Source organism: Pithys albifrons, chromosome 2 (genome assembly GCF_047495875.1).
Source record: "Pithys albifrons albifrons isolate INPA30051 chromosome 2, PitAlb_v1, whole genome shotgun sequence".
Lineage (NCBI taxonomy): Eukaryota > Metazoa > Chordata > Aves > Passeriformes > Thamnophilidae > Pithys > Pithys albifrons.
In genome coordinates this window covers 67,267,583-67,381,238 of record NC_092459.1, presented here as the reverse complement: position 1 = coordinate 67,381,238, position 113,656 = coordinate 67,267,583, and the positions used below count along the sequence as shown (strand labels likewise).

Genomic DNA, 113,656 nt, shown 5'->3' with positions numbered 1-113,656 from the left:
ACTTCCTGCTTTTTCCTCAAAAAACCCTAGTTCAGATTAGGGTTAGCTTAAGAGATCAAACAGAGAAGGCTGAAAAATTGGATCTGTTGATGGGTCCTGCAAGACTGAGATAAAAACTAGAAATGTATGTTGGCTTGGGACTTAACTGTCCTCTCAGCCTCCTATGGAATTAACAATAAACTAGTTTCCTTTGCCAAAATGACCCTTATTCTAGTACTGCCTGGCCAGTGTTCTTCCCCTGCAGTCCTCAACACTATTCTGAAACCTAAAAGCCTTCCCTATAATCCAGTAATCTTTTATAACCATAAATTAAACATGACAATTTTCTTTTTTCCCCCTATATTAAGTCCTCATTCCACCTTGGCAAGTCTTAAAGTTTCCATCAAAAAGCTTTGGCATAAAGGGGCCAAACTCCTAATAATCAAGTTGCTTTTAACTGTCCCAGAAGCTACTGTTAATTGTTCATTTCTGTGGGAACAAACTTCCATCTCAGTGGTCTGTCTGAATTGTAATAATAAATGTTGTGCCTCTGTGTCCTTCACAGCTGTTTGGGATCTACCAGTATACTTAACCTACAGCAGCTACTTACTGAGTGCTAGACTTGATTTACTTCAAATCAAACTGTAAACTAGCAACACAGTGAGACTCAGTGCCAAGTTTATTTTAAAGCTTCAATTTATTATCAATTCTACCATCCCGGGTCTTTGCCAAAGCTGACTGTGTTTCTAACTGGCAAAATGGGAAGAATTTTATTTAAAAAACCCAAACCAGCTTATTTTTCCACAGCATTAGTATCCAAGAAGGGGCTCTAGAGATCACAGCCTCTGCAAAAATCAGTTGTTTTGTGAGCTCTCTCCTAAATTGTACTGAAATGTATGGCCTTACATAATTTCCTTCCAAAATAGCCTTTATGTCTGGTTTATTTTCCAAAATCTGTGCAGGTGGTGGAGATTTCAAAGGAGGACTCACCAAGGCTGTGTACCAGCTTAACATCAACCAACAGTTGTGCCTTCAGTTTCTGCCTAATTGCTGTAGCTGAAAAGTTCGGATGTCCAGCAACTGGAGCTCTAATTACATTTATGGACATGTAAAACACATTTAAAGGCATTTTTCACTTGCTATGCACTAAACTTCTGCAGAATCACAAATCTAACTTTCTACATACGGCCCTACTGAAATACTAGTGTTGAGATTCTGTGTTCATAGAAATCCTATTGCTGTGGATGATGAACCAATCAGGAAAGATATGTTTATGGTTTTCATATGCTACAGAAGTCTCTCTAATTTCTTATACTGTTTCTTCCTAGCATAAAGTTGTCCTGATATTTTTGTGAACTCAAGAGTTTTGAACCATTTGTTACAGTCAGGAAACTTAGGCTGAAATTTCAGTAAAGTCAGCAGTTAAGAAGTTTGACCGTATACAGCCCTTCAAAATTCAGCTTTCCAAGCGGAAAGTCATATTTTTTCTCACAATTTTCTTATTTGATAAGTGTCTACTGGGTATAGAGACAGCATACAGTACCTGAACAACGTAAACACTAATAAAATGACAGATGAACTTAATGCTTCTGTGTTGGGGTAGCCTGTGTCTTCAGTGTGCATCTTCTTTACTGATTACAGGCTATTACCCCATGGGCCGGTTTGCAGCCTGGCACAGCTTTATCTGTTGTTGCTGTATCGTGATCTCAAATGATAATATTTCCAAGTAGGGAAATCTGTAGTGAAGAGAGAGAGTTTGAATAACAAAAACAAAACACAAATACTGAAGGGATCTGCTTGGAGAAGGGAGGGGGATGTCCCTGATTGCAAGTTGTGGGTGATGTTTAGATTAGCTGTGTTCCTTCCTAGACTTGCCTTTCTTCCCTTTTTAGGTCATTTTCTTTCTTGTAAAGATACAGAGAAAGTGTTACTGAAATTTCCAAATGTTTCTGCTAATTATAGAAAAGGGAAAGGCAGCACAGGGTACACAATCTTGCTTGTAAAAGGGCAAACATTTATAGTACGTGGTAAGCTGATTTAGAGGTATTAGCAATTTGGGTAAAATGTTCTTTGCTGAAACATTTACACAGCCTCTGTTTCCTCCAAGGGATTGAACTAAATATATATGAAAAAAAAACTAACCTGGTCTAATGCAAATAATTTAAGACCACTGTTTTAAGTGAAAGTTGATTATGTTGATTAAACTAATAGATCTATGGACTCAGACCTTCTAATTAAATTCTAAAAGTTCTTCTCGTGATAATTCTGATTGATAGAACTATAAACTAACACTTTCAGTGTTTGTTCTAATTTCAAATCACAACAGCTAAGAAAGACCTTCATAGTCTGAAGATTGAAAGAAGACTTAAGCAATTTAAGAACCTGTTACCAGATAAGCACTGCTATTCATAATTTTTAGTTTTAAGTGCTGTGTCAGAGCAGTGATAACTGCATGAACTGTTTTAGCTGCTTACTGCTAGGAGCAGCCTTTTATGCAGACTAAGCTACAGAAGTTCTGGCATGACTGACCATTTTAGGAATTGTGTTGGAAAATTATGCTGTCATAATAGGTAGGACACTACAGGAGACAATTTCCACTTTTGCATGGGTTTTTTTGTAGAATATTTTTTTTTAAATTTTGTTATTCTTAGAAGTAACTAGGCAGCATAAATATGTAAAAACATTACAGAAACACACAGAGGAATAACTGTTCTGGTAGGTTTCTTTTTCAACGTCCAATAAAGCCATCTCTGCATGCTCCCCAGCCTCAAATGTCTCAGGAGCTGGAGAAAGTCCCAACATACTTCAGCACAGGGCCCTTTCAGGATATCAGCCTCATCGATGCCCAGAGAGCAACAAATATCACAGACTAGTCCAGCACACGGCTCCTTTCCTGCTTCAGGATGAGCCACACAGTTCTTGGAGGGAAGCTCCAGGCCAGCCTTGTGTCTGTGGTGCATCTGCACTGGGGTAATATGTCCCAAGCAAGCCTGGAGTTCTGGTAGCCCTAGCAGGAGCATGGCTCTTCTGCCTAGCACAGAGAGACAAGAAAGGCTGTGTCTTTACTCAGAGACCAAAGTATCTTGAGCTTCTTGAGTGAAAAACAGTATGTAGCTGTAAACCGTTACAATGCCAAATCATTACAAGGTACCTTTTATGAAATCAGCCTTTTATCACTAATGTTATATCAAGTTTTTGATTAAAATTTCAACATCAGGGAAAGGTGTTTTGGCCCTTTAGAAACAAGACAATACCAAACACTTCACTGTGTGCAATAGCAAACTTTTATTGCATTAATTAGGAGAGTGCAATCTGACCTGAAATTTATATGCAATATGACAGATTAATTTTTAAGTAGAAGAACCTGCCCTTTTAGTGGAGACATATAATCCTTTCACTTTCAAAAGCAGATGCTCACAGACCCTAGTAATTGTGCTCCAGCCTAATGCACTCTCTGTAAATTGCAGGGGTTTAGTGTTCTTAGGGCCCCCAATAAACTACTGATTGATACAAAGTTCCTGTATATTATACTCCTGTGACCATTTAAAGAAAAAATTACTGTTTATTTTTCATTATGCAGACTTTTTTATTGTTTTATGTATGACCAACAGTATTTCAGAATGTCACACACAGTACTAGATGGCAAAACATTTGGCACAGTCTTTAAGATTATAGTATCTTTAAAGTATTTAAAGTTATGTATAATTTGTTATCTTCAGAATACAAATTACTAAATTACCAATCCTGAATTCAGGAACAACAAAAATTCAGTTGCTGTTGTGTCAAAGGTGAGAGAAGCAACCATGGGAAGGAAAGTTCAACAAGAAAATTTTTCTCAAAATGTGTTTAAGCAATACATTTCTAGCTTCAAAGCTGACTGAAATTTAATATACAGCCTAAAAAAATCTTGCAGAAAAGTCTGACTAGATTTTAAATAAGTTAGAAATAGAACCACTTAGTTTTATAGTAATTAAATGGCTTTGGAACAAAAGCTGTTTGGAACAGTAAAGGAAACCTTTCGTGTTTTTTAAAAAATTAAGCAAACACAAACTGAGGGATGTTATCTTTCAAGCCATGACCCATATATCAGAAAAGAGAACAGAAAAGGATGAAATGTGGAGAGATGATTATTCATTTAAGTATACACTTCTCAGTGGTTATTTTATGTTTCTCATAATACAGGAAATCCAACTTATTGGTGACTGATCCTACCAATCAATTTCTTTTTCCAGTTATATTAATAAAATAATAGTAACTTAAAGCCTTTTTCTCAGGGTGAACTTAGACCAAAACATAAACCAAGAAGTTATCTTTAGAGCAATGCATTATCTTTAATGTCTAGGAAAAGTGACAGCAGAAATAGAAAAAAAAATTTACAAACCATCCTGCTTCCTACCTGACAGTCTCACCACATATAAAAATAAGAATATCATTGGCCAAATCTGATAAAAAGAGATTTGATGCTCAAGTCTGTAATAGTGTACAGAGTATCTACTCCATTATCTTCTTTCCTTGTATGAATCTGTTACTTTATCACTGTATCAACCCAATATATTGCTGTTGCTTACCTTCTTAGTTTCATGTTATTACCAAATTTGCAATTGTACATCTCTTGTTTTTCTTTTAAAGAAACTTTATTTCATGTGATTTGGCAAGCTTCATTATATTTACTTACGTGGCACACAAATAATTCTTGCTGAGGAACAAACACTATTTTCATCCAGCTATAAAGAAACTCTTGGAAATAGGAATTACGGTCTAGAATGAGAGTAAACAGCCTGCAACTTAGCAACCTTCCACAGGCCATGGCAACAGCTTGCAGCCAAGAACCAGAAGATGTGTATGACATACTTTGGAGACTAGATCATAGACAGGGGACTCCTGCTGCTTAATTTGGTGTGTGTATGTTGCTGTGTACCATAGTGACCTGTTTCCACTTGAGCTCAAGTTCTCACACAGATGCCTCCCCATTAGCACAGACAGTCCCTCAAGGTAATTCCAACAGAGAAGCCAGAGCTGGCTACTCAAGAACTCTACCTGGCCCCTAAAACAGCAGCTGACCACTTGGTTTTTTCTTCACTTGTTTTGAAGGAACACAATTTTGAAGATCAACCCAAAAATAGATCAGTCATGCTAATAAGCAGTATTACAACAGCACACACTTCAGATAGTCTCCTTGTAGAGGTACATTTACAGTACCCATACATTGTCTTGAACAGCTATGAGCACACTTTTTTAATTTTTAAATTTTGTAAATTTTTTTTTAATTTTTAAATGCCATTATCTTTCTTAGTGCTTACTTTTCCTTCTTCACTGCATGAAAATATAATTATACAAGCCATCTGAAACTTCTTACATCTGCTCCCCCCAAAGTGGGGAAAGGTTTAAATTTACTGAAAAATAGCACCTTAATTGTCCTACTTACAGTTTCCTTCTTGTTTTATTTGTATGCATTAAGTCATTCACATATTTCCATAGGCAAAATATTCTCAACTTAAGATCATTATAGAAGGCTTAGTGCTATATAAAATATTGTTGCCAAATGCCTTTCCTATTTTGAGATAAATCTAAACAGATAAGTTCATATATTCATGTATTAATAACAAGCATTAATTTGGCCAAAATTGCATATTTCTTGGGTATGTCACTCATGACCTCAAATTCCATGCAAGTGGAAGTATTTTCTTAAATTATCAGAATTAGTTTTTGCTTGATAGCAAATTCCTTGTCTGCAAAACTTGTAGAATGAATCCTGATCTGATCTCTGACTTTTCAGGTTCCTGCCCATAAAACAATGAAATGGAGATTTTAAAAATATATTTATATAGGAGTTGTTTGAACTAGTTCCACGCAAACATCAGAACTTGCTCTTTGAGTTCCTGTCAGCCAACCAAACGTTTTTTGTAGCATGTAGTAATTCTGTAATAAACACATGTTGTAGAATATCATGTTCCAAGTTCTCAAGAGCTTAATCAGTGTTTTATACTGCATACATTTATGAGTATTTTAATTTTTTTAAAAAATACAGCAATTCCAGTGGTTAAAATATTCCTAAGGAGGAAAAGGCGAAGGGAACAGAGCTATCAGAGTGCTGTGATGGCCACTCTGGATTGACAGGGGCCATTGATGTGCCGTTATTAGAAAACCTTCAGAAGCATCCACGTTTTACATGATTTAAACGAAGCAACAATTAAGCTCTGCGTTTTCAATTCAACTGTATAAGTATAAATACACAGATAAAGGAACCTTTTTTACCTTAGTGATCAATGATACTGATAATGTAAATATTCACTACCCTGACTGAATTAAATGACACACAAAATAAACTATCATTCAGCAATTCACAAAGGCTGTGGTTTCATAACACAATCCGTTGCTTCCATAATCAGCACCTCCAAGAGTATATCACTCCTGGCCTAGGGAATTCGATGGGTGTTACTTCACAGTTCCTCCTCAGCAGGAACAAGAGTGTATTATGTGAGGTACTGACTGTGTGTTCTACTTATCCACCAAAGAGCACTTATCTTACCTCAGCTTTCTGAATCAACTCATTTTCAGCTGTACACACACTTCTTTCAAACTACATGGATTCCATCCATATGAAATAATAGGCTAAAATAATTGACAGGGTTTTCTTCAACTCTCTTTCTAAGGAGTGATTATGCACGCAAAAGACACATTCAGTATTTGAATGTAGATCTGCATGCTCCCTTAGTAACTGCACCATCCTGCTGGGGGTTGGAAGTAAACAGTCTGGCAAGTTGTCAATGTCAATACCTTTAAAAAAAAAATCAAGCCTGTTGCCACGTGTGACCAGTGGAACAATCAATGCTACAGCATGCTCAAAGCCAAGCTCTCCAGGTGTGATGGCAATCACAGCCCTATCCACATCTGTATACAACAACCACCTGCAGAAGAACAAGAACATCAGTACTTTATTCCAGAAAGATCCTGTGCTAAACAATCACAAGACTTATATACTTTTAGACTTAACACTGCAAAAGCTGAGCCCATCATTATTTGCCTCCAAAAGTAATTGAGTCAAGCTGGCCTATTATGTTGTAACAACTAAATTAGATGTGCTTTTCCTTTGAATATTTTTAAGGAGAGAGCAAAAATCAGTATTCATATTATAATGGTCTCCATGTCTTTGTTGGGAAAGTTAAACTAATCTGTCTTATTCAAATGAGGTTCTCTGTCTTTGTTAAACACCAGACCTCAGAAGGTAGGTTTTTCTTCCTTCATATTTAGAAACCATGAAATCAAAACCACTGACTGTCAGTGCCTTTGCTTACTAGTAGAAAGATTCAGAGTGAATCTAGCAAAACCACTCTGATTTGGAAGTCCAAAGCCAAGACTTTATTAGAGGTAACAGATCAGTATCTATTGTTTTTATCAGCACATGTAGCATTATGTGCCTCTGGAAATATCTTTTATTTTCTGTGCTTTTAAGCCTTAAGCCATGGGTATTTAACATAGGTGCAAGTTTTAACTTAAGACTTTATGAAAATAAAACTAATTGCTGTTTGTAAAGCTATGCAAAACGGTGGTTTACATATGTAATTCAGCTAGTATGACTGCAAATTAAAAGACTCAGTGGGGACAGCCAGTGGGATCTTACTGTTCAAACAAGGCCAAGAAAATAACAAAAATTAAGAAAAAAAGGGAGTAGTGCAAAGAAGCTGTTCACTGTCTGCACTGTGCAGACACCAAGAGACACTAATCCTTTTTCTGCTGCTCCCCTCAATCATGTTTTTTGCTAAGCTCTTTGTATTTCATTAAATTTAGTTCACAATCAGCTCAAAATCTAAAAGGGCTAATTAAGCTTCGACTACTGATATTATATATTTTTTTTTAAAAAATTGCAATTCTCTGCCATTCAAAAATGCTTGCAAATATAACAGCTTTGATTTTAGGGACATCTGATCAACTAGAGAACTATAAAAGGAAACCTACTGACTTGTTATTTGTCAACTGACTAGAGTGATGGATGAATAGCACATTATCACCTAGAAGGGCTTATTTCAGAGTTGGAGAGTCAGTACTTTGGTTTAGAATTGAGATACATTTTAAGCAACAAACCATACGACCTGGATTAGAACAGCCTGAAAATTGCATGGAAGTCAAATGAATGCACTCATTTCCCCAAAAATATCTCTTTATGCAAATTTAGTAATCATAGCATTATCATATGCCAGAACATGAATATGTACAACACATCTATGCTATGAATATGTATAACACATAAGCTAACAGATTCAGACTGTTCTACTGAGACTAAAAATACTCAAAAATCTGTGAAAAGTTGTTATTGACATAACAAATCCAGCTGGTATCACTTTCCACTCCAGTGCTTCTAAGAAAGGTAAATAAGCTACTGGTAGTCTTTCCTAAGTAAACTAGTTCTGTTGAGGTTTCTGTCCATACCACTAGAGAATGAGTGGTTTTGTTGTACATTTATTATTCTGTATTTATTAATACTTGCTTTGCACATCTTTGTTCAAACATTGCTACCCACATAAATTCAAGACGATAGAAACCAACACATTCAATATAGTGATCCAGCTAATCATGAAATTAACTCTTCACGGATTTCACAGAATTACTGTAGTTGTAACTTTAGTATCTCACTTTGTTTAAATGTCACTACATCTGTGCAATCCATAGAGCACTAAATAGTGATTTTTTTCCTTACCCAAGTTGCATTATGGATGAGCTCATCAGAACATCTCCTTGAAGCCTAACAGCAACTTTAAAAGCTTCTAATATCAATGTTAAACAGTGCTTTGAAAAAAATAATTACTTCTATTGTTAATCCCACTTACACTAATATCGAAATAACTCAACAGACTAGCATTTAATACTACAGAGGGAAACACAAGTGACAAATCTGCCGTGAGAGTGCATTTGCCAATGGTGGGACCACTGACAGTACAGGCTAGATTTTCATTTCTAGCATATCTCATGGCAATTCCACAAATTATTTGTGGAGTTGTACTAAAAGACTGGATAAATTCTCTCAATCTGTTCCAGCTACACATTTGCTAACACTAAATGATGTCTCAGCTGATTACTGGGTAACTCATTATCCTACAGTAGCTTGCAATTATAAATTATGTGGTTTCATGTGTCTGGGAGCAGGTAACTTCCTTACCATGGGAAGAATCCCCAGATAATGATCCTTATGTTAGTTTCAGCTAAAGCACAATTCTAAAATTTTACCTCCATGGATGCAACTAGTGACTCTAGCCTGGTCAAACTTTAGAAGAAAAACATGCTCAGATGATCTTCACACAACCATGAGGTTGCTCAAGTTCTGAAGTAGCACAGCATGCATCAATTGGCCAGTTGTTAACTTTTCCCTGAGCTCTGTTAGGTCTCCACAGCTGCCAGGAAATACTGATTCACTTGGTGTGTTGTTCTCACTAAGTACCATTGTTAACATTAAATTGTTCAACTTCTGTCAATCAAGAATGGGTTCAAGTTCACATAGAATATTCCAAGAGCAGTCTGTGCCCTAACTTTCTTTAGAGTAGTGGGTTTCAAACCCACTTTTGCTGAGAGCATATACGTGGTCAGAACAATATTACAGATCAGTTACAATTTATCTTGACTAATTGTTAAAGCATAAATTATTCCATATTCTCCACCTATTTCAATGATTTCATACTTACATTTTATTACATCCATGGATGTTCTGGTCAAACTCATTTAACACACCTCTGTACAAGGTAACTAATTCATACAGGTATTTGTGTGTTATTTTGGGGCTATTTAATGTAGCAGAATAATTTAACATCTTTAATTTTATGAGGAAAGAAAGGTGAAAGCAAAAGAGAACTCAGAAGCAGCTCTGGCAGTAATTATCATGTGAAAAACAGTACCTTATTATTGAACATTCCTTCTCTGCTTGATTTGGAGACAAGACAAACTGGATCTTCCCCATGTGAAATGTCCTAACTATTCAGCTGTTACTCTAAACATCTGAGTCTAGCTTCCTTTCTTGATATAAACCATATCAAGCTTGTGTTTCATTCCAAAGCAGAGGGAAAATATACATAAAACCATTTTTTTCCTGCAAAATAGAATTAAAGCTTTACAATTAAATGATATTGCTGAGTGACATCAAAGCACACAACCCACTTTACTCCATCATTAACATTGCAGCCCTGATGACAAATCTAATTAAGGCTTCAACACCTACTCTAGATCAAAACCTCAAGTCAAAACTTTTCAGCCACTTGAGTAAGAGGAAAGAATAAAGTTGGCTATTAAGAAATAGCATTTTTTCAGTGGTGCTGTTGTTGCTAATTCTTCCCATGAGTACATTCAATAATTTAAAACCAAGTACTTTTTAATCTGAGCTGGGACCCTCATGACATACTCAGGCCCTTCCCTCTCACATATAGAAGGGTGGTGGCCACCTTACCTGTTGAGTCACAGGACCTTCTCATCTCATATATGGTGCAAATCAACACAGTAAGTCTTGTAACTCAGCCTCACAAGCCCTGCCATGTTCCTTCCAGCTTCTAAGCCCCACTAGAAAGCATGTAGATGGTACATCTCAAGCAATCTTCCAGTGACTAAAAACAGTCTTTCTACACACGATTTCTCCTTTTGGGTGGAACCACCAACACTTGAGAAACAAATTGTCACAAGCACAGAAAATGTGAAGTTACCTGGATTTAAAAAAACCCAGCACAGTAGGGGTGTTCCCCAGTGCTCCATTATCGGGGCAAGTTCTGTTTAATATCTTTATCAATGATGTGGATGAGGGGATCAAGTGCACCCTCCAGTCAAGTTGCAGACAGCACTAAGTTGGGAGGGAATGTGGATCTGCTGGAAGGTAGGAAGACTGCAGAGCAATCTGGACAGGCTGAATTGATGGACCAAAGCCAATTGTATGAGGTTCAACAAGGCAAAGCGCCAGGTCCTGCACTTGGGTCACAACAACTCCATGCAGTGCTACAGGCTGGGGAATGAGTGGCTGGAATGTTGCCCAGGGGAAAAGGACTTGGGGGTGCTGGTTGACAGTGACTGAACAGGAGCCAGCACTGGGCCCAGGTGGCTAAGAAGGCTAATGGCATCTTGCCTCTATCAGAAATACTGTGGCCTACAGGACCAGGGCAATGATCTTTCCCCTTTACTCAGCACTGGGGAGGCCACACCTGGAGTACTCTGTCCAGTTCTGCACCCCACACTACAAGACATTGAGATGCTGGAGCAAGTCCAGAGAAGAGCAACAGAGCTGGGGAAGGATCTGGAGAGTAAATTCTATGAGGAGCAGCTGAAGGAGCTGGGGTTGTTTAGCCTGGAGAAAATGAGGCTCAGGGGTGACCTTATCACTCTCTACAACCACCTGAAAGGAGGTTGTAGCCAGGTGGGGGTCAGTCTCTTCTCCCAGGCAACTAGTGACAGGATGAGATGACATGACCCCAAGCTGCACCATGGGAGGTTCAGTTTGGACATGAGCCAGAATTTTTTCACTGGAAGGGTGGTTAAACATTGGAACAGGCTGCCCAGGGAATGGGTTGAAGATACACTTGGATGTGGCATTTAATGCTATGGTCTAGTTCACAAAGTGGTGTTTGGTTAAAGGTTGGACTTTATGACCATAGAAGTCTTTTTCAACCTTAGTGATTCCATGATTCATTCTAACTGCTTTCTATTGGATTTTGTCCTTGAGTTTGACTTGGATGGCTGTCAAGACACTGAACTTGCCACTTCAACTCCCCCTCTTCAACAGGATGGGGAGAAAATAAGACAGAGAAGCTCATAGGTTGAGATAACGATGGGGAGACTCCTCACTAATTACTCACAGGCAAAAAAAATGGCTTAGGGAAAAGTAAATTTATTGCAAATAAAAAAATTGAGTAGGATGATTAGAAACGAAGACAAAACTAAACACACCTTTCCCTCCACCCCTCTGTTCCCAGGCTTAATTTCACTTCCAAATCTTGTATCTCCTGTGCCCCCCTGCAACCAGCACAGGGGGGATGCAAAATGAGGGGTTGCAGTCAGTTGATAGCAGCTCCTCCTTGCTTCTCCCTCCTCTATGCACTTCTCCCCTGCTCCAGAGTGAGGTTCCTGCCACAGGATACAGTCCTTTACAAGCTGCTCAGACACAAGTCCTTCTCATGCACTGTGGTTCAAGACCTGCTACAGCATGAGTCCCATTTTGTATATACCCATATACAGGGTCCCATTCCTCAGGAACAGTCTGCTCCAGGTCACAAAGGGTCACAGGTCCTGCCATAAAACCTGCTTCTGCATGGGCTGCATCTTCTGCCAGGAGCCTGCGCTTGTGGGAATTCTCCACAGCCTGCAGCTTCCCTCAGTGTAGATCCACCTGCTCTGACATGGGGTCCTTCTTGGGCTGCAGAGCTCATACCTATTCCTGCCCAGTCCTCCATGGGCTACTGAGGGATGATCTGAGTTACCACGGCTTTGCCACAGGTTGCAGGGGAATATCTGTTCCCACACTTGGAGGACCTCCTCCCCCTCCTTCTTCCCTGACCTTTGGTGCATGCAGGGCTGTTTCTCTCACATTTTTGTCACTCTTCTCTCACATCTGTTGCACAGTTCTTACTTAGGTTCTCACAAGAGGCACCACCAGCTTCATAATGGGGCTTATCTTTGGCTAGCAGAGGGGCCACTGCAGAGCCATCTAGAACCCGCTGTGTTCAGCATGGGGCAGGCCCATGTCTCTTCGCCCAGACTGCTCCTGCACAGCCCCCTGCTACCAAACTCTTGCCACATAAACCCAACAGTCCTGTTCATGCTTTATACCCTCAAGAAGGCAGGCCTTGGTTAATGTAGTTTGTGATACCCACCTGGCACATGTTCCAAATTACTTGACATGTGAATACTCAAGCACAGAGACAATCTGAGGGAGGTTTTGTGTCAACGTTCCTAAGGAATAATCAAGATGAGACTCTTGTAGGTTCACTGTGACTCTAGAAAACTGAAGAGCTTCAAGACAGTATGGAGGATCACCGCTATACAGGTGAATTGCCCTTCTCCCTGATCTTCAACACAGGGTTGAAAAGATGATATTATTGCATCTGAGGTACACAATAATGACCAACATCTTGGCAAAACCCTCTACAATCATGAGAAAGATCAGGTGTAAAATCTTGTACTTTAAACTGTCTCAGCCTGTTAAACACCTACAAAAGCCTGGAAATTTTTTTTCCAGCTATTTACGTACTTGAACTAGCAAAAGAGAATACAAAAATCTGGATGGTGAAATTACCAAATCTGGGATCGTTTAAGCTTCACCTGAAGATCAAAAGGACAGAGGAAATGTGATATTGCCAATCATACAGGATTTGTAAATATGTTTTGTTTTGACCTTGTTTTTAATTAAAAAGATGCACTTTCCTGTCTAGACGCAGTAGATTTCATTTGAACAAAATATAGAAACTGAGTTTTCTAATTAGTTGCCAGGCTCTTCTAACAACCATTAATGAATACTGTTTACATATTTAAAAAATAAATCACTGAGAATTTTTCTAATTGTTGAGGTGGGTTTTTTGGATGCGGGATTTCTTTCTTGGTTGCTTTGGTTTGGTTTTTTTAACCTTTCATATAAATGCTTCTCTGTGTGTCCAACATGGCATCAACTGAAAAATATGATTACAAGTTGCAACTCCATTTAACTGACGTCAAAGACCTAATCACCGAGACTGAACCTGTCTCATCGCAAAATATCGAAACAATTTTTTGTTGTGTGCCATCCCACCTGCTCAGTAGTCCTACTGCATTGTTAATTCAAGAACATCCTACCCATCTGTATATTAAAAAACACATGCACTGTGCAATACCATATGACGTAAGTAAAGCCACCTTGCTTAGGCAACAAGGCATCCAGTCATCCCTTCCTCTTGAAATACACAATGACATGAGACTCCAGACAGCTCCATAAACAGCTGTCACAGTTCATAAGACTCATATTATACCTTAACCAAGTTTCAAATCTCATTAAGCAGCACATTATTTCCTGTTTGCAGCAAAGGCCTCCAGAATCACATGTGGAACACAACTATATAATTACAATGCTGTATGGCCAGATTTCACCAATGAAGAATTGGGGTCTCCCCACGTGGGTGTGCCCTTCCAGCCTGCCCAGTGGATTTTTTAGGTGAGGCACAGCGTGCACAGAACTGGCCCCACCGTTTAAGTCCTGAGGTCCATCTGCCACCGCCGAGCGAGCTTGGACAGTGACAGTGAAGTCCTCGGGACTGTCACAGCACCCGGTACTAACCGGGGCTGACTCTGCTGAGCATCCGAGATCTGACGGGATGGGATGGCAGGGAGGCATTGAACTGCCAGGGAATTACAATACTAAGACGTACACAATATACAAGAAGATTACACAACACATAACGATCAAACATTAACACTTCTGAACAAAGTCCAACATAGATCCCTGCCAGGTTGATTGTTCATTTGCTAAACAGTCACATAATCAGATTAATTTTGTTCTGCAGCCTACCCCTTTGCTGGAAAATACTAATGCAACCCAACTTTCATTTTATTAGCAGAACTTTCTCCATTAAGGTTGAAGATGGCTCTTTTGTTACATACTTGAAAACATTCCTTAGGACAAAAAAAAAGAAATCTTAAATGAAAAGCATATATCACAATCTATTGCTTGTGTTCCTTTTCCTTTAATTGTAAAAATTCTCAGTTCAATACTACTTTATGACATTGTCAAACTGAAATGATTTTGTAAAGTCATTTCATCTTTTCCTAACACTATTTTTCTTCAGTTAATTAATTTTATGATTTTAAATAAATAAATCAATGTCAGCACAGTTTAGGATCAAACTAAGCACCAGAACACTAAAATATCCTCAAGGCAGAAATCACATTTTCCTAACTCATTCTACAAATCTGACCTTATGTGAATTCATACCTGATGAAATTCTAGTTTTTTAATATTTTAAAGTTAAAATCAAACATGCTCATTTTGCAAACATTTTTTCTACTAGTTGATGCTGTAACAAGTCTGTATATCTACTGCTGCATGTGTCACAGAAGTTGGTTTGCAAAAATGGCAGAGGTGGGGATTTCTGCCATCATATTTCATACTGCATCTAATGACAATTAATAATGTTTTCTCAACTACCAAGTCATTAGCAAGCTATACTGAATGCTATCAGCCTTGTTCCTTGTGTTCCCTAACATATTTTTGTTCCCTTTTTCTGGCAAATACTGATAGAACTCAAGCAGATGAATCCTCTGTCTCCAAAGGACCTTATCCTTCCCAAATATTGCCTCTGATACCAACAGCATATAGAAACAACATTGAATACATACCTCACACTATTCAGCAGAGAGGATTGCGTTCAACTCAACTGATACTTGGTTCAGGAATGCAGACAGTACTCAGAGAGTTTATAACTAAAGCCCATTAGAGCTCAAGGAGCAGCAGGATAACTCCTACTACCATGGAAAAACTGATAAATGGTCACAAAACACAGCTGCAGCATGCACAAGTCAAACTCCCTGCATTCTCACAGTCTCTCAGAAGAGCATATTTTGGGACTGGATGCTTTTGTTATTTTAAGTCTTTTTCTTCATTCAGTTTTCCTCTCTAGTTTTGATTATTGCTTTGAAATTCACCCCAGGCCAAACAGTCACGGTATGAGAATCCCATTCTTCAAACTCTGCTTTACATGCCAGAACTTTTTATAAACAGTATCTGATTATTATTTTTTTCTCAGTGCTGTAAACAACTGCTGGGTTTTGCTCATCTGAAGATGATCAAAGCTGCCTGAGTAGATATTCTGAGTGAAAGAATTTAAATCTGATATTACAGCAAGCATCAAATTCTCCACTGAACAAAAATCTCATTTTAAGAAGGTACATGCAGCATACAAGAACCATGAAGATAGTTTTAGCAGTAGTATTCTCAGAAAAACAAGCTAAAAATCCTCTAAAATACTTTATGCATCAAGAAGGTTAAAGTGAGACAAAAAAATATTTCCTTATACAGCAGAATACCTAATACATTCATGGAGAAAGAAAAACAAAATGTGGCCTATCTAAGAAGTAAAATAGTCACAAGTTCATACTGGCTGGACTTAAACCATGCAACACATCATTTTATTCAATACAGTTTAGATGAATTTATTATTAAATTTAAGTAGCATGGGTACCATTTTTATCTGTAAAGACTATAAGATACCTATATTAGCAAATGTCAGGGCAAAAGGTCAATTTCTGTTTTAATGATGTTTATGTTTTGCCATTCTATAAACTGCCTGAACTAGAACATTATCTAAAAAACAACCTAAATTTTTATCTCTGTGTCATTCTAACCAACACCTTTCTACATAAAACTTTACTCATGAGACAACACTCTGAAAATGTTCTTTGCAAACCAGCAGCATCTCATATTGGCCAGATCTTTCCAGTTTATTATTCAGAAAAATCAATTAGTACAAACCTACAAGCTACAATATGTGTCTCCAATGTTATGTAGTTAAATCTTTAATTGTGGAAGGGAATCTCTGCTACGTCAAAAACTAAAGCAATAGAAATGGGTATGTAAGTGTAAAAATTCATGACACATCTTCATACTGAAATGAATGTGAATAAGTACTAATAACTTCCAAATTATGCAATGTTTAAATGTTTGTAGTTTTCTTTATATTAATTTCTTTATTTTTTGAATACTTACTGGAATCCTATAGGCAGACACTGAGCACCAGGCCTGAACACTGGAAGGCTGGGGATAAGCGTTAAGAAAGTACAATCATACTAAAGGAGAAACTCCAAAAGTTTTATTAGGATTTCAACAGACATTGCAAAAAAATATTGCATAATGATTGAAAACATAATATTTTAAACAAAGTAGCAACGTGGTATCAAGTAAAAGAAAGACTGAAACAGCTGTCTATATATGCTGTAGGGAAGATGTACCAGGAAAGGGATACAACATTTTTAAAATTCAAGGGCAAACGTGAACAAGTCACATTTCGATAGACTGACTGTACAATACCATAGATGTTTTACAAACTGCATAGCAGTGTAAAAAAAGGTTTTATCCTAAGTATACTGTATTCCTGCATTTGGAGCAGTTCACAAGGCAGAGATGTTGTTTACAACATTGATATTTTAATAGCTCTGGATTCTCATAAAAAATTAACTAATTTAACAAAAAAGCCAGTATCTACATTTGAAAATAAAAGTGCATGTATTGAGAAATAGTGTTATTTCTTAAGAATAGTACTTAAAAAGTTCATTTGATTAGATCAACAACTGAAGATGCAGTTCTGCACTGTGCTACAAGCAAGGTTCTACCAACACCAGTTCCTCTAACTGAACACCCTCTTTTCTGTAAGCGACCAAGACATTTGCCTGCCTACCATACTTCTCAGGGTTCTGAGTAGTTACAAGAATTTGATTACCAAAACCACCACATTGCTCACTAAAATATACCAGTAACCCCAGACAGATGTTTAAAGTAGATATAGCCATAAACACAAACATCATATCCTCAACATTCAGGAGCCTTCCAGTCACACAACTACTTTTAGATACTGGAGAGCAGCAGCAAGGAGCCATTAGAACTAAAAGACAAGAACTGATGAAAGTCTGTCTCCTGCCTTGTACTGAAGAATTTGTGGGTAATGAGCATCTCAATGCATTCAGAGAACTGGGCCTGGGGTGTAAAATTCCTAAATAAACCCCAGTCAGCTCTGTACATCAGTCCAGATTCTCTTTTCCAGATAACTGTGGTAACAGTATGTTGCTAACTTCTGTAGAGGGTTTACTCCTTTCTCTTCAAACAGAAAGAAAAGAAGTTGTTGGATCAAGAATATGTAGTTTGAAGATCGAGGCAGAACTTCTATTTGAACTCTTAAAATTTCAACTCATGGCACTGAAGAACTAGAATTTTTGTTTTCTGGGCACCTGTAGCACTCTCAATAGAAAAAGGCAGTGAATGTTTAGCTGGACTGAACCCAGAATGGAAAATGCACAGATACCAAAGTTGTGAACTGCAGCCAGACTAGCCATAAACAAGTGTCCAGTACAGAAATCACCAGTAATAAATTTAGCCATTTTTGTAAACATCTCCTCCTTATTAATGTCTTATTTTTTCCTATAATGGAAATACGTACTGTATTTCATTGTTCCAAGCTCTGGTCTGTTTCTGTTTTAGCTTTGTGGCACAGTTGCTAAGTGCAACGGGCTAGAGACGCCAACATTAATACAAACAAGTTGGAAAGTCAGTTCAAGTTATTACAGTTTCGCTATACCGGGTCATTTTTCATAGCATGTATTCTCTGTTCACAAATACTTTGTAAGATCTTTTCTTATGGAAGACTGGAAGCAAATTGGAGTTGTTTAACAAATGTGGTTGAACATACGTTTCTGATATGTCTTATGCAATTAACAAATCATGTCTCATCTTATGAAGATGATGCATTTGCTATACATACCAGTAATTTAAAATGCTCCTTAAAAAAGCAGCATTTTTATAGACAAATTAACAGAAAAGGAGACAATACATCTCACAATACCATAGAACAAGTAAAGCCCTTTCATTAGCTGCATTATAAATTCATAACTGTTCATCACATACTTAGAATTTCTGACTGCTCAAGCAATTTAACCCTCAGCCAACTGCAGGACAAGGAAAAATAATTTGAATATTTGATATTGATGTCATTGTAGGTGCAAGAGTGAAAACTAGTATTCCATGTTTTTAGCTCTAAAAGTTTTGCTCCCAGAAGTAAAATAACTGTCAAGAGTTCAGACGAAAAATAGCAATAGTTGACATGTCAAAACAAAGTTGTACTAAAAATTAAGCTGCTGTAAATCTAAGTTCATTTAGATCATTTCCCCCACCTGTTAACTAGGAAGAGCACTAGAACACTGATTTAATGAGAAAAGATGGGCTTAAGAGCTGTGTTTGAGACATCTATTGTAATGTTTTGAATTCTTCCTTACCTTTCAAATATTTGAATTATAATTTGTTAAAGAATAATCCAGATACAGAAAGTACATTTGGACAGGATTTCCTCTCACTACAGTTCAGTGTTTCCTATCTAAATGTGCATACCATTTAGAGGCCATTTTTGAAATGTTATCAGTCAACAGCAACATGGGCACCAGTGAGTCAGAAAACACACCTTAGGATTTTGTTCTTAAATTATATAAGTTAGATAAAACTACCCTGTCCAGCAAGTTCCGAATTTTTCAGACGTTAAGGCAACTTTCATTACTTTCCAGCTAAACAGTATTATAAAAAATAAATGTCACTTCAAACCTTATATACACAGTGACAGGAGATTTAGCTAGAAAGTATCTTTAGTACATTAATAAAGTGTCACGTAATATTACGGAGGTTACATCAGGTGCTTGAGTGTATGTGCAATTGGAGTGGCTGCAATACCTAAAGTACTGGTTTCAAAACAGAGCGCAGTGAACGTCCTTCTTTCGTGAGTTCTCGTGTTACACACATACATGGCAGCGGAACAGCCTCCTCTCTTCTCTCTACTGCATTATAGCTACATTTCTTCAAGTGGTCAGCCATGCTTACGATGTCAGCAAACTTCCACTCATTCACAGTGCAGAAGGCTGTACTGAAGCGCCAGACCTAGAAAATAAGTTGCACTTAGGCCCCAAATGTTTTAAGATACCTGAACTCAGAGCAGAATATTAAAGGCTTCGGCTAAAAAACTTTAAAGCAATGTTTGTGCATCTACTGTAAATCATACTAAAAACTAACATAACAAAAATACACAATGCTAAATTTTGTATAGTCAGTCTCAGGCTGATTGAGATTCCAAGACAACTCTGAACACGGGGAAGAAACACAGGCTATCAGATGCTAAATGACAAAGTATTGCAAGACCAAGTCACAAAAATTCGGTTCTGAAATTATGAACTGCAATTCCAAATGAGTGCTGCAGGTACTCTGCAGCTTGGGGTGGGGAGCACAGTAAAAACTATACTACACCTAGGTCATCCAAAGGTTTTAAATTATTTCAATATTTAAGGCACTCAATATCATGGCAATAGATTGGATCTCAACAGGTTATTAAAAATTGCTATAAATACTACAAAGGCAAGAAAAGCAAACTTTCTAGGCAGCTTTCCCACTTCTGTGGAATATTGGTCTGAAAGAAAATCATGAAGTAGTCTTTTAATATTTTAAAATATTGGAAAAAACCCAGTTGATTTACCTACATCCAGTGAAAACTAAACAGATGCTACGTCAACTTCTACAAGTGTCAAGAAGACTGAGCCAACTTGCTAGCAATGTTCACGTTATCAAGAGCCAGTAGTAACAGGGATAGTATTAAGAGAAAAAGCAGAGACATGACCAGTTTAATAATTTCCCTTTCACCTTCAAAAAAAGAGGAAAAAACAAAAAAAACCCCTTACCTTTTCCTTTACCTGCCAAGAACTTCCATCTGGGTACTTTCTCTTCTCCCAAAGCAGTATCACCATTCCACGTGCTTGAAGTAAGCTTCCACACACATCTCTCATTAAACGTGACACTCTTGAAAGCTGACATAAACTAAAGCCATCTAGAAAACTAGCAATGTGCTGCAGCACCTCAAAAGGTAGACTACTCAGATGGTCATTGTGCAGTCCAATTAAGCAGCTTTTTGCTGGTTCCACTAATACTGTGGATATACAAGGCTGAACTCCAAATGACCGTAAGTGGCGGTCATGAATAATTTTTGCCCCTTGTGTTGAAGGACAAAACCTTCGTTGAGAATATGTACACCCATAATATGCCAAAGGACACCTCTGCTCCATCCAGCCATTAAGGCCAGCATGAATGTCTCCATGCACATTCTTAAAATGCGACGAAAACTCATTCCTTCTAAACAACTGTCCACAAACAAATGTAAACATTGAACGCTGTTTTGTTTGGTATCTAGCCACATATTCCAATACCAAATCCAGTCCAAGGGTTTGGAATGGACTTGGATTTGAGAGCTGTGGGTTGGCATGATCACATGCAGAAGCTGAAGCTATTTCCCCCACCATTGTATTCGTGGCCAATATAGCAGATGGGAGAGAAAATGTTTGGGTCCCAAAGTCAACGTGATACGCATCAACAGCACGACTTTCTGATATGCCCCTACCTCCGGGAGAGTCTCCCAGGCAAAACAAAAGAGCTGCGGTGATTAGATCAATCCCCTGAAGACCCATAGGATCTTCTGTTATCTCCAAATCTGATGTATCAACAGCTTTGTCTTCTTTTGGTGTTGACCAATAGTGGTTAAAAAGGAATCTGTATGATCGATGCCGCAAAAGCGAAAATGCATCTATGTTTCTCAATCTTTCTCGCTCCACTTGTCTCTCTAACATTTCTTCTTCATTAGCATTATGGGGAAGTAGTACATGACTAACATTGCCATTAACTAAGTGATCAGCTGATACTACTTCTTCTTTAAGTTGTGCTGTTACAGGGATGGAGCTGCAAGACTCTAATGCTTCATCATCACAAGATGCAGTACATTCACCGTTTGTTACACTGGACGGTTTTGAATCAGATACACCAAGATCTTCATTCTGGTCCAACACCCTTGAACATTCATTTTCTACATGAAAGCCATTACACAGAAGTGAGGAGTTATTGAGGTTTAGATTTAAGTCCTTATTTTGCACTACATCATAACAAATATCACTAGAACCATTTTGCTCCATTTGTGAATTTTGACTCAGGCTATCCAAGTTAATTCCCCCAACTGCTCCTACATTATCTTCATCTGGATAGTCACAGTCAGTCTTTTTATCCTCAATAATGCCACTAGAAGCTTGTTCTTTAATCTCAGTATCTTCTTTCATTTCATGGGGTGAAATGCAGGTATTTGAACTTAACATATTAATGTCCCTTGTAGCAGTGTTCAGAATATCCAGAGCAGCAGCTAAACTCCTCGTTGTTTCTACAGTAGCTTGATAAAGTGCACCATAGGACTCTTCATCTACAGGCATCAAACCATTTGTATGCACTGTATCTGGGGCACTTGGTTTGACAGAGGTTTGCTCTCTGGATTCTGGTATTTGTTCACCTGCTTTTGACATCATAGTTGCTACCTTAAGGGATTCTAATAACATGCGCTGGTCTTGAAGGGCTAAAGCCATATCTAGCTGCTCCACTTCATCAACATCTTTACTCAGGTTTTCGTAAGATTTTCGGTCAGCGTAACTGACTGGCCATCTATTCCACTCCATGGTACAACATACCACACTTGCAGGACAAACCTCTAGATGATCAGCAATTTTATTTCGGGCTACTATGAAGGGACATCCAAAGCCACTATTCAAACAAGGCACTCTTTCAAGTGGACATAACATGCGATGTTCCTCAGCTTTACAGGAGTGAAAAACTGCTCCACAAACCAATGGGCAGCCAATCAAATCACAGGAAATGCCTGGCTCCGGTCTGGTCATACAGCGACGGCTGACACAGTTCACACAGTGCGTATGTTGCTGATGTTCCTCCATGACTGGAAATCCAATTCTGAGTAAAGAGAAAGGAGATAACAGCATAGAATATTAATTCAATATTGTTAATATATACTGACTATTATTTGCAGTTTTGCATCCTTGGTCAGTAGCCATTTTCAGAAAACAAGTATGAAAGGTCTAATTTCAAAGAAATGGTGCTTAAAAGTTCATCTGAAAATTAAAAATACACATTTGTATCAGAGTCCAAAACATAGCCTACACGTTTTATTTACCAGGTCTAATATATGCAACTTAGGTAAAAGTGTTGTATAATCCTTTCCACTGGAATAGTCCTTTTCCTCTGCCCACTGCAAATAGATAATTCCATTAAAAAAAAAGAATGAACGTTGACTATATAGCCTACACCTGAAGTCATGAACCATACAACTGTACAGAGCAGAGAGACAAAATAAAGGAAACCAGATTCATCCTCATCTCCAGTTCTCTAAATTAAACAGAGGCAACATAATCCCCAGGCTGCCTGCTGCCACCTAAGCTGCTGACACCCTCTTTCATAGAGTTCTGTTTAAAGCAATCTGCAGCCTTCAGTGAGTATCTCGATTCCCTGTCATGTCTTGTTCTGCCCCCACTACATGCATCTAACACAGTGCAGTCCTTTGCAACAGGTCTTCACTCTTTTTCTTCATCTATAGCCTAGAGTTCCTCCCTTATTTTTATACTAGTTTTTGTACAAGGGTAGCAATTATGCTATGCAATTACACTACACATTAAATAAGTCCTTTTATTTCCATGAAAACTTTTACATAAGACTTCAGTAGCCAACATGGTTGTATCTGAAAACAAACAGAAAAACAAACAAAAAGAAAAACAAACAAAAAGAAAAACAAACAAAAACCACGAAAAAAGCAAAAAACAAACAAGAAAAAAAAGAAAAAAGGTAAGAGTAAACTTTGCATCTTTGTATGATACTTTGAGAAACTCTGGAATGACTCATTAGCTGGAGTGCAGGCCCACACAAGTGACCAGGCTCTCCCTTGTGCTTTAACAAATTCCCTCTCAGAAATGACACCAGTAGGCAGCAAAGTTCAGAGATATCAGAGAATGACTTGTGCAGAACAAAATCTGAAAATACTGTTTCAAAAACACGTTGCTCAGTTCCATCTTTTCCTTACTCTCCCACCCTCTAGCAATTTTTTGAGAAATAAAATGTTCAAATACTTTAAGATTGACAGAAATGGTTCCTTATTCTGCTAGCTAACAAATGCTCTCACACATTGCCCTTGGGCTAAACATTTCAGTTTAATGCACTAAAGCTTCTTAAAATTACACTAAAAAAATAAAACTGCTTAGTATTATTCCTTCTGTTCAAATTGAAGGCCAAAGGAAACAAACTGCCTTTTAGACACTTCACTTCAAATAATTTAAAGCATTTAAATAGAAATCTATGTGACACTTCACTCACTTGTATTCTTTTATAATGCTTTGAAATTCATGCCAACTTTAAGCAGCAATCAGTCCTCATCCCCCCATCCGTAGTAATTTGGATGACTTAAATATTTTAGCCACCCACTCTCCTGAACACTTCTAACAAAGAAGCATATGTGCTACACTTAGCAGGCAAAACACAGCTGAATTTCCCCCACCATACCTTAGCATTTATATGCTGAGTAACAAGTGAGTTTCAAAATAAATTGTCAAGTGCATCAGTCACTGGACTCAGTGACTGACTGACTTGCTAAACATTTTTGCAAACCTTTTTGGCACACAACCTGCTTTCAACTTGCAAATTATGTCAGATAGCATCTACTACAAAGAGCTGAAACATGTTCAGTAAAGAATGAGAGACAATTATTGGACTTCTCTGAAGATATTTTTAGTTCTTCCAGCAAAGCTCTAAGTTAATTCTTGCCAAACACAGCAGCCTGTTGCTAGACCAAAGAAAGTCTCAGAAATTTGCACCAATACTGAAACCAAACTGTAGTTTTCCTCAAGTCAACAGGTGAGCAGAGATCAAAAGGAAGCTCTGAGGTTATGTGTGTATTTTAAAGTGCGTAAGACAAAATGGAAACAGCACTGGAAAATACAATTACTAGTTTATAATGCAGGAGCCCTTAGAGACCCCAGCCCTTGTTTCATGTATCTAAGCAGTCCTGCTCCCCTAAAGCAACAGTCTGGTAGCAGTAAAGCAGTTTAGGCTGGCCAGAAGGGAGCCACTTGCAGAGCAGTGGGCAGGTGTGTTGGTAGCACTCACTGCTAAGCCAGCACTGTTCTTCTGCTTCTAGGCCAAAGCTGGCCCACATGCAACAGCTCAGAATGCTCAAACTGAGCTCCTATTTGGCTGCACCATTTCTGTAGACATACCCTAAATTAGTCAACCATCATTAAATACTATCTTTAAATAGCCCATGTGAGCTTACACAGAACATTCTATTAAGACAGTAAAACATCCTCCTCCCCAGCACACTATCTTGGTCTTTACAAGTCAGATTGTGAAACCTGAGTTGCACGATGATACTGGCTTTTCTCAGGCCTCTGGACTCCTTCACACATAAGCTAATATTCATCAAAATTTAATGACTTCACACACACAAATAACATTTTGAAGTGTGCAAGAAGGAAACAAAATCTGGTGACAACATCAAATATCAGTAACAGACAGTATATGAAAGCCAAAGCAGACACTAAAATACCAAGCCAATGGGTAGACGCTAATTTGTTCTATAGCAGATGTTTCAGGTTGTTTTCTCTTAAAATTCAAATTCTTTGGTTCTTTATCTAAATATGTAATTTAGAATCTCTTCAGACATCAGTAGACCATCAGTAGACCATTCACTAAAATTCTGTGCTCTGCTTAACTACACAGCACCTGCAGGAGAACTTCAATTTAGTCAGAATATCACATTTTATTTAGAGGTTACTACAAAGCCTTTTAAATATATTAAATGTCCTTTTATGCAATATATTTTAATATTTGGGGTTCAAACTCAACAGCTCTTTTGGGCAGTCATGTGTTCCTGGACTGCTTAAACTAGTTAATGCTTCTGATACAATTCAATTATCAAATTGCAAATTAAGTCCAAAGGAAAAAAAAACAAACAACTCTGTCAAATTGGTGAAATAAATAAGACCTCAAGAATTAGCACATTCATTAATCAGCAAATGACCATGACTCACTCTATTTTGTCAGCTAACTTTGTGAACCACAGAACTTAGCACCTCTTTGATTCATAGATTAAGAGCATCCACATATGAATAACTTTCCTTTAAATAACCATAACCAATATATCATTAGTACTATACTGAGAACAAGAACCACCCTCTTCCCAAATACTGCCTTGTAAAGGAAAAAAACCTGTTGGGTAACCAGGAGATAAAGAAAGTTCTTGCTGGAGGTAACAAAGTCCTTTCATTTTCTCTAATACAGCAAACTGAAAGAGCTAACAAAAAGTGTCATTGCTGACCTAAAGAAAAACACCCATCATTAAAACATGTACCGGTAACATTGACAGTGGTTACATCCCACTGTGTTCCTTGTCACAATATCGCGAGCAGACAGTGTCAAACCAATGACTACAGCAAGAAAGAACAGCTGTCCTTTTCTAATAGTGTAGTGTCAGCAACTACCTTCAATTCATCTCAGTGTGCTTAAGCACACACTTGACTGTTACTAGCAGAGAAACCTAAAAATACATCCCGTTCCAGTGAGGTGACCACTGCTGTCAGAATTTGTGCAATCACTTGATGTTATTGTACATACTATACAGTCAGCTGACCAAATCAGCCAGAACATGCTTTGAAAATCTGTCACAATCAAAAGGATTAAAATTCCAGCTGCTACAGCCACATGATTTTCAGTTGCTGTTATAACACAAACATTAAAATAGCATAATAAAGGTTTCAGACACTACACAGTGCTTCAGCAGCAAGTGAGAGCTCTCACTTCTACACCACAGGAGCTGTACTCAGTATTATGAAACCCAAAGCCTGCTTGCTTACTCTCCCCTACATGAACTCTTTAGTGCCAATAAGACAGGAAATCACAGCAACCATTACTGCTAGAGGAACCCTCCATTACTCAGCCACCTTTTATTCACCAAACCTATAAAGCTCAAGTACCTTTGAGACTTCTATCAAATTCAACTAAATAGGCCAACAGGTTCTTAAATTACTGGTTCAAGGAAGTAGAAGTACAGAGACACACAAGCTGTACTACAGGTTTAAACTCCCAGGAGCATCCAAATCCACCCACAAGGAAATATATGCAAACTATGCTTAAAAATTCCTTTTTCTTCTGGACACTGAGGAAGAGACTGCCATATTTCTCAATCTTCCATCTTTTACCCAGGCTTCTGTCAGGAACTTTTCTTTCAGATGCCCAACTTAAATGCCCAACTTAAATTCTTCAGCCTTATGAGACACTAATTACCACTCCCACCCCTGAGTTCATCAAGGCAACTCTGATTTCTCTTACAAGTAGAGGGATGAGGGAAGTTAAAACTGTATTCAAAACAGTTGGATAGATGAGAGCTCACTGCATTCTCTAACAAATTCAGCCACAACAAAGAAGAGAGCAGCTTCCCTGGCTGGCACTGACTGCACATATTGAATATTTAGACTGAGTCTGCATTACTGTTTTGTTAATCACTGAAAACATGAGAAGAAACTGCAATGACTAAAGCCCAAATTACTGTATAAGTAGGATGTCACTGGACCATTATGACCATAGCCTACACAAATTTATTACACAAAGGAAGCAGAAGAAGTTCATGCTCAAAACATGGCTTCTTACTGCAAGGAGAAAACCTCAGGGGGACAGATACTTCTGGAAAGATTCTAGTTTTATCAGTGGTCCAGCACTGCAGGAATATATACTAACTGCATTTTTAAGCATCATTTAAAGTTACCTATTCCCCTCACAAACAAACCAGAGCAAAACAAAAAGAAACCTCTACAGCAAAAATAGTGAGCATTATAATTATAGGGAAGTGCAACCTATTTTATGTCAACCTTATAAATAACAGGTTTTCCATGTCTATTCCTGACCCCAGTATCCTACTACAGGAGCGAAAATCTATTTTACATTCTTTTGACTAGCACTTTATGAGTTCCTTTCTTCCGAGTGGCAAACCATCTTCCTACTATTCAGAGATTTCAGTGAGGTTATTTCCTCCCAAATCACTACAGCCAGGAAAAAAAAAAAGAATTGAAGGGGAAAATGACCCAAAGCAAAACACTGATTTGACTGAAGTGGATCCTCCACAGATGCCCTGTGTGCCTGGCTTTGATCCATCTTAGAATAGAAGCTCTGATGAAATGACAGAACACTTTCTCTGTTAAACTCAGCAAGTGTTAAAAATCAAATCCAAAACTACTAGACTTTTCCTTAGAGTACTTCTGTGACAGATCTGCCATGCATTCTTGCTTCCCTGACATATTCCCCAGAAGGAAACCCCAAGGCCTCAATATGCCTTTGGCCACACACTGACAACAGGACAACTGCAGAAGGAACAGCTATGCTTGCTGCAAGGCTCAGGCACAAAAGCACTCTACCTGTTGAGACGGTGACAGGGCAGAATCAGCTGGAGAGCCAGTAGATTTCATGTGTAAAGCACTTCTGAACTTGAGCACAGTGTGACTCCTCAATGGCTGCAGACTCTGCAAGAAATGAGATCAGAAGTAACGCTTCATTTCAGGTGTAGACATTGCTTTCCATATGTACAATCCCCGGATAGGTCTTGTGCTTACACTACCTGGAACTACAAATGTCAGAATTTTTTCAGCTTTTATAGAAATACAAACAAGTTTTTAACAAACTTCCCAAGAGCAACCTAAGTTCTGTCATTTTAGCTTATTGCTAGCTGTTAGCCACTTGGGATGGTGACCTCATTACAGTTAAGGCTATAAGAGATTATTAAAAGCTATTATTCTGACCTACTGCACTTAATTCATTGCTTGGACCACTTCAGGAAAAAAACAAACTTGAATGAAAGATTACAGCATCTGGAGAACTAAAATAAATAAATTTGAAGTTTTATTCTTTTACAAACTGCATTCTAGTCTAGTTACAATTCGTCCATCTTCAGTCTTCACACATGAGAACTCATTAAGCAGTTGCTTACTATTAAAAAGCTTTTTACTGTAACAAGCTGCTTCTTCCTTGTGTTCATACCCAAGGATTATCACTAAAACTTATTAGACATAGAGCCGAGGTGATATGCCCAAAGGAACAATGATATGCTTATTCCCTGATACCAACTCAGGAAAAGAGAAAAGGAAACAAGCCATTTCTCAGAAACCAGAAACAGACCTATTGGAAAAAAAGAAAGCATTCTGTATTACAGTAGGTAGTTTTAACCACCCAAAAGAAACCAAGAATAAATCCTTCTTATGTAATATTTTAATTCAGACATGCTGCCGAAGAATTCCTGACCTCTGCATATTTACAGAAATTGGACCAAGAATCTTGTTAATACACTGTTTCAAGTCTTACTACACAAGTTTAACCAGTTCCCGTAGCAAATTAAGAAAACAACTTTAAAGTAAATGGACCATGAAAGTAACTCCTCTCCAGCATCCCAGACTGAAATGCATATGTCATATATTCTGCACATATAAAGTTATTTTTTTCCATAAAAATACACACCTTGTTAGTAGACAATGGCCAGACCAATACACAGCAAAACAGTTCAAAAAACCATTTAACAGACAAACACCTCATCAGATTACACTGTAGTAGAAATGAGGGAGTTTGTCCCAAAATATTTTGAAAAATTAAAAGAAGATTATGAGAACAAGATACACAGTTTTAACAACTTTAACCTATTCTTTATTCAGGCATTTCACTCTTATAAAGTGGAAGACTTTTTTTCAGCAACTGTTAGGTTTTTCTCACTTCCAAGCTCCTTGGTTTTAAATCCAAGAGAAACACCAAAAAAAAATAGACAACTTTAAAAAATCCTCTCACCTATCTCAAATAGCTGATGACAGAAAGCTGGTAATATATTTCTTAATGAGCATGTTATACCAGCCTTTCAATAAATGTTTCTGACATGAATGAAGAACTGGAAAACGCAAACATCTTCACTACAAGTTTGTGTAGGGTTTTAGGATGTAGAATGAGTCATCAATTTGTTATCTCTAATATCATTCAGACTGCCTTTTCCAAACATCAACAGGCTTGATGCTATTTCTTTTTCCCCAAAGACTCCAGCTGAACATTCCTATCCAAACACATTCCTTATCCAATGACAATAGTGACTCAGCCAAAACAAGGTTTTGTAAGAGCTATGTCAGTAAAGTACACTCACACAAAGATCCTATTTGCAATAAATCTATCACTCCAACAAATTTCTTTGTCCAATAGGACTTTCGGAAAAAAACTACAATTTCTACTAGAAATGCTTCTAAATAGAAAAATAAAAGCCTGAACTACAAACAAAACACCATCCACCTTCCAACATCTATATAACCAAGTCTGAACCAGGTATCACAATCAGCCTGAACGACTACCTAAAGTTTTGTATGAAGAGCTATAACTTAAAACTTTACCTCACCATGCCTCTCATTCTCATGCCTTAAGTTTAAACCTATCATGTTTTCATCATGATTTCACATTAAGAGCTTAGATCAGTGTTGGGCATTTGGTAAAGAAACAGCACAGACTACTCAGTTAGATGTTCTGCTGAGTGTAAGGGTTTGGAGAGTACTGTAGCTTCAAGTAGCATTAACAGATTACAATAAAATTATAACAAGACATCAAGTGTCACCTCAGAAACTATGAAAAACAGTAGCTTGCAAAGTAAATTAGAATCTAGAGCTCCCCTGCCATTTTAATTCTCTAGGCCTGTTTCAAAGCAGTTTATGTTACAAGATTTTTCAGTCCTTTTCCTTCATTCAGTATTGAGGCTGGATAGTGCACAGACGTTCAGGACAGCTTTCTCTGGGGCCTTCAATAATATAACTACTTCTTTATTTGAGCTCCCTGCAGGAATACTTACCACCCCTTATACAATGTAACCATCTCAACCAGAGATAATTATCTTTATTCTTACTATGCAGATAAGGAAACTGAAGGCAAATTGCCACCAGAACACTGATGACTACATAAATGATTCCCTGCTCCCATCCCTGTACCACTGGATCGCATTGCCAGAGACAAAGAGCCTTCGCCTTATCTGAGGCAGAGCTCACCAAAGAAATAGGTCTATCGATATGAGGGAAATTTTGTTATTTTTAGTTTAATTGGCCTGAATACAAAGCACAGGTTTTTTACACAGCTGAAATCTGCAGCAGCTGCAGGAGCTGACTTGAAGACTGGCAGCCATATGCTTTCTTCTTCAGAAAGTTGTAGACTACAAGACGCTCTCTTTAGGACCTAAAAACCTGGCTGTCTAAAAAGATGCAGAAATCTTGTCCAGACAGTCTCTAACCAGGTATTGCTTGTTAAACTCAACACTAATTTTGCTTATTAGACTTCTAACATCACAGTGAAAGGCACGGAAAATATAATCCAAATTTAAGAAGTTAGTTGAGTAAATGCTAAATTTAGTGCAAAAGAAAGAATGTTCAGGCAGCAGATAAAAACACTCCCTTTGCACAGCAGTGCCCATTCTGCTGGGATTCTCCTGTTTGCTAACACCTTCTGACTTTGGAAGAAAATGAGACAAGAGACCCCACAAAAAGTTTCAGCTTACAATAGATCCCCAATTCACCCTCTTTATCTCTTCTCTGTATGAAACTTGACCACTGCCGAGAAATTACACACAGATATTTACATGAATACAGAGTGGAAGACAAAGTAAAGTTGACAGTGTATTTTTCAGTCTTCCAGGTACTCAACTTCCTTACCAAGCAAAGCTCTTCTAATAATATATTTTGTACTTCAGGGAGAGGGGTGCAGAGGGGAAGATCATAAATAGGCATAAAGCCTCTTCAAAAAGGATGCATGAACCTTAACCATCCAAACAGCACAAGTCAAGGTGTATGACATCAACATGCAGCAGCAGAAGGCAGCACCTGTCCAGCAAAAGGATTTAACCATCACATACTACACACCAATTCTAGAGAAAGTAGAGGAAGATACCTTGCCTTAAGTATTAGCACAAGCAAGGTGATGCTGTTACTAGAGGAGCACAGGCCTAGGTTTGGACTAGTATGCTAACGCACGCTTATTCTGGCATATTAACAGCATATAATCAGCAAAAGGGAAACAAGGATTATGAAAAGCTCCTCAGCCAAATCCGAGTAGAACTTTACAGAACAAAAGAAAGCCGTCTCTCCGGGTTGTTTCCTTTAAGAATTCTGAAGAACCTGCTGCAAACGGCGGCGCTAGAACTTTTGGAAGTGAGGCCACAGAACTGTTCCAACACGCGAACCGTTCAACAAGCTGCTGTCATCTCCCTGTGTGCTTCTGATTGCCGACCCGCGGGGTTACGGGAGTGCAACCACGTAAACTTCTTTACCTTCATAAAAGAGGGAAACAAAGGTTCCACTGCACGTCAACAACAGCCATCAAAAAAAAGGAATTGAGAGGAGTCCAAACACCGCCTCTGGCACGGTCTGAGCACACCTACTCGAAACACGAACACGGGGGATTAGAGAAGGCTTCCATCAGTACCTCCACATTATTTGCACTCTTCCCCTCTCCTTCCACGCAGAAAGGAGACTCTCCGACTGCGGCCTCCACAGCACCAGGCAGACCCCGGCCCTATTCCCTCCCCACGTGCTATCGCGACACCCCGACAGCGCTGGCAGCACGGCGGGGTCAGAGGGAGCAGCACCGGCAGCGCTCTGTCCGCCGCCGCCGCCGCCCGTGAGCCCGCACGGGGCCGGCGCGGGGGCGGGGCGTTAGCGGCCACCCTACATGGCCCGGCCCGGCCGGCCAGCACAGCCTCGGGCCCCGCGGGGGTCGGGGGACAGGCGGGGCGGAGGGGACGTCGGGGCGGAGCCCCCCGCGGCTCGTCCGGCCGGACGCTGTCAGTGGCGGCGCGGAGCCGCCCCGGGCGCTCGGGTCCCGCCGGGCCGCCATTTGTTTACCGCCCGGCTGCCGGGCAGCGGGGCGCGGCCCCGGGTGGGGGGAAGCGCAGGCCCCGTGTCGCCCCGCCGGTCGCGGACAGCAGCGGCGGCTCACCCGTCCCGGTCGCTCGGCAGGCAGGCAGGAGGGCGTGGGAGTCTGCGCTGCGAGTCGCCCTTTTTCCCCCGCCGCGCTCCGGCCGCCGCCGCGCTGGGTTCCCGTGGCTCCGCCTCTGCCGGCCCGGCCCGGCCCGGCGCGGCCCCGCTCCGGCCGCGCGCGCGCGCGACACAGACACGGCCCGCGGGCGCGCGGGGCGGGGCGGGCCGGGAAGGGGCGGGGCCGCAGTGCCCGGATGTCGCGTGCTGCCTCCCCCGTGGCCTCCGCGCGTGCGCAGTGGTGGCGGTTGTGGCTGTACGCGTGCTGAGGAAGCGTGTGGGCTTGAGGGGGAGCCGGGACAGCGGGGACTGCCCTTCCCTGCCCAAACCTTGCCTTCCCTGCCCAAACCTTGCCTTCCCTGCCCAAACCTTGCCTTCCCTGCCCAAACCTTGCCTTCCCTGCCCAAACCTTGCCTTCCCTGCCCAAACCTTGCCTTCCCTGCCCAAACCTTGCCTTCCCTGCCCAAACCTTGCCTTCCCTGCCCAAACCTTGCCTTCCCTGCCCAAACCTGCCCAAACCTTCCCTCCTCAAACCTTCCTAAACTTTCCCTTCCCAAACCTTCCCTTTCTAAACCTTTCTAAACCTTCCTTTCCCAAACTTTCCCTTCTCAAACCTTTCCCGAACCTTCCCTTCCCGAACCTGCCCGTCCCGAACCTGTCCTTCCCAAACCTGCCCTGCTGTGCCCTGGAGTTCCGCTCCTGCCGCTTTCCTGAGCCTGGGGCCGCCGCTCCAGGCGAGGTGTGGGCGGCGGGCACAGCGAGCACAGTTGTCGCGTTGGGTCCAAGCAGCCCCTCTCGGCTCGCCGGGGGCACCAGTGGGCGCTGGGGCAGCGTGACAGCCTCCCTTGAGGGGAAAGGAAATGCCCAAGATTCGCCAATGCACGTTGGTCTAGCAAAGTCAGAGGGTCTGCAAACAAGCAGAAAGTTTTATTGATAAATTGTACGCTTGCCATGGAAATTGGTATGTTAGTCCCTGACCTAGTATATAAGCACACGGCAGTATGTTTTGGATACAGGTGCAGGGTAAAAGGGAAAGGAGGAAGGAAACAAAAGAGACAAGGCGATCACCAGTCCTGGTTCCAGCATCAGTCGAGCTGAGGGATGCACCACCCGCATCCCTCCTGTTACTAAAGTCTGCTTCTCCAGGCTCTTACAGGCACTTGGTCTTCTAAAGCATCATCTCAGCAAAACCTTTCCAGCCAGCCAGTTCAGAACGTGCCTTTTGGTGTTATTTGCAGTACCTGTCTAACACCTTTCTTGATGCATGTTAGACTTACGCCCCCGAACTTTCTTCCCAGAAGCTTGGACTTGCTCCCAGAAGTGCAACATGTTGAGCCTCCTCTTGCAGGTTCTGCCCTTCAGTCTGTGGGAGCCAGCCATTCAGGGGCTGTAACTAGGTAGGAATTACACAGGGTTGTCAGAGTCCTTAATTTCCTGATACACATCATGTTTTAAGGGGATACAATGTGTCTTATGGTCCTAAAAAAAAAAAAGTGGTTTTACTTAGACCATACCCTTTTTTCTTTTTTCAGAAGGAGCATATGAAATGTAAACATATTTTGTGGCCATAGAAGATACAGCTTGGGGTATTTAGTTTGTTAATTCACAAGAAAAGCTATTCTTTTTTTAAACTTCCAAAAAAGCCTTATTGGTCTGCATCCAGTTTCTGAAGGTTTTCTTTCCCTGCCATCTATGTAGATTCCTGCTTGAAAGAGCGTTGTACATGTTTAAGAGCAAGCCAGATGGACCCTCTGAATCCCCCAGCACCTAACCCAGGCTTGGTGGGGAGTAAGTAAAAGATGTGACTGTTGTAAGTTTGGACATTTAACATCTTAGAAGATTCTTACCTTTTCTTTCTCTAAAAACAAGAGAGCATGAAAGAAAGATGTAAACTATCATTTTCATTTTAGGTACAGAAAACAAAGCATAAGATGACCTTAATATTGAGGCATCATTGCCAGCGGTTCCTATAATAAGCACTCTCAGGTTTGCCCCACCCTTATACTACAGCCTTGATCTTCCTTGATCCTGAGGACAGGCCCTTTTTATCCATCATAAGTTTGATTATAGGATCAGGATATAATAATCTAGCCAAGTGAGTTCCAGAAGATGGTAGGGATTGGCATTGTGACTCAGAGAAGCCAAGGAAAATCATTTCATCTGCTCAGCAGGCAATTATATAAATTGCTCAGCAGAGTCCATGTAGACAGCCACAGTTTTTGCAACTGCCTCTTACTGGCAGTGTCTGCTGTGGGGCAGGTGAAGTTTACTGTGCTGCTTATTCTCACGAAAGTGGAGTAAACTCACTGGCTGGCTGAGATCTGCCCACTGCAGAGGTATTAATTACACAGGAACTTGCAGTACTTCTGTCACTGACTGGCTGTGTGCTGGAACCAGGCTTTTATGACAGAAGCACGGCTTTTTATTTTAATTGCTTCGTTTGAGTGAGAAGAATGAATTTCTGTGGCTTGGACTTCCTTTCTCATACCTCAGCTGAGACTCCTCGGGTCATGCAGTCATTCAGATTCAGAGAACAATCTGCTGTTTCTCTAATGCTTTAGTGCATATACTTGTTCATGGTCCCAGAGCTATTCCATTGTATTCCAAGAGACAATCACCATTCCCATGAACTGATATTTAAGGTAATCAGGTGTTGGGGTCCCCTTACCCTGAGTAAGGGAGCAGCGTGAATGACGGTCAGAAGAGCTCAGGCACAGAAGGCTTACAACACAGAGAGTTTCCAAGAGAGTTTATTCAAGATAGTTTCACAGACAGTTTCCTCATAGCTCATAGATCATAGTAGGTAGCAGTAGTAGTAGTAGTAGTAGTTAGTAGTAGTTCTATTCTCAGTAACATCCACACCTTTTATATCCTCTTACATCCAACATGTCATGACATTATTGGCCAGCCCATTCACCTCACATTCACCAAAGCATCTCGTTGGTCACAGGACCCCACACACACCAGAGGTAGCTCTCTTCTCTTTAAAGGAGAACTCTAAACTGCTTTCCTTAAAGGATGCACTTACAGTCACCCCTACAATCAGGCAAGCTGTAGTCATACAATTTGGCTTAGTACCATTGACCTACATGTAGAAGGTCTTTGAGGACTCAGTGGGTGAACAACTGGAGAGACTATTTTCTACTGGCTTAAGTCCAAAATGATTGAAACTTCATTCTGCTTACTCATAAATGGAAAATGAGTATTTGTCTGGTCTAGCATTGTTCTGTACATGACACTGTCGCTGAAGTCAACAGAAGAGTCAAGTGTAAATTGATGCTCGAGGGTCAGTGTAACTGGTGTCTTTCCCCTAATTTGAGACAAAGCCTATACCAAATGCTGAGGCAGTTGTTGAGGTGTGCAAATAGTCTCCTGTAAGCCAGTAACTGTATGTGAAATAAACTACATTTATTCCTAAGGTTGTGGAAAGTGCAATTCCTTTGCTGTCAGTTTCTAAATAATGTGAATTATTTAAGCACTTTCTGGTTTCAAATTCTAACAATCACAGTCTTTTTTCACTGATGGGTATTTCTGTCTGAAAATTCTTTATACATGGAGATATAGGGTGGGGCAGGGAGGGAGGGAAATTACAAATGTTTCCAAAATGCATTTGCAAGTAAATTGACTAATGCGTGAGTCTTTGTATTTAGCAGTGTGTAAAAATAAACAGCTGAGATCTGCCCACAAAGCCACATATGCAATTTGCTCTGCACAGCTTTAACAGCAGGTTATTTCCAAACAACAAAGACCTCAGAAGAAGTTTTTTGCAGCTCTTGAGTGTTTGCAACCTAGGCCCATCAAGAGATTTGATACTTACTTTAATGCCTTTATGGTTATACCATATCAATTAAAGCCTCTCCTCTTTAACAAGAGATACTCAAAATGTTTGAGTGCCATATACATGTGCAGGATATGATTTTCTGGGATACACACTGCCTCTTCAGCTTGGGGGTTGCCTTCATGGGGAGGAGGCTGTTTCCAGCCCTGTGGGTCTCTTCTGTGCTTTCACAATGGCTTCATTCTCCACGACACAGCTGAGAGGATGGATCAGTCTCCAGTCTGAAGGGAAGATGCTCTGCCATGTGGGGTTGCATCTTCCATTATGGGTGGCAGCTAGACTAGACTGCACTTAGGGCTGAATTCCTCCTTAAGTTGCCTAAGTTTTATAACAGCATAGTCATAGGAAACCTGATGGAGCTGTGTCTTATTTGGAGTAGTAGGAGGGAAGAGCTGGGCTTTCTGACACCACATTTGGTGGTGCTGTGTCAATGGCTGTTTTACATGGCAGCATCAGGGAGACCTCTCTGAACTCACAGCAAGTTTGACTTGGAAGCTGCAGTGCTCAGGAGGATTGCTGTAGCTCTGGGGCTTCATAACACAAAATTGGGTTTTAGCGGAGATGAAGTTCCTCATCAAACAAAATAACAATGATATAACACCTTTATTGGATTTCATTCTTTTTGGCACTGACAAGCTCCTTATGTAACTAAACTTCAGCAGTTTTTATCTGTTAGTACTATTATTTGTACCATCTGTTTGGCAATATTCTTATGAGACATCCTTGTCATACTGTGTGACCCTTCTGGTTTTAGTGCTTCCAAGCTACACAATTCGTTTTGGAAATAAAGATGCTATTGGAGGCCTATTTTATTTTAAAAGTAAAAAGCTAGCCAGCATCGACACAGGTGATTGATTCAGAAGACTTATCAAGATTTAGTCAGCCACCGGTGCTTTGCATTTCTTTTTATTTTAACCTTACAAAACTGAATATGTTGGTTTATCTGAGGGGGAAAGGAGCTGAAGGTCAAGTCGCAGAACTACATTAAATGTTTGAATTTCATAGAATCATAGAATTGATTGGGTTGGAAAAGACCTCCGAGATCATCAAGTCCAACCCTTGGTCCAACTCTAGTCCATTTACTAGATCATGGCACTCAGCGCCACGTCCAATCTGCGTTTAAAAATCTCTAGGGATAGTGAATCCACCACCTCTCCGGGCAGCCCATTCCAATGCCTGATTACTCTCTCTGGAAAGAATTTTTTTCTGATCTCCAACTTAAATTTCCCCTGGCAGAGCTTAAGCCTGTGCCCCCTTGTCCTATTGCTGAGTGCCTGGGAGAAGAGACCAGCCCCCACCTGGCTAGAACTTCCCTTCAGGTAGTTATAGACAGTGATGAGGTCACCTCTGAGCCTCCTCTTCTCCAGGCTAAACAACCCCAGCTCCCTCAGCCTCTCCCCATAGGGCTTGTGCTCCAGTCCCTTCACCAGCCTTGTTGCTCTTCTCTGGACTCGCTCCAGCATCTCAATATCCTTTCTGAACTGAGGGGCCCAGAACTGAACACAGTACTCAAGGTGTGGCCTCACCAACGCAGAGTACAGGGGAAGGATCACTGCCCTGGTCCTGCTGGCCACGCTATTTTTGATACAGGACAGGATCCCATTGGCCTTCTTGGCCACCTGGGCACACTGTTGGCTCATGTTGAGCTTCCTGTCAATTAGTACTCCAAGGTCCCTTTCTGCCTGGCTGCTCTCCAGCCACTCTGTGCCCAGCCTGTAGCACTGCAGGGGGTTGTTGTGGCCAAAGTGCAGGATCCGGCACTTGGCCTTATTGAACTTCATCCCATTGGAATCAACCCATCTCTCAAGTCTATCCAGATCCCTCTGCAGAGCCCTCCTGCCTTCCAGCAGATCAACACTCCCTCCCAGCTTGGTGTCATCAGCTAATTTGCTGATGATGGACTCAATCACCTCATCTAAATCATCAATAAAGATGTTAAACAGGACTGGACCCAACACAGACCCCTGGGGAACACCACTGGTGACTGGCCGCCAGCTGGATGCAGCTCCATTCACCAGCACTCTCTGGGCCCGACCCTCCAGCCAGCTCCTAATCCAGGAGAGGGTACACTTGTTCAGGCCATGGGCTACCAGCTTTTCCAGGAGTATATTATGGGAGACAGTGTCAAAGGCCTTGCTGAAGTCCAGATAGACCACATCCACAGCCTTACCCTCATCCACCAGGTGGGTCACCTGATCGTAAAAAGAGATCAGGTTGGTCAGACAGGACCTGCCCCTCCTAAACCCATGCTGGCTGGGTCTAATCCCTTGTCCACCCTGAAGGTCCTGTGTGATTGCACTCAGGATGATCTGCTCCATAATCCTGCCAGGCACAGAGGTCAGGCTGACAGGCTTGTAGTTGCCAGGGTCCTGCTTGCAGCCCTTTTTGTGGATTGGGGTGACATTGGCCAACCTCCAATCATCTGGGACCTCCCCAGAGAGCCAGGACTGTTGGAAGATGATGGAGAGCGGTTTGGCAAGGTCTTCTGCCAGCTCCTTCATCACCCTGGGATGGATCCCGTCTGGTCCCATAGACTTGTTAGGATCCAGCTGGCTCAGTAAGTCAGTACCTATATCCTCCTGGAATACAGGAGGGGTATTCAGCTCCCTCTCCCTGTCTACCAGCTCCAGAGGCCACTTGACTTGAGGGCCACCTGTCTTACTGGTGAAAACTGAGGCAAAGTAGGTGTTAAGTATCTCAGCCTTCTCCTCATCTTCCTTAACTATATTTCCCTCCAAGTCCAACAGAGAATGGAGGTTTTTCTTGCCCCTTCTTTTGTTATAAAAGGACTTTTTGTTATCCCTAACTGAAATAGCCAAATTTACTTCAAATTCCACTTTTCTTTCCCTAATTTTTTCCTGCATGACCTAGCTCTATCCGTAAATTCTTCATAAGTAGCCAGCCCTTTTTTCCATAGTCTGTAAACTTTCTTTTTATCCTGATTTCTTTCATAATCTCCCTATTTAACCAAGCTGGCCGTCTTCCCCTCCGGCTGGCCTTTCGGCACACTGGTACAGCCTGTTGCTGTGCACTCAAAATTTCCTTCTTAAAACACGTCCATCCCTCCTGGACCCCCTTGCCTTTAAGGGTTGTTTCCCAGGGTATGCTCTGAATCAGTTTTTGAATAGGCCAAAATCTGCTCTCTGGAAGTCCAAAGTAGAGGTTTTAATGGTGGCTCTCCTTACATCCCTGAGGACTGAAAATTCTATTATTTCATGGTCACTATGCCCCAGGCGGCCTCCAACCACTACATCATCTACCAGCCCCTCTCTGTTTGTAAACAGTAGGTCTAGCGGGGCCTTACCCCTGGTAGGCTCATTTACCATTTGATGAAGGAAATTGTCCTCTATACACTCCAGGAACCTCCTTGACTGCCTCTTCTCTGCACTATGAAGCTCCCAGCAGATATCTGGCAGGTTAAAGTCACCCACAAGAACAAGGGCTGGAGATTTTGAGACAAAAATTTGGGAATGCATGCAGGGTTGCAAGGGCAAGCAAGTATCAAAGTATTGTATACACACTACTGCCTGCTGCACAACACTGTAGCAATTTTCTGGCTTTGGCAGTATCATGATAGGTGAGAAGGAATGTGAGGACTAACAGGAATGCACTTATTGCTGGTTGATCCCCCAGTAACTATCGACCACACGTGCCTCAAAACTTTTAGTAAGAGTTTTTAATCAAAGCTTACTGACAGGAAGGCATGGTAGCTCCCAGCAGTTGGGACTGATGAGGAAGCTGTTGTATTCATTAGTCATACAGGAACATCTGGTTGGGCTGTGCACACACATGCTAATCCAAAAGAGCACAGTGGCAAGGAAATCAAGCCACATCATGACGTGTGCATGAGTACATTTAAGGGTTTTTTTGATTACAGAAGACTTCAGGTTTAATCTCAGGCAGTGTTAAGAATTCAACTTCAAAGCAGTGTCACGTTTTTAAGTTTAAAAACATGCTGGTTTTTTGTGCCAGGCTACATGAAACCTTCTTGTTTCTAGCAAATCACTTTATGAATCACTTGGTTGGAGTTTCTTCCATGTTGTTTGTTAGCTTTTGCATAATGGGACTGTAAGAAATTTTGTGTGGGGAATGGAGTAAAATCTTTTATTTCTGATCATTCTGTCATAATTAGTACAATTCTGATAAAAAATGGCAAATTATCAGGCCTATATACCCTTCTCTAAAATAAAAAGTCAATTAATGCACAAAACTGCTTGCTTAGGAACAAAACCTCAATGAACAGAGGAAGGAACAGCTCTGACAGCTCTATGAGGCCCTGCACAGGAGCTATCTTCTTTCAGGAGAGGGCTCTGACACCCATATATACGAACCAATACATCATGTACTTCAGAGGCACAAGACAGTTTGTCCTGCAGCCAAAGCAGGACTATGTGCTACTTACAGGACTTGTTGTGGAACACTCACTAACACTAACTTTTTTCACAGACAGGCTTGTTCAAAGTCATTTGAGGTCGACAGTGTCCTGAACCTGCAGACAAAGACCTGGAGCTATTGACAGCCCAGGGCAGCTTGCACAAGTGTAGCTATACCACAGTTCATTTTCTACCACTGCAAGTCAACGCAGTTCTTGGAAAAGTTGTGGGGGTTTTGTTTTATTTTTTTGCAAGAGTATCATTCACAAAGAGGTACCAGCAGTTTGTCTGAGAATTAATTCCTAATCACAAGTGATTTTAGTCATACAAGGGATACACTCAGCAGCAAAAACAGTGAACAGGGTTTAAACCTGGACATTTTACTCTTATACCATGGGGGTTTTTATGAGTTCTCCTGATTGCATTTATGTTTCAGAGCTGTTACCAGCAATGCTGGTCACATCCATAATGGGAAAGGTTATTTGTACATTTTAGTGTGAAACACTGGGATGGTAGAAGACATATTAGAAGATGTGCTAGGAATTGAGCTCAGGTTCAATTAGTGAGCTTGAAAAATTTCTGTTTCTTGGTCTCTAGCATTTGCACATTTGACAAGAAGAAATACCCATATATGCTTATTTAGACTTCTGTTTCTGTCTATAACATATAGAATAACATATCTTTACATATACTATCTTTATATATTATATTTTATAGCATATAGAATTATGTGGAATTTACATATATTATATAGAAAGAGAATTATTTTCTTGTTAGAGCTTACTGTCAAATTTCCTTATAAATCAGAAAGTCTAAGTTTTGGTGACTGGCAGATGCAAAGACAAGGAACTAAGGTGGCTATTTCAAAGCCACTTCATGCCTCTTCATGACAATATTGACAGATGTATCAAAAGCAGATAAATCAGAGGCAGTTTTGGCATGACAATGAAAAACACAGGGCTGTCAATGTGATCCTGAAGGGAAGTCTAGTAGGAAGAGGGTTTGACCAAGAGAGCAATATCACAATAAATGCTCATATTTAGGAGGATATGGGCAAAATTATGTGGTTTGTACTTTTAAGCTATTTGTAAAATTTGCCTTTTATATTAATGTCTTTTTTTCCTAATTTTTTTCCCTAAGCAGACTGTTCAACCAAGACTCTCTGCAAAGAGAAGATAGGTTATCCCTTCATATTAATTGCTTGTGCCTGCAATGGCAGGTCAAATCTGGCATCCTGCACACTCCCTTTTTCCAAGGACAAAGCCTTCCCTCCCTCCAAGCCCTATATATAGAGATCAAGTTCTTGTGAGTGATGCTGGGGAACTCCAGTGAGCAATGCTAGTGAATCTCTCAGCATCTTGGTTGGAATGGGGAAGGGAATTCCCCAAGTGCTCTGTCATCTGGGGAAAGATCTTGATATGCATATCATTGTCTTGATTCAGTTCTGCAGAAATAGTGAATTTCAAAAGACAAGACTGAGAATTAAGGAAGAACTTTCACTATCCATAATAAAACAGATCAGGATTCAGAAATTCTACCCCTTTCACACCCTTGCAACATACCCAGAACTGAACATCCAGGTCAGCTGTAGAGACTAAAATAAAACCTTGCTTCACTGATTGGGCTCTCAGCCCATAACTCCCTCCAGTCACAGCTGTGCATGGAAGTAACTAGGGCTGGACCTCTCTCTTCTCCTTCATAAACACTTGTGCTGGAGGTTTGGGAATGTCCCAGTTAAAGATATTTGGCAATACCAAAGAAAGTGGTCTGCAGTAGGACTCAATAGGCAGAACTTGATTTGTAGCCACAAGATTTTCCTATGGCAGACCAATTTCTTGCTTGGAAGCAGAAGACTGGGTCTTCTCAGGTTTAGGGACCTTAGACATTGTAAGTGCTAACAGCTGGGTAAGGCTGAGGAAGGCCACTTGCTGAATGATAGACTAAGAACTCTCTGTTGCTTTGTTCCAAAACCTAAAAAATCTGCATAGCAGAAATCTGCATTACTCCACACAGAGAAGATGGATCAACTGTGACAAATAGATGGTATGTTATTAGGCTCCACATTTTGAAGAAGGCCTATGATCAGCAATGCATTTTTAAGGCTTTCTCATCCTTTCCCATCAGTTTTATTCATATGGATGAGAAATGTAACACAGCTATAATTCATAATAATAGACACAAAAGGAAATTCAGGTCCCTTTTATGACAAGCACTCCTGGATAACCCCCTATGATGAAATCAAGACCCACTCAGCAGATACATCCTGAGATGTCTTTGTTTCTCACACTAGCAATGGCCAGCACGTGGTCTCCTTCTTTTCCTCAGCATTAGATGAGACAAGATTAGGTCCTGTTAGGAAAAACAGAATAAATCAGATTCAGTGGTATATGGCTATTTATGCCTTTCAAAAATATTTTATGAATCTGATGACATTGGATTGCAAAGGTTTTGAATCACAAGATAAACTAAGCACTGATTTAATAGGATCACATGTTGCTAAAGTTTCTGGGTTTTGTCTTTTTGAAGGAAGTCCATGCTGTTGTGTGGGCAACTTACATAACAAGGTCTGAAGCAATATCTGGAAGCAGAAGCAAATCCTTCTCAGACTTTGTTTGTTGAGTGCTTTGGAAATCTTGTGACTTTCAGACCTAGCATCTGGTTTGGAGTCCATTTCCAAAATGTCACAGTGCCTTCTGCTTTGATTTCTTCCCTTGTTTAATGTCAGCATGGTGACTTTCAGATATATCTTTAAAGAAACAAACTGATTCATAAAACCTTCTTGCCATGAGGCAGCTGCCATTAATGACTAAACCTCTGTCACCTGAAACCTATCAAGTAGATATTGCATTTTGTGCCTTAGCATCTCATAAGCATGGAGAATATGATATAATATTTTCTCCCCTGATGTACAAAGTATTTCCCCTCTGGACTTTAAATGATAAATCTTCTTGCTATTATCATAATGCTATAGGACACCACAGCATAAAAGAATCTGTTCTGGATGGAATATTATAGTGCTCCCATTGGAGAACTCCTGTTTCAAGATCCCATAACTCATTAGCTGAATACTTATAAATGTCACCTAGTAATAACTCCTCCAGGAGCAAGTAATATCGTGTGTTTTCTGGTACTACATTACCTTGTCTGATAAGAAAGAGACAGATTCTCTGCTGTTTGTTTTCCTTTGGGACTACAAGTGTGGAATTTAAGATGTAAACTACCATCACTACAGAACTTTTTTCGTCCTATGCACTTCACTGGATGGGCTGCTCTAGAAACAGCATAAAGTGTCACTCCAAATAATGTAAATAAAACACACATTGAATTTGATGAGATTTTTGCTAATTAATCATGGTTAAATAATTTGCAATCTCTCTGTAAGTGTAAGACTAAAAAAACCCTTTGCTGCCTGTTCCATAGTTTCAGTTCTGCCAAGTCATTACACAGGCTCGCTGCAAGAATTCTTGTAAATGGGGATGCTAAAACCCAATGTTTGAACACTTTGCTCTGGTCTAAGCATTATGTAAGAAACCTGCTCTCTTGGTCCAGCAGTAACGTAAATACATCTTTATCCTCACATCACACATGCAAATCTTAAGGGCTTGCAAACAGCTGCTGTGACAAATCTGAATTTTGCAGTGCAGAAAAATGTAAATGAAAGAGGCACCAACAAATCTGAACACCTGGATCCAATACTGCTTCCACTCCTTCTCCATTTCTCAGTAGAGACAGGTTCCATCCTTGGCAACTTGTGGGCAAGTATATAAAATAAAAGATATGACGCAGTTAGATCCATAGATCACTAAACTTTTAGATCAGACATTGAAGAGATTTAACTAAGCAGCAGGATCTGATGACTAGACTTATATTTGTGCATCCCACAAAATAATCAAATTTTGAACTACAGGAAGTAAAACCAAATTAAGAAAAGCAGAGGTGAGAATTTGCTAAATTTGAATAATCGAGTTATTCATCAGACTCTTTAGAAAAAGGTGCTAACTCCATTTCACTATTAAAAGTCCCTATTTCTACTTAGTTTTCAAATAATCATTTTAGATTTTCACATTCCTTTTTAAACATTTATAGTTTTTTCAGCCTTGCCAGAGGATGGAAAAAGTGAAGGACTGCAAGGAAGAGCAATTCTTGGTGGTTTTTGTCAATTTTTTCTTATGTGAGAGTTGGAATAAAATTAAAAACTAAAACCAGAAAATTCCTGGGGCAGGGTCACAAAATATTTTAAGAACAGGGAGGCATCTAAATATATGCCAGCTTAACCTTAATGGAGGCAGATGTACATTTGTAAAGCCTGACCTTTCATATGGAGCAATCAGAAGGAATGAAGTTCTAGTGCTGTTTGTCTTGAATTGAAAGAAAAGGTTAATTTTGGTTTTGTTCTCCAGGAAGTAAGAATTCAAGAAATTGTTATTTGAATGTTTCAAATAGCTCTTTTTCACATATTTAATCTTGAAAGTAAGGACTTTTGTTTGGAATAGCTTCAACCTCATTCATAACTTACTTAAGTCCAAATGAAGCACACTGAATTTCCTCACAGGATTGATTCTTTCAATTATTTTCTTAGAAAAATAAGAAATAATTTAATTTCATGTAATTTCTTACAATTATATAAATCCTTATAACACAATTTCTCTTATTATTGTATTTGTTCATATATTCCTGTGGAAAAATATTGTTTCACTGCATATTTTCTCTAATAAAAATATACTGTTCAGAAAATTTTCAGTCAACTCTAGATTCAGAATAATTTAGAATGTATGATGTGGCAATACAAGCCTTTCTTCTAGAAATGAACTCTGGACAGCATGGAAAGGCTCTTTTCATGGTGTAAACCAGCAGCTTTCAATGGGAATTATTAAATGTCCCAGAACCTGAAGGGGATAGATGCAATTTTGTGATGATAATAAATCCTTAGCTTCAAAGCTAAAGCCATGTTGTTTGTGTCTTCACCTAATTTGTGCTTATGACAAACTCAGAAGCACAGGTAGTTATTTTTGGGTGAAAAATTTTGTAGTATCAACTGATTCAGATTTTCAATCAAGTTTATATCTTTTAAATATGACAGTTCTTTATAGTAAATTCCCTTCAAATTCAATGTGGCAGAAGGCTGAACCTAACACATTTCACTTAAGCAACTAGTTTGGTTTAAAAGTGGAAGGGTCTTTGTTGAAATATTTTTCCAACATCTTTTCCAACTAAAAGTGCGTACTCTCACATTTAAAATAACACTTTTTTAGAAATCTAAATTTCACTGAAAGTTAGAAATGGTTTAATAACCTGAAGCTAACTAAAATGTTTTCATTTAAAGCAGATTTATGATTGGTGTTTTTTTGGTTTTGGTGGTTTTTTTTCCACGAGTGGCTTCATCTTACTTTGAGAAAAAGAAACCCACCACAGTGAATTGGCTCTTTAAAGTTGGGTGCCACAGGTCCTGTGACTGGAGATGAGTTACTGGGCACAGAAAAGCCATGGGAGCATGAGGGCAATGTTGGCAGCCCACCTCCAGGGAGAGTAGATGAGTGGGACAGAGAAAATACACAGTGAGAAAGTACCAGGTACAGACATAGGAGAGCAAAACAGGGCTTCTGTGTAGGAACATCTCTTTCTCAAAAGCAGGAGAGCCAGGCAAGGAGCTTCAGAGACAAGATTAAAAAAAAACCAGGAGAAAATGTATCACAAAAGTAGTGAAGATGCTATTTGGCCTGACTCTGCTCCTGATTCATCACAGCGCAGATGTGGCAGGTTTGTCACATGAGGCTCTTGTGTTTCTCAAGACTCTCATTCTCTGTGATCTCTTCCCTTTACCAAAAGCCATGCATTATGTACCAGCTAGGTGAGGATACAACCTTTCCTGTGGTATCCTTTATGTGTAACACCTCTTAAATGCATTTTCTTTGTGAGTTGTTTGCTCTCCATCTCAATCTCCATCTGACTGCCATCATTATAGGGACACAACAAAGGGCAGCTTAAAATCTGATGCACGCCACATCACTCCATCACTCATTACACCAATGTAAATCATGCTCTAACTTTGTAATAGATATTTCCTATGAAAAGGGAAAACTGTAGGAACTAGAAAGATGCATGAATAGGGAAGTGTGAACAGGAGCCTAGAGAAGGGGCTGCCCACTCAGGGTAGTCATAGTGGTGGTCATCGCTGCAACAGAAAGAGCACAGAACCCCATGACAGAGCTTTGTGAGTCCTAGTCTTCTCTTCTCTCTCTTTGCCATTTCAGTACTCTGGCCTCACCAGAAACATGGTTGTCATTGTCCTTCAAAAGTTCTTTATGTAACTCACTCTTAATGAACACGTTTATGTAAAACCGGCTGTGTCTAACAACTGAAATGATCCCTTTGTTACGTTGTTAAGTCTCTTCCCTTGGTTAAATGTTGTTTACTGAGTATCAGTGAGAGCTCTCTTTTGTTCACAGTTAGACCTGGTGATCTTACAGGTCTTTTCCAACTTAAATGTTTCTGTGATTCTGTGACTGCGAAGCATAATGGTGGTGGTAGATTTTGGCATCAGTGTCTATCTTCCATCCTTCATCTTAGAAGTATTTGAAAAAAAAAAGTAATCACTGTGCTGGGTTGACTGTGGCTGGACACCAGGTGCCCAACAAAACCACTCCATCACTCTCTTACACAGCTGAAAATGTAACAAAAGGTTCATGAGTTGAGGTAAGGACAGGGAGAGATCACTCACAAATTACCATCAGAACAAAGGAGATTTGACTTCAGGGAAATTAATTAAATTTATTACCAATCAAAATCAGAGTAGGATAATGAGAAATAACATGAAATCGTAGTCATCTGCCCCCCCCCGCCCTCCTTATTTCCATGTTTGACTTCCCTCACAGTTTCTCTACCTCGTCCTGCGCAGTGGTGCAGGGAGACATGGAGGGGAGGTACAGTCAGTTCATCACATGTGTGTGCTGCTCTTTCCTCCTCCTCTTCCCCTGCTACAGTGTAAGGTCACTCCCATGAGAGATAGTCCTCCACAAACTTCTCCAAGTCCTTCCCATGGGCTGTGGTTTTTCACAAACTATTCTAGTGTGGACTCCTATCTCTCTCCACAGAGCCACCAGAGAGCCAGAAGCCTGCTCCGGCACAGGCTTTCTAAGGGTTACAGCCTCCTTTGGACATCCACCAGCTCTGGCATGGGGCTCCTCCATGGGCTGCAGGTGGATCTCTGCTCCACTGGACCTCCATGGGACAGCCTGCCTCACTATGGTCTGCACCATGGTCTGCAAGGGGAATCTCTGCTCCAGCACCTGGAACATCTCCTCCCCCTCCTTCTTCACTGACCGTGGGGACTGGAGAGCTGTTCCTCTCACATATTTGCATTCCTCTCTGAAGCTGTTGCTCAACAGCAGACTTTTCCCCCCCTTCCTTAAGTACATGATCCCAGAGGCACTGCCATTATCACTGATGGGTTCAGCCTTGGCTGATGGTGGATCTTTCCTGGAGCTGACTGGAATTGGCTCTGTCAGACACACGGGAAGCTTCTGGCACTTTCTCACAGAAGCCACCTCTGTAGCCCTCCCCACAACGAAAAGCTTATCACGCAAACTCAATATAAGCATATAACATACGAAATTGATTTTGGCAAAAATGCTGTCCTTCAGAGTTAAAAAGGCTATAACAGTCCATATATCCTAAAACTTGCACTTGCACAGAGAAATTCCCATCTTCTGTATTTGAAATAATTGTTCTGTGCATGATTCAGATCAATTACATAGTTACAGTGAGACAGTCCATGAATAGTTCATAAAAAGCATGTCTGAAAAATCACCCTTCACATGCTTTCCAGCTATCCATATTTTGGTGCTTTTAATTTTGAATTACTTTCTTGTGTCTTTGAAGAGACTCCTATTTTAAGAAAGAAAATGACTGCTTTTAAAATTGTGTGAACCAGCATATTTTTGAAACTTCAGTGGTGCCAGACACACCGTGCTTCTGGTGTTCCTGTTTGCCAGATGATAGATGAAAGCAAGTTCAGGAAAGCCAGAAACTGAAACTCAAATACTGCTGAAGTCACTAGGACACAGACACATTAACTGCAGCATGAGCTGAGTGCTCTGTTGAATTGGGATCTGTAGCATGAAAGGCTACACTGAACTTTCCACAGAAATACTGAAATTGGCCCAGACCTGCCCACACTGTCAGATCAAACATAGTACATCCATTGTATCCTGCTGTCCCTGTATCACTGCTCTGTTCAGGCACTCTGAGGTGTTTGGGTTCAATGTTTCCAAAGCCCTTGGTCCATGCAAGTGTGTGTTGTTGGCACAGGGTGGGAGGGGAGGTGTGACCCAGCCCAGTGCCCCCACAATGTTGTGCATGGGCTGACAGTGTGTTCATCCCCATCCAGTGGCCATTAGCCCAGTGTGTGACCCAGAAATTCCCCTCTCAAAACCATGGGGCACTGCATTCCCACAAAAACAAAAAGTGGTCAGTCCTGCGAGTCTTCTCCCTTCCCCAGGGGAGAAGCTGTTTCCAGGTGTCTGTCACGATCCCTGTGGCAAACTAAGGCATTAGCTCAAGAGCTTTCTGACTGTGAGACTTTGATCTACAGGATGCAGGTAAGTGTACTGAAAATTTGCAGGCCTTTGTGGCCTGGAGAGAGGCCACAACTGAAGCTAAACCCTCACTGCAGTCAGACATCGTACATATGTAAATTAAGGATGAGATCTTACAGTTTGAAACAGACCAAAGCAAATTCTGTCAGCCTCATTCTTTATTACAGAGGCCTTGTGCAAAGGCACTCTTTTAAGGCAAGGAACACCCCATCAAAACCTAAAACTCAGGCATTCTTTCTTGCATGTCCCCTCCTTCCATACCCCTGGTTTCTGGAAAACTGTTTTTCTTCTTTTTTCTCCAATGTGCAAATCTGTTTATCATGATTTTTTGCATATTTTATTAATTCACATTGGGAATTACAATTTGGCTATTAATCCAAGGAATGTAAGTGGAGAAAGCTGCTGTGCCTTGTTTGATTTTTTTTCTCTTAAGATACACCTATGGTAAATCTTCTCAATTTGACCTTTTTATAGCTGCAAGGGTCTTCCTTTAAAGTATATTCTGAAACTGCACATATAGCAAGTTTTTGTTCTTGTCTGTGCAAAGACCTGTTCTCATGGACTTTGAGCAACATTAGCCTCTTGATTAGTGTCTGTCAGTCTTTTAAGGAAAATTTATAGTTTTGCAGAATAGGCATACTTGCTTTCATTGCCTAATGCTACCAACATCTTACTAATGATATTAGTTATTTAAATGGTGCATTAAGTTCATGCAAATTATTCATGGTCATAAAATTTTCTAGAAACATCAGCAGGCCTCACAGACCTTTAGGTTTATAATAAGAAACTAATACAGGACAGAAGTGTCAGTAAAAGACAGAATGCTATTCTGCAGTTAAAGCCATCCTATCTGCAGCACCAGAAGAAATAAACATGGAATTTAGGGGGAAAAAGCTTCCTTTTTCACAGCAGGCTGTTGTGCGTGTTGCCACTCTTCTTCCTCAGTTAGTCAAATTGTTTTTACTGCTGAACACAAACATTTCCTTTTTCAGTACCATGGCATTTGGGGTCCTTCAGGTGGAATGTGGATATGGAATGAAATTTTCATTTTTAGCAGCTTTTTATGTATTAGTATCAGCTCTTTCTGTAGCTAGGTGGTCATTACCTTATACACTCACCTTACAGGCTCAGAAACATAACATTTAATTTCCAAAGAATGAAATAAACATGGACTCATTAACTGTAGCTATGCACTCCAGCAGAGAGAAAATTACTGCAAATATCAAAATGTGGGCTTGAGTCTTTTCTTAGAATCAAACTTGCAGCGATGGCGTGGAGAACTCTTGCTTACAAACCCTCAAGGTGTATAGTTGAAATCTAGGAGCTGCACTGATGGAGTACACTAAGTTTCAGGAGATTTATATCCTCATTTACCCAAAATGTCTTTGGTAGCTGAGTAGACTTCTCATTTTGGCTCTATACACAGCTCTGGAGTAATGCAGGCTGAAGCATGGGGTCTTTTTCTTGCAGAGTTTTGCTGTGGAATTGTGAGCAGCCAGTCTCTTAACGTCTGATCATCTGCCTGGACCATCTGAACTGGAAAGCAGCCATAATAAAATCCTCTGAGTTTGATTTAGGGAGCTCGAGTATAAACCTTGCTCCACTGTTACTACTTGATTTATGCTGCAAAATGTTTTCTTACTGTGCTGGTTTTGGCTGGGGTAGAGTTAATTTTCTTCACAGTAGCTCATAAGGGGCTGTGGTTTGGATTTGTGCCATAACTTATCCTGATAATACAGAGATGTTTTCTGAGCAGCATTCATACAGCATCAAGGTTTTTCTGCTTCTCACCTCATCCCACCAGTCCACAAAGAGTGGGAGAGGACACAGCTGGAACAGCTGACCCCAACTGACCCAAGGGGTATTCCAGACCATATGGTCCCATACTCAGCATATAAAGCTGGGGGAAGAAGGAGAAAGGGTGGGACATTTGCAGTCATGGTGTTTGTCTTCCAAAGTAATCGTCACATGTGATGGAGTCTTGCTTTCCTGGGGAAGGCTGAACACTTACCTGCCCTTGGGCAGCAGTGAATGACTTCCTTGTTTTCCTTTGCTTGTGGGCTCAGCTTGTGCTTTCCCAATTAAGTGTCTTTATCTCAACCCACAAGTTCTGTCTCTTTTCTGACACTCTCCTGTAACCCACCAGGGGTGAGGAAGTGAGCGTCTGTGTGGGGCTTACTTGGTGGCTGGGGTTAAACCACACTCTTACATAACAGATGGTATTTCCAATAGCTTAAATCTAAGTATGTTTAGACAAATAAAGGCTTTCTTGAATCCATTGCCAAACTTATGAAAGAAATCAACAACAAAAAATTGTCTGGATGGAAATTAAATGGATTTTTATCTCTGATAAAACAAGCAGACCAACAAACAGGAACATTCTGAATCAATTCAAATGTTCAGTTTTCTCACAGGTTAATTGCAAAAGGAGAAATGTGATTTTGAAGCCAACTAACATATTTCATTCTGAAGGCATTGAAATAATTATTTTTTATTTTTCCAACATGAAACAATTCATTAAAATATCAAATATTTTGGTACCACACAAAAATTAATTTTTCACCTAGGTTTGGTTAATGGACTGAGAGAATAATAAATTACTCAGCATTATGTAAGAGGTCAAAGCACAACAGTAAACACCATGTAGGTGTTCCCTATCCAGTTCCAACAAAATGCATTTAAGAATGAAAATTTTTTAGTTCAAGTCAGTTTGACATGGAATTGTCAAATTCTTGTTCAAACACTTCATGGCTCTCCTCCATTCTGTAAGCTACCTTTTTCTCCCTGTGCAGTACCTTCTGTCAGTCACTGCAGCTTTCCCATAAACCCCATAATGCACCATGAAGTAAAGAAATTGGCCCCTGGGATATGTGAGGCACTCAGGCTAGCTCTCCCAAAGGAAATGACTCAGTAAAAAGTTTTACAGAAATTAGGTATTGTATTTAAAGTATATTTTGCCTAGAAATCCCAGGTCAGCAGAGTAACTGGAGCAGAGTTACAACTCTTCTCTCTACTTAATGGTAATGCCTTATGAGCCCCTAATTATGTGTGATGCTGTCTATAGCACAGAACTACTCCAGCTCATATATAGGCTTTACTTCTAGGAAAATATTTCTTCTCCTTGGATCATGTTTGGATCAGTCTCTTACCCCAAGTATGGACTTCCATGAAGCACTCTGTATTGTTCTGCATAGGAAAAAGCTATTTGAAACCTGTGTGTGCCCAGCTCTCATGCACTCCTTGAGGAAAGCAGTCATCAGTTCTAGGGATATTTCCCTGGATCTGTTTTGCCAACCTCTTGGCAGCCCTTTCCATAAGAAACTAATGCTGTGTGGATGGATATCTTGGGGGACAAAGCTTGATTTGGAAGCTCTCATCCCTGGTTGAATGAATGAAAGACAGACACTCTTCATGAAATCTTATCATATTCTAAGCTAATTTGGCAGTTCCCTGAAGCAGAGATCACTAGAACAACATGTCAGAAAAACAGTAATTACTGCCCCACACCTTGTCACACAGGATGGTTAATGATCACTGAAATTAGGAACCAGCCCAGCACCTTGTCTGCTGGCAGCAACAGAGACACAATAAGTCTTTCATATATGATAGCAAAAAGCATCCGTCATTTAAACAATTTTGCTTTTTTTTTTTTTTTTTACATAGGCCAATTTTTTAGTTGTGAAATACAAGCAGCTATTCAGGCCTGATGCCTACTTTTTCCTTATCCAAGCCACCCACCCACAATTTCCTTAATAAATGACCTCACATAAACTAGTGGCAATGCAAACCCCTCCAATGCCAGTCTCTTCTTGACAAGAGCAACCATCATCTTCTGACTGAAGGCTGAGCAAGAAACCAAGCATACCCTTTGCTCCACTATTAGTAAAACCACAGGTTCCTCTCTCTGAGTTTTACCAAGGGCTCTCACAGCCACAGCACAGTGTTGAGACCAGCAGCTGACCAAGGCATGGCTCAGGTGTCATACGACCCTGGAATTCCAACGAGGGAACTAGTGCTGCAACCTAGAAAATGGTTAAAGGAAAAATAAAAAAGAACCATCTGTTAAATGTAACCCAAGGTGTTTATTTTCAGTTTCATTAGTGGTGCAAAATATAGATTCTGGGGAACTGGAAATTGGCTGGTGGAGATCCAGAATATTTATGTCTTATGTGCAAGAATTGAAGCACCTCTTTCCTCACATCTGTGCCTAGCACACAGTGTCCCCAGTAAAAAGCAGACAGGAATGGAAAGGAACATCCTTTATTTTTCCTGTCAGATGCAGAGGACCTTTTTGCTCAGATCTTAGCAATTGGTGCAACAAACAAATCCTAATGTGGTGTTTGTGTAGCATGTTTTTCAAGTTCGTTTGTGTAATGACCTTCTGGTGCCTGAAGGCAGCATGCGCCACTTACGCAGCCATTTCCACTGCAAAGTCTGACCTGAGTACACACACAGACAACAGAAAGCTGGTATGCACTGACACCTTTGGATGAGATAGGGAAGAGTGGAATGTTTATCACAGGCTATGGTATTGAAGAGGCATTCCAGACCCTCAGTAAGAAACAGTAATTTTGATGAACTGCCCAGTGAGGCTGGAACCAGAAGGCTCTGGAGGTGTCTACACTGACACCAAATGATGGCTTGGCAGCACTCCACATCAGAATGTAAAAGCCATGAAAATACTCTTTCCATGCACAGCTCACCCTGTTTTACAGGTGCATGGCCAGCAAGGCCACTCACAGCCAAGCACCAGAGGGACTGATCTGAAAAACACCTCCTGAAGCACCAGAGAAATCACATAGAGAAACTCCCAGAGAAGACTGGAGTACTCTCCTCCTGTTGGCAGAGTGGGAAGAGCAGCCCTTAGGCTGAAATATGATCTGACAGAGGAAGGACCTGCCATGTCTTTCCCTTCCTTTATTGAAATCTCTCGGAAGACTAGCAAGGAAATACTGAATATTGCAATAGTAGCAAGACTGCCGATACTCAGCTTCACACTGCTGTAACAGCAAATCCAGTTGGTGATCTGGAAGAAATGATCTCCAGCCACACAACATGTTTACTTGAACATGGCTCATTCTCCAGGGCTCAGTTTCCAACCAAGAGAAACCACACTGGTAGGGTTGCTGAAAACCTCACCGTCAAGTAGTACTGAACTTTGCCCTCTGGAAAATGAGGGACAAGAACTTCAGCAGCATCTTTGGTTTAAGGCTGTTGCTAAGATCCCCAAAAGGCAATCAGGTGAGAGAACATGTTAATTATATTGGCCAGGGTGAGAAAAAACCTTTGCAATTATTTATATAGCCTCTGGTACTTTGCAAAATGAAGGGAAGATTATTTGTGTTTGCAGAGTTTGTGCAGGGAGAGCCCCAACTCTTCGTTTACCAGTGAGTCACTAGCTTAGCATCAACTTGACCAATCCACGTAAGCTGTAGCGTTAATTCCACCTCGGCAGCAGCAGTTCCCTCTCATTGCCAGCTAACCTCTGGCACAGAGAACTGCAAATGCTCTTGCCACATTGCAGACAGAAAGTTCCTGCTGTTTTATGACCAGTTCTTACTGTGCCCGAAGCAGCTTATGAAGGTTTTTAAATATTGTCACCTGAATTGTCATGGTTGCTATTAATTTTAACTTTACATGCTAGAATGGATCATGAGCTGCAGGAGGTAGAAAAATAGGCTAAATCAGTTTGTGCTTTGAATGGATGACTTGTATTTAACAGAAATGCACCATACATAGTATCTAACTCAGAAAATCTCCAAAATTTAGTCTCAGATAAAAGGGGAGTATATGTAAAAGACAGCTCTCTCCTTCTAAATATTCATCACCTTCATCCTCAGTTTTTGTGGTAGTTCACTTACTGTTCTCCTGGAACAGAGGCCGAGCGTTTAAAGGATGCATGCCCTAGCTTGGGGTAGACTGAGGCTGGAACTCCAAGGGATGGCAGACAGCTGCTCAGAGCCCATTAGTTTCATTGACAGTTATGAGAATTAGTACAATTAGCAATCACAAGATAGAGGAGATTTTCAAGCTGACAGTTTCATCCAGGAATCCAAGGAGGCTAATTTTAATCTTCCTGAATGCAGGTTTTCCTGCAGAACAGACTACTGGGAGCAGATGCAACCCTAGAGAGCTCAAATATTTTTCTTGGAAGAAACCCTATGCTCCTATGAAATAGTTAGCAGGGGTCTGATTCGTCTCTCATTTCTGTAAACATCCTAGTGTTTACAGCAACATCACAATGTTAAGTATTACTGTACCAGATCCAGATGTCCCAGCTCATGAAAAACTTTATGAAGTCAACAGGAATTCTCCTGTGGATAAGGCAAGCTGCAGCTTGCTCTAGATGGATGTAACCAGAGCCAAGGTTTACTCTCAGTTGCACTGGCAGGAGCACAAAAAAACCTCCATAAAGCTCCAGATTTAGTGGACTGACTGGCAGCAAAACATGTCCCCAGATACTGAAACATACCCAAAGGAACAACTTGTTTAAACATCTCATTGAAAATGTCCAGTAGCACACCTTAACTTTTGACCTTTCCCTGCAGCTGTGACTTCTGTTTAACTGTCAGAAGTCCAAATTTTCCCTTTGCTATATGAACGCCTAACAATTTTTGTTCTATTAACACACTACCCTTCTTATTTGAGATACCATGAACAGCTAAGAGAGGGAAAACTAGATGTGTAGCATCAATTTCTTACTTTGTGTGCATATGTGTTAGAAAGAAAAAGTTGCTCCTCTCAGGCATTACCCATTTCTCTTACTGCATTTCTACTTCACACATCCCTGTTCCTGCCTCCCTGGATGAGGATGACAGGTCCGAGCCATCACCAGCATGCACTCACAGTTCCTTAAGCCAGGGCTCACTGCAGTGGGTTGTGGTACTGACACAGGGAGGATCCTTTGCACTGTCAGCCAGGAGGGAGGCAGGAGCCAGGTTCCGACTCTGCCTTCAGTCATATGCTTATGGGTACTGCATCCTCACCCACCCAAAGCCGGGCTGGCAAGGCTGCCAAAGCCACAGAGGGCTTCTGACTCCTTCACAGTGAAACCTCAATATGAAATGGATGTTTTCAGGGTGATTCCATTGAAATCCTACCTTTCATTTCTCACCATGTACATTATATTGCAGAACTGAAAACTAACAAGATTTCTGTCCAGTAACGTGTAAGTGTACTTTGTTAGTGTGAGTGTTGGTACAGGTGATGCTACAAGGAAGTGTCATCATGACACATCTTAATGAAAGCCTGCATGTGACTCACAACAGCTATTTTTCTTCTGATTCAACAAGAGCCCCTACTGTAGACTCCCTGTGCAATCATCTTTTACTAACTGGACCCCAAAGAGCCTTAGTACCTTCCTCGTACATACTTAACACTTTGCTATTTGTTTGCTCCAGATCTTAACAGATCTATAAAAGCCTTGATCAACATGTGCAGCATTTTTGATTGGTGTACCACCTTCTTGATAGGAAAACTTCATTTCCTGCTTATTTACACAAATATTTCAGCATAGCAGGTCATAAAATGCTCTGGTCGGTTCATAATTGTGGTGTTTTTCCCAAGGTCAAACTTTCTTCCACATTATTCCAGAATTGACACCTCTTTAGGAAGACTGCCTGGCTGCTCGGTGCAGGATGGCTGTTGAAAGCTGTCAGCTGAGCATAGGGGACACAGAAGACAATCTTGCTCTGCCTGCACAAAACACTTGGTAGCAGAGAGCATTGCAAGGAACCCAGCAATTCACAAGAGCCTTTGTGGAGCTGCATCAATATACAATAAATACCACAGTAAGAGCAGGAACAGGATCCTGTTTTGTGCCAGTGGGCACCGTGCACGACAGCTTGTGCTGAATGGCTCCAGCACTTGTCGTGCCAACAGCCCTGTGCGAGGCAGCAAACCAAGACAAGCATCGTGCCAGTGCTGGCTCCTGTTGGCTCAGGCAGGCGAGCCTGCCCCCACCTTGGCATGCGGGAGGCTCAGGCTCCATATCCACTCTGCTACCATCTGGCTTTGGGCAGGTTCCCTTCACTACCCTCAGCATCCTTTGCAGCTTCTGTGCATTTTGGTTGCAGGTTCTCTCTCCCCATATAACCACTCTACAGAGCATTTAACTCAAAAGAAAATCTCCCAGTTCGGATTTGTACTTTGGATTATAACCAAAACATTTGTACAGTGTCCAGAAAAACAAGGCCCTGCTGGACTCCTGACTCAAAGCTCAGTTAAGACACCTTCTTTTCAATATTCCTCATGCTTTACCATGAAGTTTGGTCTTATGAAATATATCAGCTATATTCTTTACTTTTTAGGTTCTATCTAGGTATAACTAAGTGCACTATTTTTATATTTTATTAAAGTTTGAATATGTTAAAAGGAATTATAAACAGTAACACATGAACTGCAATACACCAGTGGGCCAAAGAGGTCTCCTAATTATACCACACTCTTAAAAATAGTTTGTGTATATTGGGATTGACCAGGACTGATTTACAGTTCTAGGAAGGAAAATATGATACAACTGATCCAACAGATAACTTTATCAAGGAGATGTCATAGGCCCAGTCTCCATGGAGCAGGAGACTGTAGTGAAAAACTGCTGTAGGGAAGTATGAGCTGTTTCCAGAAATCAGCAGTTTTGGAGCTGGGTGCAACCAACCACATTGGAAAGAATAACTGCAGACCCCTGGGCTTCTACACATAATGTAATTGTAGTTTTGAATAACAGTTATTTACACATGCAGAGCATTCCTATTAATGGATACCATTTAACAGGTACATCTATCAGACAGTTCAGATACATACTGAGGAATAGAAACACAAATGATTAAGCACTGTCTCTCAGAAGAGGCGCCAGCTATTTTTCCACAAATGAGAAAGATGAAAAGAAATAGTTGCTTAATGAATGTTACATCAGTCAGTAATATTTCAGTATCAGGATAATTTAAGACAAAAACTTGTGTTCACAAATGCTTTGAAATAGCTTCAAACCTCAAGACACTATGATGTAATTCTGACAGCAAACTGCAAGTACAAAAGAAAGGCTATTGACAGCAATGTTGTTATTCAGAGACCAAGGGAACATAAGTTGTACATTTATTCATACTTAATAATTTTCAAATAAAAAACTTAGTTTCCCTACTTTTCAAAGAAATTATTTAATTGAAATTACACTATCTGTATAATGCAAGGAAACAGCAGGTAATCAAAACCTTAGCTTATCAGGAATTTCAGTTTTGGAATACCATTGAAAACTGCTCTTTTCTGTGGGTTGCTTTTTAAAAATCATTAACTTGCTGTTAATGCAAAAGCTTAGTTTCATTGTTCTATTACTAGAACAATTAAATGATTCTGTTTCCACATTGCAATCTAGAATTCAGTTACAAGGACATAAAATTTCTTGCCAATGCCTGACAAAGTATTTAATATGCATTTGTATAAAAGAAAACATTTTCTATAAAAAGGTGTGTAATTTATAGACTTCAGTCCAGGGTGGTGGCTTTGGTCTTTAAAACCTCTCCACAGAATCAAGTGCCTCAGAAAACGACCAAACGGTGTCCTGTGCCCAACAATAGGATTCCTGAAATGTGGAATCAGCGGAGACCAACATTAGTCAGAAAACCTTTTCTATCTCCTGTAGAATCAATCTCCCCAGGATAGGACTGGATGCCCCTCTCTGCTCTTCCCCAGCTCTCACATTTGTCTCCTGTGCCACAGCAGCAGTGTGACCTTTACTAGAGAGAAGCAGAACCTCCCTCACTTCACTCACTTTTTTTCCTGTCCTTCAATTCTATTTTAGAGGCTTTAAACAAGAGCTCTAAGTGATTCTTGGGCACCGACCTTTGTTAGAAAGAGTGACAAAAAAGAAATCCACGCTGCATGGGGAAAACAGAAAAACCCCATGGAACAGTGTAGCTTGCTGATGAAGGAAGTGTATGTTAAGAATTGTGGAAACTTTACAGGAAATCTATGCTTATGAGATGCACAAAGATCATGGTACACAAAAGGAGAGATTCCCCAGAAGTATCTGTGGCATGTCCCCCGTTTGACACAGCAGGCAAGACTCCTCAGTGCTCTGTTTTCCTGTACAACAGAGCTGGGCTGGGCTTACTGCCTTTCACCCCTACTGCAGGCATGGATGTTTGCCAGGTGCAACATTTCTCAAGTGGCAATTACAAACTCCACTGTCCACTGTCTTGCCCCTTCAGAGACACGGTTATAGCAAATGTCATTAAGTACTTTATTAAGCAAAACTTGCCTGTTTGGTTCATGGAGGTCGATCTATAAATGTATATCTTACAAGTTTGAACTGTCATCCTTCACAAATCCACAGCATACATTTGGCTAGGGTGTCCTGTGACTTAGGTACACATCAAAACATGTATCACAGGGGACAAAACTTTTTAATATTCCCATTTGTTCAACCACTGCAAAGCTCTGTATGCTTCTATCCCAACAATCAGTTAAGAAAGTGACTAATATCTCAAATCAGGAACACAAAAATTTGCCACTGCATTTAGATGAACATTAAGCTCTAATAAATAGGCTACACTTACAATCTTTCACCCTTTGTTTATTCATTGCTCGTATCAGTGACTCATTCCTCCCACAGAAAAATCAGCAGAAGGGCACTCGGAGGAACATTTTACATTTATTCCTCAGTTTCCCTCCCCCAAACTCCTCCCATCTCCTCCAGCTCTGTCTAGTGCAGATTCTACCTCCACAGCAGCATTTGCAACAGCAGCAGATATGAACTGATCACTGGGACTTGGAGATAGTCCTGCCACCTCTTTCCTGGGCTGGTGGTGAAACGTTCTGGCGTTCTACCTTTGTTATAGAAATTGTAGGAGAGAATCAGCTGCTTCCAACACCTAACAATGGCAGCAGCAGTTAGCACACTGTAATCATTTCCACAATTACCACATTGCTTTACTAGGATTTCGCAGAAGACTAAAAGAGAAATAACATATGTATGTGTCTTTCAATAGTACCTGGTATAATCTGTGTAACTTTTCCAGGAAGGAAGGTTAGACTAACAAGTCTGTAGTTCCCTTACCTCATGTCCTTCTTGTAAAGTGGAACAACATTAGCTAGCTTCCAGTCAGCAGGGGCCTTCCCAGACATTTGGTAGGTGATTGAAGGGGTTCTTCCATACCATACACCAGCTCCTTCAGAAAGCTGGGATGAATCCCATCAGGCCCCATGGACGTGTGAACATTCAGCCGATACAGCTGATACTGCTTAAAGTTTCAGCATCCAAAAAGGAAAGTCATTGTTCCCACACTTGTGGTCCTCTCTCTCAGGGGACTCCAAGAGCGCCAGGGCAAAACACCATCAGGGTAACAAGACAGGCAGTCTAGATGATTTTCTTCCTTAACCAAATGACATAGTCAAGAGAAAGTCTGACAAATGATGATAACCTGTTAGCATAAAGAGCGGACAATTCACAGCAATACAGCATGAACTCTACTAGCTCACTAGCCCCCAAAGGTAGGATAGAGGGAAAAGTGCCATAAGAATCTCTACAACTATTTAGGTCAGCCTACACCAACAATGTACAGTTTGAGACACACTGTAAGCAGTCAGACCTTACATTTGGTAGAATTTCAAAAGGTAGTTTCTGCCTGATGTGAAGGCTGCTATCAAACCAAGAGATGTTACATCATGGAAACACTGACAGCTGTTCCTAAACTGACAAAATTTGATATGTGTCCAATTGAATAAATGGGGCTGGGCACTTGCTTGTGTGAGATCTATAAATACACAAAACAAATGAACTTGGAAGTTAAGCCCTGGAAGGCTGACATCTTGCACACAGAAGTAAACTAAGCCAGAGGTTTATAGATATCTCACAATTCAATTGTCTAGGGAGAGTTATTCTAGTACTTGGAAACCTTATGTCATGTACTTTCACCCCAGATGACAGAATTCCTTAACTACACTTGAAATTTATGTGTTCAACTAACTGTCCTCTTTACACAGGGTATGACTGTAGAATACACAGTGACTACTTGGGACTTGAATACAATACTCCAGTGAATCAGTAGTGACCTATTTGTTCATCCTCCTCGAAGGAAGAGAAGGCAGTGAATGCCCCGTGATCTGTGACAGTGGTTCAGGTGCACTTTATGAATCCCAAAACTACAGCCTTGGCCAGTAAAAGCGTGTAAGCCTCACAGATTACTCAGTAATTAGATGGGTGCTTTTTATATGTGAGATGCATAATATAAAATCAGAAATATAAAAGTTAATAGACTAAAATTCCACATCTACTTTTATGGTGGGGAATAAAAGGGGTAAATGAAACTCTTACAGGTACAGAAAATAATTTATTCCAGGCTGCAATTCCCTTTAACCTCAGACACATTTCCTGTGATACAGTAATCTATTTTTACTGTAGCCATTTTCTGGATTATGACTCTCTTACTCTACTACCACTGACTAACAAAAACATTCTTTGCAACAAACTGAGCAAGCTAGGGGTGGGTGGAGGGTGGAATGAGATGTCTGACACAGAAAAAGGGAAACACACAGACAGACAGAGGTAGAGGTAGAGGTGTCCTGAACCTTATTTTTTCTCCATTCTGAAATTCGTTTAATCTACATTTATAGCATATAATCTTGTAAAGACCTCACTTGTTTCAGGCAACCAAAAAAGGAAGAAAAAGCATATGCCAGTAGCTTTGTAAGTAATCTTTCAGTCTACAGAAAAGCTTACAATACAGATTTCAAACACTAAATCTTCAGATTAAGCTTCAGAGACAGGCTTCATTTACATCTAGAAAAAACCTTAAGATTTCTAGGTTTTCCTTTAGAAACTCATCTAATTGCTTACCTTGGGAGGGCAATAAATGTCAAGGTTAATTTTTTCTTATGTTAGTCACTGTAAGATTGACCAGTACAGAATTTTTTCCCTCCAATTTAACTGAAGTACATTTCTAACTGAACAAATAATTCCAAGACTCCTGAAAAAGGTAACATAGTCATCCTTGCAAAAAGGAATGGAAAGAGGACAGCATGGTTTGTGTGAGAAGAGACAGGGGTAGAGACCTGTTAACTCATCTTCAGCTACTAATCCAAACAGAATCTTCAAGGAGGATGTATGCCCCATTATAGTTTTAACCAGAAACAACTATGCATTTTTTATTTCTGTAGGATTCCACTCACAGACAGCTCCAATGCGTTCCCAGACACTGGCAGACGTGTGGTTTGGAAGGCCTATTCACTAATAGCATCATCAACTCTGAAGTCCATTCCTTAATATGCAACTTCAATATGCAAGAGAAGACTGAAGTAAATATTCTTTGGTAGTATCTGACCTGCATGAAAATTGTAGTGTATCCTGGACTTTCATTAATATGCTAAAAAGTTACCTAACAGGTTAAGATGAAAACCTATTCCTGGCATAGCCTGATTTAGAGAACAAGGAGGATCTTAACTTACAAATTCGTTTAAAGATCCACAGTGAAATTCACAGAACTCAATTTAACACTGTAAGTTCAACACCTTTGTTTCCAACAAGATCATATTGTGTGGCTCAAGAAAGTTTACTGTTTGCATCAAGCTTTTACAGACACCAAAATGACAGCTCTGTTTTACAAGGGACTGAATATACAGGGAGAAAACGTGCCCCAAAATCTTCAGCAACTACAGTCAAAACTTTCAACATTATTTGCCATAGAACTGAAAGAGATGAAAGGTCAACACTGAGGTCTTTCTAATAAGCTGAAGCCTCATTTTTAAAGGGACTGACTTCACTGGATAAACAATACTGGCATCTCGGATCACATTTACATGTTTTAGCAGGAGACCACATGAGAACCTGGTACATGACTCTCAGGTATGTCCACACAAATATTACTTAAACACAGCAGTCAGTATTTATAGATTTCTGTCTTCTGTGGAAAATGCCATTTCTGTAACTGCTGGAAGTATTACAACAAGGCAAACTTTGTTCTCAGCTAAGATGCTGTCTTTAAAAAAAATCCATTTTACTAGTGACACTGGCTATACACTCCAACAGTTCAACCTTCCAATTTCAAGAGGTGCTTTAACATGACTTGTGTACATATTTTAATGTCATCCTTCCAGAGCTCCAAGTCCTAGTGCTCCAGGGCAGTTAGGAGAGCATCTAAAACCAGATGTGTGGCATTCCATGCTGTGATATGAGTGTAAAAAACCAGGTAAGTCAAGACATAAGACTCATGTAGTGCTTGATGAGAAGTTACACTTTTGGCTGGGAATTCAAAAGCCACATGTTTGTAAATAAACAATGAAACCATCATCGTTATATAAATAAGCCAAAAACTTGAAGAGCTTAGGAAGCCTCTCATAGCAGACATTTTTCAGTTTGTCTCTTTCTTCGCATTCATTGACAACTATTCTTCCCACATCTAGTTAATTAAAATGGGAGCTATGAATGTAAACACCATGTGCTTCCACAGTTTTCAACACAGATATATAATTTCTCAGACTGAACAGCAGCTTCTTGTGCAATCACACTGTCATACAATATCAGAATTATCTGAAGACGACGAGGAAACAGGAATGTTGCTGCCCTCAGAGTTCCTGGAGTGTCTGTACAGCACGATCTCCAGTACACTGTAAAATAATTTAGGCTGGAAGAGATCCATGGAGGTCATCTAGTGCAACACACCACTTATAGCAGAACCAACTTCGAAGGTGGATCAGGTTGCTCAGGGTTATTTGAGTTCCCAGTACATTCAAGTATGTAGATGGCACAGCTTTTGTGTACACTGTTTGATCAATTTCATCTAACGTCTAGTATCTATTCTATTTCCCTCGCTGCAAATTATAAATTTGCAAAAAATCAATAACTTCCAAAACAAAATGTACATATAGAATCATAGAGTGGTTTGGCTTGGAAGGGGTCTTAAAGATGATCTAGTTTCAACCCCTCTGCCATAGGCAGGGTCACCTTCCACCAGACCAAGGTGCCATCTAACCTGGCCTCGAACATTTCCAAAGATAGGGAGTCCACAATCTCTCCCAGCAACCTGTTCCAGTGCCTCACCACCCTTACTGTAAAGAATTTCTTCCTAATATCCAATAGCAACCTATCCTCCTTCAGCTTATGACCGTCTCCTCTTGTCCTATCACTACATGTTCTTGTCAAAAGTCCCTCTGCAGCTCTTGCAGGCCCCCTTTAGGTAATGGAAGGCCACTCCAGAGCCTCCTCTTCTTCAGGCTGAACAATCCCAACAGGAGAGGTGCTCCAGCCATGTGATAAATTTAGCAATCTCCTCTGGACTTGCTCCCACAGGGTCATGCCCTTGCTGTGCTGGGGGTCGCAGAACTGGACGCAGCACTCCATGTGGGGTCTCACAAGGGCAGAGCAGAGGGGCAGAATCACCTCCCTCAACCTGCTGGCCACACTGCTTTGATGCAGCCCAGGATGTGGTTGTCTTGCTGGGCAAGCCAACTAAGACTAATACATATTTCAAACACTGGAAACAGATACATTGTCTGTTAAGTTACTCACATAGTCTTTAGAAAAAAGTATGCTATTAGTCCAAAAGGCCAGCAGAATATAAATGCCAAAAACCCACTTCTTGATACAGTATTATTCTTGCAAATTCTATTGGCATTTGTTGTCAGCAGCAGAAAACTTGTCTGCCATGCAGACAGACTTAACACCTGACTGGTGCAATTCAATGTTGTACGACTGAAAACAGAACTCAAGAAGCTCAGTAACTATATGATGAATCTGTTTAGGTGACATGGTTAGAGTAAAAATTCTATGATAAGTTTTCTTAAAGGACTAATTTTAATTTCCACCTCAAGTAAGATTTTTAAAATATGCAAAATACATTGCTCACTGAAACAGTATGTATTTTAATTTGAGGGAAGTAGCCTGTTGTACTATCTGAAGGGAAGTTCTAGCCAGGTGAGGGTTGGTCTCTTCTCCCAGGCACTCAGCAATAGGACAAGGGGGCACAGGCTCAAGCTCTGCCAGGGGAAATTTAAATTGGGTATCAGAAAAAAATTCTTTACAGAGAGAGTAATCAGGCATTGGAATGGGCTGCCCAGAGAGGGGGTGGATTCACCATCCCTGGAGACTTTTAAACTCAGATTGGACGTGGCACTGAGTGCCATGATCTGGTAAACGGACTGGAGTTGGACCAGGGGTTGGACTTGATGATCTCGGAGGTCTTTTCCAACCCAATCGATTCTATGATTCTATGATTTGCTCATTCTCTAAACATAAGCTTGTGTTTAAAATAACTGTGCAACTGAACTTGTTTCTGTAACACCTTCAGAAAGGAATGCATTCATAACCTATGTCAAAAGTCTGAAAATTTATCTTGCCTACTTTTAACAGTCTAAAAGTTAGCCTGGATCTGTTTTCCAAACTGTCAACAGAGGTGGGGTAGAGTGATCTTGCATATCTAAGGATGAAGCTTCACAAAAGTTCCATTTCTCTCCACTGTTTACCTTACACCAGGCAACTAAAAATTAGACTGCCTACATTAATTTAATCTATTTTGTAATTTTTGATTGCTGCATCTCTAAGGGGGAAAATCAGACAAAAAGATCAGGGTGACAAAATGCACACAAGCACCAAATGATTACAAAGTGATCAGCAGTACAAACAATTAATTTTTTGCCCTTTTTTTTGTTTTGACAGAGCACCAGTCATGGCTTCAAATGAAAACATGTACAGCAAGTTCATGTCTTTAACTGATCACCAGACCAACACACATACAAAAAGCATAATTTAATTATCATCTTTTTGCAGTGAGTAAGCATTAACAATGAAATATTTAACTGTCACAAGTCTTTATGAATATCTAAAAGCCTAATACAAATATTCAAATTATTAGTAAAGATTAGTAATTTGAAGTGTTAATAATAAGACATTTAGTAACTCTGCATTAAATCTAACAAGCCCTTTCTAGAAGAATATTAATTTACAGTAATTCTTTCTAACAACTCTTTGTACAGTTAAAAAATTACATTTGTATTTTTCTGCTTCCCACCCAACCACCCACATAGTTTTGCTCTCAGATTGAGCTACTAGCCAATGAAATCCAATGGTAAAAATCCTCTCAACCAAGGGTCCAAGATCTGTTTTAGCATCCAGCTCAAATGCTCTTTGGGAATAAAATCCATGTTTTTGTATAACGTGCAAAGTGCAACCTTTCTCCAGTGCCATCAGAAGCGTGTGCTGCTACGAACTTCACCGAAGAATAAAACAGAAACAACTAAGACTTTTCAATTTCCCATCATTCTGTGACAAATGTTAGATGGTGTTTAAAGGAATGACAGATCAAGTAGATTATATCCTGGTGCTTATTAGGTCAGGTACTTTCCAATTTCATTAGGTCAAACCAATGTTTTTACTCAAGTTCTTCAGTTTCCTCTGTAAAAAGGTCAGCCAAATCTGCCACTGTCAACACTGAGGCTTCTGACTGTTTCATGGAAGAGCTTGTGTGGCTGTGGGAAAAAATTGCATGCAGGCATCAGAGAAAGTATCAACGTGAGTAACAAACTGTGCGCACTGGAGACAGACCACACAGTTCAGAGCCGGTAACTGCTCCGCTCTGAAGCTCAGCAGCAAAACCACACAGAGGGATCAGCTACGGCTCTTGCACATTCTAAGACACAAAGTCTATACTGTCCCTAACAGTGGGCAACACCAAACACTGCAAAGGCAGCAGAACATGGGATAATCTGTTTTGCCCTTTTTAACATTTAAGGGATTGGCTCCAGCTTCCAAGTATAATGTTTAATATTACTTTCAAAATGTCAGCCCTCATGGGATCATTCAACCACTGTACATTTATACAAATTTTATATGCAACAGTAGTGCTACTTCACTGTCCTAGTTCAGCAGGTGTGCTCAGATAGGGAAACTGAATAAATAATTCTTCCAAAGCTAAAACTGACTGCAAAACCAACCAGTGCAACACAGTACAGTCAGACTAAGTTGGTAGAACTTAAAAATAATGAAAGGAAGAATCCATGTGCTATAACACAGTTTGTAACATATGCCATTGCTCCAGTGGCAGGTTTGGTATTACTCCATCAATTGCAATGTTTTTATACTAACAGAAATAGATAAACTGAAACGATAAATCATATCATAACACATAATTAATTGAGCTTTTATGAAATACACAAAACATAACCAAAATAGTTTGCAAAATTAAAACACCTTAAGCTTCAAGTTACTGGAACCAGGTTAAAATTTTTCAAGTCTTAAAACTTTTTTGCCAATCAAAGCAATTTGAAGGAGAACAGTTGATATTTATATACAAATATATGCATGCCTAACTATAATAAATGTATGGTTGAGAGCCACCTTTACAATTTCAGTGCAAGAATGATGTTTTAAAAAGAAATCAACACATACCTTCTATCTACAGTTTTCAGCATAGTCTGCATTCTCTCTTCTATTGTTGCTTTTATCAGGAATCTATGAACAATGGTAGATCTGAATGTTTTTTAAAAAAAGAAAACAAGACCATAAGTGAACAGAAGTTATACTGTTACTAACAAAGTTCACGACCATATTTTGTCTCATACTAATTCCTGTAAGTGTGTTGAAAAAATGCCTCTATATGTTAAGAAATAAATATTACAAAGTGATTAACAACTTCCACTAACATTGCAGGGTGCTTGGTGACTCCCTGAGCACACATTCTCTAGGCAGATCACATACTAAACTAATATAAGCTGTCTTAGGTAAAGGCCTACTGCAGATGTTGCACAAAGTTCTGCTTTCTGTGTCCTTACTATAAACAAACATTCCTCAAGCATCTAAAGAAATGAGTTTGGCCTGCTGGTTATATACAGTGTTCATATTGCATTGTCACAAGTTGTTCCAAGAGACAGTCAAAGTAATTCCCAGAGTTTCAATAATATTATTTTTAAAGATAGCAAAATATTATAGTTTTTAAAAAGTCAGTAATTGTAGTCTGTAAACACTGTTAAAACATAAAACCAAAAATGTTTATAAACAACACAAAATGAGAACTCCATTTATAAAATAAAATTTCAAAAGAAAGCAGTAATAAAAAACCATTGCCAGGCACAAGCAAGTGAAATTGAAAAGAGTCAGTTCCAAAGATAAAAATGAAAAATCACCCCAGGTTCCCCAATTTAAACATTTTTCAAGATAAGAATCCTTGAAAATGCTTAGATGGTTTTCAGATCTTAAGCTAAAACTCTGGCAGGTAACATTTCAAAGAAAATGCAGCGAGAATACTTTGGGATTCATAGGCAAAGGTCTAGCCCCAAAAAAGAGAAGTAAGTAAGAACTCAGCTGAAGTGGAAATAGTTGCATGAGTGACACTAAACAGGAGTATTCCCTTATGCTCACTGCACATGGAACACAGCTCTTTTTCAAATAAGCCTTGCTGAAGTCTTAGTTATTAAAAAGTACAGCACATTCTTGCTGGCTTTATTGCAAGGTTTTTTGCCAGACCTTTCATGCCAGCATCAAGTAAAATTACAATCCAGGCCATTGTGATCAATCTTTCCTACATTCTCACAATTAATTAAAAACCTTTACCAACACACAAATATCCACCTGGTCATAAACATTCTTTCATGAACAAGCTCCTTCATGTCCTCTCTTTGCCTTCATTTCTGGAACACAACCCCCATGATTATTATTCTAGAATATTACTATCACAGAATTGACTCCAGCTATTTTTCTTCTTCATGTACTAGGTGTTAATTTTGTTTTTTCAAAATACATTGAGATGTAAGAAAAAACATACATCTTGTATGTTCAGGACTAATTTTCCAAAACCTTTGTTAATTGTTTATTACTACCTGTGTAAAATCAGTAACACTGAAACTAACAGGAGATAGATAAACTCATTCACGTCTTCAAAAAGATCTAGATAGGGGTGAAGGCAGAACTGTTCTAAAGAGAGTGTACTCTAACTTTCTGTTTTGAAAAAAAACACAAATAAACACCTGCCCAAAACAAGCAAACAAAAATCCCCTAACAATTTATTTGGCTCCTAATTTGGAGCTGAGAATGAGCACTTAGAAGGAGCCTCTCAGGGAAACTCAGAAAGGCCATGTCTGAACTTACACTTATATGACACAATGATTAATTGCTAGGACCTGCAAAGCTCAGACATTTCTGCATGTTTGCAATCAGAACGTCAAAGTTAAAAATTAAGGCATCAACGGCACACATAAAATAGGGCAGCAGCTGCACAAGGTTTTCCAGAATTTTAGACTCAAGAGCCTGCACTCTTCCTAAGCACCCAAATGCAATTTACTTCTGCATCTTTTGTAGCATAAAACAACTCCCTAAAATACACATTATGAATTTTCAGCAAATGTTTTTTTTTTATTTTAATCTTTCTGTCCCTTATATGATCATCTTTAAAACCAGTATTCCTATGAATACCCTCATCTCCAAAACTGAGAAGCTCAATGAACTTTATTCTGATGACCATATGCAGATCTATTCTGGACCGTATCTAAACCACTCAACCCAATTTAAAATCTTACTTTGTTTGGCCAATACGATGTACTCTGCCAATGGCCTGCAGCTCATGTGCCGGATTCAGAATGGGCTCCACAAGCAGAACATGAGTTGCTTCGATGATGTTTAGTCCATTGGAACCAGTGTGAAGAGGCAGCAGCAAAATATTGATGTTGGGATCATATTTAAATGCAGAAAGGTTTTCCTAAAAGGCAAACATCACAGCAGTGGGACAAAAGTTCCTCAATGAGGAGTGTGGAGGATGTGACTATATTTTCAATTATAATAATTGAATAATTCAAATTATAGCAGCTAATGCAGGCTCCAGAGAGACAATCTTGCAGGTCTTGATCCAAGACCTGTCATCCCAGAACAGATATTCAACAGATATCAGGAAGGCATGAACTTCTTGCAACACTGATCAGTGTGTCTCATCCTTAACAGCTAAGCCAATGCTTTTTTCTCAAAAGTGAATATACAGTTTATCTCCAAAAGCATTAAATTGGGGCTTTTTGTGATTATGATTTTTAGAAGTAATGAGTTTGAGATCAAAGCTTCTGCCAAACAAATTTGCTGCTCTTTTAGTTTCTCAAATGAAGTAAGGAAGTAAAAGGATCAAATTAACTTCTATGAACTATGATTTTCCCACTGAAAATAATTTAAGAAAAATATCCTTTATGTACCTGAAATTTACTAATTCCATTGATCTGAGAAAAAATCATGTTGTTGTCATACAAAGCTTTTGAAATTATATCCAATACATCTTGCCACTGTAAAAAAAACAAAACAAAAACACACAACACAATAAAAGTAACTCAACATTACAAACAGCAATGACAACTAAAAAATACTAACTTCCCTAAGAAAGAATAGATGAAAAAGCTTTTCAAAATACTAGCATTTGCAATAAAAAAACCCCAAAACAATTGTGTGCTAGGAACCTACTCTTTCATAAAACTAAGTAAGATGTAATTAGAAAGATCAGCGTGAATAAAAGAAACTGGCAGCCATCACAAAAACAGTTTTACAATGTATCAAAAAATATGCACATTACATTTAAAAACATCTAGAATTTCTAATGCTCCCATGCAAAACTAAGTGTTGGCCCTTTAAAGAAACAAGCTTTTACATCTGCTGACTATGACCATTGTTCATGTCCCAGTTACATGACTTGCCCTACAAATTCTCAAAACAATCAAGTGGCTGTACAGAGTGATTCAACATTTTGGTAGCTAAACTAATTCCTGAAAATATTATGAATGCTTTTAAGTCAAACACACACACAAAGACAAGACAGAAAAAGATGATTAATACCGTTGAGAAAACTAAGGCTTTAGCCCCTGGATCTTTCAATTGAATTCTCTTCAGTGTTCGGACCACAGCTTCCACTTTGGTGGAGTGACTTCCCTTTGAAAAGTCAAACAAGAACATTAGTAAAGTAGCACAGTAAACAACTTGCACAGTGCTTTATTAAAGGATGTTATATTAGGTCTCTTACAAATCTTACACAAATTTAAAAATTATCAGCCTGGAGGAAGGGCAGTTTAAGTAGCACTAAACCACTTTTATCTCTCTCTTATAATGCACTGCCATAGGATCAGCAGTGTATTATGGCATGTGCAGCACATGGAAGAATAAAGAGCCACAGAGATACACCTATCTAGTTGTGCATGAAGCAGAACAGATAGCCCAAGCAGTACAGTTGCACCAAACGTGCCCTCCTGTGGCTAAACTTAGTGGCACAGTCTTTAAAGAATCTTCCAAATACACATTAATTTCCTTACCTTCACACCTCTTGAAAATTGACTATGAAAAAAACCTACTTGAACATAATTTCAGAGGCTTTTTTTAGGTCATTCTGGCAAGACCAAAGTTATGTTCAGTACTATGAAGTTTGTTAATTATATTTAAAATAATAAGAAAAGTGTAAATATAATTGAATTTTGAAGAATTATGTGCTGCAATGGAAAAATCTTCATATTCTGCATTCAGAAGTATTTCAGTGCTTAATGAATCCAGTACTATATTTTAATTCTTCTCCACTTTGATTTATGTACTCTTCCCTTTCCCTTTAGGACAAAAAAAGGATACTGAGAAAAATTGTTTTTCCATCTCCTTCAGTATGCACATTTGTATTACACCAATTTTACCTACTGTATTTTCTTAAGAAGCCTTTAATTTCTTACTAGTTCCTACATGCATAGTAATTTCAAGCTGTGCTAGATTCAGCTGGACAAATACTGTTTTATTTCTGTCTGCACCTGTCTTTTGAACATTGAATTAACTGTGCTGGCTTGCCGCAAGCATAGATCAAATTCACTGAAGTCATGCTGCTTGCAGAATTGGCTGGGAAGGATGTCAGCAGTCTAGGCACAAGCTGGGAACCAAGGCTGGCTTGCTTGATCATTCACACATTAGACAGAAAAACCAATGCTCTAGAAATACATGTAAGAGACTTTCTACAGGCTGTTTTACCAAAGGCTGCAATAAGCAGTACCATTTTATTTTCCAGGGTCTTCCAGATTAATTCCAGATAGAGAAATAACAGAAATTTCTGTAAACCAGCTTTCTTCCATGTCATTTCTGTTGCAGCTGGTAGACATTAACACTGTTTCCAAAGTCAGATGGACAAATAAAATACGTCAAAAGGTGTTACAATCCGAAAAGATGACACATTTGCAGCCCTATGGCAGCTGCCTGCCAATGATAAATGTCTACATTAGGAGATCCAAGACTCACTTTTAGTACTTCCTATATAATTCTAGGGTCATTCATGTGCTTTTCCTGTACTATTCATCTCTGATTCAGTGATGACAGTTCTGGGTAATCTGCTCTGACTATCCTTCCCTCAGAGACTGTTTTTTAGGCTTTATCATAGGTCCTGTTTTTCCCCCCCTGTCACAGATAGTAGCTTTAGCCACTGTTGATTTTACCACCCTTGAGATTCCTGTGACCCAGGTGTCACAAAGGTGACTTTGTACAAGATCAGTAAGAGGAACTATGGCAAAGAAAAGAACAGCACAATGACCAAAGTGGTCACAGTCTTTGCTCTCTTTTTTGAAGAGGATAACTAAGTGTGCAAAGTTCTTCATCCCTTCACTTACATTAGATTAGACAAACTACGTAAGACTTACTGAACTAACAACTGACTAAAGCTTTGGTTCAGAACACACAAAAAATTCAGTTTTGTTCTCAATTTTCATGGAGAGATGAAACTGACAAAAGTACCCTTGCTATGAGTCCTTAATTTTCAGTCTGTCTTAAAAAAAATTATCCCAGTCATTGCCCCCATACTGTGAGTCTGTCATTTTGTTGAATATCCAGACGAATATTTATAAAGAAATGAGCCAGTTCTAATGAATTATGGAACAACACAGATTAGAACCAAAACTATCCTCTAATCGCCTCAGATGACAGGCTGGCAATATCCACTGTAATACTAACCAGACACAGGAAGCTTTTACACAACCAAAACATGCAGGGGTGCCAGTAACCTCTCTCTGTATAAAATACTCCCAGTTAACAAGAGTCCTTTTGCATCTAAGGCATTAACTTAAGATGGTTAGTATTGGTACAATAAAGAGTAAGATACAAAGAAAGAGAGATGGGAATACTGAAAGAGACTAGAGAGATTAAGAAGTTCAGATTCATATATAAACACTGTATAAATCACATAATTTTCATATATGTAGTGAAAGATACTGATCTTAACCTCAGTATTCTATAGAAACCATAGTAAATTATTATTTGTTAGCTGTTCTTAAGGAATATGAGTTAGAAATTCTTGTTTTTAAGAAAGCTGCTTGTTTTGATAGTACATACAGTGAAGCTACAGCATAAATTTTTTTTTCATGAACTAAAAAAGATCCTTATCACATGAATTCACACAGAATTCGTATTTTGGCTTTATTTTTGCTTTTGTTCAAAGGTTTTGATGCAGAAGTACTTCAAGAAAACATTACAATCCTTTATACAGGACAGCAGATGACATGTTTCTTCTGTGTTCTATTTGTGAAATTCTGTTATTCCAGTTATTTTATTTTTTAATGTAATTTATGAAGCATATAAGGAATTTTGTTAGAAAAAGAGTGAAACTCAAAAGGAAATAACATGTAAAAAGCCCTGCATGAAGTGAGGTTCTAAGAACTAGAACTTTAAAAATACAGCCTATTTACTCCCCCTGGTGCCACACACTGTCAACTACTTCAAATCTAGTAATTTTATTTATGAAGCACCTACTCATAAAATGGAATTCCACTTGTCCAGAGAGCCTGAAATTACTAGTGTGAATGTGGTAACAATTTTCTTGAATACAGGTCAGTAACCCTAGAAAACCTGCAAGCTTTGAGGAGACTTGCACTGATTACCATGGAAGTCTGTCAGCATAGCTAGTTATTACTTTTAACTATACTAACCAGATTAAAATTATGACTGGTATGTCCAGCTATAGTATAATAATTTTTTAATTAAAGACAGCAGTATCAACTAAATGAAAATATTAGCAATATGTCTTTCACCTTTGCATTTTAGTCCAGAATCCCCTATTTTTTCTACAACTGCAATAATCACAGGGGTTTTTTTTGTTTAACACAATTCTATAACATATTTCTGCAAAGCAAAAATGTACCTATGCACTATGTCAGTATTGCTAAAGACTCATGGAGATGCTGCCACTTCCTCCACCACCGCCTTCAACCCAATGAAAACCCCCCATTACAAGAAAAGTAGATAAAACAGTGCAATCAGAACTCAGTTCCTACACATTGGTGTCTACAATTTTTGTCATTAGAAGAATCTATTTATAAAACTATATAGCACACTTGTCTGCCTAACTGCAAGATGCAACAAGACACAACAAATACGCACTGATGGAAGTTTGGGCCACAAAGCTCCTACAAACAACGCACCTTTACAGGAATATCATCCTCCTGATTTGCAGCTTCTGCAGTGAAGACATATGATATTTCTTTATGAGAAGTTGTCTGCCTGCAAATGGCACATTTAATTGAACTCCGGCGGGTGCCAACGCTGTACTGTTGGATGATGATGGCTATACACTCATTACAGAAACAATGGCCACATGTCAGCACTGCCCACTATGCAGGAAACAAAAAAAAAAGCACAACACAATATTCAGTTTTAGACCAATGCAAAACAGTGTACTAATATATGTAAATTACATTTTCATAGAGAAATTACTTTGTTTTCATGACACTCATCAGATTTAAACTGAAGAATTTTAAAATTTTTAGCACTCCAGCTGCTAAAATGCCTGAATTTGAAAGTTTTCCATCACAGAAAGATTCATGATACACAGATGTTCTCTGCATTTATTGTTTATTTTTTTGTTTTCCCAGTTTTGAACTTCAGGAAAGACATCACAGTCTTTCATTTCTATGAATGATGATTCTCAGTGCCTAGGTTAAGTATGTAGATTAAATATTTATACAACTTCAAAAAAAATTACAAAAATGTTTGCATTGGCCTTCTATAAAAGTCTCTTTACCTATGCATTCATATTAGGCTGGTCTTTATTAAATAAGTTGTAAAGGAAGTGCTTTAAATTTTCCCTACTTTTAAATCCTAGACATCTTTTAAATAGTGGTTTAATCTCTTTTTTCACAGAATGCATTTGAAACAAGAGATTGCATTGCAGAAGCTGTTGAAATTTAGCTTTGTGAGACTAGAACATGTACATGTCAGCTGTGAACTTCCCTAATAGAAACACAATTTGTAGACAAGTGGTTTTGCACCTAGAAATAGTATCTTATGCTGTACTAGTCTGTTCTGTAGGCCATTCTAAGAGGAAAAAATAAAATAGCTGTCATGGGACCAAGTAGCAGAGGGAATTGACTAAACAACTGATTATCAAGCAGAAGGTCTTTTAGGTTTTGTGATGTTCTTTCCATCATGCAGAAACAGAATGCAAAGTATTTTAAAAGTTCCTTGTAACATGGAAGCTGCTATTATCTAAAGCAGTAGTCTTGCTGTTAAGAGAAGATAAAGAAAGTAAGAAGAAAAGATGATTTTCCCATTCAGTGACCTCCTTCAGCACTGAGATAAAGCATAATGGGAGAGAACAGGACAAACAGCTGATCTCTGTAAAAACCTGCATTACCCTTGGATGAAAAGCACAGAGGGCACTTTGGAAACATGGCAGCTCACTGGTTCATGTTTACACAACTATAAAGTGGACAGAAGGTAAATCCCCTTAAAATAGCTACTCTGAAAAAAGAGACAATTTAGTTTGACTGTACAGGAGTCCTTTCATGTTTTTATCTAACACACGGTAGGTCATGTTTAAACTATGACTTTGTACTTCATGATGTAGAAAATATCACTTAAACTTCGACTCCTGCAGTACAGCAGGTAATTGGTGGGGAAAGAAATGCAGATTGCCAGTCTTTATTCTATTGGATATTACTACTGTTTAAGTGGGTAATATCCATTTCTTTAGAAGAAAAAAATACTATCAATAAGAGCAGTTACAGTAAAATAAAATAGTATGCTACAAAAGCTTATCTATTTATTAAAAATATTATCTTCTAAATGGCAAATAAATGTTTTTGAACAAAGAGTAACTCTAGAGTTATAAAACAATAAGGAAACTCACATTTTTGGGACCGTGAAGCACTGATGTCAAAAGCTAAAGGCAGTAGAGGTGCTTGCATTTGAGCAAGACAATATTTCAAGGGAGAGGCTGGTTGGTACATTACAGGAAAGGGCTTATTTCCCCTGTTATAATACAACATTCATTTTGAATCAGATGCTGAAAATGTGACACACAACTGATTCAGCTCTAGGTAAAGATGTTCTAAAACTAAAACCTGCTGACTAAATATCTTACCTGTTTTCCCAGTTGACGTGCACAGATCGGACATGGTTCTGGGTTAACTCCCCCAGTAGTTTTATCCTGAGACTATAAAGTAGAGGAAAAATATAAACTTTGTGTTTCAACAAATAAGAAGTTATTCCACGATTAAAACAAGTTTCTAGAAAAAATGAATAATAAAGTCATTTAAAAAGCCCCCCCATGTGAGCAAATGAAAAAATGCATTAATTAATAAAGTACATCTTGAGGAGTTAAAAATATGTAACTTATGGGAAGGAAAAAGAGCACTTTTCATACTGCAGTCCTTCAGATAGCATCTATAGCTCTACAACAGCTCTGAAAAATTCTAAAATACAAGCTTCAAATAAGAAACTCCTCATATTTTCTATCAGCTTCACACTGTTGTAAAAACAGTTAAATTCTGCCTAACTATTCTTACTTAACTATAATTGTACTTATTCAAATACTGTGATTAAAATAACATATAATACATGGGGTTTGTGTGATGTTTTTAACACCTAACCTTCAGGCATGACTGTCCTTCTGTTACAGAAGGTAAGCTCTTTGTAAATAGCAAAGATATGCAGAAAGTTAAATCATTTTATAAAGCTTCTACTAAACATGGCCCAGTAAGTTCAATGAAAATTTTAAGAATCTAAAAAGACTTCACAGTTTTGTATGTGTGTAATAGCAAATAACCAAAATATGTAATGCAATAAATAATTTTATGACTACACAGTAACACAATGAACAACACACTCAATTTCAACATGTAATGAACCTTCACAGAAAACACAATTTAAGATGGAAGTTTTAAATAAAAATAAGGGTAGGTTTCTTCTAGTAGGTAGAGTACCTCATTTGGGTAAATGACTAAGGAATCATTAATCTTACTTTCTCCAGATTAGTGAGATACAGAAGTTGTCCTAATTTCTTCTGAAGCTGTGACTTGGCAACTGCCTTGTCATTCAGAAGTTTCACTCGATTTTGCTCTACCTATGAAGATAATATATTAAGCACATATTAAAAAAGGAAAAAAAAATAGTTAAGTTTGACAATAAAGCTTAAATTAATTTTTTGGGGAAACTCAAATGAATAATTTACTGGTGACCGACAGAAGAACAGCTCATGCTGTAAATTTAAGATGTGCTTCTCCCCAAGCAAAATTAATTACCTATTCCTTTTTGTACCCAGTATGAACACAGCACTGTGAATGGGCTGAAACCCATAAGGTACACAAAATTGCTTTTTATTGTTTCATTTGTATTTTTGTTTCTTTCCAGAGACAAAATAAAATTGAAATAACTTAATTTTTTTAGATGTTTCTTTTGAATTTCATTCAATTTATCATTTATCTTCTTACAGTCATATATATCCTAGACATAACTGTTGGTTCCAAAAACAAGGTGTAAGAAACAACTATTTTCTTTATACTTCTAAGAAGTTTCCACTTTTCATTTAACCTATACAAAGACAGAAACATCATGCTGACTTTTTAGATTAATTACAACTGAGAGTGGAGTAGTTATTAATAGTGCAGAAAAGGTGGGTACCTGAAGGATGAAGGCCAAAGCAATGGGTGTTGCTTTTGCAGCTGCATATACATATACAAATCTTAAGTCTTTGTTACATATTTGTTAAACAAAGTGCTCCATTATAAAAATCCTTTCAATATACAGATGAAATATTTATTTCCTTACAGAAAGAAGCATTTCCATCTAACACTGAATCTTGCTGAAAGAAAAGGTACAAAACGTTTCTATTGAAAATGTATTTCTACTGGTGCAAAAAAGTAAAATTAAGAGGTTAAATCAACCCAGCATTTTTTCTATCATCATGAACAAAAAGACTCTCAGATGTAGTTCAGAAATTCCAAAATACTGAAAAAAAGATTTGTCTTTTACGTGTTCATAGCTGTTCTATAGGTCCTCGTGGAAAGCAGCAATATGGGTAAGGAATCAGGTCAACCTAATTTTCCACAGCTTGGAAAACTGGACGATTGTAGAGAAAGATCCCAGAGCCTTTTACCTGCTGCTGAAAGAATGGCAGGCTTTTGGAAACATGCCACTCTGTCAGAAGGCTAACAAAAATATATCAAAATAAGAGTTACGAGCTCAAAATGGCCCATATACTGAATGCAGAAATATATAGGAATTCTATACTCCACCAAGCCCTTTTGAAATAGAAAGAGGCATATTATATACATTAAATATAGATCTAGAGACAGATTTTACTTTTGCAGGATGTAGTGTTTTTTTCAGAAAAAACACATTCTTTCCTGTCCAGTACTTTACCTCATGTGGTTCTATGATGTGGAGAACTGGTGGATTTGGTTTTGGCTCATCCGGATGACGAACTCTCAGTCGTTCTGTAGCCATTGCCAGTTCATCAATAGCAGACACGTGATCCCTGAGTACCATCCAATATTCATGAAGTAACTGTAAAAAAACCCCAAACAAATAGCAGAACTGAGCTGAGTTACCCTTATATGATTCTGACATACTTCTTTACAGTATTCAGCCACCACAACAACAAATCACAAAGGAAAATAAACAGTATTGACACCATATTGCCTGCTTTCTTTTCCAGCCTCTCTGTATAAACAACTATAAATATCTGTCTCTCATTTCTTCTGCAACTATTAGTTACTACAATAACTAAAGCAACTAAAAAGTCAGAAACAAAATGTCTTGCAAGTCTACAAATGCTGAATAAAATAAGTGTTATTTCACGGAGTATCATCCTTATAGCTCAGTGTAGATTAGAGTAGTACAGACCATTGAATCAGCATTTCCAATTCATGACAGATGGATTCATAATGACATTATTTTCATTCTCACTGGCACATTAGTTCCACCTTTTGTTTCCTAACATAAAGGCACATTAAGAGACTGTCCCTTCTTGCAGAAGGAAATTCCCAACACTTAGCAATGCCTTGGTAACTAGTTACTTTATGTCCTCCTCCTTTTGTGAACTGCTACAAGCCCAGGACACAAAGTAACAAAGCATGAGAACAGGAAGGGTCATTATTCTCCAATCAGCATTTTGGTACCATAAGCAAGTGACCTGACTTTGTGGGAGCAGCACAACTTTATTAGGCTTTTAATAACTTTAACTACTAGATACCTAAATGCTGACTGATATATCCTTTTGTTTATAAAGTTTTGCATGTGTTACACTGTAAACTAGCAAGTTTTTTAAGGCAGATCCAGACTCAGTTTTACTCCTAATGAGCACTACCAATTTGAGGGAAGTAGGTGACCAATAAAAAGGTTTGATGAAAAACAGAGATTGAATTCCAATAGTTAATCTAATATACAAAAAAATAAACCACTCCATAGGGTATCTTTTCTTGTTCTTCCATGGATTAAAGCCAATAACAAATGTTTATATTCTTGGTTAGCAGTATCTTTGTTTTTTCAAAACTTCCTAGGAAAAAGCAAGCTAGGCAACTTGTTGATTTCCTAGAATCATGAAACAGCAGGCCTGGGAGATAGATAATAGGGGCACAAACTCTTCACAGAACAAGAATTTCTGCTACTGTCAGACCACACAAAAACACCACACACAAAAAAACCCACAACCAACCAAAATGCCAAAAGAAAGTACAAAAGAATCAATAAACCAGGCACTCGTGTACTAAGTGTGTTCGACTGAACCCGATGTCTGCGTTAATTAAAAATGAGAAGGACAAGTATTCAAGAGAAAACCCATTTAATTACACCTAAGCTGTAAGACAGAATGAGAGCCTTGTGGGTGCAACAGCTCTTCCCCCTTCTCCATCACAGGTATGTATTCACTGCAAGGAAACACAGATGCACAGGGATGTACAAAGAAAGGTGCAGAGCACTTATGTAGTTCTCTCTTATCCAAACAGGAGAGTAATTATTTCAGGTTATGTTGTGTAGTAAACAAGATCCAGGAAGTAAAGCAGCAGTGAAAGGACATCTGTAGCCAGCGAAAGACTGAGGGTAAATTGAATTACAGAATGGACTAACACTGGATTTGTTGAGTTGTGCTACATTCTGGCTTAAGTGAACAGACGAACACATTTAATTATATCTGTATACTGTCTTAATAGGAGAAATTATATTGCTTAGTAATTTGATTAGTTACCAGTATAGTTTTTAGAAACTGTTAAATAATATATAAACCATTTTAAATCAAATCCTGTTATAAACACTGTGGAAAAGTTTGGTATAGGCAAAGTCTAATTTCAGGAATACAATTTAGATGCGTTAATATTCAGCTTCAATCTGTTTATAGTAAGTTAAATGGACCACATAACTGTTTTGTCACCATCTCATTTACTGTACCTTATATTCCTTTTTCCATGCTTCAAAGAGTTCCAGGAATACGCTCCCTTCTTCAGTTAGCCTAACATCCATTCGATGAGCTTTAGCAAAGGAGAGAATAGCTTTCAGGGCACGTTCAGTTTCACTGGTTGCCCACAGTCCTCTACTTGTGGTGGGCAAACGGTCATCAACAAGCCCTTCTTGGTCTTCTATCATCTCCTCGAATATTGCCATTTGGCCTTTAACACTTGAAAACAAACCCAACACAGCACTTATCACAGATTTTGCACTTCCACATTCATTTCTACTTATTCATCATCTATTTCAGCCTTCTAGTATTTGATTAAAGGATAATGAAAATAAAAAAATACAAACAGCTGTTTTATTATCTAGTGTCTCAAAAGCTTGTTTTGAACACAGTGACCTCACTACCAGCAATGAAGCCACTGTATAGGTCATTTTGTCAGCTCAAAATCATCAACAGCTTTTGTAAAGGCTTAGGCATCTAAATTATCTTTCTGTAGTTCTTAATGTCACATCAATTTTGGGTTTTTTTATAAACAAGAATTGCAGTTAAACTCTGATGCAAAATTTGCCGTGTATTGCACTATTTAAGAACACTACAGCTGCCCAGTTCCCTCCTTGACAAATACTAATTGAGAAACACACTCATTTTCCTGATTCCAGCAATCATGAGGTAACAGAGCTCCCACCCACCAGAAGACTTTCAAAATGTTTTCTGTGACCTCAAGACTTTGAATATAATATTGACATTGTGAGGGATATGGGAGTAGAAAGCACGCAGAGAACTGTAATCTATGCCTCTCAACACTGTCCACTCTGCACACTTCTTACACCATGTGCTGATGTCACCCTTCTTTCTGCTGCATTCCTGTCTGAGATCCTGTCTCTCACTGTAACGTTGAATGAGTGCTGTACTACACCACTTACAACTAGACTGCAAATAATATTTGCACAAAGAGGAACATGTATTAAATTAGCATACTTGTATTTATACACATACTTTCAAAACACTTGAACACTTCATTTCAAATGTATGGTCATATTACAGCAGCTTGATACAAAGTGGCACATATTGATTCCTTGTATACAGCTTGTTCAAACAACACTTATACAGAAAATTAAACCTAACAAAACTGTTATCAAAGCCACTAGCAAGAAGTTGCTGTCATTTGTTAATAAAGTTATTTCAGAAAACTTAAAGAAGAAAACATAAACCAATCCAACTTTCACTTTTTCTAACAGTGATTTATAAAGCTATAAACTTACCTATGCATAAAGAGCTTTGACTCATATTCTGTGAACAATTCATCAGCCTTACAAAAGACACAGCTGCAATAAAAATTGAAAATGAATGCACTCAGAATTTCATCAGAAACCAAATTACCATAAGTCCCTATTCCAACATATAAAACCACACAAAATCCTTAAAAAAGAACAAATTAAATCATATTACACTCAATTTAATAAATGACAGAAAAAGATTTTATAAGAATAAAACCAAAGGTCATGATTCTAACAAATGGATCTGTGATATCTGTGTGTATACAGCCCCTGAGTATATAATCAAGGCTTTAATATGTTATTTCAAATAAGAGAAAATTTAATAATACCCTTCTAAAGCTTATTTTCCATTTTCAAGACATACTTGTTAAGTGGAAGTCTAACAGGTCGCAAATGGCAGACAGTGGCAGCCTCAATAACCTCCTTAGAAGGAGGTCCTTCTAAGCTTTTCACTGCTTCTCTTACAATCTTCTGGAACTTCTTCACTTCATCCAGCTGGGTTGTGAGCAGGTATTGAAGGCCTCTGCAGTCACGGAATCTGATTTAAAGAAAAAAGAAAAAACTGTATACCGAATCACCAAATCGAAACTTAATTCAGTAATGTAAAGTAGAAGAGAAATAGCTAAATAGCAATCTAGGACAAAGTATCAAAAGCAAATGCTCATCACTACTGCATGTAATGCTGTCAGAAATCACTCCATTTTATTACCCGAAATGATGGTATTTGTAGAGTAAGAAGATTCTTCTCAAGACTTGAGAGATGTGACCAAGTACCAGTAGTGAACACCAACCTGAAACACTCTGGTCCACAATGCAAATCTACTAAAGGTAAACAACTGCACATACTTATAGCCTTACTTGTGTCTGTTAGCCAACAAAATGATGTTCAATGCACTTGTGCAATTCACAGCAGACACATGCACCCATCACAAAAATACATTTCATTCTGCAAGTTAGCTTTCAATGTTAAAAGTATTAAAGGGACATAACAATGAACTATTTTCCTAAAACCTAGGTGTCTTGTGATTGGAGTGGAATCATGAACTCAAGTTAAGCACTTCTCATGTTGTGATTTTCCTGCGAGCAGAGGTCTCTTGCTGAAAGCACACCATTCCTACAAGGTCTGACATTCATGTACAAGGCTGGTTCTAGATCATATGGAAAGTTTGATCCGAAACATCCATTTCATGAAGTGTGGAGAGCAAAGCACAGGTTTAGCAACACCACTAAAAACCTGGTAGTTTTGTATCTTTATTTAGATTATTCAATAGAATTATGTTAAGTACTGAAAAGTAAAAGATACATTTACTTGCAGCAAGGGCAAGGAATTGCAACCTTTTGAGATCATGATAGCCAGTTAGTCATAATGGAGGATACATCTTTACACATTGAATCAACATAAGTGCAGCTCTTCAGTATCTAAATTTATACATATGTACACATTTTATAAACACATTAGATATTTGCATACACATGTACATGCATTTATATATATATCTCTATATATAATAATTCAATTGTATTTCACTAAAACACAATTCAGTAAGACTGTATTTAAGAGCATAAGTTCATGTATCTGAGAAAATTGCCAGAGGTTAAACTATGACAGCAGTCTCCTTCCCATGTCTCCCTTTTCTGTGAAGAACTGAGGGAGCACAGAACCTATGAGAGGAGGCTGGGACAAAAAGTGTCTATTCAACCCTAAGCTGAGAGTGCTCATGGGAGCCCTCACTGCTTTCTACATTTATCTAACTGGAAGATACAGAGAAGACTGAGCCAAACCTGTCTCAAACGTGCCTGGTGAAAGGACAAGAGGCAGTGGATACAAGATGCAACACAAGAAATAGTAACTAGATAAATGATTTTAATGTTTCTTTTTTTCCACCAGGTGAGTCGAATACTGGAAACAGCCTTTACACAGAGGCTGTTGAATCTCCTCCTTGGAGATAATCTAAATTGAACAGGGCAAACATCTGTGCAACCTGATTGGGTTGAATGAGCATGGACCTGGATCTATAAGCTGGGGGTTGCTTTAGTGACCTCTTGATGTCCCTTCTGAATCTGTTGTTCCATAAATTGTACTGTTGTCTCTAACACAAAACCAACCCAAAATTCTTTGCTCAGAGAAACAGTGATGCTATCTTATGGTGTTATACAAGGATTTTCTGATAATGTCTGCCTACTTTCCACTTAAGCAAGTCAATTTCCTTTAGAGGTAACTCAGTTTTAATGCAATAAACTTCCAATCTCAGCAGTCGCATAAGTACAGAAGACTGTAAAACCACAGTAGATAATACAGAAGAACATTTTGAAGAATGCTTATCTAAGAGAAAACAGTAATTCTCCTACTTTTCTTTGCAAGTCTTCAGCCTAGTTATGTCTTTTCAGGGATTGGTTTTGAAACATAATTGCAGTTTAGATGCTTTGAAGCAAAAATGTCTGCTATTTAATTGCAACTGTTAGCACAAACTGATAAGAACACTTGAACGGACTTAACTGTATTCATTAGGCTATTTTAGTTACTCTCTTACTTCTCTGCCATGGAGAGTTTATTAGTCTGCTGTTTGTAGTTGCAGGTTATTTCATTTTGCACACGTTGAACAAGTTCCTCATCGATGGCATACTGTATTGCTGTTTGGATGACATCCAACCACCAAGGAGGACCTGAACGTATCTGTATGAAAAAGAACGGATTTATCCTTGAAAATTCAACAAAAAAACAATTTACTAATTGCAGCAGAGGTGTATACTGCTCTTTAAGCCACAGAATGGTTAATTCCATGAAAAGTGAAGGATGAATGAGAGCATGATTAAAAAATAGCCCCTCTTCTGCTGAACTGTAAACACTTCAAAAACTTTCTACATTCCCTCCACTTCTATACCTTGAAATTGCTTCAGTAGAGTTAGATTCACCAAGGCTATCTACACAGAACAGCCACATAGAGATATTGTGATCTCAAAGTTTCCTCCTCTCACAAGGAGATGAAAAGATCATTTAATCAAAGCTTTCTGTGAAATTAATAGAGCAGCAGCAAAGTGACCTTATGATTTTAACAAGTGAACAAAGATACATGTGCCCCTTGTCCTCATTTCTTTATTGTTTCTTTACTATTATGCAAATGACAAGCACCCTTTCAGTTCGGGTGTTCATCAACTCATTAACAGTTTGCATCTTTTGTGAAATCTGAATTGTCATATTGACTAAACACAATTCAGCATTAAGCACCATGACTAAACATGTCAAAGAACAATTCCCTTGAAAGTAAATACCTTGAAATACCATCTGATGCACCACAGATTATGTTTCAAGGCCAAAACCTACAGCTTATTTACCTAAATTACAGTCAATTTAAAAAATCAAGAATGGTGTTACACCTTATTAGAATCACTCCACCCATGTACTTCTGTTTTTAGTCATCTGCTCATCAAGTACTGTGTGCCTCTTTATGTGGGGAACACAGAGTATGTTCTGGGCTTATGGTGAGTGTGCATACTGCTTAAGTTCCATTCCAAACAGGCACTCAAAAAACTGTTAAAAATAAAAACAGGTGGAGTTCTGGATAAACAGATGAAAATAGTATTTTTAAAAAATCTCAAAATTCAGAGACAAGAGGTAAGAGGTACCTGCCTTTCTCTGGAGCTCCCGAATGGTTTGAAGAACTGGCTGTAAGGCCTGATGGGCCTCTGCAACTTCTGCATTGGATTTACTCATATAATGTTGTCGAAGTTGTTCTGCCTGTATGGAAATAAGAACTTAAGCTACATACAAATCCTATTTAGGAACAATAACAGAAAATGTAAAACCTCTCCAGCTACTATAACAATTTAAAATGGTTAGCTATCTGTCTGCTACCCACTTTGGTTTGTAACATTTGGCATCATTTTTTGCCTCTAGAATCGAGCATTTACTAGTAAGCTTAAAAAATATTTGAGAAGACAAATTGCTACAAAGATGCTGACTATGCAACTTTGCTTTTGGACAAGCCTAAACCACACAACAGGAATACACTAAGTTACAAAAGAGAGCTGGAATTTAACACACAATTCTTACTTATCTGTACAATAAATATACTGTGTTGAATAAGCAAACAATAAAAAGATCCCAGAACAATCTGAGAACAGGACAATTGAATTTATCTACATATAAAACTTACTCATGACAAGAAAGGCTTAAATTTCATTATTTTTAGGTACAACACATACAAGTTTTTCACAGAAATTACTTCTGTGAAACCTCTTTTAGTATGCAAGTGCCTCCACCATAAAACCAGTATCGGTTTATTTCACATTTTAAAATCTGACGAACAGCCAACTTACAAGTAACATCTATCTTTCACCATTACATACCAATTTCACCAAGGTACCTTTATTTTGTGCATTTTAGTGTGTTTAAGTCTTTCTTTTTGTTTGCTACTATTAAGATAATTATTTTGTTTTTACAGAGCCCAGTTTACCTGAAGTGGAGAGGACTCTTGGGTATTTAGACAAGCTACTGGCAAAAGATAGCTATGAAAAACAACCTCTGCTTCACAAAACAAAATATAAATTTTATAAACAAAACATAGATTTTCCAATCCCCTTTTTACAACGTCAGGAGAAGGTGACATTTAAAAATTTCTAGAATTACAAGTCAATAAAAACCAGGCAGTATTTCCATACTATTTCTATAAAGATGGGTAGAAACTTAAAAGTATTTATGAAATCAAGTCTTATTAAACATTTGTGAAAGAATTTTTGTAAAAATTATAAAAATATCACAAGATATCCAAATAATAATACAGATCCTGATCACCACAACAAAACAGGAGAGGCTGTAAGATTTGTAAACTGTGCAGCTTTGAGGGTACTAAAGAACAGCCTTCCAGCAGCCAGAAGGAAATCACCAAGACTGGGAGCCAGGTACATTGTAAATGAACAAGGGACAATGGCTATAAATTGAAATGGGAGGTTCTGCATGGGTTTTTTCCTCTACTATGAAATTTATGAAGTACTGGAACAGGTTGCTCAGATAAGCTGTCATATCTTTTTCCTTGGAGGTTTTCATGGTTCAGTTGGATAAAGCTGTGAGATACCCAGTCAGAAATGAGTGTTGACCCTGCTCTGAGGGGAAAGCTCAGCTAGTGATGACCCAAAGCCCCTTTCAACCCAAATAATGTGATAATACTAACATTCCTTCGCAAATATGGTCCATATGTCCACTACAAGTAACCAAGGGTGGAAGAGGGATCCTCCTATTTGCCAGGTATTTCCCCAGTTAATATTAAGGATATAGTTAAACAGGCTAATGCACACAGAAAGCAATATACAGTGACTTGCTCATCTGGCCCAAGAAAAATAAGAACTTCACCTAGAGAAAACTAGAAGTTAAAAAAGAGGAAAGCTAAAGAAAATGTGATGAAATAAAGGACTTTATCAGTAACATCTATTGAAGTTATTTTCATAGGAACATTGTGGGTGTGAGGAAGCAATATTTTAGAGAAAAAATTATTAAAAACTCCATAAAACACACTCACAACATATAACAGAGGCCACTAAGCATTCAGAACGGCAGTCTTCTACTGGACATTTCTGCTCTCATCTCACACTCTAAAAAACTCTTCATTTTGGCCAGTTGAAGGGAAATGCATGTAGTTAACTTTAAAGCTATTTAATGTTATTTCTTTAGTTAAAGAAAATACAGAAAAAATAAAAATGTGCTCTTCAGAATGCATCTATATAAAAAACCCCTTTGTTTACCTCTTCTGCAAGTCGGCCATCACGCAGAGTCAGGGGAATTCCTGAGTGCTTTGCCAACAATTCCATCAAATTGTGTGTAGAATGAAGTCTCTAAATATACACAAAGTCAACAGCAATCATGAAAAAAGCCCATTGCAACACCTGTGACAGGAAAAGCTTGAACAGCAATGAAAACTAACAGCAAGAAAATTAGTACGCATTTAAAATTAGTTTTACTTTTTCTCGGTTAAGAAAACAAACATTATTTCCCTCATTTTACCAAGACAGGGAAACAATAGGAAGTGAAAGACTTTCAACACCTCAAAAGCAAATCAGCAGGCAAGTTTGGTAACAGGTCATCAGATAGTCTCCCAGACTCATGCTCCTAATTAAAACAGCCCTTCACTATTACAGAACACAAAGTATTTATCTCAGAGTACATTCTTTTGTAAATGTATTTTAGAATATTCTAAGGAAACAATTCACTTGGCCCATCTACAGCAAAATAAAGTATAAGAAAAATATCAGATCACATGAGCTTCAATCATTTGTCTAATTTTCACTATTCTGAAATAAAAGATGACTGAATAAAACATGACATTTTATTTTATTTTTAGGGAAAATAAACTTGACTGTAAATACAAGGCAACTGTGTTTCTCTCCCATAGGTTCACCCTCTGTACCCAGCCCAGCCCACTATTGGCACAGCTGCCACAGACTCACACTAATAATTTCCACCAACATCATTAACTTGTGCCCATCTCGTCTCCTGCATTCACTTCATCTTTGCCCTATTACTGTCTCAGCCTCTGAAGGGGACTGGCCAGCAGTGGTTTGCCATTACCCCTAAGAGCTAAACCTACACAACTGAGAAGTACTGAACAGTAGCTGAGTTTTATTATATCAAGGCACTATTACGTAGCATATATTTAGGGGGGGGGGGGGAAGCTTTATGGGATTGCATAATCCAGTACAACAGTTTAATTATGTATATTATATAATTAAGTTATGACTATATTAGCAAGATTATGCTAATATGGCTATGCTAAGGAAAAAAGGCCACCAGGAAGCCACAAAGGAGAAGGAAGAAACAAAGTGTAACAGAGACATCAGATGACCACAAATCAATAATTTATTTAGCAAAGCAAGCAAAGAAAGCGACAAACTGATCACTTCTTATTTATCTGTCATTAACATTTTAAATATCTTGTTACGCTGGAGAGAATTTTGGCTATTTTAAAACTGATATCTCTTGAAGAAATCTAAAGATGTTACCTAGACAACCACTGATTTTTTTACCAGTAAAATATATTCATATTTTTAATATAGTATTCAAAATTCATGAAGACAAATGTCTGACGAGAAAATTCACTTTGATTTTTTTCATATACTGATGTCCTTTTATCTTATGCAGTGTAAAAATTTTATTGTTCTCTATCATTTGGCACATCACCATCACTTTCAGAGCAAACCCAGCATTCTGTATTTGCAGGATGTAATGTAGCACCATTAAGGTGAGCAGCCAGAGTCACACGCACGAGTCTAGGAATTCAGCTTGTTAGGTTTATTGCAGAACAGCAGGTGGAGATCATACACTGCTTCAGGGACATCATGGAGACTCATAAATAAGTTTTTAGGAATACAGTAGCATTAAAAAAAAAAAAAAGAAACGTGAAGGTCACCAGATTCCTATCTAAATCACTGAACAGATTCCTATCTAAAGACTGTGATCATGACAGCACACTGAAAGGATCACTCAGCAAACCATTGGGAGGAAGAAAAGACTGACCTGTTAAATTACATCTAAAGTATTCCAGTTCTTAACTATATCTCTTTACATTTCAATGCTCACTCACTTGCAAGGAATCTGTTTTGAGCTTTTCTTTGTGCTCTTCAGATGATCTTAATACTTCTCTGTACATCTCTGCAGCCAATGCATATTCTCCTGAATTAAAACAAGAGTAACAAAGACATATGGAGTTGGTTTTTAAAGATACAAGCAGCCATGACCGACCTTGATGTAACACGAGTTATAACACTTGTAACATACTAAGATGTTTTCAGAGAGTCTGTGTAACAAGTGCTTGTCTTCAAGCAAGCCTTTTCTATTCTTTCCACACCCCTCCCACCACCAAAAAAAAAGGTAAAAGACAGAGTTTTATACAAAGACTAAGCAATTCCCAAATTAAATATCTTTTGTGACTGCAAGATCTGTAGACCTCTTAATCTTAAAATATGTAATCGTGACTGCGTAAGTTCAAAAAACTCACATGTTGCACTAAAAAAAATCATCTACAACTCACTGCAGTGATGCATTGCTAAATTTGCACTGCAAAGACATTCACTCTTCCAGCAAAAACAATAAAAGTTGTGTCATACTTCAGAAATGCAGAAATGTTAAAGTACATGCAGGGAGCATAACTACTGATGTAAGCTGCCAACATCACAACCACTTCTCAGAAAATAGATCATATAAATGAAAAATGAAATACAAAATTGAAATTAATTGCATGTGGAAAAGCAGAGAAAAATAAATCCATTTTCATTTTCTTTTCTCAACCGATGGTAATTTACTTAGCAGTAATAGTCTTAGAGACTCTTAAAACATGTCAAAGTACATTAATGAGAAATGTATAAAGACAGAGTTAAAACAAAAATCCTATGTCAACAGGATTTGTTGCTTCTTACATTGAAAGCACTGCCAGTTGTGAGGGTGTAGTCCTGCAATATAGAATTGCCATTACTAGTAACAGGCCAAATGCTATATGCTGAATTTGCAAGGCCTCAAGCTTGAAGCCTGTCAGGCCTCCTTTGAATTTTGATTGACCTGCCTGGACCTTTTACTTGGCTGAGCAGTGATAGCAACTTCTGTAATTCATTAGGTGTCTAAGGCAAATGTTTAATGTTGCAGATTTTTAACTTTTGTTTATCTTTGTGTAGTACAAACACAGCTTTACACAGATAGCAATACAAGCAGTTATTCCACATTGAATGAGGTATTTACAACTAACACGATGTAGTGTAGGGAAATACAGGCCTAGTAACAACAGCAGAGGCCTTGAGAAGTAAAGATATAGGATGAAGTGTAGAGTACAGCCATGGGATGCTGCTAAGAGATGGTGCACAGGGCGGACAGTGAATAAGAAAGCCATGGCTATAAACAACTCACCCACAGTCAAAGAAATGCGGACTTAGAGCTGGACAAAACTGGTTTTAAGGGCAACAAAGAGAACAAAGAAAGAGTATGTAACATTCATAAAAGGCAACATGTACATAAATTTGGTGTTTAATGGAGCTGCAGACCAATAAAGAAAGAGAAAGATGCAAACGTGTGTTAGCAAACATAAAAATGACCCTAACTAGATCCTTGTGTGAGAAAGAAACCATCAACACAAACATCTTACTCCTTTTGATGACGGTAGTGACAACCAGGGATAGCACTGCCACCATCTCTATGAAACCACTGACTTCAGGACCCAGAAGGGTCTTAGCAGAAAGGTGAGCACAAAAGCAGGACCACCAGTAGAAACAAGTGTATGATTGTTATTCTTTTTTTGCCTCTAAGAATTAGATCTGGACTAATAACAATTAGACCTGTAAGATTTCAATTATACTAGGAATAAATTTATGACTTCACTTTCATATAAGGTGTGCTTTCTTCTCTCTGATAAAGACAATTGAGCATAAGGGTAATACTGGGGAGAGAGTTACAGACCAGAACTCTGCCCCAGTCCTGCTTTTGTTCATCACCAGATGAAATTTTCATCAATCTGCTTTTCAAAACAAGCCAAGCTTCATTTTTGCTACTAGTGTATTTTAGAAGTATTTATTCTGTACATAAACCTTTCTAAGCGCTTAATTCTATCTGAAACACTTATCTTCATCCTGTAATCATAAGAAAGTATTTCAAAGCTACTAATTACTACCTACAGATTAGAGAATCTGAATGTAGTCTTTCTGTAAGGCAAGTAACAGAAAAGGCAGTTTGCTTGTTCTCCTCTTTGAAAGAAGGCTTTAACATGAGCTGGAAAATTCAGCTTGTCAACTTTAGAAGAACTTGGAAAAGAGACATTTTTTCACATTCATAACTAAGTAATTTTGATTTATTTTTATTTTGTTTAGTGGGACATTCAAGATTAATATAGTTATTTTTGCTTGCCTTTTTTTTCCCTCATAATTCAGACAAAATCTACATTGGCGGAGCTGTACAGGAGGCAGCAGGGAAGAGATTACACAGTCAGCATAACAGTTTGCATGGCAGGGGGCACAAAGGAAGCCCAGAAAGCAATAGTGATAAAACAAAAGCAGGTTAAGTACAATTACACAAGTATGGCTTCTTTTATCCTCCCAGTACACACAGAGATGTAGCATATTCTTTACTCCTTTAATAAAAGAAGTAAAGAATATGCTACAGCCATCCAGTCTTACCTTTAATGATATGGATACCAGCTAAGCCATTAAGAGCACACACCAACTGTCGGTGAGCTTCTTCACTCTCTGTTCGACATTTCTTTTGCAGAGATGCTAACAGTTCCTCCATGGTCATGGTGCTGAAAAGGAGAACAAATGGCTCAAATTTGAAACAAAATCACAACATTAGAGAAGAAAACCTGTCATGCTGCGCCACATAAAAATTGGCCACATGCATGTAACATATTGGGCAAATGTTGTTTCAATACTTATTTACTCGTTAAAAAACCCCTAGCTGTTGGCTTTTCTTTCTGCTAGAGCTTTACCCTAACTCGAGTGTGTTGAGAGGCTGGCATCTCCTAAGAACAGAAAGAAGAACCCAAGAAGAAAATTAGAACTAGGAAAAATAATCCTTCACAGGACAAAATACTTTGCTCTTTTTGTTACAGGGCTGAACTAGGAACAAGTGAAAATAGACCTCATTTTGTCAGAAACTGTTCAGATGAAAACAGACACGAGAGACTACAGTTCTACCCTCTGCTACCAATCAAAACACGAGACGTCAATGAAAACAGAGAAAATCAGCAAAAATAATTCTAAACTCCCTATTCTACTTTTGTCATATTTATAAATTATGAAATGAATTTAGTCAGAAGAAAATTAAAATACAGGAATTGGAGAGGTAAGAGAAAGAAGTAGGAACAGAAATGAAAAATAAGCAAGAAGGAAGCATGAAGGTTAGCTTGGAGTAAGGCCAATGGATAATGAATCTAAGCACAAAGAGGACTGATATGAAGAGACAGGTGAGTAAACAGTAGCAACAGCCTACAAGAGATGACCTGACACTGCTTCTATGATCAGTTGCTGCTGTTAAACCAGACACTAATCTCCTTCCCTGAAACTGCTCCTCAGCCTATTTCCCTTTTAGAGAAGCATTTACTATTTGGAGTTCAGCACTGTGGGACAGAGTAGGAGGTGATGTAATGCCAGTGCAGACTGGGCCCAAATTATGCTGGAAGGATGTCCTTATCTAGGCCTTTATTTTACCCTCTATGCAACATTGTTCCAGTTGCAGAAACTGATTTTTGGGCTTCTACTACACTACTCATAATTAGCTGTATTCTGCAGAGGTAATGGCAAATATACATAGCACCTGCATCTGCTGGCACTTTCACCATTGCTACTTACCTTCTATTTTCAAAATCATCAAGTTTCAAGAAAAATTATAAAAGCAAAAGGATGTACATATAAAATATGCAATTTGGCACACAGCATGAGACTACCAATTAAGACAAAAAGAAGGGGTTTTCTAACTCAGTTAACTAGAAACCTATCAGTGAATTTCTTCACTGTTCTCCAATGTATAACCAAAACTAGGAGCCAAATCTTTTCTCTGTTCTGGGAATGTCTACTGCTGCACTCAAGTTTGATTCACAAAAAAGATATGTAAAGAGTGTTGGGAAATGACTTTTCTTTGTACATGTGTTTTAAGAAAGATTTAATTTTCATTGCTGGTTTTTCCACCACAGTTACTGTGCAGCTGTCACTGTGCAACCAGTCTACCAAAATCAAGACAGTACTGAGGTGTTCCCAGCATACTCTGCTCAGTTTACACACTTCCTTTATACTACTCTGGCTCATTTAAACGCAAATAATCTTGTATGGGTGGGAATACCGATTTCTCCTATGTTTGAGCCCTTCTTCCACACTAGCAGACTGTGAGACAGAAAGTGTTACAGCACAGCATCTACCTATTGGCCTCTGCTGAAGGAGGTGCAAAGCCCATTTCGCTGCTTAGGCATGGTAGGTGCCCTGTATGAGAAGAGGGAAGGAGTGGGACACAAAACTTCAAAAAGCATAGAAAGAGATTGAATAGAATGGATGAACAAGACTAGGACACAGGATGAACAAGACTAGGACACAGTAGGAATAACAATGGCAGTCCAAAAAGTTTAAGTTCTCTACTTGCAGCTGAAAAAAGAAAGACACAGTGCTCTGAGAGTCTGGAATGGGAACAGCCTCGCTGTAACTGATTGAAAGTGTAAGCAGCTACATTTAGCAATAGGGCTAGCAACAAGCTTTTGGCGTAACAAATGAGACCAAACTGATACTTGGAGGGCACTTGCGAGAAAGATAAACTTGAAAACATGCAAAAATAAAGGCAAAAAGCATTTGCACAGCTTTCAAGTTTGGATCCACGTTTACAAATTCTGCAACCTCACATTAACATTTTCTTTGAACTAAATCATTATTCCATTCTGTTGATTCATTTTGTTAATTCTCCTCATTTATGAACACGGGTTTTGTAAGAGACAAAAGAAAATCAGTGGGCTTATTTAAAACTCAGAAAGAATCTGGTTTGTTTCACACTCACTCTGTAACTGCAACACACAAGTATCCATCAACATTGTAAGGTTAAAATGCTACTGGAAAACTAAATTGCCTCTCAGTACCATTTTAACACAAGAACTACACTAACAACCCAACTTCAACCTATTCAGCTTCTGCTGTCAGATTAGCTTGGTCTACCATAGTTGCACATTTAACTAAAGAAGCTTAAAATTGTCCTTGTTTGTGAACTGTACAAGATCTTGCACTGTTTGGGACAATCAGAGTTTTGCTTTGGATAAAGCAGGCCTTTTAAGAAATGACAGAAATTCACCTTTTCTGTAATGGTAAGAACTCTCCACGAACAGCTTGTGGATGACAGCAGGCCTGCCTCAGCCGTAGCAAAGGGTACAGTATGGAAGTCACAGTCCTTCTATCTAGGCTGCTAAGCTTAAGAGTCCAGTCTGAAATCTTCCTGAGTTTTGCCAATGCATCCTGGCAGCACACCTCGTGCTGGCGATGATAGAAGTGTCTCTCCACAGGAGAGAAGTGAAGCCAGTGTATATCTTCTGTCTGAGGGGGGATTTGAATCTGCAATCAAAAAAGAAAATAAATAATTTGCAAATAAAACTATAGATAAATGATGTTTAGGAACTTTAAAACTCAAAACTCTTATTTACTTGGTCAATCACGTCCTTCTTTGCTGATCTCCACATTATCTTCGCAATTAGACTGTAGAGAGGCTGGGGATTTTTCCTACAATAAGGTCGATACAAAAGCTGGTCCCACCAATATTTGACCCAGTAGGGATCAACTCCAAGAAAAAGGACTAATCCATACAAATCTGCCAAGAAAAGAAAGCGTTTTAGTACAATGTTTGTGTTTCAATACTTCACAATTGCCTCCAAAAAAATTAACTTTCATACAAAGGCTACCAGGCATAAAGCAACTACATTCTGACCATTATCTTTAGCACTTGTTTTCCAGTCATTACCTCATCAAAATATTTAATTTTAGGCAAGGGACTGGGTGGGGGAAGGTGGGGGTTCTCTCCTTTAGCTAGCTGCTGATTTCCACACAACTTGCAAGAATATAGCTGTTTCTGAGACACTTTCCTAATTTCACGTTTAGCAGAAAAGAGCAATGAATTTAAACCTATTCAGAGTAGAACTGAGAGGCAGAAATTACATGACTGCATATGGTTAACTGGGTTTGCCAGGTTTTTCTATAACAATATTGCTTGGTATCATTACTTCACAGCCTGCTGTGCACCAGCTGTCTACTGCCTACCACCCTTGAAGGGGCTGCAATTCAGAAGACTTTCACTTCTCTACTAAGGCACAAAAAATTAACAAAAGACACCTTACTTGTTTTCTTGTTAATTGAGACTATACAATGTAATTGCTAATTCTGCCTAATTCAGAAATCCATTACCTTTTGGAATAAAATTTAAAGACATGCTGACTTTAAATTTGCAACCAAATCTTACTGGAAAAATACAGCAGTATACATTTAAATGCTGCATGTGGACAATGCAGAAACAGATATGTGACAGTATCTTGTAGTTCTTAAAGATCCAGTGGCTACATTCTTTATTATGTTAGCTTTATGGTAATTTTGGTATTCAGCTGAAAGCAGTAAGACATTCACCAAATACATGACAGACCAGGGGAATAAAAATCCTGGGAATCATTTCTATGCAAGAAGCAACTGTTTACCCAGAGGTCCTATCCCATGGTATTACAGCAGCAGTGGCACAGATTGAAATGAATCAGCAGCTTTCAACCCCTGTGTGATGGGGGCTGCCTTAGTATAGCCTGAGAGTCTGTCCACATGTGTTATGGACAACAGGACATTTCAAATACGTATTTAAATCAACACTATCACACATAAGGCCTTGAAGAGATTAATCATGACAGTAAAATCCATCAGTTCCTTCTACAAGGTTTGATTTATTGAGTATGTATTCTCACAACTATTGTGTATTTATAAATTTATAAATTTAATTCACAATTTCATAATGAATTAAATCTGCAATATTGACTTTTATAATTAGGTATCCAGACAACAGTCCACAAATGCTTACACTGATTTATCCACTTTCAAACTCCTTGCCTCAACATGTACAATATATTCCTAAATCCATTAGAGAACAGAGGGAGACAGAATAGTCAGCTCCTTTTCTCTATCAGTCTGAAGCCTGTCTACAGAAACTGAGTATCTCAGGAAAACAAGATAAATGACACCTGCTAACATACAGCAACCTACTCCACAGATCTCAATTAAGTCCTTACATAATGACTTAAGACAGTTTCATAAGCTTTAGCGTATTTTTAGAATTTCTTCTACAATTTATTCATGGCAGTTGATGCCCACAGTAGTTCATACAGGGCTATGAAAAAGGCAAATACAGTTTTTCCTGCTGCATTTGACAGCTTAAAGGATTCTGTAACCAGAGCAGACTATCTACAGCCACAATAGAGAAGGGTTAACATTTAGTCACACTGCTAAGTGAAAACGGAAGAATAGACTTGAGTCAGCTGCTAGACGTACAGCTTCTCTGCTCCCCGAAGTATCTGTCTCACAAAGAGAGACAAAAAGATCTCAGCTCTGCAATTTTAATATTGATACATGTATTGGATGGCTTTATTACATGCTTAAAGTCTATGGCTTACCAAGTCAGAGTACCTAATCAAATCAGAGCAAAACTACCAGATGTTTTAACTGCTTCAAAGCACTACCCAATTATCAGCATAAGGAAATCTCACAGATGACCCTGCTACATAAAATCTCACCTTCTAATCCTCGCTGTACAGGAGTGCCACTGACACACCAGCGATTGATTCCACTTAAACGAAGCGCCATTTCAGCAGCCTAATAAACAGAGATAGAGCCAATGGTAAAAAAGAAAAAACAAAGAGCAGAACACAGTCTGATGACACACGGACCTTATTTTTGAGAAGTCTGAACATCTTTTCAGTGTGTAACATTGGCAGATTAGAAGTAGCATCAGTACAATATATTATGAAAATATATCTAAAATTTTTGAGCTTTTTTGATGGTAATTGAAGGCTGATAAAAGCCATGTCTTCTTCCAAGTAAACAAGTGCAGTTAAGAGTTCACAGAAGACAAAGAGATGCCAAAAGAAACTACGTAAAAAAAAAAAAAGAAACCCCATAAGGCATTATGAAAGTAGCATTTTTGTCTTCCAGTCTTGGGCAAAAAGACTGGACAAACACTAATTAAAATAATCTCCCCCTGCAGACTGCATCCCTTTAGTTTGCAGACAGACTGCTGACAATTTTAGCTTCTAGACCCGAAGGACATATCTATGCCTCAGAACCATATCACTGAACAGGCTAGTGTCTTGTTTGAAACTATCAAACACCATACACAACATGATGACCCAGTTCTTTAAACTGTCAGTACAGATTATGTGTAGTATTTTTTGAGCTGGATATACTTCACAGTCTGCCAAAATTCCAACAGGAGAACCATTTAATAGTAAGTATCTTCTACAGAAAATTCACTTCTAAAGCATAAGCTACAAGGACAAATTACTTGAGTGCACTGAACATTAAGAGAGGGAAAGGGAAGTCTACTCTATTATTTACAATAAACTTGTCAAAACCTTTTCAAGTTAAATAAACGCATGAGCTAGAATGTCATACCTTTGCAGTAGTGCATTCAATCATCTGTGCTTCATCAAGGCAGATCCTCCACCACTCCACTGCTACTAAGGGGCTTGGGATGGCCATGTATCGCTTCTGGTTCCTGAAACGGCGCCCATCTTCGCTGTTGCTGTGGGGGATGTCGACGTAGTTCAGTTCTGTGCGCAGGACATCATAGGTGGTGATAACCACCTCCTGCTCTGCCAACATGTGAGGCTGCAAAAAGCCATGCTTCTTCACACCTTGATACACCTACAGAGATTTATATTCAACAGCAAAGAAGGGTAACACTTTAATAGAAAATGGCAAAATATCAGTACAGCTTAATACATGCAAGCTTTAGCTGTGTTCCTCATTAATACAAAACCATTCATAAATCTGTATTCATACAGCAGCACAGTGGGAATTACATCTAAGTAGTATAATAATAAATACAATACAGTCACAGACAGGAATTTTTAATGTATAATTATTTATAACTTTGCAAAACATTTTTTTCTGCTTTGAAGAAGAGAGGACTCCATTATTTTCTACAACAATTATTTGTTGTAACAGTTGTTTGAAGATTAAGTATTCTATAACGTTATACGCACAACAATATGTAAGTTACATGTCCAGTCTTCTTCTCTCCTTTACTGTAGATGTATTACCTTTCATCCCATGGCCACAAAAATTTAATGGATGATTAGGCCAAGACAGAAATATGCATCAAAATATATAAAAACCAGAAATGATAACCTGAGTTTTACCTACAAAAGGATTTCTGTGGAGATTTATATGATGAAAAAAATATCCTATTAAAAAACAATCTCTGTGCAGCAACTATTTTTATAAACCTTTCATAATGACATTTGTTCTATTATCAAAAGTACTTTTCTTGTCTCTTTCATAATTTTAAGCCAAAACCTTTTGGAAACATACAGAAGTTAAAATAACTGCTCTTTACCCCTTGATAATCAGCACATGATTTTACTGTCATCCATATTTTTTTTTCCAGTAATAATCTCCCTACACATTGGTGCATAGAGCAACAGTGTTTCTGTCAACTGAAAGAAACACCTTCAGAAAATTACCTGTCCAGCCCCAGACTGGGATAACAGAGCATGTGCAACCAGGTCATGCATGTGAAACAAGAGACAGAAGGGTGTAGGGGAGGGGGGAGAAAAAAACCAAATAAACCAAAAGGAGGATGCTCACTGAAGCAACCAAGAAGAAATAAATAGCTCGCGAAGTCTAAAGATTTCTTCAAGTATTTATTAACAGATTTTTGGGAGGTTTGTAACTTGGCTGAGGTTTGGTTGCTACCACAGCAGCGCGAAAAAACAACCTGCCACAAAGCAAGACCTACTGATGAATTTTAATTTCTTGTTTCTTACATAAAACCATTAGAATTTCCCATGGGTTGTAAGCAGTTGGAAGAGTAAAAAAAAAAAACACTTCACATGCAATGCAAAAGCTATTAACATGTGAAACTGGTTCTTTTAAATATCGCCCCTACTCATTTTACCTTCACAGAAAATAAAACCCCAAATTTTCATTTTGAAGCAACACTGAAAGCAAGTCTTGCTTACAGCTGGCAGTTAAAAGAAAATTAAAACAATCTCTTAGAATGGAAGATATCACATAGTTTAAAGTACTGACATTCGGTATTTAAACTATTTTATTGTTACCATGTAAATCTATTTCTAAGAATTTTCATCCACGCTAGTGTAAAACTTGGTTGGGGCCCTAGGAAAACCACATTGCCCTAAATCTAATTAGACTGCTCACACACATGGCACTGGAGGCTGAGAACTCATTTATACATTGGGCATCTATGCATAACAGCTGAAGGTACAAGATACATCCTGGAATACAAAGTTATATCAATCTACTACTACTGTATTTTATCCAAAATACAGGGCATCTGTGACTTTCAAAGCACTTGATCATTACAAAGGTTCTTGACTACTGAAAAGCGTGAAGGACAAAATTTGACTGCATTGGTAACAAAAGACAATGGTCACCCTTGAATACTGTGATAACTATGTTTTAAAAAATCCTGTATAGCCACATTTCCTAATTAGGTTTATTTTAGTGACAGGGCTATTAGAAATCAAGTGAAAGAACAATACATGATCTCCAAATAAGCAACATCCTAATAAATATGGCAGATGTTATAAAGACAACGCCCAAGTTGCAATGGTGTTGTTTTCAGTAAACACCAAGGCCCAAGACTACTTTTATAAAGCTTGAGAACCAGAAATGCAAAACTACACTCTTTACCTACTGAAACACTTTTAACCTAAAATCAAATGAGAAGCAACAGTCAGAGAGTTGCTTAGACACAAGTATACAGTGAGACAACACTCAAAACACCTATAGTCAGCCCTTTTTAAGCTGTTTGGTAGTCTTTCAAACAGCCTTCCCTCTCAGGAATCACCTGTTGTTGCAACTCTCAAACTTTGCTTCCATTTGCTATAGATATCAGGTCCACTGTATTATCTCCCAGTGGCCCACTAAAAAAGAAAAAAAACTAAGAACTACTTGCAGTCTTTCTGGAACAATGATGCCTCTCGTGATGCCAAAGCACAGGTCTACAGCAACAAATGTAGAATTCTGACACAGAGGAGAAAGTGAGCTCTGAACTTCAAGTAATGCAGAATGTCAAACAAGAAACCGAGCCTTGATAAAATAACTCTCCAGAATAAAAAGCTATATAACCTTACCAGAACTCGAAGAGATGATGATCTTACATGCCTGTTGATCTCATCTACCCACTGATGGCAAATAGAACTCGGAGAAATGATCAGAGTCGCTCTTGTGGGAACTGGTTTCATTGCCACAAGGCAATGGGGACAGTAGAAGGGTCTGCTCTTCAAGTTTTCCTCTTTGTAGTTTACGCATTCTGCATGCTGCCATAAGTAGCATTTCAGGCACTGCACACGAGCTTTGTAGTCAGCCAACCCGAGCTCACCACAGATGCATTCAAAACGATATTCAGAGGTATTAAATGGAAATACAGAACTGGTATGCTGTACACTACTGTCAGCATGTTCTTGGGAATGTGAGGACTGGACCTTTGGGATTTCCTGCTGGACTTCATCTGCAGCTTTAGAAACATCAAAATCAGGATGACTCCTCATATCACTGCCATGCAAATCAGGAGACTTTGGGACAGCAGTTTCCTGCTTAACATCATTCTCTTTTACAGAGTCCTCGTGATTTGCTTCAGATTTCTTGTTATTTTTGCTAGTTGTACAATAATCATGTTCTTCCATGGCAATATCGACCCGTGAAGCAGTTTTAAAGACATTTTCAGATGTGACACCACTCTTTTTTGATTCTTTGGTTTGAGTTTTAGCATCAATCAACTGTTTCTTCTCAAAGTTTTCTGACGTCTTTGCTACCTACAAAGTGAAATTAACCAAGAATGTCAGACTTTATATACAGATTTGTCCAGTGCAGTTTAATGTCTACCAGTGCTATTTAATGTTTCCATTAATGATATAGACAAAGGGATCGAGTGCACCCTCAGCAAATTTGCAGATGACACTGAGCCAGGTGGTGCAGTTGACATACACGAAGAATGGGATGCCATTCAGTGGGACCTAGACAAGCTTGGGAAGTGGGTCCATGGGAACCTCTTGAGGCTTAACAAAACCAAGTCAAGTTGCTGCACACAGGTCAGAGTAATCCCCACTATCAATCCAGGCAGGGGAATGAACAGATCAAGAGCAGCCCTGGGGAGGACTTGGGGTTGCTGGTGGATGAGAGACTGGACATGACCCAGCAATGTGCACTTGCAGCCCAGAAAGTCACTTGTATCCTGGGCTGCATCACAAGCAGCATGCCCAGCAGGTCAAGGGAGGTGACTCTGCCCTTCTGCTCCGCTCAGGTAAGACCTGACCTGGAGTATTGCATCCAGGTCTGGGATCCACAACATAAGGACATAGACCTGTTGGAGCAAGTGCAGAGAAGGGCCACCAAGATGATTAGAGGGATGGAGCACCTCTCCTATGAGGAAAGGCTAAGAAAATTGGAATTGTTCAGTCTGGAGAAAAGAAGTCTATAGGGTGACCAAATTTCAGCCTTCCAGTACCTGAAGGGACTATTTACAACAGAGTCTAGTCAGAACAAGGGGCAACAGTTTTTAAACTAAAAGACAGTAAGTTCAGTTTAGATATTAGAAAGAAATAATTTACTGTGAGAGTGGTGATACTGGAACAGGTTCCCCAGAGAAGCTATGGATGCTCAGTCCCTGGAAGTGTTCTAGGTCAGGTTAGATGGGGCTTTGACCAACCTGGTCTAGTGGAAGGTGTCCCCATAGCAGGAGGGGTAAGACAAGGACACAGATAGTAAGGTTTTGTATCAATTCCCAGTTTGAGGTTAATGTTTACTAATGTTTAAAAAACAACTTCACAGTAAGAACAATACAACTTCCAGTGCCACTATTTTACAAGATTTATGGCAGATGCAGTTAATACTTTAGCCCTAAGTTTGATCTATGTATGATTTCTTCCTCTTTATTCATGAATTTCAAAGCAAATAATGCAGTTTCCTTAATTTTTATCAATAAGCATCAATGAACATGTAATCAGTAGAAAGATCTGCCTTTGAAACATTCTTTGAAGTAACTATGGCATTATGTTTTACCTGCTCTTTGGTTCTTTCTCGCTTCTTCTGTTCCTTGTAATTCTTTCCCAGCTTGAAAGACCCAGCCAGACCATGTCCTTTGACTTGCTCTACTATCTGTTCTGCAATTAGTTTTTCTAGAGTTCTTTTGAGAAGCCTTCTATTTCTTTGTGTGTCATACCTATATATAGCACTGATGTACTTAAATATTGCAATAATGGATGCTCCTTTCTTCACATTCATCTCCTTCACAGCTGCTAATATCATCACTCGTAAGCCTGTATGTAGAATCAAAGCAAAACAAGTTACAGCTCAGATAAAATAAAAGTTACTTCAGAGAACACATACTAAGGCAACTCTAATGTTCATCTAAAAAATGCAAACCAAAGAGAGACAGCAGTTTTAACAATTTTTGACTTGAGGTGGCTCTACAAATTGCTATTTTGCAGTGATTCTAAGACAATATTTCACAGCAATAGAAATAAGTCACTCAATCTTCTTACAGAGGCATAAAAATGACAGTGTTTCAGTTAAATGCATAAATTCTTTTACAAAGACCTTTAGTTACATGGGGCTGGCTCTGTAGCTCAGAGTTCTGAGTTGATAAGTTTACTTCTAACTGTAGATCATTTGTTTGTAGCACACAATCTGACATGACAGTGCTCAGCAAAAGAATAATTTCACTCTGAAGAAGTGAAGAGTGGCCTTGAACTCATAGTCAGTAGTCAATATAAAACTTAATGCCAAAAGCAAAATGTATTTTAAAAGTCATCAGAAATACTTACTGGGATACTGTATTTTTTCCTTCAATTTAGGTTCCATTTCCTTTGGTTTTTTCTTTTTATTTCCTTCTAAAGGTTGAGGTGGAACAAAGAAGTTCACGAGCTTACCCTAAACACAGACAACATTAAAAAGTCATGAGCTCATCTCTCTTCACAGTCACTATGACCTTCATTAATCATTTCACCTTTGAAAATAAGCATGAGGTGCTAGAGATGTATGTTCTGATCTCACTAGTTTGCCCAGATAGCTCATTCTTAATGCAGGGTGACACCTCGTTCAATTCACTTTCTTGGCAAAAAGTATTCAGCACCCTACACTGAGAACAGAAAGAGCAGCCCTGAAACTCTTGGGTCCTCCACTGCTTCAGAATTAATTTGCAGGAATCTATAGCTATTAAGTGATCCATGTTACTGATGCAGAAGGAAAATATATATTTAATATATAGCAAGAAACACAAGAGGAGGTAAGCAATATAGGGGAAAAGCCTTGGTTAGTTTTATAAATAGTTTCTCTTTTAAGGGATTGCCCTCCAAAACTTTATTCAATTGCCAGTGATTCAGGAATAGTGAGTCAATTCAAGGAAATGTATACCCAAGAATTGGTATATAAAAAAGAATCTCAAAGCTGGAAAAAAACCGCAGTGCTGATATTTCTATTATTAAGTGTTTTGTAGCTGTATCCATTGATATTTCACTCTGCCCTGTCCAATTGGTTGCTCTGCAGGATTCTTAAACAGTAACTTCAATGAAACTCCAGATACTCCTTGAACCCTACACAGAGTTGAAATAATTTGAGTAACTCTGACATTGGCTTACACAACATGGGACTCATCCAAAATGTCTCTGCTGGAATAAGGCACTTTTGGTTTTGTTTCTGTTTGGGTTTTTTTTCAGGACATCATATAAAGACATTTTATATTTGAAGATAAGAAAAATACAAATCACAGGAGGCCTTCTGGAAGTAGAATACTACCTTTTAACCACAAGCAATGTCACATAATTCTGCTTATAAAAGTCCAAAAATACTAGCTAGGTATCTATCCCAACTATTCATATAATGAAACAGTTCCACTAATTCCAGCTGTCCAAAAGCTATGGTCTCTGGCTATTGCTGTCTGTCGTCCAGGTGCTTTAGTGCTTATACTTCCCTTTTCATACTCCTCAGTGCTGACTCTCTTATACATTTAAGAATCATCTTAACCTCTCAAATAATTGAGTCCTTCTAACTGATAAAATTCCAAGCAGGCAGGAGATCATTATGAACTGATGTACAATGAAATCTTTATACATTGACTATAAATAGTTCCTATTTTAGCACAGAACATATGTCTAATTGATGTTTGATACTCATCAATAGAAAGAAGTGAAGGAGAAAATGACATCCAACAGAGCAAACTAACATATTTATACACTCCTGAAGCCTGTGCAAACTCTGTAAGCATTGCAGTTGCCTCAGGCCCTTGAACAACGGCAAACTATCAAGTGCTTCTCATCAAACTATTAAACTAATTATGGCACAAGGTATCATGTCCTACAAAGGAAAAACTGTCATTGCAATACAACTTTAAATATGGTCTTCTACAAACTAGAGAGCAATAAACTCAAGAGAAGTCCATTAGAATTAATTGTGAAAAGCATTTTCTTCATAATACCTCTCATCCTGGTTTCCTTACCTCAGGTAATGTCAGATCATCTTGTTTAATGTGTGGTCCAGTGTGATTCAGAATAAGAGCCAACACTTCTACTGTTTTTCCAAGACCCATCTCATCTGCCAAGATACCTCCAGGCCACTGGGGTCCAGCAGTTGGGTATTCACGGATAATACTAAAATTCAAGTGTGTTCCCAAATGAAAGTCAGTAACTACAGAATGGTGTGACCGAAGCACTTGTTCAGGGACATGCAGCACAGCTTCACCAAGGCAAAGTTTGTAAGGTGAGGCATTAGCTTTTGTTAGTTTAGCTGAGATTAAGAAAGGTTAGAAAGCTTTTTGGATGTATAAACCTGATCAAGACAAATATGTATACCAGAGTTTTTAGAATTTTTCCACCTCCTAATAGGCCTTGCCCTGCTAACCTTAGCATTATCCTAACATTAGTCTCAAAAAATTTGAAATACTTTTATATTCATGTGCCAGAGATCTGAAAGTTATATAGGGAAAAATAAAATGCAAACTAGCAATCAGAAGGTTCTATTATAACCAAATTAATGAGAAAAGATAAACACATTCAGCAATGCAATACCCAGCATTAATAGAAAGCATTATACTGGCTCCTTCCTTTAGACTTTAAAAACTCTGGATGAGAAGGTTAAAGCTCAAATGCTCTAACTTAAAAAAAATGTTAATATTAAACTACAAATTTATTGAAATTTAAAAAAAGCTTTAAGAACTACATTTTCAACTTGAGATTTACATATTTCCCTGTGTATTATATATTACAGTTTGTCTTTTCTTTCAAAATAAAGATATCACTGTTCTAATTCTTTAGTTGCTAACTGAAACACAAGATATGGATTATATTACACTCTTCAAGACAAAGCTACCAATAAGGTTTTCACAAAGCACAACCCTGAGGCGTTCTCAGAAAGAGTAACTAGAAAAACATACCAGCCAGTAAAGGGATTATAGTAGATTTTTACTCCATCCAAAGTGATCACTTCCCGCCACAAAAAGTGCAGTGCATTTTCTATGGAGAAAGTGTTCATGTTACTATTGTGAGGTTTCTCTATAAACAACACACTGCTCAGAATTGTTTAGCCTTACTGTGACATTTAGAGACAAAAAACTGAAGTTACCTCCACACAGCTTCATGACCAACAAGGTACCTCAACTACTGTTCAGCAAGACCTAGCTTATCATTTAGTGTACCACCCAAACAACAGCTTTTATGGAAATAGTAAAGAAATAACTAACCAAACTTCTACTCAAACAGCATGAAAACATTACAGTGACAATACAATGAAACTTCCCTCAATTATGCCAGTTTTCCAAATCCATATACTTGCCACTGCTTGCAGTGCTTGTGTGGTTCTCTCGGTGAAGCATCCAGTTCACAGCCTCACTTTGGTATGGCCTCAGAATGGGAATTAATGCAGGATGCTGCACATCCTTTCTCAGTAACTGGATATCCTGCTGATGGGTGTGCCTTACAAAGTCATAAAGCTCTTCAATATTTTGTCGCTCTAGTTCTGTGTCAGTTTCTTCCTCATCTTCCTCAAGCTCATCTGCATACACCAAATAATTCAAGACACATTATCAATCAATTTGGGACAACATTTCAGTAAATTTTGCTGCAACATATCTAGTTAACATATGAAAGCAAGCAAAGCAAAATGTCATTTAAACAAGCACCTGACTCAGCAGCAGTAGTGAACAATGAGCTGCTTTCAGAGATTAATAACTGAAATAAAGTAAACCAATACAAAATAACAGTATAAAATAATAATAGCAATAGCAATGTAAAGGAAAAAGAGATTAACAAAACTCAAGGAACGCAAGTGATGCACAGTATTATTGCTCACTACTCACTGACCAGTGCCCAGCCCATCCTCACGTGGTGACCTGATGGCCCCCAGCCAGTTTATAAACTGAGCATGTTGTTCTATGGTATGGAATATCCCTTTGGCCAGTTCACGTCAGCTGTCCTTGAAACTGTGTTACAAACATTATTCTCACTCTGAACGCAAACACAGGGCACTGTACCAGCTACTAGGAACAAAACTAACCCTAACTCTATCCCAGCTGAAACCAGGACACCTGAAAGGTAAGATTAACACGCCATGGCAATCACAGATGTGTATCAGTAAAGCTCTTTCTTTAGAATTCTGGTATAGAATGAACAGACCTTATTTATTTATTTAATAAAGACCTTCCACTGACCATTTCCAACTGGTAAAGAACCACAAATAACTCACATTTCAGATTTAAATATTAATATGGGTCAATGACCTTACAGAAAGCAGAAAACCATAATGGGTTTTTACGCAATTGTCTTTCATTTTTCATGAAAGAAATTTTATCGTTGTAAAATAACACATTTAAAAAAAACAATACAGGAGATTCTCTTCAGAGAGCATTCATGTTAATCTTAAGCTATCCATCTGGATAAGAAAATTGTAGCAGTAGGACAAGACAATTTTTACTATTTGCATCATTGCAAAAATTCAGACAAGGCATACTTTCAAAACTAAAAACCCACCTTAAGAGAAGTATGCATCCTTCAGGACAGAAGGCCTACACTTCTTTTCCACCCTCTAGGAAAGAAGGCCTTGTGCTTATGTATTTTTCACATAATTTGGATATATGGGCATACACAGAACTTAAGCAATGCAGAACCAAAAGTCATGAAAAATTCAAGGGTCAGCATTCTAGAAAACTGACATAAGGTGAGAGAACAAAAGACTTAAAGGGTAAGTTTTAAGAGTGTTTCAGTTCTCAAAAAAATACAAAAAGATACCAACCCTAGCTAGCTTTGGAGACAAAGTCACCTTGTAGAATTTTTCTAAAAAAAATGGAAGAAAGTCAAGGCCATAATTTTCAGCATAAAGTGACCTTAAAGTGATCTTGAAAACTAATAAAACAGCGAATGGCAGGCACAATTAAATCAAATTATAATTCTGATGCCTTAGGCTAACAAAGAAGAAGGCACCTAGCACAAGCACTACAGAACTTAATCTTAAAATAAGGTTTGGGAGCTGCTATTAGGACTCTTTCATGAAAAGTAAAAGCTTCCCTTTGTTTAAATGGATGGTGAAGAACGTGCCTGTGTATGGCAGCCATCAGTGTTTTCCCCTAATCCTTTCAAATCAAAGGATCCATTCCAGTGCTCCACAAGGGAAAAGAGAATTCTGAAAGTTTCTACATATTTATGAAAACTATATATATAAGACTTGCAATATAAACAAGGCACTCAGAGTACACATGTGGGGTTATTATTGTTCCATTCAAATACATACTAAAGAAACCATTCAAAGGGATTCTCTAACACACATCCCTCACTTTAGGAAAAGAACAGAGAACTAGAATGACTGCACAGTATAACTTCGATCAAGGAATTTGATCTACACTGATACCTATCATTACACTTGCTAAAATAACACTTTTCAAATCTCACATTTTTAAGTATAATAAATTGATTTCTATACAAACTAAGTCTATCCAGAGTTTTACAGGGGAGCGAAGAATACAGCACACATTTGTTTTGTTCATTCTTTCAAAGATTTTTTTCCTGATTAAATGGCTCTATGAACCACAGGGATTTTTAAAAGGATGCTAGGGAATTTTACCCTTTTCTCAGTTATCTATTAACCAGTGAATATTTAATTATGCTTTCAACCATTTCAAAATGTAACTCAATTACATAGGTTTCATCTTAGCCTTTGAGAAACAGATGGTATTGTACTATTTAAAAATTCAGTTTCTCTGATACTGTTCAAGAACTCTACTTAACTCTACTTTCAATGACTGAACTACATTTCCAATATTGCATCTGCAGAATAATCCTTCCATTTCCAGATGGCTGCATCAATAAAAATGTAGCTATTTCCCCCCTTTATTCTAGATTAATAAAAAAGTTTTTGCTTTGATTTTAGTGGTAAATAACACATAATGGTCAGATAATAAGATGGTGACATACCTAATAACATTACCTTGAAACAAAAGTTGCTCTAGATGGCAGGAATAACTAGCATTTTTCCTTACATTTAAAACTACTACACAAGACACACATTAATAACAAAAACTGTCATCAACAATCAACTTTATTGCATTACCTGGAATTAAAAAACTGTAGAATTTTTCCATGAGTTTTTGAATCAGATGATTAGCTTTTTTGGGTCTTCCACCTCCATCACTAAGAAACTCTGGCTTACTTAGTCCAGCTTCAAGAAGGTAAATTCCAACCTGTGGAAGTGTTATACAGTTAATAATTTAATTACTGCTAAAATGACAAGAATATTATAAACAGAAGAACATGAAAATAACAATAGTGCTTTGAAAATCAGCAGGCATAGATATAATAAATCTACTAAAAACACCATATAGAGGAATTGCAACTAAAAGCTTAAGTGATTCCTTCAGGTAATGCATTTCTAATGGTGAAAAAGTAAAACTAAATTTTAGGAAAAAACCATTGAAAACTTTACAAAAACATGTAGAAACTATACAAACATTACAAAATATAGCACATTACAAAATATATGGTAGCTGCCAGACTTTGTTCTGAGATTTGTATTTTCTATTTCAAACAAAAAGAACTTCCAAAATGTATATGAATGCATACCTTTAAAGCCTGAGCCTCTCTAGGTCTTTGATAGAGTCCTATTATTTTTTTCTTTTGCAACCATCTCAAACCTTCCAATATTTCACCACTTAAAGTTGACTCCACCAAAATACGTTGTTCATAAGCACCCAGGTACTCTTTAGTTTCATTACTGTACTCTTCTTCACTTCTTTCATGAACACAGACCTGCAGCTGATCATCAGAATCTCCTCTCATTAAAGTAAAGCTCCTTTCACTGAATTCATCAGCTAGAACTTGCTCAGAAGGAAGAAGTCCAAATTCTCCCAACAAAGCCTTCCAGGACCCATCTGCACGGTATGGCAAGACTATAATATTTAGCTGTACAGACACAGGAGTCAAGATGGAATAAGAGTCTTCTTCATCTGTCAAAAACTTTACAGATTTTGAGCTACTGCCTTCTTTCCGTACGAGATCTTCATCAGTGCTATCATCATTTATAACAATGAAGGATGTAGAAGTGCTTGGAACTGGAATGGGGTCCTCATTGGTCACTTCATCATCTAGTGTTACCATCTCATTTCTCCGGTCTTCATGCATATTCCAGCAGAGCTTTCTCTTCTTCTCCTCATCTACTCTAGATGGAGGTGCACGTTTCCGACGACTACTCATTTTGTCGTTTACTCAACAGTATTTTCAGTCTCTGCAAGATGAAGTAAATCAGTTAGCAGCAAGCACTACCAAATCAAGTACCTACGCTAAAATTTCACCATGCAGCAGCAGCTAAACTTGCAAAGTGTTCAGACACAAACATACGCACCAAATACTCTAACTGTTCAACAGTATCAGCTCTGCAGAGCCTCTCCTGTTCCTGCGCCATCACACAAGGCCGGACACGAAGCACTGCCCTGTACTAGATCTTACAATTCCGCCAGACAGCGACAGACAGAGATCATCAAGAACGTGTCATTTCACAGCTGTTACGCAGAATCTTGTGGGACAGATATAAACTGAGAAGCAGTGGAATCCCTAAAAGGTGGGGGTGGAGGAAGACAGCAAAAGAAACTCTATGAAAGTGCAGGAAGTACAGGAGATTTGGGGGCGGGTGTGGGGAAAATACACAAAAAATTCCTCTCTCCTTTCAAAGCCTACACAGACATGAAACTTTAAGCAAACTTCATACAGGGCTAGTTTGAAGCTGCCATTATATAAAATATGTTTAGAGCCTAAGCTATCAAGTTCTGTCCTTCCAAGTCCCCACCTACTAGTATTCAACATTTCACTCTCCCAGGAAACTGTGCATCCTGGGACCTGGATACACAAATTTCTTGCAGAAGAGCCCTTAGTTATTCTATTGTGCATTTCAGTGGGACCGATCACCAAACTAAACGCATAGTCTTATTGATTTTGACTAACTGCAAAGTCAAGTCAAGATGCATATCCAACTCCTTGACTAAACCTGAGCACAGAACAGATTTTGTGGATAAAATAGCAGAAAATATAGCACACATGATAAACAGTACATACAAAGAAGCAGATTATGAAATATTAGACCCATTTGGGAAACTAAGAACTACATACTCAAAAATACATGTGCATAATTAAATCCCAAAACAAGCAGTAACATTTCTTTTTTTAAAAAAGATTGTTTTTATAAGGATCCTGAGCACAGCAATAGATCTATGACCTCATATTACACTCTGTCAGTAAAGACAGGGAAATATTTAGATATCCATGCCAGTTCAGCTTCTGCATACGAGTTTTAAAGAAATGTAGGAAGATGAAAGGAAAATATTCCAAGTTATTAAATCCAGCACACCACATCCTAATGTTAAAGGAGTTTACGATGGAACAGGACAGAATTGCTGAGTAATTTTAGAAGGGTCTTGAGGGAAAAAATGTAACTACAAACACTAATTGATAATTCATGAAAGCCAAAGGAAACATCCTGGAATATACACATCTTGCTGATTTGGATTTCAAACACAGAATCACAGAATTAATTAGGTTGGAAAGAACCTCTGAGATAATCAAGTCCAACCTATGACTGAACACCACCTTGCCAACTAGACCTGAGTGCCACGTCTAATCTTTCCTTACACACCTCCAGGGACGGTGATTCCATCATCTCCCTGGGCAATCCATTCTTATGTCTAATCACACCTTCTGTGAAGAACTCCTTCCCAGTGCCCAACCTAAACCCAGTGTCCAACTTAAGCCGCTGGCACAGCTTAAGACGATGTCCTTTCATCCTGTTGCAAGTTGCCTGGGAGAACAGGCCGATCCTCACCTGGCTACTACCTCCTTACAGGAACTTGCAGAGACCGACAAGGCCTCCCATAATTAGACAACAGAATTAAGGGAAGGCGTGTTTTTCAAAGTAATGCTCAAGGACACGGAGCGACACTGACAGTAAGCGAAGCAAACCCTGACGGGAGCAAACCCGGCACTTAACCCAGAGGCAGAGGGTGCCCTGCGGCATCCCCGGCCCCCGCCCGGAGCCAACCCGGACACCGCGCTCTGCCGGACACACCGGGACACCTGCCCGGGGGGAGCGGGAGCTGATAATCGTGTCCGCGCCCCGCAGCAGCGGCACCCCTGCCCAGCGGGCGAGGTGGCCCGGCGGTGTCTGCAACGGCACTGCGTGAACACCGCACCGAGAGACCGCGAACCGCGGGCCCGGGGTGGCCGCCGCGGCCGGGACGCGGGCACGGCTCACTTGTCTCGAGCGAGGAGTGACTTGATGCTCGGGACGGCGAGGCCTGCGGAATGAGACACTGCGGGGCAGGCGGCACTCCCCCTCCGCGACGCCCGCCACCGGAGGGGCCTGCGCGGACCCGCCGTCCCCCCAGTCACGGCGCAGCTGGCCCGTGGCGCCCACCGCTGGCACAGGGCCCGAGCGGCGCCGCAGGGGTGAGGGGCGAGGGGAGCGGCGCGCGGAGCCGCGGACGTACCGAAGCGCAGACGCTGCGGCCCCGGCGGCCCCGCCTCCTCCCGGCGCGGGCGGAGCCCCCCCGCTGTGGCGGCGGCGGCGGCGCGGACGGGGCGGGGCGGGGCGGGGGGCACGCGGCCCCGGCGGAGCCCGGGTCCCTACGGGGCGGGGCGGGGCGGGGGTGCGCGCGCAGCGGCGCCGGCCTGGCCGGCAGCCAATGGGCTCTGGGAACAGTGACATTTGCTCCGCCCCCCTCCGCGCGCCGACGAAAGAAAGCGACGGGAAAAGCAGAGAGAGGCGCAGGCGCAATGGGTGCGCCCTGGAGAGGGGGCGGAGACAACGCCCTTGCCCTCAGTGGGGCGGAGCCGGAGAGATAAGGGACGGTGACGTCACGTGCGGGGGCGCAGGGGGTGCTGGGAGGTGGAGTCTTTGGGAAGGGGAGTTTGGAGGCGGTGGAGCCTCAGGGAAGCGCCGGTGGGAGCTGCGATGCCATCCGAGGAACGCGCTGCACGTTCCACCTGAACACGAGGGAAAACTGCTTTACTATGCAGTGACCATGCACTGGCACAGATTGTCCAGAGGGATTCTGAAGTCTCCCTCACTGGAGATGATTCAAGATCCACCTGGACACACCTGTGGCATGTGCTGTGGGATGACCTTGCTG

At 39.0% G+C, this 113,656-nt stretch overlaps 2 protein-coding genes across 4 annotated transcripts; both read right to left on the bottom strand.

Annotated features, from left to right (window-relative positions):
- Positions 1 to 16,757: 16,757 nt before the first annotated feature.
- Positions 16,758 to 32,755, bottom strand: FBXO30 (F-box protein 30). Of its 3 annotated transcripts, XM_071549375.1 has the most exons (5): positions 32,558 to 32,755; positions 31,890 to 31,996; positions 27,979 to 28,083; positions 20,386 to 22,480; positions 16,758 to 19,594 (listed from the first exon to the last, which is right to left on the bottom strand). In XM_071549375.1, the coding sequence occupies exons 4-5, from the start codon at positions 22,462 to 22,464 to the stop codon at positions 19,391 to 19,393; spliced, it is 2,283 nt and encodes a 760-aa protein (XP_071405476.1). In that variant the 5' UTR covers positions 22,465 to 22,480; positions 27,979 to 28,083; positions 31,890 to 31,996; positions 32,558 to 32,755; the 3' UTR covers positions 16,758 to 19,390. The 3 variants fall into 3 exon arrangements, with proteins under 3 accessions (XP_071405476.1, XP_071405475.1, XP_071405477.1); XM_071549374.1 differs by lacking the exon at positions 31,890 to 31,996; XM_071549376.1 differs by lacking the exons at positions 31,890 to 31,996; positions 32,558 to 32,755 and adding an exon at positions 32,045 to 32,313.
- Positions 32,756 to 58,095: 25,340 nt separating this feature from the next.
- On the bottom strand, positions 58,096 to 113,149 carry SHPRH (SNF2 histone linker PHD RING helicase). Its single transcript, XM_071549373.1, has 30 exons — positions 113,015 to 113,149; positions 110,103 to 110,763; positions 109,594 to 109,723; positions 106,828 to 107,046; positions 106,430 to 106,508; positions 105,497 to 105,647; positions 103,827 to 103,932; positions 103,063 to 103,319; positions 101,136 to 101,816; positions 98,428 to 98,679; positions 97,551 to 97,629; positions 95,436 to 95,599; positions 95,090 to 95,346; positions 92,446 to 92,567; positions 89,874 to 89,962; positions 88,039 to 88,128; positions 85,931 to 86,038; positions 84,834 to 84,976; positions 82,667 to 82,840; positions 82,288 to 82,350; positions 81,019 to 81,244; positions 78,997 to 79,140; positions 77,597 to 77,698; positions 76,718 to 76,789; positions 74,778 to 74,966; positions 71,185 to 71,277; positions 70,554 to 70,640; positions 69,897 to 70,075; positions 67,774 to 67,854; positions 58,096 to 66,854 (listed from the first exon to the last, which is right to left on the bottom strand). Exons 2-30 carry the CDS (start codon positions 110,730 to 110,732, stop codon positions 66,758 to 66,760), a joined length of 5,064 nt encoding a protein of 1,687 aa, XP_071405474.1. The 5' UTR covers positions 110,733 to 110,763; positions 113,015 to 113,149; the 3' UTR covers positions 58,096 to 66,757.
- Positions 113,150 to 113,656: the final 507 nt, after the last annotated feature.

Coding starts and splice junctions, on each gene's coding strand:
- FBXO30 (XM_071549375.1), bottom strand. CDS start 22,464: ATGGAGGAACATCAGCAACATACGCACTGTGTGAACTGTGTCAGCCGT. Junction 19,595..20,385: donor CTTGGCAGGTAAAGGAAAAG/GTAAGGGGTTTT, acceptor CTTATTTTCTAG/GTCTGGCGCTTCAGTACAGC.
- SHPRH (XM_071549373.1), bottom strand. CDS start 110,732: ATGAGTAGTCGTCGGAAACGTGCACCTCCATCTAGAGTAGATGAGGAG. Junction 89,963..92,445: donor TGGTATCCATATCATTAAAG/GTAAGACTGGAT, acceptor GTTTTAATTCAG/GAGAATATGCATTGGCTGCA. Junction 88,129..89,873: donor TCAAAACAGATTCCTTGCAA/GTGAGTGAGCAT, acceptor GTGTATATTTAG/AGACTTCATTCTACACACAA.